General features: G+C 39.9%; 3 protein-coding genes across 4 annotated transcripts in view; all 3 read right to left on the reverse strand.

Annotated features, from left to right (window-relative positions):
• The window catches only part of cenpf (centromere protein F), a 23,231-nt gene extending 2,875 nt beyond the window's left edge, over positions 1 to 20,356 (reverse strand). The window contains exons 1-36 of one of the 2 annotated variants that reach the window (XM_042497132.1): positions 20,294 to 20,356; positions 18,430 to 18,601; positions 18,209 to 18,334; positions 17,933 to 18,003; positions 17,603 to 17,739; positions 17,259 to 17,350; positions 16,643 to 16,916; positions 16,250 to 16,452; positions 15,965 to 16,090; positions 15,711 to 15,839; positions 14,972 to 15,094; positions 14,535 to 14,670; positions 14,312 to 14,441; positions 13,906 to 14,185; positions 12,729 to 12,935; positions 12,246 to 12,454; positions 11,212 to 11,341; positions 10,491 to 10,769; positions 9,798 to 10,385; positions 9,469 to 9,642; positions 8,070 to 8,899; positions 7,686 to 7,897; positions 7,443 to 7,578; positions 7,207 to 7,339; positions 6,917 to 7,028; positions 6,288 to 6,541; positions 6,071 to 6,179; positions 5,298 to 5,503; positions 4,844 to 5,062; positions 4,486 to 4,629; positions 4,078 to 4,267; positions 3,900 to 3,997; positions 3,734 to 3,775; positions 2,356 to 3,492; positions 1,828 to 1,957; positions 784 to 1,485 (exon numbers count right to left, since the gene is read on the reverse strand). In XM_042497132.1, the coding sequence (XP_042353066.1) occupies positions 784 to 1,485; positions 1,828 to 1,957; positions 2,356 to 3,492; positions 3,734 to 3,775; positions 3,900 to 3,997; positions 4,078 to 4,267; positions 4,486 to 4,629; positions 4,844 to 5,062; positions 5,298 to 5,503; positions 6,071 to 6,179; positions 6,288 to 6,541; positions 6,917 to 7,028; positions 7,207 to 7,339; positions 7,443 to 7,578; positions 7,686 to 7,897; positions 8,070 to 8,899; positions 9,469 to 9,642; positions 9,798 to 10,385; positions 10,491 to 10,769; positions 11,212 to 11,341; positions 12,246 to 12,454; positions 12,729 to 12,935; positions 13,906 to 14,185; positions 14,312 to 14,441; positions 14,535 to 14,670; positions 14,972 to 15,094; positions 15,711 to 15,839; positions 15,965 to 16,090; positions 16,250 to 16,452; positions 16,643 to 16,916; positions 17,259 to 17,350; positions 17,603 to 17,739; positions 17,933 to 18,003; positions 18,209 to 18,334; positions 18,430 to 18,591 (8,230 nt within the window). In that variant the 5' untranslated portion in view covers positions 18,592 to 18,601; positions 20,294 to 20,356. Of the gene's footprint in view, positions 1 to 783; positions 1,486 to 1,827; positions 1,958 to 2,355; positions 3,493 to 3,733; positions 3,776 to 3,899; positions 3,998 to 4,077; positions 4,268 to 4,485; positions 4,630 to 4,843; positions 5,063 to 5,297; positions 5,504 to 6,070; positions 6,180 to 6,287; positions 6,542 to 6,916; positions 7,029 to 7,206; positions 7,340 to 7,442; positions 7,582 to 7,685; positions 7,898 to 8,069; positions 8,900 to 9,468; positions 9,643 to 9,797; positions 10,386 to 10,490; positions 10,770 to 11,211; positions 11,342 to 12,245; positions 12,455 to 12,728; positions 12,936 to 13,905; positions 14,186 to 14,311; positions 14,442 to 14,534; positions 14,671 to 14,971; positions 15,095 to 15,710; positions 15,840 to 15,964; positions 16,091 to 16,249; positions 16,453 to 16,642; positions 16,917 to 17,258; positions 17,351 to 17,602; positions 17,740 to 17,932; positions 18,004 to 18,208; positions 18,335 to 18,429; positions 18,602 to 20,293 lie in introns of both variants that reach the window. The other variant, XM_042497055.1, reaches the window with a different exon arrangement.
• A 1,500-nt stretch (positions 20,357 to 21,856) lies between these two features.
• On the reverse strand, positions 21,857 to 36,566 carry smyd2a (SET and MYND domain containing 2a). Its single transcript, XM_042497249.1, has 12 exons — positions 36,298 to 36,566; positions 33,553 to 33,616; positions 32,255 to 32,365; positions 31,244 to 31,304; positions 29,295 to 29,422; positions 28,325 to 28,392; positions 27,342 to 27,444; positions 27,063 to 27,173; positions 25,563 to 25,683; positions 25,197 to 25,371; positions 24,521 to 24,629; positions 21,857 to 24,432 (listed from the first exon to the last, which is right to left on the reverse strand). The coding sequence occupies exons 1-12, from the start codon at positions 36,468 to 36,470 to the stop codon at positions 24,349 to 24,351; spliced, it is 1,308 nt and encodes a 435-aa protein (XP_042353183.1). The 5' UTR covers positions 36,471 to 36,566; the 3' UTR covers positions 21,857 to 24,348.
• Positions 36,567 to 40,051: 3,485 nt separating this feature from the next.
• On the reverse strand, positions 40,052 to 114,195 carry galnt2 (UDP-N-acetyl-alpha-D-galactosamine:polypeptide N-acetylgalactosaminyltransferase 2). Its single transcript, XM_042497372.1, has 16 exons — positions 113,619 to 114,195; positions 76,529 to 76,616; positions 69,332 to 69,485; positions 65,411 to 65,509; positions 65,232 to 65,299; positions 65,081 to 65,146; positions 64,842 to 64,963; positions 61,974 to 62,061; positions 60,588 to 60,675; positions 60,346 to 60,449; positions 57,681 to 57,807; positions 50,637 to 50,729; positions 48,129 to 48,212; positions 46,799 to 46,925; positions 45,335 to 45,454; positions 40,052 to 44,620 (listed from the first exon to the last, which is right to left on the reverse strand). Exons 1-16 carry the CDS (start codon positions 113,712 to 113,714, stop codon positions 44,465 to 44,467), a joined length of 1,680 nt encoding a protein of 559 aa, XP_042353306.1. The 5' UTR covers positions 113,715 to 114,195; the 3' UTR covers positions 40,052 to 44,464.
• Positions 114,196 to 120,707: the final 6,512 nt, after the last annotated feature.

Below are 120,707 nucleotides of genomic sequence, written 5' to 3' on the forward strand. Positions count from 1 at the left end.
CATATTTCATGGATAATTAATACTACATAAAATGCAGAGCAATAACAGAGCAAAACAACCGTTAAACAATTAACCCAAAAAGTGAACACAATAACTGCAGGAAATTTGTGTAAAACGAGTGATTTAGATGAGTTCTGAATAGATTATTTCTGCTGAATATTGCATTATAGATGACTTTTCATGATACTTTTAGGAACTTATTATATAATAGCATGTATTCAGTGTTTTTGTTTGTTTGTTTTTAAAACAATCATGCATTTCTTTCTCACTGATGCTTGGCCAGTGTTTTTTTTTAGCTCTTTAGCTGTTTGACTGTGTAAATATCTGATGCAAGACAAGGTAGTTTGATGTCCTTATCCTGTGAATTTTTTTAGTTTATATCATGAATAATAGTCCATAGCCGACTATATTGTTTTGGTTTTTTTTTTTAATATAAATTGTCTAACACCCCATAAAATCAGGGCCATGTGAGCCTCTGTGAAGCTTTAGTGATCCCTTGTGGGGGTCAGAAACCAGTAGAGTCATACAGTATTTTCAAACCCACAGAAATTATGGAAGAGCATGTTACCGGTGCCAATTCCCAGTAAATATTACATTTTCTAACCTTTCTACATTAGAAGCTAATCACACTCTCTCCCTAACATGCGAGACTGGACTGTTAAAACTATGACTCACGCTGGAATACACCTGCACAGAAAACAAACATGTTAGTGTCTTTTTTATCTCAGTGTTGTGAACTTGTGACACATTTGTGGCTACATTAGATCACAAGACATCGCGTACCTTTCTGCACCAGCTCAGGAAGTCCCTCTGGTCTGAACTCCTCGTCGTCCTCTTCAGTTCTCGGTTTGGGTGTTGTCGCTGCATTGGCCTTGATCTTCTTTGTCAGGTTGTGCAGGGCCTCCTGGGCACTGTCTTTATCACTGATGTCACGATGACCCCGTTTCGCTGACGATGACCCCAGAGGAGACCTCTGAGGTGTTGAAGGAGCCATGTTCTCAGTGTTGTCATCCAGTTTTTCTTCCAGGTGTTTGGAGGAAGACTTCCTTCCTGAGCGACGGCGACGAGTATTGTCAGTGCTGCTCGAGTGGATGTTAGCTTCGTTAGCACGTTGGCTAGCAGTGAGCTGCTCCAGCTGTGTTGTCAGTGCATCATTGGTCTCTTCCAGTTTGTGGACTTTAACCATCAGGCTGCAGTATTTATCCATGCTCTCGTCCGCTTCCCTGCTTTTCTCCTCCATGAGTTTGTTCAGTTCATCTAAGTCACTCTTCATCTCCTCCAGCTCTGCGTTTCTCTCCTCTAACTCCTTCTTCCTTCCCTCGAGAGCAGCCTCAAGTTTGTTCACCGCCTTAGTTTTTTCTTCTGCCTCCACCATCTTCTGCTGCAGGGCAGTCTTCAGGTCTTCCACTTCCTTCTCTCTTGTCTCTGCCTCCATCTTCAGCCGGTCCAGCTCAGACTGCGCCTCCTCGCTGCTCTTTGCGTTGCCTGCAACAAAAAGTGGCCTATGTTAACGAAATTATTCAGCCGCAACTTCATGTTTTTGGAGGACTATGCAGGTTGGGACATTGAAGGGTGTGATCCTAAATGGAAAAAAAGGGTGGCATATGTCCGCATTTTCAGAATTTTTAATTTCATGTCATTTTAGTAGATGGACTAATGCTATTATAGCCATTCTCTTTCAAATCAGAGCATCATATATTAAAACATAATTATTTTATTATCTGTACTTGTTATAATACTGGCCTTTGTCTGCAAGTATTCAGATCCTGGATTAATTAAGATTTATTTAAGAACACAAACTGATGTCTGTTGAATGTGTTTCCACACCTGAGCTGTTTAACATCTCTCGCTTCTCCTGCTCCAGCTGTTTGCAGGTCTTCATCCAAAGACTCATCTTACTCAGTGCAGAGTCTCTCTCTTTAGACACACGAGCAGCCTGAGATGTTAGCTCAGACACCTGAAATGGGTGGAGAGAAAGTTGTGAGATTTAGTCAGATTCAGAGATTTACACATATGCAGAGTGGTTGGACATTTGATGAGGACACATCATTTCTTAAAGCATGCCAGCGTAGTTTTATTTTACTCTTCCCTGAAAAGGTATAATCTCACTCATGTCTCATTGAAGACTGTTGTTCTAATGATTTTCTAGACTTTGAAATGATGATGATTCTCTTGTGGAAACAGCTGCTCTGACATTTTGAACCTGTTATGTTGACTTATTCTGGTATTTTGGATTCAGGATTTTCTTTATAAAGGATTAAAGATGACACAAACAAGTAAAAATGAACTGGTGATTACTACAGGCAAAATGGATTTTTTTTTGCACGTGTAGACAATTAAAACCAGTGTGCATACCTGCACATTGAGCTGTGTGGCAGACAGCTTGCATGTCTTCAACTCTCTCTCCATAGAGGCAACTGTAGACTGAAGAGTCTCTTGTTCTTCTCTGAGTTTCTCTTTCTCTTCTTCTGCTCTTTGTTTCTCTTGTTCCAGTGAAGAAAGAGCTGAAGAAAGGTTATTTTTCTCTGCTTCAATCACAGAAAGGGATGACTGCCATTCCTGCTTTTCAGCCTCTAGCTCCTGTTTCTTCTCCTTTATTGACTCCCTCTCTTCCTTTAATGAAGAAAGAGATTGTTGCATGTCATGTTTCTCCTTTTCTATCAACAAAAGGCTCGACTGAAGCTTCTCTTTCTCATCAGCTAACACCCCCCTCTCCAGCTCTAGTCTTCCTTTTTCTTGTTCTACTGATGCAAGAGTGCAATGCAGATTGTCTCTCTCTTGTTCAACTGAAACTAGGGTCAAGTGCAGTTTCTCTTTATCGTCTGCCAGCCGTCTATTCTCTTCTTCAATCTGTTCTTTCTCCGCAATAACAGACGAAATTTCTTTTTCTGAGGCCTGTCTCTGCTCAGCCTCCTTCTCCAACACTTCTCTCTCTGTCTCTTTCATTTTTATGAGTGTTTTAAGACAATTCATTTCTTCTTCCAAAGCCTCAATATTGTTCCTCAGATTATTTCTCTCTTTCTCCCACTCTTCTCCATGAGAGCGGAGCCTCTCTCCTTCTGTCTGCCACTCCTCCAGAGAAGCCTGCAGACAGGTTTTTTGTTTCTCCATCTCCACTAGCAGAGACTGCATCCTCTCTTTCTCCTCCTCTGTTTCTGCACTCTTTAGTTCAAGGCAGAACTCTCTCTGCCGAGAAGCTTCCAGCTGCGCCTGAAGGTCATCCACCTGTTTCGTTTGCTTCTCTGCTTCCTCTCTCAGTCCTTTCTCCAGCTGTTCTATTCTGTATTTCTGTCTTTCATCTTCCTCTTTTCTATCCAGCTGAGCCTTCTCCAACCCTCTCTCCAGCTCCTCCTTAGCAGCCCTCAGTTCCTCTGTCTCTCTGTTTTTTGTCTCCAGCTCTCTCTCCATGCGTTCTTTCTCAGATTTCAGGCTGTCCAGCGTGGCTGAGAGCTCTGATAGTTTCTCGCCGAGCTCTCTCTTCTCCTCTTCCACCTGAGGGTCAGGAGGTGGCGATAGTTCAAATCCGACAGCAACAGATTTTGTGAAACAAGCCAAAGAGGAAATCAAGATGGAAAGGAAAAGAGCAGAAAGAGATAAAGGGAGAAAACTGATTAAAATATTGCTTAGTTTATGACGGTAATGTTGTACCATTAGAACATAAAGAAAAAAAAACGTATCACAGACTGACAGCAAAGGGTATCAGATAGCCAAAAACAGATAAATATGAATGTACCTTTTCCCTTTCCTCCTCCAGTTCAGCTTTGGCTGTTTCAGCCTGTATAAGAGAATAAAAACTTTTTATTTAGTACAGACTGAACAAATCTTGACCCTTTATCAAAACCCAACATGTGAATTTTATCCAGGCAATATTAATCATAACATGAGGCAGACTAGAATACCTGCAGCACAGCTTCCTCAAGACTTTGCTCTGTGTCTTCCTTCTCACGCTCCAGGGCATCAATGCATTCTTGCAGTGAGTCAGACTTCCTCTGGGCAGCTAAAGAGATAAAGAGTCACATTTAGGCCAACACCTCGCAAAACTAGAGGTTATGTAACTTCAAAAGATGTTAAAGTCACCTTTAAGCAGCTCTCCCATCTTCTTTTTCTTCCTCTCGTCCGACTCAATGCGGACCTGGAGCTTTTCAATACCAGTCCTCATCTGTCGGACCTCATCCTGTGTGGAGTTCAGACGAGAGGCAATCTCTCCTTTTTCCAGTAGAGAGGACTCCAGAGACTGCGAGAGACGACACACTTCTCCCTCTAAAGCCTTGAGGAAAAACAGAAGGGAAAGATGAAGGATTAGAAACTTAACAGCATCTGAACCTTCTGAGGTTTCATCAGTCCTTGCACTCTGTACTAACAGCATGTTTAGGCTTTCTGACACACAACACTTAATTTAGTTTTTAACTGATAAGATAAAGAGCAAACTTTATGAAGATATGTTTCCTGAGGAAAGCTGACCTCAGCAAGTTATAACCCCCTCACCTGTATCTTGCCAACCATGGACTCAGTGCTCTGACTGGCCGAGGTTCGGTCTTCTTTGATCTTGTCAAGCTGCCCCATAAGCTCCTCTTTTTCTCCACTCTGTTGGGATATTGCCTGCTCCAGTGCCTTAATCTGCTCCAACAGCTTTAATGAAAGAAATTAAGAAATTAGCTCTTTATAATGTTGCTACAATACCAAAATTTTAAACCTTAAACACATGGTATGGAAAAATGATGGAGGTATGAACACTTTTGACAACCTTACTCATGCAGAAAAACAAAAACATCAGGGATTGTTTTTATTGGAAAAAAAAGAATTGTACCCTGGTCCCAGACCTTTGAACATTTCATGTACATACCTGTTGCTTCTCTGTCTTCAGTTTTTCCATGCTGTTTTGCAGAGCTTCATACTCCTTCCTCCCTGCTCTGATGTCATCCTCCAGGATGGTAATTAGGTTTCTGGTGTCACAGTTAGTCTTCTCCAGACTGTGAACTTTTTCCCTCCATTGGCCCAAAGACTGGTTCAGGTCATCTCGTTCCTCAGTGCAGGACACAAGTTCAGACCTCAGCTGGGTTGTCTGGAGAAATAAGATTTAGAATAGTTATGTCTAACTGATCAGTAATCTTAAAATAAACACAACATATTCACTAATATCTTACTGTGTTGTCAGATTTTCCAGAAGTTAAAAACTAAAATGCTTGAGCATATACATTTCTTTGATATTTTTTTTACAAAACATGCACATGAATCTAGCCCTGACACAGTCAAACATTGTATTTTGATGTTTTGGCACATCAGCTTTTGACGCTCACCTCTGTGATGAGTGTTTCTATCTGCTGCTCCATGCCTGAACAAGTCCTCCTCTGGGTCTCCAGCTCATCAGTGAGTTTGGTCCTCTCGCCCTGCAACGTTTCCAGATCGGTCTCCATGCCCAGGATGTGCTGCTCTAGGTTGGCTTTCTCTGAGCGAACTCTCTTCAGCTCACTCTCCTGCTGAAGGAATTTCTCATCCCATCCACCTACAGAAACAAGGAAAATATCAAATCAATACTAACATGCCTTAAGATAGACTAAAAGACTGCGTATTCCTTCATAAACTATGCTGTGCCATCCAGGGTCCACATTTAGCGCTCCCAAAATACCAGTAAAAATACATGTTGGTGAATAAAAGAAAGCTGCTCAAATAAGCCTACTTTACTACAAAATCCTATCATTACAAATCATAAGCTGATTCACCATGTTTTGTTTTGATTTGACTCAACAACATGAACATCAGTAACTGTTCTTTAATTGACCCTCACTGTTTATTTTGCTTGCTACACAGATCAATTGCCAGTGATGCTGTTCAGGAACCACAAGGGAGAATTTTACACTCACCCACATATTTACATTAGCATAATAAGATCCCACTGATAACTTGAGCTCAAAATTCTGTAAAACAAAATGTTGAGCTCACATGATCAGGATGGTCTCACCAGCCTACATATGTATGTCTCAGACTAAGGTTTAAAATCAGTAAATAATCTCACACTGTTGTTTTTATGCATTATGCATATGCAGTAAGATGAAATATGGAAAATATTTACCTTTGGCCATCTCCAGTCCTTCCATTAACTCCATAACATCCGACAGCTGGAATTTAGCCGTTTGCAGCTGCAGTGTTAATGTCTCCCTCTCCTCTGACAGCCGAGCCAGCTAAAAAATTAAGCACACAGTATCAGTATCAGTTATACTAAAGTGGCAGTGTAAAAATGCCATTTTTATTTATGTGGTGTTTGCCATTCTGTGATATCTTCCACCTACCTGATCAGCAATGACTTTCTTTTCATCCAAAGCAACGTTCAGCTTGTGTGCTGCACCCTGTGCCTGCTCCTCTGCTGCACAAACTTTCTTTTCTAAGTCTTGAACTTGGACTTTGAGTTCAGAGGTCAACTCCATTCTGAGTGCGAGGTCGGCCCTCAGCAGGTCAAACTCTGAGCGCAGGGCCTGGAGTTCTTGTTTTTGGATCATTTCAGTGAAGTGGTTGAGGTCATCTTGTACCTGGGACAACTCTGTCACTGATAAACAGGTTGAATATATACAAATTATTTTAAAATCACTGGTCAGATTTAGGCAAATAATTCATAGTGTGAATCAAAATTCCTCTAATTCAGCATGTAGTATCAAGCCTAGGTGCCTGGAAGTCTAAAATAGGTTGTAATACTTATCTATTCTGAGCAAAAAGTTCAAAGCTTTATTTTTTTAAGTCTTAAAAATATGGATCCCCGTAAAAAGCTGAATTACCACTGGTAGTGTAACTAGTATATTCTTTTTTTGAAGAGATTGCTGAAATCATGAGACTAAGGTGGAAGCTCAGTGTGAAACAAACTGATCTATAATGAAAAAAATACAATAATTTAAAATGCAGTCATAGGCAGCATTGAATTACTCACCAGAGGATTCGGACTGTCTGGTCTCACCAACGGAGGCTAATGGTAGAGAAAGCTCAGAGGTTTCTGATTTATTTTCAGGAACGTCTCTGGGACTGCCACTGTCCTCAGGAAGCTGCAAGAAATATAATTAAAACACACATTTTTCATTAACAAAATGCTAAACTTCTTTATGCAAAACATCCCCTTCTCGTAGAGAAATCTCAGTAACAACTATCTCATTACTGAATAATAAAGCAAGTATCTCCCAATTTAAACCCATGAAAGTTTGACTGAAGGACACATTATTTTACCTGATCTAAGGCTTGCTGTTGATGGTGGTGCTGCTGCTCCTCATTACCCGATGTTTCCTCCCTCCCCTCTGCCAGGTCATCCTGGATCGTCTCTTGCTCACTGATGTCCTCTTTTAACACCAGCTTCGTCTCACTACCAGGTTTGAGGGAGATTAGATTTATATATCACGCTATAAAGCACAACCACACAAAAGTATACAGTTGTGTATTTGTCCTTACTACAAAACTCATTGTACCTGAAGTCCTCTTCGGACTGGTGAGAAAGTTCACCCAGTTCACACACCATGGGGCACAGCTGTTCATTTACTGTAAGGGACTTAGTATTGGTGCTTGTGTCAAGTGTTGGCTCGATATCAGTCTGTCCTGCTGCTTCTGCTGGGCAAACAATTACAGATAACTCAATATTAATGTCTGCATTCATATTGAGGTAGCCGCTGTGGCTTATGAATGTAATTTATCTGGTTTTGGTTGAAACTCACCAACGATCCCTGTCTCCTCACTCTCCATATAGCAGATTTTTTCTCCTGGCTTCTGGGCTCCCTGTGATTCTGAGAGCTGCTGTATGAGGCCGTGTTGTCGGCCCACCTGCTCCAGCAGTGTGTCGTACTGCTGCTTGAACACGGTCAGCTCGCTCTGTAAGGACGCTAACTTCTGATGCAGTTCTGCCTGCTCCGCCTCAAACCGTTGGCTCCTGTAATACATTAAACATTAAATAACATTATTTAAATACCATTAAAATGATGCTATTGTAATTTAAGCTCTTAGTTGTAAACAAAACATTTAATAAAAGTACAAAAATATACATACAAACTACCAAATTCAACTACACAGTAGTGAATCATACAAACTAAAGATGGACGTACCTCTCTCTGTCCTCCTCCTCGGTCCTCTTGTCCCTCATTTCTAGCTGCTCATGAAGTGAAGCCACCTCCGCTTTGTGCCTCTCTATGCTTTCTTGTAACTGCAGCTTCTCCTCAGTGACTTGGCTCACACTTGACTGTAGTTTGATATTCTCTTCAGCCAGCTGATTACAGTTAACTTCCAGCTGAAGCTTTTCCTCACCTACCTGATTCAAGATAGCAACAGAGTCATTTTTCTCGGAGGTTATCTCACTTAGTTGAGCCTCAAGTTTGACTTTTTCCTCGTTTAACAGATTGAGAATAACATCTAGTTGGGCTTTCTCCTCGATGACCTGTCTGAGGGTTGATTCAGCTTCCTGTTTTTCTCGTGCCATTTGGTCAATGTTCAGCTTTTCTTCAGTTAACAGCTGAATGTTGGTCTGCAGTCGCTTGATCTCCTCAGAAAGCTCGTCTAGACTGGCTTCCAGCTGTTTCTTCGCTGCATTTACTTGAATCATCTCACTTTCCAGTTGCTCTTTGTCCTCTGTTAACTGCTTCAGCGTAGACTCGAGGTTGTTTTTCTCTTGTTTCAAGTGGTTAAGATCATTGTCTTTGTCCACGATTATCTGCTTGAGAGTTTTCTCTAACTTGACATTTTCTTCTGTGGTCTGGCTGAGTTTAGACTCTAAAGTAGCAATATTCTCCTCCAGCTGTTTTTGATTAACAGCCTCCTCTTCCAGACGAGTTATTTCACAGCTCCTCTCCATCAGCTCCTCCTGAGCTGTGACATACTGTGTCTCCAGCACAGAGTTCTGAGATTGAACCTCCTCTAACCGCGACTCCAAGACAGAGACCTGAAAAAGTTACAGTTTAGACTAAATCCAATTAGGGATGTTTTTTCTTCAGCACAGAGCAACAACTGTCCCCACGAAATAAAAAATACATTTTCCCAGTTTAAATCCTGTGTCCCTGTGTTAATAAACTGATCATTTATCTCTTGCTATATGCTGAATACAAGCCAAAAATTCCCTATCGGGATATTTTTTCATCACAATCTCTTCCTTTAGAACAGTTTCAAATATATAATGACAAATCCTGCAACTCAGGGGCATTTACAAAAGCTCCTACTTACAGCAGATTCTGCTGTAGCTCCGTATCACACTTAACATTTAGCCTGCACACTTTTTGGTGGTCCAATTAAAAGTGTAGGATTTTATTCAAATCCCTCTTGTAACAGTCTCAAATACATGTTTTTTTCACTGAGAAATACATCCCAGTACAGAAGCTATAGGCGCTGTAACTTCCATTTCACAGGGATTTTAAAGATGATGCCCATTTTTAAACAATTAAATAAATCAGGAGTTATGAGACACATTCAAATTCATTGACTTTGGTAGACTTTTTTGTGAGAAGGGAGCTCTACCTGGGTTTTGCTGTCCTCCAGCTTGGCCTCCATGTCAGACATCTGTGTTCGGTTGTGAGCCAGCTGAGCTTCCAATGACTCAATGGTTCCCTTCAGCTCCTCCACCTGACTGTCAAAAGAGTTCATGGCTGTCTCGTTGTCCTCCAGGTCCATTTGCAGCATCTCAAGCTGCACCTGAATGACATGAAAAATAAAATTATTAAAAAAAAACTCACTTCTGATCTGCCAATTTGTTATAATACTCCAGGCAAGACTAACATACAGTGCCTACTGTATGAATGAAGATTGCGGACACGTAAGACCAAAAACATAACCAATCAGTAACTAACCTTGATTTTGTTCATGGCAACCACCTTCTCCTTAAGAAGATTTGACGTTTTGGTCTGCTCTGCCTCTGCTTCATTGAGCTTCTCTTTCAGACTCTTTATCGTGTTGTCTCTCTCTTCTAAGCCTTGTGAAGCAGCCGTCAGTGTCGTTTTCATGGTCCTGATCGCTTCCCGTTTAGAACTGGATTCCGTTTTAGCAGCAGTTGCTGATTTCTTGGCGGCTTCAAGCTTCTCTTTGAGGATCTTCTCTTTGTTGAGGAAGCTTTCAACCTCCAAAGCATGATTCTCTGACTCTCTGCTCATCTTCTCTGTGAGCTCTTTGAGTTCTTTCTCCATATTTAAGATCAGATCAAGTTTCTCTGTCAGGGTGTTCTCCAAGTTGGACTTGATTTCATTAGTGGAGGAGAGAGTCTTCTCAAGAGCATCTAGATGCTCTTTACGGTCAGCAAGGGACTGGTTGGCCACATCCAGTTCATTCTGCAAGACTGGAAGCTTCTCTGCTACAAATTTGCTTGCAGCCAGCTCTTCTTCTAAGGAAGATATCTGCTCCAGAAGTAGGTTGATCTTCTCACTGTGAGCCTGCTGGAGGTCCTTTATATGAAATAGATTAACGTTTATTTACTGTTAACACAGCACATTGTATATATGAAAAAAACACTGCTAAACAGAGTACATTTTTAAAGTAAAATAATTTACCTCAGCCCTTTTGTTCATCTCTTGAACAGTAATTTCCAACTCAGAGTTTTGTTTCTCCAAAGACAAAATCTGAACTTCTGCCTCACTAAGTTGCTTCTCCTTCTCTTCTGTGTCACTTTGCAGATCCTTCAGCTCCTCCTCTAATTCCTTGAACTCTTCTGATTTCCTCTCATGCATCTTTTTGAGTTCTTCTTCACTGTCTGACAGCGTCTTAATTTGTCTCTGCAGCTCAGCTCCCAGTTGCTCCTGCATCTTCAGGAACTGATCCGTGGAACTGACCTGAAACATGAAGTGAAGAATGAACTATGGTTAAGACAAAAGCAAGAAATAATACCCAACATAATGTAAACGTACAGAGCAGATCACTGAGGTCAGTAGAATAGATTTAATCTATCATGTCTTAAATTATAGGCTCAGTCATAATACTCGTCTGCTTCTTCTTAAAGTGCAAGATATAATGTTGGGTAAATATGAACTAATGTTTAATAGAAGATACTTTGATCATAATGTACTTATTGGTCACACAATTATTTTGTACCTTACAGTATATTGTAATCCATTACAACATCATAAATAAACACAACTGCAAAAATGCCCATAATGTTTAATTAACTCCAAAACAAATGACATAATTTCTAAAGAAAATACTAGTTAATATAAAAATAATGAGTGACTGGTAATTTGTTTGAAAGTGTTTCTGTTGTATTCCAGTAAAACAGACCTGGTTTTTGGTGAGCAGCAGCTCTTGCTGAGTCTCCTCCAGCTGCAGTTTGAGCTGCTCATTTTCGTCAGCCTTTGCTGAAACCCTCTCCTCACACTGCTTCAGCAGAGCAGCCTTCTCCTCTGCCAACCTGGAGATTAGACACAGAAACAGAGTATGCATGTCAAAAGCAAGCTACAGTTAATGTCTCCCAAAGGTAACAATGAAGACACAGTATTTATATCATACTTGTATCATAAGACTCAGCCATCCGAAAGTTTTTTTTATTGTGACTGAATCATCCTCTTAAACCCTACAATGTCATGTTGCACAGTCAGTACGTTTACATGAAGTTTAGTTGAAATACAGTTATAGTTTGATCAGGCCATTTCATCAGACTACTGTTCTTGTTCCAGTATAAAAGCACCGGTTGTGAGTTTACCGCTGCCTCCATTAGCTGTTGTGGAAGGTAAAGAGGAGCAAATATTCAAATATAATAGACACTAAGGTATCTTTTGCTGCAGCCCCGTCCCCAGCAGTACATTGCTTAGCTTCTGTGCCAGTGTTGTGGGACTGTACTTTATCAGAGGAAAGGTTTTTTTTTTTTTTAAAAAGTGCCTTACTTGTTTTGCACCCCCACCCCCCCACCCACCCATAAATAACGAACAGTCCCTATCCCTAACCACTGAAGGAGGCTGGCGTGGCGACTAGGAATACACGCAGAACGCAGAGTCCAATTAAAGTCTGAAGAGGTGTTTACATGACAGAATAGCTCGACTTCCAATCAAATTATATTATTAGTTTGACTTAAGAAATTCGGTTTTGATGTATTTTTAAAGTTCCATTTTAGTTAGACTAACACAATAATTCGACTTTTTCTAGCATCATATAAATGCACTGAGTGACTCAGGGAAGAATCAATACCTTTTAGACACAGTCTCAGCAAAAACTAAACTTTATAAAGCTTGTGAAGGTAGGATTTATTGCAGCACTGTTTTATTTGAAAAAGAGTTCATTCAAATTATTAATTAACCATCAACTAATAAAACTCCCACCTGGCAGTTTGCTCCTCTTGCTGAGTTGTAGCCTGAACCAGGCTCTCCCTCAGCTGGCTGATCTCTGCTTGGCCCAATTCGACCAGCTGGTCTTTAGAGCGAACCAGGTCGCAGGCTGCCTGGTGCTCCTCCTGCAGCTCTGTGTTGGTCCTCTCAGCCTGCTCTGCTCGAGCTATTTCCTTTTGCAACCGCAACTCCAGAGCTTTGACCTATTCAGATAAAGTAAGCATTAGGCCAAACGAAAAATATATTTAAACAATGCATACAGATTGTAATGCTTGACATCCAGTCAGAGTTTAAAAAATACTGGGTATCATGTGCTGTTACCAAGACCAAAATCTGAATAAGGATACAGCGTAATTCACCGATGCAGAGAATCAGTTTATCATCTAATTTCATTACAAAACAAGAAGGAGGGGCGCCATGTTTTTCAATAAATACATTTTACATTTTAGATGTGCGAACAACAATACAATAAATCACCTGTAGTTCAAGCTGAGCCACTTGCACAGCCACATTCTCCAGGTCTTTGATGTGCTTCTGTCCGGCCTCGGAGAATTTAGACTGGAGCTCATTATACTGATGCTCCCTCTCCTCCAACTCTGTGCTCTTGTTGAGGAGTTCTCCCTTCAAGGCATCTATGTGAGCAGACAGACTGGCCTTGTCTCCTTCCACACTCATGAGCTGCTTCTACAATAGAGAGCAGAAATGTATTCAGTCCACTGAATCTCCAGGGCAAAGGCTAATTAATGGCAATAACACAACACATCCAAAATGCACTGAGCAACACAGGTTAAAAGTTTTTACATTCAACAGACCTCATAGACTTTGTTATGATTTTCTGTGCTATTAAGGTCTTTCAAACTTTGTTACTGTAGCTGCCATAAGTGGCAGTTATATATATTTGAGTTGAATTTTAATAATGAATCAAGTGAATCAATATTTGAGTTGGATCCAATCATGATTTGTGTGTCTTTTATCAAATAATGCTGTGTGTAAGATGAATTATAAAAGTGTCTCTGGAAGGACAGGAACACCGAAACGTATAAATTCCCTTGTTAGAGGCGTTCCCCTCCCCTTTCCTTTACAGCTGAAGTCATTACCTGCAAGGTAATGGAGGCTAAGTGGTGAAATCACTACTGAAAATAAATTGTGAAGATGCTCAACACCTTTCTGTTCTCCTCTTAAAGTTAATGAGGCCATTGCGGTACAGTTTTATTTTGTTTGTCAAGCTTATTATTTATTCTAATAGAGATAGCGACATTTGTAATGAATTTTCAGTGAGACATTTGTACTGATTATTTATATTTTGATTTTGTGTGTGTTTTTAGTTCTCACGGCATGATTGACAACATGTGTGACCGCATGTTTGTATAATAAAAGCCTGTAAACAAGAGAAACGCCTTGTGTCTGTGGTTAAACTGGAGGGGAGCAACTACGGTTATTAAAGATGACTCATTTGTGAATTCAAAGCAACACTTCGCAGGTTTTGGGGTGCACAGCTGAACAAATCAGTTCTTTCAATACATGCACTTCTGTGCTGAACATGACAAGTACCCAAGTGTGCAGTAGAATAATTTATCAATCTGGAAAAAACTGTGTGGTATATCTTTTCAATTCCATAATTTAAGTGAGTATACTAGGAACTATAGCACCTTACCTTAACTTCATCATTAGCCTCATTCAGGGAGGCAAGACTTTTCTCCAAGTTGATAATTTTGTCAGTGAAGTCTTTCTGCATGGCCTCAGTTTCATTAATCAAGGTCTCCTTTTCGTTTTTCCACTCCAGCAGAGCCTGATGTTCTTGTCTCAGTTCCTTACTCTCAGTCTGACTCACACTGAGACTGGATTTCAGCTCTTGGCACTCCTTCTCCATCACCGTCAACCTGTTAGTCAGCTTCTCTGTCTCTTGCTTCTGTTTCTGCAGTTCACTCTGAGATCTACAGTGCGATGAGTACATTTACAATGACTGAGGAGCATCTTAAATATCATAGTACAGTTTGCTTTTTGCGCATTACAAAGTGTGACTAACTTTTGTTCTTTTTCTACAGTAAAACTACGTTTACCTGTCATTTTTGGTCTCTGCATCAGAAAGCATCTTCTTTAAGTTTTCCAGATCCCGGGACGAAGCCTGAGTCTGCTGCTCCAGTTTGGACTGCAGTCTCTTCAGCTCCTCCGTCTGTCCTTCGGATTTTGCTTAGGAGCAAAAAAGACAAGTTAAAAAGCTATATTATCTCAGATAATTCTCTGAAGTAACTGTTGCCTTCGCATCTCTTTCAAGTAATATACCTTTGAGGTCATCTAGTAACCCCTGGGTGCGTTTGAGGCTCTGGTCTGCGCTTTTCTTCTCTTCCTCCAGCTGATTAAGACGCCTGCTGCTCTGGTCCAACTGGACAGTCACACTATTCTTCTCTCTCTGAAGCTCCTAGAGGGAAGAAATGTGGAGAAAACATGAGTGGCAACAGAAGGCTGTAAAAGGTAGCTGGGAAGACTACGAGACAAAAAAAAGGTTGCAGGAAATGCAAAGTGATGGAAATAAGGGAAGACCTGTTCATAGTGCTGAGATACATACATATTAAAACCTTTACATTTTGGGAATTGTGTTCGGGAATTTGATTTAGGTATACTAAACTGCTGTTTACTAACATGTCTACTGCCAGTAGACATGTTAGTTAGTCATCAATTCACAATAACATTAAATGGATATTCTACTGAAAGCACCACACCTCCATTTTCTTGCGGAGGTCCTGCTCTTTGGTCTGGGTGGCCTGGAGGCTCTGCTCTGACCTTAGCAGTTTCTGTTTCTGCTCCTCCACCTCCTTCTCCATCTGACTCTTCTGGAAGCACATCTAGAAAATAAGAGGAGCAGGGAGGAGTAAAGATGAGAAGGCAGCAGAACATTTAAGAAAGAAAATCTGAGAGGTGTAATACAAATATCATGTACCCTAAATTTTTTAATAGTCAGAAGATGATGTGAAAGGGATTAAGTTGCAACTGAATTTCATTTCAGCGTTAAAATATTTCAGTAATTCTGATATGATAGATACAATTCACCATTTTCCACATTGCTGGCAGCTGGCATGTTTTGCATATAAACAGAAATAGTTAATACTGCAACAGTCAGTCTCTTGGAGGTTAAGTACAGGGCAGGAGTGAAGCAACAGAAACATGGGAAATGCATCAGTCTACAACATCGTGAACTGTTTTCCACTCAGCCTAAACTGAGCTTAATCGTCTTCTTTTCTCACAGCCAACATCAAAATAAATATGTCTGTGTATAATGAGAGTAACAGTATCTTTAAGGTAGCCAATTAAATTAGTTACACAACATAATTACTAGAAGCTTATGTGCCAGCCTCAGAGACGGTTCAATGACTTCGAGGTTATCAAAGTTGACGGCTGTGGGAAGAAAGAGGGAATCAAGGTAGATGAAGAAAGATCAGACTGGAAATGTTACAAAGTTACCTTCTCCATGTCAGCCTGCAGCATGTTGTGGTCTTTTTTGGACTGCTGGATCTCTTGAGTAAGTTTGGTTCTGGTCTGGTCCAGCTGCTGTTCCAAAGCCTTGTGAGAAGTTTGCAGCTGGGCTAGCTCCTACACAAAACGTAACAAAGACAAACCTTTTTTGACCAAAAGTCTAAAAAGTATTTGTATTTATAACATTGAGTAAAACCTAAAACATTAAGGTCTAACTATGTTATGTGTCGAGATCTTTGCACCTTTTGACTGTCTCTCTCTTGGTCCTTGAGTTTCTGCTCCAGGGCTCGTTTGCAGCTCTCAGCGTTGTGCCTCTGACAGCTCATCTCCTCTGAGACTTGTTTCAGTTTCTGCTCAACTGATGAACACTTACAACAATAAGCAGAGTCTTTGTTAGTCATTTACAGGTTTGCTTGAGTTTTTACCCATCTCACCTACTATAAACTCAGTAATCAAGGAGAAATAGAACAGAAATAGTAAATATCTTATATTACTAGAGTATCTATGTACTGATCATGGAAGCCTACCTTAGCCACAACCTGCTGGTGTTTGTCTGTGGCCTGATTCAGCTCGTGGCTGGTCTTGGCTAGGTCTCTGTCCCGTTCTGTCAGCTCTTTCCGGGCCTGGTTCAGTTGGGTTTGTAGTTCCTGCAGCTTGGAGGCCTGGCTACGAATTTCCTTCTCCTGAGTGGACAGATTCCTCTCCAGCTCTGACACACGGCCACGCAGCTCTGATGAAGACAGAGAAAAAAATGTAAGTCCTGCTGCTGGACAGAATCTGGTTATTGAACTCAAAAGCAGCTAACTACATTTTTTAGAGGTAGAATATGTACAATATGATAGGCTCCCTAATATTTCACAGAAAAATAATACCAAAAACTATGCAAGCTATTATTCCAAAACAAATTATAAACAGTCCACCTTGGTTAATGGTCTTCAGCTGATCCATCTGTTGGGAGGATCCACAGGGACTTTGCACTGCTCTGTTTGAGCTCATCCGCTGGCTGGTTTTAATAGGCGTCTCCTCATGGGCGTCCCACAGGGATGCACCGCGCCTCTTCAGAGGCGTTTCAATTGCATCCTGAGACTGACGGCTGTGTGCCTGATCCTGCTGTTGCCATGGGAATATTGAAGACCCAGCTTGGCGGGCAGCAATGTCCTTGTGACTTACACTGACTGAGGACTGATTCAACATCTAGAAGAGAAGAGAGGAGAGGAGAGGAGAGGAGAGGAGAGGAGAGGAGAGGAGAGGAGAGGAGAGGAGAGGAGAGGAGAGGAGAGGAGAGGAGAGGAGAGGAGAGGAGAGGAGAGGAGAGGAGAGGAGAGGAGAGGAGAGGAGAGGAGAGGAGAGGAGAGGAGAGGAGAGGAGAGGAGAGGAGAGGAGAGGAGAGGAGAGGAGAGGAGAGGAGAGGAGAGGAGAGAAGAGGAGAGAAGAGAAGAGAAGAGAAGAGAAGAGAAGAGAAGAGAAGAGAAGAGTTAACATCACCAAATATAAAAAAAGCAAACAGACAATAAGTATTTTATGCAATGTACTCACTTTGACCTGCAGGACTTTGAGTTCAGTCTCCAGCCTTTTTCTTTCTTCCACTTCCTGGTTGTATTTCTCCTGAAGCTCATCTAGCCTGTTATCTTTGGAATACAAATACAGACATCATGTTAGGGAAAACAGACAAAGTCACCCAGATCCACAGAGGTTTGCATTGCTGGCTCATATAAAAAGACCACAAGTAGATGAGCAGGAACAATATAGCAAACATATGCATTAGTACCAGCCTGAGAGGTAAACATAAAACTGGATAAAGGGGGGGAAAGAAGAAAAACCTAGTAACATGAAATACATACAGCAGTAACTTGAGACAGGATAAAAACAAACTGATATACCCTGCTGTCGGTGGACTGGGACCTGAGCCGGGGTAGCAAAAGTTTTCTGTGGAGTATTGTAGGGTTGAAGCTCAGAGGAGGAGGATGACAAGGAAGAAGAGCCAGCAGGCTGTGATCGATCCAGTTCATTTTTGTACCTGAGCAGATGGAAAGTATTAACAGTGATTTTGGATTCATGATTTCAGTGCTTTCCATCAGATCAGACAGTTTATATCCATTTACATTAAGCATGACTTACTCAGTACTTGGCAAAGCAACAAATTACAGGAGCTACATTGTTTTTCACCCTCTTTCACAATGAAAATGCATGTCAGCAGACACTGAACTCACTTCTTGAGCTCCTGCTCCAGCCGCTCTATTGTCTTCCTGCAGGAATTAAGCTGACCTTCCAGGTAGCTCACCTAAGAAGAGGAATAGGAAATAGTTGAGTTATTTCTTTCTATACATTGTTGTATTGTTGGCTTCAAGTACATCTGACAAAATATGAATATTGACTGTTAAACATCACTGATCTGATATCTTTGTTCCCTAGCAGTAGATGAATTTCAAACTAAAAAGCAATAAACTGCAGCAGATATTTATTTTTCTCTAACATAAGTAACTGACCTGTTGCTCTTTGACTCCAAGGTCATGGACGGCCTTCTGACGAGCTTTCTCCAAAGCTTCACAAGACTCTACTAAAGACTGGTTCTCTCTTTTCAAAGCAGAGGTCTCATTACGTTCACTCTCCGCCTGGAGAAACATGGGAAAAAATAGATGGATTCATATCTTTTCTTGTGTCTGTGTATTTTTTTCAGTCAATTCACTCATTTCTCTCGAACACTGACTTTTTGTTTCTGTTTTTGCAGGGCAGCCTCTAAAGAGTCCAGCTGAAACTGTTTCTGGTTCCTGTCCTTCTTCAGTTTGTCCAGCTGGACTTCCATCTCCTGGATTTTCTGCAGGGCCTTCCCTGGAAGTCCATCCTTCCACTCCTCCACCGCCCAGCTCATGGTTTAAAACCTGAATGAACAGACATTCATTATTTAAAGGAGACAAACAATACAATGTTAGTTATCTGCAACATGCTGTAGCAGCTCATTAATGACACCAATATGTCTAATAAGAAACGTTAGATTAAGTGTTGTATGTAATACCTGATAACCACAAATACTTTTGTCCCAGGAACACAACAAATGGCAGAGTTTGGAAGTAAATCACATGATAACAACTAACTAACAATCAGTTAATCGTGAAATTTAATTGAGTGCTTGATATGCAATTCTGTCAAATTATGTGCTGAATGTTGCCGATCTGAGCTTTGACTGAGGAAAAACACATTTGGTATTGTGGTGTATTATGCTCCGTTTCTTAAGGTTCTTATTTCGGTTAAGCAAGGAGGCCTCGAGGTCAAAGGTCTAGGGATGGTTAGGCCTGGAAGCCAAGTGTGCAGAATACTGGCACCAGGCTAAAAGTAACATGGACTGAGGCTCCTTTCATAAAAGGACATATATGTGGGGTCTTGTGATTGATCACAGCAGGTGAGAAGTTGCTTTACTGACAAATGTATTGATGCCTGTACCTATATAAGAGACTTGCATGAGCTGTAAGATAGAGAGATTCACATTGGTCCTAAATCCTCTCCCAGGCAGACCATGGTGCCTGGTGGATGCTGAACTTTGTTGTAATAAATTGATTATTATGCAACCAAGTCAGTGTCTGCGGAGATTTCTTCATCTTCCACACATCATTGCTACTTAAGAAACAACTACAGTATTGCTTGAAATAAGCAAGGTCTTGTTTGTCTAGTCTTGTCTTTGTTTTTTTCAAATAAGAATGCTCGAACATTAATCTTACTCATAAGTAATAAGTGTTTACAATTTGCAACCCCATCTTCTACCTACTGTTAGCTAGATGCTATATTTTTAACATTTCTGTGGGCCAGTGCTTATGTGCATGTATTTTATATTTGCTATACATTGTTTTTCTACTTTGTTATGGTAGTCCTTGTTGCATGCTTCGCACCTGCACTCCTTAAACTTTGCATTACAAATTCTGCACAATTTCCCTCGGGATAAAAGATAGATCTGTCCTTATCTTATCTTATTAACAATAACAAGAAAATGGCAACACCTGGAGTTGATGCATGACACTTTGTTCGTAAAGAGACGTTAACGTACACAGTAACGTAAACGTAAACTTTGAGACTAAGTTAATCAGTGATGGAAATTAATTTTTTTGTCCACCTGCCACTGTGGCTGGTGGACTCCAAAATCTTGGAGCAATTTAATACCTTAGCTTATTTTGGCTGGTGATGAGGCAAATATTACAGCCACTCTCCAATCCTAAAATGCTAACGTTAGCTGACGTTAACGTTATCGATATTGGTTAATATTACAACATAGCGGTATCTTTAACCAGCAGGATAAACCAACCATTGTGAATAAAGCAAAGAAAATTTTGATTTAGTGTTAACTTGAAAAGGAAAGTAAACGTTGCGTTTGCAGCAATAGTTTTTGTTCGACTAACGTTAGCTGCTTTAACGTTACGGGACTGGTCATAGTTTTAACGAACGTGAAGTTTAAATGCTACGATTATCTCAACCAATTAACGGCTGGGGATTTCAAATGTGTTGTGAAAGGACACACGCAATAACGTTAATTTGCACTCTAATAATTCGCTACAAAAATTAAGACTGAGGATAGCTAAACTTACTTTGGGCGCGATGCTCCTTTATCCCCCTTTGACTGTTTGGGTTGTTCTCGTTGAAAAATTCAAACTGCACGCGAGTCACTCAGCTACACGTCCATTGGTTAGTTCAAGTGACGTCAGCATGGATGTATTGTGAGCAGTCGTATAACTTCTTCTTCAATGCCTGTTTTTTTGGCAGCATTCAATACCAGCTTTTGAGTGCATACCGCCACCCACCGTACTGGTGTCTACAAGACATGTATAAAATATATATGAACATAGAGTAAAATACAATGTTAAAAAAAATCATACAACGCACGTTATCGGTGTACCGCTGTCTGTTTCGCAGCGCCTCCATGTGCTGGGACTTTTTAAGTACTTACAATAAACAGGCAAATAAGATGTCCTCCGCAGGTGGACATCATTTAAAAATCCATTCTCCTACTCATTGCCTCCCTGCACTAAAGGATGAGGTAAGAGTGCCAACTTTATGCTGGGATGAAAAGCTCACAAAAAATGTATTACACTGCATTTCATATTGTAACTAAAATAGTTAAGAAGGTAGATTTATTAATCATGTTTAAACAAAGTTTTAAAAAATGAACTTAAATTTTGTCCTTGATCCTGGTACAACTTTGGAGTTGAAGGATGAGTTGATTAAAATTGCCAGCAGCCATTAAAATCCCATCTGGTTGTTTGGGCATGTTGCTCCTGATGGCATCATGCAATTCCTGCAGTGCATTTTTTGAATGTGCATCTGAGTCTTGTGTCCTGTCGGCTCTGTACAGGGTCCGCCCATCCAGCCTAACAGCTTGATATGGGATGTTAGGGGTTAACTATGTCTCTGTGAATATGTGCGCGGCGCAGTTTCTGATTTCCCATTGCTAAGTGAGCCTCAATTGCATCTCATCCACTTTATTCTCCTGCAACCAGACATCAGTCAGAAGAAGGCTTGGGTCAGCCTCGCCCCGATGCCAGCTCTCCTCCCTCTCTTCGCTCGGTACTTTCAGTTTCCTTTCTCCGCTCTGGTCTGACTGGTTGCTCGGCATATGTCGTTGTTGGGGATCCTCTCGCAGTTTACTGCATTCAGTTCAAAACCCACACAACTACCACACTACTACCAACTACACACAAGATATACAAGATTTGCACAGCTTATTAAGGAAAATTATTGTTCTTCTAATTAACTCACAAGATGGTCTGTCTTCTATAATGACAAAGCACTTACAGTCTAGAAGTACTGTAATAGTTCCCTGGAGTTAAACTGCCTCATTGATGCTTTATGATTTAATCAATTGTTCATAGAGGGGTTGGTAAAATTGACTGTGTCACCTCTGTAGCTGCTGTTTCCAGGTTTAGAACTTGAGTAACATTTTACAAGGTTTGACTCTCAAAAAAGCATACTACAAACAACAATCAGATTACTCTGATTTAGCACAGAAATAGTGCTGGGGACTAAAAAAGGAATTTAGAGGTCAAATATTTACCATGACATCTGGCGGACATGAGGCTTGTTGTATCCACCTAACGCTGCCAGTCTGTTCTCAGAAATAAATAAAATGAGTATATTTATCAAAGCAAGTGTCATACTGCTATTTATTGAGTTCCACTGACATGGTGCAGAAAGAATCAGAGGCTCAGTTTTTGTTATGCATTCCAGTAGAATCACATTCATGCCTGATAAAGTAACAGCTCAACACAGAAACAGCAGAAAACATCATCTGGCGGCCTTTCATATACGTGCAGCATGAGTATGGATTTTTACTGTTTTAAAGCTTGTGTCACAGGTTTTCTTTCATAACATCAGAGAAAACAAAATAATTTGCATGTTCTGAGAGTCTGGAAAGAAATAAAAAGAAGTCCTCAAATCTGGAAAACAGAGGGTTTGGATGGCTTTCACAAACCAGCTTACAAACACTCTTTCATTTAGTAAAAAAAAACAAAAGAAACAAAAACATGTGGATCAGAGTTGTAAAAATGGTGCTTTTGGATTACCTATGCAAAACTGTAAGGCAGGCACCTTCTAGATGCATCTTTGCAGGTGACAAAAAGAATCACCGATGCACGAGTTGCTACAAATATGACCACATGCAACTAATAGTAACCTGCAGTCATGTGGTGCATAAATATGCATCCATAGTAAACCAGTAGGAGAAGCTACAGGCATTAAAAAGAATAAAGAAATTAAATCTGTGACTGTAGCTCCTCTCGCAGTGCATGGAGTGAAGACTGCAGGCAGGCCAACTGTCCTATAAGAAAATGATAAAATTGAACATGTGCTTACACGTTTGCCATTTTGACATCATTTTGTCACAAAAAATGTACAAAATCTGAGTGCAATAAGAACCCTTCAATAAGGCCCAGGTGATGCTCATGGCATCACCTCAACTTTTTAAAGCCTCCTGCACATACTGCATACTTAGTCTCTGATTTCCGTATAGTAATATATTCAAATCTACAGCAGAGAGAGCACAGTTTTTGTACCTGTAACTGCTTCTCCTCCTCATGATTTCAGGGTCTATTACACACAGGCACCACTTCAGCATTTCCGTCAAAACTTATCAACACAATTATATGACACAGATTTTATGAGTTTCGTTAACCCATTCCTGCTGAAGGTAACACTAAAAGTTGCCATGTTGGTACAGTTTGTTTTGTATTGTGGTTTAAATCATCTCAGTTTCTTGAGCTTACAAGAGTGCGAAATTGCACCAAAGCAGGCATTAAAGGGAGATGCATTTCTCTTTTAAAGAAATACTTCAATCTTTCTCGGTGATTATAAAATTAAAGATGTATTGTAAGGATGATACCCCCATCTCATTATCACCTGCATGTAAAATATATATATTGCATCAAGTTAAACTGCATGCTAATATTCTGCCCACTGATGCTAAAATGATTTCATTCCCCAGGTAATGAAAATCTAAATTCACAATGCTTCTGAGAAAACACTTCAAAAAAGTAAGGTAGAATAATGCATCTCTTGACAAAAGGCAACAAAAGCTACAGAGTTGCGCCTTTTTTCCTGAGAGCAAAGGGGCTCTGATCAAGGATCATTGGTCAGGTCAAAGTACTACTGTGACTTAAGAGGCAACCTGGCCTCAGATCAGCACCCCTCTTTAAGGATACACTGTGAATAGAGAATTGTAGCTGGTTCCTTGTTAATTAAACCTGTGGCCCCTTTGGTCAACAAGCCTCATATGGAAAAGAAAAGAAAAACACACAAATTATACGATAAAACATGCAACACTTTTTCTGGTTCTTTTAAAACAAGCAAAATGTACCGTAAGACAAGCAAAACCACTGGTTATTCATTCAGGAATAGTTCTTTGCATCTCCTCTCCTTTGCTACAGAGTACCTGATGCATGGTCAGTCATCATTTTTTTCACAGTTTGAACAAGAAACAATGAAGCCCAAAACTCTGTTTGACTGAATTATAATGCATTGGCTGGGAATAAGTAGTAATGCCCTTCATAACAGCTACTCACCAGTTTGTACAGAAGTCCAAATAATTTAACAACTCTTCTGAAGCACAACTGTGAAGCGAAAACTGCTGCCAATGATATAAATGATGGTGGTCTGCTGATGGTTCTTTAAAACATATTGAAAGATGTCAGACCCACAAGGAGAGAAATACACATTTCATTTAAAAAAAACTGAGCTCAGCCATGGTGGCAGTCTTAAGGTTTTTCCTATTTTACACTGTTGTGATCCTTTTTTGAGTCACAGTATGGGTGCTAAATGGTTTCACCACAAAGAGCTTCACCACAAAAAAGTATTTGAGTCAAATTTTTCATTCAAAATATTTTAACCCTAATTTGCTTGCTTTTAACTCCAGGTCTGACGGGAAGTTGGGAGCTGCAGGTACAAAACGTGGTCATCTTCAGCCAAAATATGTTGCCGATAAAAAAGAAACCCTGCCTACAAAGAGGCATGAAAAACAAGTGAGTGGGCGACAAAAAACAGAGAGGTATAAGATGCACGGCATGCAGTTGTGATGAGTATTTGTTGTTGTCGCTTTAAGAGAGGTCTCTCAATCCAGTGCCTCTCTCTTTTATCTCCTCCTGCTGAACCGTGTTTACTTCTGCTCCTCGATTTCTCGTTTGACCTCCGCTACATAATGGTGATCCTTCCCATGAGCCACCTCCATGATGGCAACCGCCTGTAGACAGGGAAGAAAGTATGGATTTTAAAATCATCTTAGGACAACACATGCGTATACTTTTCCATGCATAAATATGTGAACTTACCTTCTTTAGAGCTCTGACTCCTTGTTTCTTCTTCTCCAGCCCCAAATAAAGACGTCCCAGTTTCAGATACATAGACGCCACGTTCAGAGAGTAGGCTGGGTAGTGAACACTGTGGAGAATGTAATTTCTACATTAAGCTAAGCAGTGAATATGAGAGGAAACAAGATCTCGTCTATAATTAATGTTACAGTGGGTTTTGTTGTAATGCTACAAAAGCTAAAACATATCAAGCTGGGAGAGTACAACAAAATAGGAATACAAATACACAATATGCTGATTGTACCACAGAGGAAACATATGTTCACTGTGAGTGAACTAAAGGAACATAATGTATTATGTTGTCTATGTATTACAGGTGTGACCAAGAACATTTCATAGGACAAGGAGGCATAAATCAATTAATGATATTATTTTGAGCTGCAAATTACAGTTAAAGCAAATGATTAAAAAACAAAGATAGGAAATTAAAATCCTCATTTGTACAAGAACTTTGTCTTGACAAACTCTGGTCTGGAGAAAATCTCATTACAAAACTGTTGACTTTTTCTACAGAGCTTTATAATCTGCCTCCGGCCTCTGATTGTCTGACAGAAGTGCTGCTGATAGACTTCTCTCACAATGGCTCTATTGTAACTGCATTACTGCCCCCCTGCAGATCCCTCACTGATCAATTTACCTGTATGGTTGAATGATCTTCTCTCCATAGCTCATGGCTCCGTCCCAGTCCTGCATGTAGAGACAGACACCCATGGCCTGATACATCATGTGCAGCATGTACACGTTGGTGTCTGCAAATATAGCTCCCATCTTCTCCTGGCTGAGCTCACACATCTCCAGCAGCTCACTGGGAGGTGCCAGAGAGTCAAGGAGTAATGACACAAACAAGGTGGAGAAAGATTAAGAGGATGGAAAGTAAAAGGCTGTCCTTGATAAAGACAGAACAAATACTGACAGACTGAGAAGGAAATACTTTGTACCTAAGAGAGTGAAAAAGAAATGTGGTAGGAAAAGAAATACAGCTATAAACAGAGGAAAAGGATATTCTTGTAGTGTTTGGCTCTCCTGAACTCCTCAATGACATTCTTGGCGTAACGGACCATGGATCGGATTTCCTCTGGCTCCGGTGGAGAACTCAGCTTTCTGATCTCCATTTTCGCTTTGTCCTAGAAAGAGGTGCATTGGTATGAAACAGGAAACACACAGCAACACACCACAAATTCAGTGAAACATTGGTTTCAACAGTTCAACATTTGTTGGCACAGTGAGGACATGAATGAGACAAGAACCTGCAGTATTCCTCCAACAGACAGCAGAGACAGATGCATGTGAGACAGTTTCTAATTAATTCCTCGCATCAACAATTTTGAAAGGTTACCTGCGCTCTATATATTGAAATAGAAAATGCATTTCCTGCGGAGCATGCCTGTGGATGCTTAAAGCTGAAATCAGTTTATAACCATGGCTCAAAATGTAGAAATATATAGCTGAAAATGCAGAAATATATTACAAATAGCCAGAAATATCTAAAAAAACAGGCATAAATGAAAGATGAACTGCTTTAAAATGAAGAAGCTGTGAGTTGAACTGGAAGAGTGTTAAAGGAAGAAGTTGACGTAAACTGAATGTTTAAAATGAGGCATAAAATGTATAAAAACTGAGAGGCATAAATGTCCTTCGAGAGTGTAACATTTCGACATTTGAATGATTTCTGTAGCTGAAAGTATGCAGAAGTTGCAGTTGACAAAAAAAGGACAGGAGAAGTACTACTAGTATTAATAATAGTTGTCATGTAAGTAAAGGAAATAGCAGTACATCTATCACCACAAGGAGTAGTATTAGTATAAGAAGCAGTTATAGCAGTAGCAGTAGTGATTGCAATAGTAGTAGTAGAAGTAGGTGTATTAATAGTAGTAATTGTTCCAGTACATAACAACTAGTATTAGCAGTAATAATAGTAGTAACAGTGGTCGTAGTAGTCGTAGTAGTAGTAGTAATCGCAGTAACAGGAGTAGAATTAGTGTTTGTAGAACTAATCTAGTACTAATAGTAGTAGCAGTAATTGTAGTAGAAGTATATTTAAACAAAATTATTTCATATATATAAACTTACAAAATCTTAAATTCTTACAAACAACTTTGCTGAAACAGATTCCCGTTTATTTTTAAAAAATGACTACGTATTCAAAGAATCAAAGTTATTAACATAGACTAGATAGTGAATGAAATCTAGTTTGGCTTATCTCATGGCAAAGCAAAAATTTTACAAACATAAACTGGAAAACACACAAAGGTATGCATCTTGATAGAATATAAACTTGCTTTGCAGTTGAGGTACAAACAGATTTTCACCTTATTCACTCAAGCACACAAATCAGGAGGGAGAAGTTCGAAAACATCAATAGTAACTACAGAGCTTAACCTAACTGCCTGTCACTATTCTGAAGCTGGTGTGTCCGTGCACTCCCCGACATTCACACCACTCATCCGGGAGCATGCAGAGGGGCTTTTGTACAGATTAAAGGGACATAATGAGGGAACAGTACCTTAGACTTGGTGGTGCACTCAGTGCACTGGCATGTGAAGAAGTAGGAATCTAACAACCTCTCTCTCCTGTCCTCTGTTGGATAGAGCAGGTCTATGTAGCTGTTAAAGATCTACGGAGAGAAAAAGTGATAGATAAAGAGCGATGAGAAGAAAATCATGCATCTACCAATATGAAGACTGTAATAAGCTTCTGTATTTCTTCATGATTACATATGGTCTCAAAAATGGTTATCGGAGAGAAGCGTCTTTGTTGCTATATGAGTCCAATTTTCACTCACCTCGTCTCCAGGGTTTATCTCTTGAACAGCTCTGACCTCGGCCACTGTGCCTTTATAGGTCACTATGACATTAGGACTACAGCTGTGATTCATCAGTGCTACACTAGAAGGAGAAGAAGCAAAGACAGTGAAAAAAATGACTGTGAAATCAGAGAATTGAAATAAAAGCATTACATTAAACAGCTTTATGATGTTGGGATTACATTAATTAATTCATATCTATTATCCTCTTTTAAAGGTCTACTTTTCGTATTATCATTTTATTGAATTTTAACATTTTTTTCCATTAGTTCTGATTCACATATCTTCCTATCTGGTTTATTCTTCATCTTAATCATTATTTTATATGTTTTTGTTTTTATTTTTAATGGATTTGATTTGCTTTAATCGTCAGTTGGCGGCTTTGCTCCACACTGTGGAATGAAATGTGCTATACAAATAAACTTTTGCTTGCTTGCTTGCTTACATGATGGATTATGTATGTCCTACACTGAATGTAAACTGAAATGATAACTTCTCTGTTGTATGCCTCCACCAACCAGTTGCAGTTTACAACCATGTCTGTTCAGACTCATATAATATATATATGCAGTGAAGACTGTGACTGTATTTAATAAAAGATATGCATGCATTCACAAGCATGGGACAGACAACCCCAAACTATAATGCCTCCTGCCATGGCTGTTGATGGTACAGAGGCATAAAAAAGTGAGAAAAACTAAAACAATTAGGTCAATCAGAAGCTGCTTAGCTTTACAGAGACTGAAACTGAAAAACAATGAGAGCAGTAAAGGGAGGGTACTGAGTCCACATCCAAGGAGCCAGAAAGAGGGGAAAGGGAGGAACTGCAAGAAATGATGACCTCACTATATCTGTAACATGATGGCATGTACCGTCCTTTCGTTCTTCATCAGTAGAGTGAAATACGCTGATAAATAGACGGGCTGTTGAACAATGATGACGTGTTGATGTGGACTACTTACTCAGGAAAAACAGCTGATCCCAGATGGGAGAGCTCCTCATCCTCTATGGTGAAACCATTACAGTTAACCTGAAGACACAGAGAGAGGAGGAGAGACAGACGGGAAGACACAAACAAGCAGGTGGAGACAGAAAACAGCAGGGTGAGTAATATGATGATACAACTTACATCAGCCTCTACTCACATGTGCTGTAACCCCCCCCCCCGCTGAGGAAGGGATATCCGGTAGTAGGGATGAAATGTAACTGTGATATATGAAGCCAAAGAGGCTGTTGGTGCAGCTTGGACAGAAGCAGCACTGACGGACCGATCAAATTAAAGATCCAACCGCTGTAGAGTTAAACTGATAGGATCCATCTCCTGGCATCACCTCAACATGTGCTTCTGCGTGTATTTTCTAAAGTGAAGGCTGATTTAAGAGGAGGGAGATAAAATGATGTGTGAACACAAGCATTAAGCATGTGTGAGTATTTAAACGCACTGTATTTGCACACTGTGTGTCTACATCTTATGTGTATGTTGGAATCCAGCAAGTTCATCCACAGACCAAGAGAGGTCAACACCTGTCCATGGGTCAGCAAAAACCTCTGATGCTCTCCTAACCAATCACACGTCAGTAACGAAACACACCCAACCCAAATCCTGGATCCTTCAAGGAACTGAAAGCTTGTTCAAAGGTCGACTCCATCCGTGTTCTTTTCTGGGTTTATCAAATGGCAACGCCCAACACCCGACAGTAAAGACACACTGACGTTTAATATAATAATGCATTTATACTGTATACTTCAACTAATATTAACTGTGTAAAAGCCAATTAGTCTTCCAAATGTTTTTTGGTCGCTAACTACTTCTGCATAAAATATCAAAATGTTCAGCTCTTTACAGACATTTCTGCTTACATTCAACTTTTTTCGACCTTCTCCTTTTTAAATGATTTAGTTTTGTAGTGTTGTGGTGTTTTCCAGTTTTACCTGTGCAAATAGCTCAGTGAGGGCCTGTTTGTCAGGAAGGTCACTGATGTGTCTGGAGTAGAAGTGGTGCAGCGCTGCTATGTCTGCCTGGTTCATTTCATCCTTCTCGCTGTCCATCTTATCTAAATCTGTAAAAGGTAATGAAAGACGGACAGAGAAGAATAAGAAAATAAAGAGAGACAGCTGCCTTATTGGATCATTAGCTGGATCTAAAACTTTAAGTATACTTAAAAGCGATGGTTCAACCCCAAATTAAATATGTATATGTTTTTCCTCTCACCTGTAGTGCTTTCAATAAATCTACATAGTTTTGGTGTGAGTTGTGGAGTGTTGGCGATATCAGCCGCAAAGATGTCTGCCTTTTCTTGCATATAAGCTCAAAACACCAAATAAATACATTTGAAAAACTCAACAGCAAAGTCTCTTTCCAAAAATCATGGCGCAGTTACTTAAAATAATCCAGAGACTTTGTTGAGAACAGATTAATGTAGGAACTACCTACTTTGGACCAAACCACACCCACCAGTGGCAGTAGGAAGTGTGCATCTACTCATGGGGGGTCATTCTCCTGAGAGCACAAGATGTAAACATTAATGGTGTCCTCCTCATCTGAGCTGTAACATTAGCTAGCTCAGTGAACCAGCAGTAGATGCATGCTTCCCTCTGCACAGTGATACAGTTGGCAGGTTTAGTTGGTAAGAAAGAAACTATTTCTTACATGAAACTGCTCACAACAAGGTCTGTGGATTATCTTCAATAACTGGGTCATGTTTCTGTATAGAGACATCACTGCTGAGTTCAACAAATTAATTTTTTTGGCACTTTGAGCACCACAAGCCGAGTGTCATCTAGTTTAATTATGTTGGAGAGAAAGAAGACATCTCTACAGCCGATATCTCCAACACTCTGCAACTCATACCAAAACAATCTAGACTGCTAAATAGTACTACAGATAAGAGAAAAATGTGTATTGTGTTTTGGAGACAGTGCTTCCAACAGTGACACACGGGTATTTGATTAAGACAAGAGACTAAAAAAAAAAAGTTTAATATTATGTGGTTATTGCTCCATAGAGGAACCACTGTGCCTTGGTGGGTATAGAATGTCCGACTGCTTTAAGCCATGTGTCATTGTCAGTCTCACACACACACGCACACGCACACACGCACACACACACACACACACACACACACACACACACACACACACACACACACACACACACACACACACACACACACACACACACACACACACACACACACACAGTCTGGTGGTAGCCGGCAGCAGCTGGCCAATGATTTGCTTTGTGTGCATGACAGACAGGTGTGAAGGTTAATTCTGTGACAATCCTCTGATGACACATCTGAGCCCGCGACAACACTGCAGACTAAATGATAATACCAAATGGAGCAGAGAAAACAGTTTGTGGGCACTTGAAACAGTCGTGTTTTGTGTGTTGGACAAATACTTTTATCAACTTCGTGTATGATGATGCCGTGAATCTTAATTTCCTCTCTTGCACTTACAAGACTACTGACATAAAGTATTTAGAGTACATATGTTAACATGTTAAAGCTTCTCAATACAACTACACTGTATCAGAGAAGAAGGTTTAGTGCCTTGCCCAGGGGCACAGTGGCAATGGTTTTTTAAAGGAGGGTAGAGAACATGAAATTACAGCACCCAGAATCCTGGGATTTAACTCCCAGAGCTCTGCAGATTTTCAGTGAATAAAAGGAGACAGAACCAGGACTGGAGGCTAAAGCAGAGGCTATTAATAGATACACAGCTACAACTGTAGAGACACAGAAAAATCACACACCATGTAACTAAAAGTGAACCGAAATGTAACTAAACACACACGCTCATGGATTTACACACACACAATGCATACAGAGACACACACAGAGACACACACAGAGACACACACAGAGACATCTACTTACGGGATTCAAACTCTCTGAGCAGCAGCAGCCTTTCTGAAGGAGTGCGCTCTGTTGTGACTCTCTGCAACATGAGTCAAAAGAAAGCATAATCGTAAAAATACAAAATAACCTTATTTTCCTTTCTCCATGTTTGCTTTATCATAGCAAATGGTTTTGCTAAAGACTTTATGGGCCAATTAAGACACAATAACAACACAGCAGCTGCTGAGCACAAATGGCCTCAGGAACTGTGGTGTTCGATGGCAGCAACACTAAAGTTTAAACACAGAGGTAAAATAACAACCCAACAAGGCTATGTCCACATTTTAAGAGTAGTGTAACTCAAATATGTTAACAGTGAACAAAGCTGATGTCACCTTTCTGAACTGCAATACTTGAACACACATGACAGCCGTGATGCTCCTATGAAACAACTCATGCAAAAGTATACAAATGAAGCTGAGATTAGGGAAGTCACCCCACTGCTACTTTTAATCTTCTTTAAAGTTTGTTTTAACCCTCTGAAACCTGGAATGACATAAATATTTCTATACCTTTGTAACCTGAGCAGATTTACATTTCTTTAGATAAAATGAAAAAGTTGGCAACTTGGCCAGAAATGTCCCACAAATAACCTAAGAGAGAGAGAGAGAGAGAGGGAAACAGCCCCTAAAGATGTCCACTGTGAAAAAGATATATGTTGTGGTCGTGGATAGTTGTAGTTCTATTTATTTCATATAAGATCTTAGATTGTAGATAGCTTTACACACTTTTAACACACATTTACAGTTCTTGCTCTCACCTTTGTTCTGCTTTTGTTTTCAGTGCTGTAAGCATTACTACCCAAAGATTAACAGCTCAAGATGTGCTTTCTTACATTTCTATGCATCTCATGTCTTCACAGCACTGATTATTAACTTGCTTTTTTGCTTGTGGTTCCTGTTAAACGCCCCTGTATCAATGTTGCTACCAATAATAAAAAATACTCTCTGAATTTTAAAACACGTCTTCCCCTCTTTCTTATTACTTTACCTGCTTCATAATGATTCGAGCCACCAGCCTGACAGTCTCTGATGGACACCAGTTTTCCCCATAGGCGCACATAGCTACACACTCTGGCTTATGCATCGGCCAATCGCCTCTCTGCACAAACACACACAGAAGAAGAAGACAGAAATAACAGTTAGTAACGTTCCATTATTACAAAAAGTAATCCCATTCAACAGATGAAAAACATGAGAAACAAAAAGCAATTATGTGTGAGAAAAGAGAGAATTAAATTAACACAATGGATGATTTTATTGCCATAAAACAAATCATCCATAACTTATTAGTCGAGGCAGTTGTAGCCCAGTGTGTCGCTCTGTTTCTCTCTCTCTTACACAAAAGAAAACTCCTCAGTGTGTTTTGTGCCATGAAACTAAAAGTAGACAGAGGCAGAGGGAGGACAGACCGAATCGTCATAGCAACAGCAGCGTGACCATGAGCTCTCGCTGTCTCTTGCTGTCTGCATGGAGCTCTGCTGGAGCGGTTCTCAATGTGTGGTCCAAGGTCCAAAGTGAGAAATAAGTTTTTCTTTTGATTGACTCTACGTTGGTACCAGTGATGCTGAATGTTCATTCTTTGGTACCACGTGTGTGACTTTGAGTCCATTGTGTACATCTATACAAGAAATTATTAAATTTCTGTCAGCAACAAAGAAATGACTTTGTCTCTGCCTTTTTCTTGTTTCTCTTCATCCTTCTATTTGGCAACTAACAGCAGAAATAAAACCAAAACAAATTAAGAGATATTTGTAGGACCACTTTTCTTAATTTAAAAATATCTATTTGCACCTGGATGAGAATAGTCACATGGCAGTTATTCGGCTATTTACACCCATCCATACGACACGTTTTTATTGATCTCACTGCGTGCTGTTATCGGCTCGTACTTATCACGTTAACGCTTCGAAGTCAGAAGTGTTTAGGGTTAGGGCAAAGAGGACTCGGTTAGAGCTAGTACTAGCCAACCTTGTGTATTCTCTGAGATTAAAGTGGTAATTTATGAGAAAAAACTCACAATTGTACTGCCAGAAAGTCAAGTGACACAGTACAAAGAGCAACACAGTCCAAAGATTTATTAAGATCTGGTGGAAGTACAGGACTTTCACACAGAAGACTCGACTCAACATTTGGCTTGTTACAGTATTTTCAGACTTAGCTGATTTACCATTTTCATTTTTTTGGGATGTATAAAGCTGCTGAACGCACACTATGCACATACATTTTAGCAGAATAGCTGATTAGCACCTTCCACAAAGATGCAAAAGGAAAAAGAGACATTCTTACCTGACAGTCAATGTTGCAGTAGTACGCCTGCTTACATTTGCCACACTTAAAAAGGTCTTCTCTCCTGTAATGACATAAAAACACAAAGTGTTACTCCACAAAAGCTGTGAAATAACTGTGCACCTTCATCTGCGGGACATCTTTTAATGACACAAATTACAGTTGGTGCATGTGGGGTTAAATTAAACCTTTATACTGACATAGATCTTACCCCATGAGACTTGATACGTTCGCTGTTAAAGGTATACAATGCCGGGATTATTGGGTATTGCTTGTAAACACACTCTTCGGCGACGGCAAAAGCCAACCACAGATTCACTCTCATTTTTTTGGCCGCTTGATGTTCTACCTCACTACATTTGTGTGTTTTTGGCACTGTGTCCATGATTTTTGTAGCTTTCTCTTGGATGCGTGCTGCTTACAGGCTTACAGGTTGGCACCTGGTCACTACTTTTTTTTAATTAAGTTTTGACCTCCCCTGCAAGCTGTCCCCAGAAACATCCCAAGCACAGCAAATTAAGAAGAAAACGCAAAAATACAGGCAGAGGGAAGAGTCTCTGCATTTAAATACATCGCCACACACGTGTAATGGGTCATAAGTGATGACTGAGAGCGATTACTTCTGAATATGTCTATACATTGTTTTTTTAAGGAAAATCCTTTAATAGTAAACCTTTTAACTGATGGTGAATGAGACAGTCCTGCATGTTTGTTTTAGTCCTATTACAAAAGGTGAGATGCACAGATGCACAACACATAAACTGTTGGCTCCACCAACAGAATCAGTTACAAAAACTTAATTATTTATAGGCGCTCCATTAACAGTACAATTAGACTTTTTAATGTAACTCACAGACATTTCAACAGACATTTCCAGTCTATTTTTACACAAGTAATTAAAGATAAAGCGTCATAAAGCATCTCTGACTATATGTGCAAATTTACACACACCTCCACCCCCCAGTGCACACATGCACCCCTGGCCTTCTCATTCATTGCTTGGCTCCTCCTCTCTTGGGACACATGGACAACTAAATTTAGCACCCTAACCTTTTACTGCTCTACAAACCTCGATGGCAGCTTGAGTGGGACACATGAGTGACTGAGAGTGTGAATGTTCATTTAACTCTACAAAGTCTACTAAGAGTGTCATCAGGTCTCAACAGGACAAGCAGTTAAGAGGGCTGAACCTTGAATGTGCAGTTTAATCTTTCTTCATGTTTTTGACACAGTTTGCCTACACACACCTACACATGTGAATACTCTATGAATGGTGTAGGCTGCAATTTCTAACCACTCCACATCCTACACTATTACTGGAGCAGGAAACTACAATGGGGTGGGAATCACCAAAGGCCCAAAGATATGATATTTATACAATACACTGGTACTTCATTGCGATTTTCGTGATATGCTGAGTACTGTGATAACATATATTGCAATCTATGACCCTTATATACAACTATAAATGAAGAAGTGGTCAACATTTGTTTTATTTAATAAGATAACATTTTGCACTTCAATCATTTTTTTTACAGCAAAATATAGCTAGTGAACTGAAAAAGCAATTGATTATATTGTTCTAGTGGGCTAACAAAAGTTTAATTTGTATTTGCCACATTATTAAGTTATACAATAAATTTGAAATAAAAAAAAGATACTTGGCATCAACGTGTCGATAAAAATATCCTCACACTATGCTGTGCAAACTATCAACACATGACTTAAATTCATGCTCACCAAACCTAAAAATAACAAAAAAACACCACACTTTAATATCACAAAGTGAAGGTTTTTTTTAAACTGCTTGGCTTTTAGGTACATAAAAGCATGTTTGGGATACGTAGGGATAAACAGAGGCTGCTGTTTGAGGAGCAGAGCACCCTCATTTGTAATGGTGCAGGCAGAAATGTCACACAATGAAATGAGAAAAAAGGCTGAAAATCAATGAAGTGCTCCTTTAAGTGATCATACTACCTCTGGTAGCCAATTTAAGACTATGTGCTGGCATATTAACCCTTTGAAACCTGAGCAAACTGGTTCAATTTCTTCCAAAAAAAGATGTAAAGAAGGCAAATTTGTAAAAAGTTACAAGAAAATTACCTGGAAATAAGCAAAAAAAGAAAAAAGAAAAAAGAAAAAAGAAAGAAAAGTAACAAAGAAGAAAATGAAAAACTGCTTTTGGTGTAATATTCTTGTCACCTTTATCTATTTTCTTGAATTTTGTGGGACATGCCAAGTTGGTCATTACCCCCCTCCCCCCCCCCCCCCCATGTGTATTCAAAGAAATCAAAACAGTTTGCTCGTGTTTCAAAGTATTGAACAGATGGCGAAAGGTGTTTGAACGCAACACATGAAAACTGATGTTGATCCAGGTTTCACGGGACTCATTAAGACTACAGTAAATATTTTACATGTTGGCTTTAAAACTACCACTGAGGATGTTGCAGGTGAATAATGGCATCTATTTCAGTGTCTCCTGCACTCTGCAGTGCTACAAACAAATGCTGCAGTGTCAGTCAGGTGAGCTGCCACACCGCACTGACCCATTTAAGTCTGCACGAGCTCGGTAGGTGTCCAGAGGTTCACGAGCTAACCTAGCTAGGTAAGCAGGTTAGCCAGCGCTCAACTGGACACATCGCTCACTCTGTTTCTGTTCTATGAAGGGCTAAAAAAATAAACACCAGCCTGGGGTTAATGTCTCAGAAGTCTTTTATGAGCTTTTTTTCAGAGGTGAGATGTTACCTGGTGAAGCAGTGCTCACAGTGCGCTCCCCTCTCATTCACTGTCAACACGTACGAGTAGGCAGGGCACGCGAACACCAGCTCCCCCACCGCGAAGTGCCTCACCGCCCGCAGGCCTCTGCCCTGGCCCGGGCTCAGGAACCGCTCCGTCCCCTCTATACCTTCGTTCTTCATGGTTTGGTCTGTTCACGGTTCTTCCGTCAGATACCACCGACAAACACCACCGCCACCTGAGTGTGCTGACAGCTCTGATCTGCTGCCTGAGCCCCGTCTTCTTCCCCGGTCCCCTGTGAGTGTCCGGTACGGCTCTCATCGCCCCCTGCTGGAGAGGCGACAACACGGCGGGCTGTATGACGAGGTTGTTGTACGCGGTGAAATGTAAGAAGTTGATTTTACTTTAAAAAAAATCTAGGAAACTGATTGCTTTCAAAAAAAAAATGCAGTAAATAGAATTATTAATCTTAATTTATGCTTACTCTATATCTATTTAGTTATATTTACTTAATTTTGTAAAGATGTTACGAATTAGAAAACACATAATTAACCCTTTAAAACTTGAGCTTCCTTTCCTTCAAAAACATGGAATTTAAGCAAAGAAATGACCCAAAAATTCGCAAGAAATTAGTGAAAAGTAAAACAAATTACCTGAGAATAAGTAAAAGAAAAGAAAAAATAAATAAATGAAAATAAAAATAAATTTAAAAAAGATTAAAAAAAAAAAAAAAAAAAAAAGGACATGACCTGGGGATAGGGCATAAAAATATAATAATTCTGTAACCTAATTTCAAATATGTAACTATGGTAATTATAAATATAATTTTCCCCTCACTTTTCCCCTTTTCCCCAGACACTTCTAATTTTCTAAATCTAATTATTTGTGCATCTCACTATAGATCTGTATTCTGCCACCTGCATACTTGTCGGCCATATTTGTAACAACATGGTAAGAAAACTGAACTCGCAGATAACCAAACTTCATCATTGACAAAATTCTCTTTGTCATGATCAAGTTAAATCAGACTAACTGAATTTACAGAGGCTACTAACACTCAGAAAGAATGAAGTAATTTAAAATTACCCGGCTGCAACTTTAAAGATATAAACACTAATTCATTAATTATAATACAATTATATTATTCTGAAATGGGGAATTCTATAGAATGAGTACTTTAACTTTTGGCACTTTAAGATTATTTTACTCAAGTTTATTTATTACATAGTATTTTCACACTGCTGTATTGCCGCTTTTACTGAAGTAATAGATCTGAGTCTTACTTCACCACTGACCGATGGACTCTGTGGCAAACATACTCTGTCCTGATGTGTCTGCTCTGCTAATCATTCTAAATCATTATATAAATCATTATATAATTGATCTCGGAAGTACAAGTACAAAATGATTCAGGACAGAACCATGACTGTGTTCTCCGGTTGTTACAAAATACAATTTCGAAATTATTTTTGTCCCAGCTGCCTCAAGTGTTAGTCCATATAATGCACATTGCATTATAAATGTGTCACTACATTGACCTTATTGCTTTTGCCCCAATAACCTGCCTCTGCCAGAGGAAACACTAACCATCTGCATTGTTTGGGAATTTGAGGCTTAGCAGGCACTTGGATATGTTTTATAGGACATTTGGACAATAAATTATGTGCTTATTAGGACCACAATATTGCCAGGTAATAATTCATTAAATGTCCTCTACTTTGTTGTTGCAACTGCAAAACTGACTTGAAGCCCTCTACACTATTGTGCAATAATATTTCAGCTGTACAATACTTAATTGTTACCTATCCTGCACTTACATTTATATTTCACACACTCATAATAGGTACATTTATGTACTTTTTATGCACATATTTGTAAAAGTGTCATATTTCTTATACAACATATCTTTCTTAATCTTGTTTAAATGTTTTTTTCTAAAACTTTTCTCATAGTGCTATATCTATGTATACATTATATTATATATTGTAGATTAATGCTTTTTTTTCTAGCACATTTCTTATTTCTGACTCTATTTTCTTATAATTTCTCTATGCCTATATAAGAGAAACTTTAACATCTCCAATAAAGTATGAATCCAATCAATAAAGTATGAATCTAGATGAATCTAAATCTGAATAATGTCTGCCACAATTTATATTCTTCTTAAGATTTAAACCAGAGTGACAACATTTGGCTGATGAATGAAAAGAGCTCCCTCTTCAAATAACATTTTTTTCTTTTATCTTCTTTTATTTACTTATTTTTTATTATTTAAAAAAATCCTGGACAAGAGCGATGTCTGTACTAGTTATGTAAACGCATTAATTATATTCATGCTGCGTTTGTATATTTATCAGTAATGTATATGTTTGTGTATATCTGCTAACAATTTGTGCAAACTGACTCCTCTCAATAAAATGCTTCAAACCACTAAAGTTTCAGATTACATGTAAAACACAATGTAGTGTTTTACATGTACTCTAAAACATCAGTAGTGTTTTTTGCGGTCTGGCATCACAGCTGCATAACTATAAAAACTGCAACATACAGACAGAAATATCATTATAAATATCAAATATCATTATACTCTGGGTGCGTTTGCATGTGATGCTTTTGCTCGCGCCAATGACCACTGAAGCGGACCAAAATATTTGACACCGTTTAGTTTATATATATAAATGCATTTATTTAAGTTAATCATTTCTCCTCATTCAAAGTTGAATTTCTGCAGTATCTATAAAACAGGGGACAGTTAGAAGCGCTGTACAGTCTGACAACAAAACTAGGAACCGCGGCAGAGTACACTGTGTATATATGTACATACTGTACACACACTGATGTAGGTATATACAAAAATATACACTTTTACATGTGTGACCCCTCTTGCCATATAACCCACCACTGTCGTCCAATGACGCCACACTCCTCTCAGAAAGCACACCATCACCCTAATAGTTCATTCATGACCATTTCACCTTTTTATCTGTCATTACTGGCTGATGAGGCTTTTGTCTTATGTGCACATTAAGCCCCTCTGGCGGCCCGACTCACACACACACACACTGTGACTGTCACTCGCAGCAGAGATGGGGGAGCTTAAGCAGTCCTGAGCTGGATGTCTCAGCAGGGCTTTTCACATATAAGAGAGGTCTCGTCTTCTGCTAATCCTAAGAGGGGATTTAAAGGTGGGCTGAAGGGGGAAGACATCCTTCTTGTTCGGACAAATCATGACATAACTCTGCTCCATTTGAGGAGAAAGCTGAGAGGACACAAAGTTTGACCGTTGCACCTCCTCTTATGTTAAACTCCATCAAATAAAGCTGTTGATTGTTTCTTTTCGATACACAGTGAGTATGAATAAAGTCCTGCTGGCTCTGGGGGGGAAGATGCTCTTTTTCACTTACTGGTGTTAATTTATACGCCCCTTTTAATGCTAATAAAGACAGCTGCAAAACTGACAATAGTCTTCCATACATAAAATAGGAGACTACATACACAGACATTTTACAGACCAATTTAACAACTTCATCAAATGAGTAAATCTGCCAAATTTGTACCCCATGTCTAATATAAGACTGACACCAGATCAGCAGCTAAGAGACGTCCTCCCCAGGCGTGCCCTGCAGGTTTAACTAAGACTGGAAACAAGAATGCAATGTACTATATGCAAATGTGCAACCATTTCTCTGCGACTCATTCTGCATTTCCAAAGACTTTCACCACTTTTCATTCTGCCTCATACAGAGAAAACAGGGAGGAAAACTTTGGCACGTTGTGCTAAAGATGTAAACATTTAATCATCCAATCAAAATGAGACGCTGGACAACTTAATTATTACAGTCATTTCCTCTGCGTATAACATAAAAATAATATAAAATAAAATAGCAATCTTTTTATTTTTACAAGAATAAGACTGGTTTAAAAAGAAAAGGCTTTAGAGGACAGATCTGAAGCGTTTGTAGCAGACAGCATTGCCGTGGTCACTCAGGTGTGTGCAGCACTGTGGGTCTGATGCCTCTGCACTTTGTACTGCCTGGACATCTCAGTCAGAAATTTAGAAACAACAGAAAGAACAAAAGACACAGAAAATGTCTGAAACTCTCTGCTGGTGCATTGTGCATCAGACATTTAGTCCACTGAGTCCCTTTTTCTTTCCTGTTTTGGTTCTGTACTCATTGCCCAAAAGAAGTGTGACAACAGAGGGCGCTATACACCACTACAACATCATGCTGTCCTTTCTGACAAGGACGAGGCCAGATGCTATTACGATGAAGACCTCCGAGTTTAAAGGCTCTCATCTAACAGTGAGCAACATGTATGCATCAAAATAAGATGACAAATGTTAATAATTGAGGACTGCCACAAAGTTTAACAACAAGAAGAAATTAGCAGGTGACATTTGGGTATCCATCCCATAACCAGATCAAGACCTGACACACTCTTATCACACACGAAGGAGATGTAAAGGAATAATTAAATAAATATGACAGTACCTGCACCCAAATTATCCAAAGAGATACCAAACTAGAGGCTTACACTATGAATTGTCATCAGGTTTTGACCCATCAGGCTCAAACAGCTGTTTGATCTGTCATGGTGTCACGTGATGTATCCCAACAAAACCTCTGATGCAACTGCAGATATAGTTTGGATCCACAATCAGGGAAATATTACAACTTCATTTCCAATCAGCTTTACAGTTTTACAATTACTGATTTGCAACATTCTAAAGAAATTAAGACATAGCTGTTTCATTTTCATTCTGCAGTTTACAAAGGAAATAGCAAAAAAAATAAAAACGTTTCCAGTATTTAACAGTAAATTCACCTCCTGCTTTACATGAAAGCTAACTGAACCCTTGAAGGAATACTTTACCAACAAAATGACAATTTTTTAAAAAATTAGTAAGTCATGCTGTGTCACCTTAAATTGGTAACCTTATCTCACATGACTCCTTGGAAAATGCAGGGGGGGAATATGCACATGTTCCAGATATTGAGGGTTATGTGTCCCCTGAGACCCCTCGAAATCTATACCTATGATTCATTGATTGATTGGGGCCACATTTTACAACAGCTAAACTATATTAAAACATCTATTGACAAACTTTTACACCACTTGCGCTGTATAATCCAGGTCTCATTTATCCAGACAAATGTTTAATACTTCCAAACACACGCATTTTTACACACAAAAAACCCTCAGTACTGCAGTCTGGCTTTGACAAGATCGCAGATTAAGTTTCAGTTCAGTTTTAAACAGTAACTTTTTAATGACAATGCAAGTTTTTGGGAAGTACTGAGCATATGACCGGATAAATGAGACTTTGATTTTACTGCATGAGGCTTGTTAGAGTTTGTAAACAGATGTTCTGATATAGTTTAGATGTTGTAAAATTTGGTCCCAGATAGAGCAATAAATCAGTATGTTTGCTGCCACCTGTGAAGGCATGCGAGAGAAACAAAATCTTTAAATTCAAGGTAACACGGCATGACTAACTGATATATAAATGGTGATTTTGTGGGTGGAGTATTTCTTTAAATCTGATCCAGGCCCTCGAGCCTGGTCACCATGGCAACAGAAAACGTTCTTCACATCTAAGCTCACCCTAGGGTCTTTCCACATTTCCGCCGGTCCTGTGTATCGCAGCAAAATGCAGCGACCTATCAAGTCAAAGGATAGGCTTTTCAAACAGCTGCAGTTTCAGCTGACCTTCTCAACTCCGCTCACAGTTGTGTGAATGCATAAGACAAGGCAAACATCAGGAACAAGGAGGAAAAATGGCAGAAAACAAAGCGATGGAACAGAGGATGGAAAATTATCAGACAACACAGCAAATATGAGCGGCTGTCTTTGTCGGATCCGGTAGCACAGTGAAACAAACAAACAAAAAAATCAACATTTACAAGTAATGAGAGAGAGGGAGAGAAATGTTGAGAAAACAGAGCGGAGATTTGACATTAAAGAACACTTGAGGCTGCAACATCTTTCTAAAATAAACCAGGAAACGGGACTTGATTTTTATAGGCCATTTCTGTTTTACAGTATATCTGTTCAAGGATGTTTAATGCGGTTGCCTTGAAGCTGCCAAGGGATGAGTCGCTCCAAATTTAATCAAAACCAATTTCCCCAAACTGTACCATCATTAGTCATCAGTGACTAATAGTACAGAAGATCAGAGCAGTGGAGATGAACCCACGCTGAAGCCCAGGAAAGACTCGTGCTGCAAAGATGCACAACAGGCATCAGGTAAATCCAACAGATATATGTACTGTGAGTGGCATCAGTAACACTACCAGGTAACAAAACAACTAAGTGGCACAATGCTGTTAGGTGACACTGAAATCTTGTTCCATAGAATAAAGTAGCTTGCCAAAATAAATAAAAAGTGTCCTCATTAGTACTTCGTATCAGCAAAAAAGGAGCGATCCTGCTTGTGCAATCAGAAAAATCTGCTCACCTCCAGCAGAAACAGAGTGAGGACAAACGGTAAAACCTTGTTTATTGCAAACTTCTGAACAGATGGCGCATCTAACAGGCACAATGAAGGGAAAAAAAAACATGATGATGGAAACCACTACTGACCGAATGTAACTGTGGGAGCTGGTTGGTGATACATGCAGCTGGGAGGTTTTCTGAACACATGTGCATGCACATTTTATACAGTTTGTCAGGATTTTTTTTTTTTTTTGGCGGCATGACATCTGTTGTCAGACTGGAATAAGCAAGGTTTCACTCTGTCAATCAAAACAGTGACCTCTCATGTCAAGCCTGAAATGTGGTGTTTCCTTCTACTGCTGTGCGAGAGCAGGGAGGTGTGTGTTAAAAGTACACAAACAAACATCTCAATCATGTTCAGTCGTCGAGGTGATGTCATAAATGTCACCGTTATCATTTTGCAACCTGTAATGTCTAGAGAAAAAGCTGCAACATTAAATCCAGTTTGGGTGTTATTATAAGACAGTTACCTTCCTACAATGGCAATATGACACAGGCAAAGAAAATTATCTGTGCACGATAAGAAGATGTATAAACTGAGCTGCTCCGCTGGGAGCAGTTAGAGAGCAGCAAGAGTATGTAAAGAAAAACTCTTCTAATCGCTCCTCTGGTATTCCTGAAACTCAAAAACATCCATTCGAAATTTGGTTCCTTTTCTCGACAAAAGTAAACAAAAAAACTGTTAAGAGATTTTTTTTTCTGTTTCTTTAGAGACATAACGGTGTAGAAGTGAAGATGCTGTGGCAGCCAGTGCTACGGCTTGACGACAAACAGTAAATCCTGAGGGGTGGCTTCAAGACACTTCCTGGTTTCAGGAACTGCACTTCTGGCCGAACCAAACTGGCATCAGACCCCATCCAAAGCAGAGAAGCTCTTCTCCTATCCAAACCCACTGCCCCAAGACAAAATTTGTAGGAAAAACGGTGTAGAAATCAAAGCTTAGCGTTCTTCTCTCCACTTCGCCTCTCTTTGCTCTGTTGATCCTGTGAACCAATGAGAGTAAATGAGGGGAAAAGCTCAAGGAATCGAGTCCATTTCCTCCCTTCACATCACTCTGCACCCAAACCACAACCTGACGCCTCCATCTGCTCTCACAGGCTCTAGCTCGGTGTGGTGAAACAAAGAGAAAGAGAGCACAGGAGAGGAGCACCACCGACGTCCCATTCTTTCTAGAACAAAAAAAGCTCCTGTGGAAAGCTCGGAAGAGAGTTAACAGCAAGAAATAAAAAATATTAATAAGAAAATAATATAATTACAAAGTAAAAAGAGTTCTACCTCACCAGCATTAAAGAAAGTAAAAGAACAAATTTTGCCTCAGGAACCATCAATGAAAAAACACTGAGGTATGTAGTTTGGATGGAAAGCCTCTTCATCGCTTTTCATGATCATCACTGTCACTTTCGTCCACCAAATACAGTCAGTTTCCTGTTTACTCCATCATGGTCTACAAGCCCCTCCCCCAGTGGGCGTGGCTCTTTGTTTTTTGGGAGGAGTGAGAGTGGGGGAGAGGTGTATAGACGTGACTGGCTGCACCTCTGAGGAGGAGGAGTGAGAGGGATCCATTTATCCATCAAGTTTGTCTTACTCCTTGAGTCTATTTCTGTCTCTTTGTCCGTGTCTCAGAGTCTGTTGGTGTCTCTATCCACGATCCAGCTCTTCCCGGGGTCTGTAGCGCCCCCTATGATTGTAAATTGAGGGTGAACTTCCACTGTTGGTTGAGGCTCGGGCTGCAGACCTCCACAGTGAGTCCGCCCATCCTGGCACTGCGGCTGTCCAGACAGAGGTTACTGCCCACGTGACGAAGCTTTGAGTTAGACTCAATCTGCTCCCATTTCTGGTGAGAGAGCAACGTCATCATAAAACATAATGAGCATAGAAATTCAGAACCTTTCTAAAAAAAATAAACTTGAACTTCAAATTTTTCAAAATAGTGACTTAGTGTCCCAAAATAATGAGAATATTTCTCAAAATAGTAACTTGGTGTCTCAAAATAAGTAAAAACTTTCTAAAAATAATTAGAAAAACTCTGAAAATAATGACTAACTTAGAAGGGGCTACTACTATTAAAACATTTCCAACTAAGTGCATCAAAAAGTATTGATTTAGTGTCTCAAAATAATGAGAAGCATTATCAACATTATGAGAAAGTTTCATAAATAATACTTTAAAGGCTAAAAATAAGGAAAAATTCTCAAAATAATGACTCAGTATCTCAAATCAAGAACATTTTTTCAAAAAATGAACTTACTAATATCAAAATAATACATTAGTATCTCAAATTATGAGAATCTTTCCTGAAATAATGAGTAACTTTCTGACTTGGTATCATTTCTCATCGTTTTGAGATACTGCGTCGTAGTTTCAAGGAAGCTTATTATTATTTTGAGTTTCTCATTATATACATACTAAGTCATTTCGAGAATATTTCTCACTATAACAATTTAGAAGATGTTGTTTTTCATCATATTGCCAGAAATGGGCTTCCACAGTTATTTGGTTTCATTTATAAGTGAGAGTACAGCTAAACAGTCCAACTGAGCATGTTTACCTGTCTGCTGTCATTCTCTCGACAGCCTTGTAGTTTGATGAGGGAACCGGCCGTTCTGTCCACCACAGTCAGACACAAGTCCATGTGTTTGACTGACTTATCCTTGGTCAGGGCCCACTCCTGAACAAGAATGGATTTAAGTCAAAACATCAGTATAACACATTTCTGCATGCCCACAAGTTCTTTTTTTTGAGAGCAGTATTGTCCAATATCATGTCCTAGCATTACACACAGTAAATGTAAAAGTACTGCACACAAGGGACATAAAATCATACTTAATAGCTGAATACTTTGCATCACAGCTTTTGTTTTATTTGTCATACTATGCCTGTGTTTTAAGTTTTTAAGTCTTACTTAAGACAATAAGACTGAGAATAACAGTGGCATTTATCAGGCTTAAAATACCAAATAGTAATTAAACAAAGGCTGTCTTCATCAGATTGGTTGATCCAGTATGTCTGAGATAAAATGTAAGACTAGTTTTTCCTTTTTTACATAAACACATAAAAAGGAACACTGTTGCTCTATTATAGTTTGCTCTGCGCTGATTAACAAACTGCAACCGATAACTGTGGTGTAGAGTGACCTCATTTCAGTATCTGTGTTGTATCAGACTTTACAGTATAACTGACACCCACAGGAAGAATTAATTATGTGCATCAAGACGTGTCTCCTCAAAGCGTGCTGCCTAAAGAGCCGTGATGTCATTAACATGTCTTATTAAATAAGAGTACAGTTAATTTCAAGCTCGATTTGAGAGCGTAAAATTTGGTTTAAAAATGAAAAAGAACAACTCATGCTGCAAGTTTTGCATTACAAAAATGATGGGGGTAACTTGTAAAGTCAATGGTTATTAACTCTATATGACACCAGTTTTCCCAGTAAAAACGCTACACCTGTCATTCTATTTCAGGAAGGAACTATTTGATAAACTGCAGACACAAACACACTGGTGCAAGGTTATACACATGCACAGGCACGCACATGTGCGCACACGCACGCACGCACGCACGCACACGCACACACACACACACACACACACAAACTGTACACTCTATTCAAATTGCTCCAATGCATTTGCAGTTAGCCCAACAACAATATGCAAATTCTTCAATTTACAGATATTCTGTATGAAAGTTGAGTATTACATATTACATTGCATAGACTATCTGCATTGACTATAAAGACATTAAAAGTAAATATTCACTTTTTGCTTATTGCAGGTTAGGATACTTGGCCTTAAGTCTCACCTGACCTTTGGTTGAAATCATGTTTTCTCCTTTTAGTAAATGCAGTGGTGCAAAAAAAAAAAATAATGTGTGCAACATCTGACCTTTAACAGTTGAATCCCGCCACATACCCCCTGTGCTCTCACCACCACTAGTGCCACCTCTTGCCACCATGGTGTCTTTATAGCAAAGGATTAGACAAGCTGACCTGTGTGTGTCGTCGTAGTAACGCTACCTGGTTTCCTCCGCCGTTGTGGCATTCATAGACGCTCACCACCCCGTCTACAAAATGGCCGAGGGTGTCCAGACAGTTTCCTCCCTGCTGCAGCGCTCCAAACGCTATGTCCTGGTGGTCTGGGACTCTGAACACAAACAAACAAACTTTTATTAAATCTTAATCATGTTTGTTAGAACCACTTTAAAGAGGAACTACACCCATTTTTTAAATACAAATATGTTATTCCTATGGTCTAAAATAATCCAGAAATATTAGTAATCATGAACAACTATCTACCAAATCCAAAAACTAGAGTGCTAAAACCCTAATTTGTGATGTCTTAAGGTATAAAGTCTGGAAGTTCTCCACAGAAAATGAATTGGGATATACTGTATGATAGATGAGACTGAGAGCATCCAGGTGAATGCTCTGAGTATACAGGGATAGTTGCTGTGTCAGAATCGAGAACACTACAATAATATAAAGCTCATTTTGGGTTAAAAAAAAAAAAGAAAGAAAACAAACACTATGTGGGTTCACACAATCAGGCTTTGACTAATTGTCTATGGAGCAGCTCCAGACCATACACTTTGAAATCACAAGATTTTATACCACTAACTGTAGAAAGATGATTAAGATGATTTAATTTGAAATGTTATGATTTACTCTTTTTTATTGCCATTTCTGTCGTAACATAATGTTACTATAAGCCTAAGGGCGCAATTATTATTTCATCATTATTTCATGCCCTTATTGGATTAACTTGCTGCCTACATGCATTCGTGTTGATGAAGACAAGTTATATTCATTAGAGAAAGTTGATTTAATAAAAAAGGATTCACTCTTTTAATCCGATGACTCACTATACTCATATTGAGGACTTTGACGATTCTTTATTTATTTAAGTGTGATTACATCACGTCATATGACGACTCAAACGGATTCAAAGCTTCCTTCAGAGACCTCAATTAAAGTTTTGAATGTTAAAAAAAAAAAAAGACATTCAGTGCAGTCCTACATTTATTCATTGTTAATCTCATTCATGTAAGTGACAAATTGCAAAGCTGCTGAAATTTAATAATGTGCCTGAGTCATAATTGCCAGTGCAGGTTAGTCATTAGTGTCACCGCAGTCATTTGGGAGTCTTATTAAGGAATAAAACATTAGATCTCTGCACAAAGAAGATCGCAGTCACACTAATATGAGCTGAGGTCTCTTACAAACCCAGTCCTCATAATACTGATGCTGCGTTTCAGGTGGGTTTCCTTAAATGTCATTTAACCTTTATGACATAATGTGTCATCCCATGTACCCTATCATATCACATGAAACACTTTAATTTTCCTACCGCAGTTCAGGGTAGACATTCTCCAGGTACCATTTGAACGGCTTACATCCTAATCTCTTCTTCATCTCCAAACGACTCTGGATGCTGAGACAGAGAGAAAGAATCAGTGAGGGAATTAGAGGGTGAGTCACTTGTGGTTCCTCAAATGTTTTCCCATGTGATTAAATTATAGCCCCTCTGTGAGGGCGGACAGTCGAGGCTCAGGGCACATCTAAGGCTGCATCCTCTGGGGAAAATAACTGCTCAGACAGCACTGCAGGGAGAAGCCATGAGGTTTTCCCACAAGGTCACATAATGAGCATTTTCATCTTTTTCCAGCTGCACTAAATGGATATGAGAGAACTTGTTGTCGTGGAGCCTTTTCTAAATTATTTGGAAGTGTACATCGGCATAAAGCAGCAGACTGCTAATATACACATGAAGTGAAATAAAGCAACAGAAAACACACACACAGAAAATACATGGATCCATGATTAGAATCTTTTTACATTTGTAAACAATGCTCATTATAATTTAATGATTATAATGATTATAATTTAATGATTATAATGATTATAATGTTATTATTATAATTAAATCTCTTTCAAAAACTCATTTGTTCTCTTTGGCGTTATCTGACCTTTCATGAGAGTTGACAGTTTTGTGATTTTATCTTGTGGTTTGAATGCCTTTTTGCAAAAAGTTTAGGATATTTATGCTATTTTTTAAAACTATTTATTGATGCAGAGCACTTTGGTCAACTCTGTTGGTTTTAAATGTGCTTTATATAGAAATTTAGATTGGATTGGATTATATGCGCACACAGGATGGCAACACAAGCGTGGCAGTGTGCAACTGCTTGTCAGGTTATGTAAGGACATTAACCCCCAAAGATTACAAATGCTGGCTAAACAAACTGACTGACAAATAGTAACAGACTTTCAGATCTAGTTTTAGTGGACAGATATATACACATGTTTTATGGAGAAACCCAGCATTAGCATTGTCAAGACGCTAAATGAAAGATACTCATCTTGCTTTGCTTGGGGGCCACTTTTGCAAAGTGACAGGAGAACAGGGGCCAGTCACAGCTGCCCCATGTATGTTTCCAGGACTTGACACGGACATTTCTACGATTTTAGGATGTTTCTAGTATTTTAGGACATTAGGGGCTTAGCTAGGATGTCTGTCAGGGGTGCAAGAGATCCTCCACTTGCACTTTTTTAGATAAACAAGCTCTATTTTTATGCTGTTTTATGCACTCTGGCACTTTATACTGTATATACTAAAAGAACATAAGCAATTCCCATTCCGAATCGATTTATTCGAATTAGAAAATGGTTGAGGGGCCAACCGGCACCCTATTGGGAGCCGGATATGGCCCGCGCACCATAAGTTGAGTAACGCTGCACTAGACACTTGTGACTATGTTATTTGTGGTCATGTACAGAATGTCAAATACCATGACAAACTCAAAGTTTAGTGTCTTGAAATCAAAGTCACCGTGTATGAGGCTTGGGCTATAATTTAGTAACGATAAAATGACATCCCAACAGAGGATTGTGTCTGCATTATTGGTTTGTGTGGTTGACTTGGAACCAGCTAGTTCAGAGCTCGATGCAAACATGAATTCTGCTTCTGTTTCACTGTAACACAAGAAATTTTGTGTTTTCAGTCCAGTGGTAGTCAACAAATTTCTAAGCTTGCAGCCATACACGCAGTGGGTGTTTCAGTTTAAAAGTGGCTGAGTTAAAAGGTGACTTTCAGCCGAATGCGTGCATGGCTGCTCAGTTGGGCATGTATTTAAAATGGATTAAACTAAAATAAAAGGCTTATACAAGGAGAACTACATGTTCTGTTAGTGTTTTCAACAGCTGCTTTCACTATGAGCAACCACTACACATTCGGCTGAGTCACCAGTTAACACAGTCGCTCATTAAACTGAAACACCTGTTGCTCTGAAACAGTTGTGATCCTGTTGGAATTCGGTAGAACTTGAGTCCGCTGTTAGAATACTGATTCTGATAACAACGAGACATTATGATGCTGGTAAAAAATTTCAATTCAGTGTTCAAAGCTTGCTCACTTGTCTGAGGCAAAACACCACTTTCGTTGCCAGGATGTATGCACATATTGTTAATGACATCAGCTGAAAAAAGGTCTATGCAGTTAGGTTTCTATATGGCATTGGTTAAAACCTCTATAACTAGTTTAATATCCATCCATCCCTCGCTCCTCTTTACCAATGTGTCTGTCATGGTCTTCTGCTTTGGCGTTAGCTGTCATAATCTAAAACTAATCCCTTCAGCATGTCAAATACCGCAACGGTCTTTTGACTTCTTGCCCTCTTTTAAGTCACATTAACTGCCTCAGTTCACTTCGATTAAAAGGGTAACTGACTCACAGCTGACATGCTGCTAATTGGCAATCCAATTAATATGCCTATTCACATGGCTGGCTTTGTAATTTTATGATCTAGCTACATTATGCTGTCCGACTCCTGCAGGGTTCATACTTCATGGTACTCACTTTCCGTAGGGCACGTTTCTAGCTGAGGGAACGGCAGCATAATAAAAGTTTTTGTATTCATCCATCCACACCTCGGCTGCTCTCCTTGTGTTCCTGAGAGAGGTGAGAGAAGGAAAGTGAAGCAGGGGTGACGAGCAGGGAGGAAATTGGGAGAGGTGCGACAGTAGAATGGATAAAGGAGACATGGAACCGGGAGCAGATGAGGAACATTAAGAAATGAGAAGGAAATGAAAACAGAGAGAGAGAAAGAAGAAGAAAGTGAGACAGATACCAGTCATCTCGAAACTGGACATGCTCGCTCTCTCTGTGTGTGTGTGTGTGTGTGTGTGTGTGTGTGTGTATGTGGTGACTGAGACACACATCACCAGATGGACAAAAACCATGCACACTTTCTCTCTTGCTCTTGTGTTCATACATCTCCACAGCCATAAGAGGGCAGAGTGCCACTGGTTACACAGAAACATGAATGATGTGGGTTTTTTTCTCAGTTACTGCATTTACTGGTCAACAGTGTGTGAACGTGTGTATTTACATGATGTCCAAAGACATTAAGTCAAATTTTCATTTTTTGACGCTGTATAACAGTACATGACCATGTCGCAGATGGAGTCAAAGTAAAACACAACCTGATCACATAAAACTTGATGAAATGTGATGATTCTCCCACAGATTCTTAAGTTATAAGGAGCAAATCATTTTCATTGATTCAGAATGGATGCAATGTATATAAAATGTGCGCATCATGTCTGACTGAGTTAAAAAGGTGTCAAAGTTTATATTAGCCTGACTGTTAAAATACACAGCAGTGAGGAATACAGGAATACACACACACATCAAGGTAAGTAAACACTTGTATGCAGACCACAGGGAACAAACCACACACATTTTTTTTTTGGTGTTGCATGAAAATGCAACCTTTCTAGCCTGGCATACTTTCTGTTCCATGTAAGATATTGGATTACGAAATCCCCCAGCTCTAGTTTTGTTTTAAACATGGTCACATAGAAAGGAAACGTGCATGAAGGACACCGATACTTGGTCAAGAAGTTACCCACTGCCGGAGAGAAAGCTTTCACCGGGACTTGGCTTAAGACTGATGCACCTGATTACAAAAAAATGGCTGACCATTATAGATGATCTCATAACATGGGGAATATTTCAATAAAAATGATGGATGATTATTTTTGCAAAAGGCTGGGGGAAACGGTTAATATGAACATTTTTTAAGAAGAATAAATGCTCGTTCTATCTGAATAGAATGTAGACTTGTTTCTCCCTTTAGTCTCTGTTAAGCCTTTATTGTATTGTTTTCTGTTCTCTTCTATACTCTCAATAAATACACTTTTAAAGAAAACAAAGATAAAGTTAAAAAACACAAAACAAAAAAACTGTGCGGCTGCCACTGTTTAACACCTGGGGTCTGTCTCATTGAGTAAACTCAATGAGTTAGCAAAACTGAGTTATAACGAGAGCAGCCCTTCAGTCCATTTTCCACATTCGGAGACAGGATATCCACTTATTGCAATCAATTGATTGACAGGAAAAGTTCATCAGCTACCATTTGAAGAACTGTTTTGGTTGGTTTGTTGTTGTTTTTCTTTTTCTTTTTTTTTAGCAAAAATACCAAATATTCCCTTGTTCCAGCTTCTTCTCTTTAATGACAGTAAACTGAACATCTTTGGGGTTTTGGACTATCAGTTATACAAAACAAGCAATTTGAAGATGTCGCCTTAGGCTTTATAGATTGTGATTGGCATTTTCTGACAGTTTTGACAATTTCATTTTTAGAGCAAACAATCTATCATGTAAGTAACCTCTAGATTAATCAATGAAGATAACTGTTTGTTACTTTAATAAGGATGCATCAAGAGACAATCGACTCAAAAAAACATCACGAGAAATTGTGACAGCAAAGACTGATACAAGGTCTTATGATTTGTCAAATACAGCCACGTTCTGTTCCCCACAGGTACAGAAGTTGTTCCTGTGAGTTTTCAAAGACAAGTGTAGAGATAGCTGCCTTCAATGCTTTTGTCTGGAAAACTGGACAAATTACTGACTACAGTGTTTTCTATAGCAAATATTAATTCTTAGGAACAAGCAAGATAGGGAACAGTGTGTTGCTGCTCAGACAGGGTGGAATGAAACATCAACTCAGTAAAACTTATGGTACCATGAATGCCTCTGTTTCAAACACTGAGGAGACGTTTTGCCTAAATGAGGCTTCTCCTTCCTCCAGACATTATTTTCTACATGGAACTATCTTTTCTTTCTGCAAAAAACTTTGTATTTCATCTCAATCCACCTGCACCTGAGCAATATACTGCAGAATGTGGTGAACTTCATATGTGGTCTTTTCTTCACATTAACTAAAGGTTGGAACTGTCTCCACTTGTCCAATATACCCAACTTGAACCCTGTACACATTTGGTTTTAAAATGCGTCTTGGATCGGATCACACATGGACAGCACTAAATGCCTCCACCAGGATGCAGTTTGATCCGACCACTCAAGCTACTTTCTGAGGTGGACTGAGACCTCTTTGGCCACCCATCTTTTCTAGTACAAACACTGACGCATCCTCCTGGATAAGGACGTAGCACAAAAATGTCTTCAGTGCAGGACATGGTGGCTGTTTTGCTGACAGTGCCCCGATACATTAAGTCACTGCAAGTTGCAAATGACTTTGTCCTTGTACAGCTTGTACATTTATAATACTTCTTAAACTTTATTTCATTTTGTTTTCTTAGTTAGGTTGTGTGAAACAGATCTGGCAGTTGTCTGGCAACAGACTGATGTAATAACTGTGCACGTGGCCCTTTGACCTTCTAGCTGGAGTTATGTAAGCAGTAATGAAATCTGAACACAGCTGGACACCTTGGAGACACCTGACAGACACTGGTGTGTATGGCGATGTCTTTTGGCTGTAGGGCTGCCCCCTGAGAGTCGGTGATTCAGATCATCGGTCAGAGACCCTCAGTCGACAGATTGCTTCAAGTCAAGCAGGCATTTTTGGGGTTTTTTTATTGCTAGTCTGTGTACTGTGCAGTGTACCGCTGGGGACGTTTTGGTTGCCAGACTTTGCTGCGGAGCCAGTGCTCTTGACTGTCACGCTACTCTTTGGTACAGGCTGCAGCAGCACAGAGGAGGAAGAGATTCTACACTGTAATGCTCTGATATAACATTATCTTCTCTATTCTGCTAATAAGTGGTGAATTCACAGCTAACAGCAATGTCATATGACACAGTCTCTGTTTTTTATTTGATATCTACTGCTGGCAAAAAATGCTGTTGCACATTGCCGGTCTGCAGTCAAAGCTGTCAGCTTGTTTACTATATCACATTAATGCCGACATCATGTCCTGCTAAACCCTGTTCAAACTTTAAAACTTTACATATTAAAATAATAAATGAATAAAACGGAACGGTCGAAGATTGTTATTGAACAACCCATTTTAAAGATTATTTTTATTTTATATTATTTTATTTATTTATTTTTTTGTTTGTTTTTCCCTGAAGCAGACAGTATAGCTTTTAGATTGAAACAGGGGAGAGAGAGGGGATGACATGCAACAAGGACACCTTTGTATATGAGGCGCCCACTCTACCAGGTGAGCTACTGGGCGCCCCACCACAACCCATTTTAAAACCCAGTGTATACAGGGTCTTGGATATTTGGGAAATGCTGCTCCCAGAACAATTATAAAGCCATCCAGGCAGACAAAACAGGTGCTGGCTCGGAGCTCCCCGGGGTCGTTGCCAGCAGACACAGGGAGGCTGTCTGGGGCTTTATTCAGGACTGAAGGGCAGCACGATGAACTGAAGCAGCCTCAAAGAACAGATGAAGCTGTTCCGCATGATGTGTCTGCATTGTAGAGGCTGATTCACATGAACATTGCCACATCCATCAATTAATGAATTATATTTTCAAATGTCGCAGAGGGTTATGAAACTTCTTTCGGCACTGCGGAAGTGTGGTTGTCATGAAGCCTACTTTCTCCATTACCAATGTGTAATTTCCTTGAGCCAGTATGTGGTTTGTCTGTTCTGGGCTACTGTTGAAACATGGCACATCAACATGGCAATCTCTGTAGACGAAGATCCACTCGTTATGTAGATATAAACGGCTCATTCTAAGGTAACGAAAATACAACAGCTCTTATTTTTCGGGTGAGTATACACTAAAGAAAACATACTGGTAATATTAGATTTTATTTTTGCCATTAAATCTTATACGCTGGACCTTTAAGATCAGGATGAGTTAATTCCAAAGATACTTCACATTCTTGGTCTATTACGCCCTTCACGTTTTTGTTTTTTTTCCCCACACAGGGCTGTACATCACTGGGAGGACCAGAGAAACCACAGCCACATTAAATTCCTTGTTATCTGTTTGTTGCAGTTCTTAATCAGAACCATGAGGGTTTGTCGGGCTCGTTTCCAAGAGTTGTTACTTGTGGTTGGAGACAGTTTCAAAGCAGAGATCATATCTTTCCATGTTTCGTATTTCTGATCTTTGCTGATTATGTAGTCACATTTATCTAAAGAGAAGCACATGCAAAAACAGATCTTCTATATTTAAGAACATTCTTTCTATATCCGAAGCCAATTTTCCCTGTGATTACTATTTTATTGTTTTTTAATTGATGCCGCTTGCTTTTAATTATCCCACATGGGTTTAAATCTAAAAGCTGTGGTTAAACTAAATAATGCATGCCCCAGTGTTTAAAACAGCACTTGATAAAAGAGGCAAGGGCATAGAAATAAGGCCTGTGCAAAGAGAAGTCTGAAGAGTGCTGTATGTGTGGAAAGTAGTCAACCCAATTTAAAAAAGTAATACTAAAGACAATCATGCTTACGATATATCCCAAATAATGAATACTTTTTGGTATAGATGCCATGAGGAGTAATTGCAAAATTATGGCATACCTGAAATGTTGAGAAAGGGTTGTTGTTGCTGTTCTGGATCTTGTTTCGTCATATCACATGATTTTCCTCAGCAGATGAACTTTGCGTACTAAGAATGTTAAATTATTTACTTGAAAGGAATAGATTGATATTTTGGAAAAAATCTCGTAATTGCTTTGATGTGGACAGAAGGAGCTGAGGGATCGAACCACAAACCCTATGATTGTCGTCTACTAATGCATCTTTAGGTTTGATCATGACTTTAAGTCTATGTCCACTCAAAAATGCGTTTTTTTTCTTGCGTTTATCTAACCTGGCCGAGACTGAACTGACAGGTGTTTGTGCAAAGTTTGTCCCTGGAGAGGTCTTTTCACATTCCGTTATTGAAGGGGGTGATGTCTGTGCACTCCCCAAAAATTTGATGTTCACAATCACCCGAGGCAAGCAAGATTAGCTACGTCTCTAATATGAAAGCCAATCACTATCTAATACGGGAACTACATATCAATGGAGGAACCGAATTCAACACAACACCTGCAAATAAACCAGGAGCCTTTAGCACAGAGCGCACTTTTCGCTTCAGAGAGCATTAGCGTAATGAAAAAATTTCACAACAAACATGGCAGAGTGTACAGTTTTTCTGAAGTTTCCTTCAACTATCTACCAAAACCCCATCACAGCAGGTATTATTGTGTGTTTCACAACCACTTACACTGCCGCTGCCAGTTAACTTAGAAGCTAACCAACAACATTAACAAATAAAAGCTGCGTAATACTCTCTGCTACATTTGCAAGTTGCCAATGTTGGTGCACAACAGACTCCTCATCTGAGTCTGACTGAGTTTCAAACATGTATGAATCTCTCCAATGTTTCCTCTGACGCTAACGCGAGCCGTCTCCATCCACACTGCTCAAACCCATGCAGCATCGGTGAGCGTGGCGGAGGCCAGATCCAGTGTTTCTCAATTACGGAGAATGAGTAGATCTGCCTCCAGCCTCTTTTCAGAGATTTCTTAAACTATTATGTGGGGAAGTGGAAAACACATGTTAAAAACAAAATATTAGAATTTTTAATAAGCATTTAAAACATGTCTGGAGGGGGACTTCTTTTTTTTTTTTTAATTTTATCTAATTTGTTTGTTTGCTGATAGGGAAAATACAATATAATTCCACCAAAATTATCCACTGCGACGTATCACAGTATTTATAGCTACTGCTAATTTCCAACACCTCTGTTGAAGGGCCTTTAAAATAACAAATATAAACCATGATCACAGACAACAAGGTAAAAGTATGTTGAACCACATTTTGTTGACCTTATAGACACAGCAGTGCAACTAGCAGGCATTTTTGCATACACACACACACACACACACACACACACACACACACACACACACAAACACACACACAAACACACACACAGACAGACACAGACACAGACACAGACACCATGCATACATTTATGTATATGTTCATATACACTGCATACACATACATACATAACTAGCCACTAATATGGCTCATTACAGGGAAGCACAAGATATCCAGTATTAACATCATGTGTGAAATGGCAAATGTTGTTCTTCAGTAAATGAAAAATGGGTTCCCACACATATTTATGGACAATTTTTAAAACTTTTCCATGACTTTTCAAGGATCCATAATGATAAAAAAAACATTCTTGCCCCACTTGCGCTGAATATTTCAAACTTATCAGATTCCCACTCTGTTCAAACACAATTTCATTTAGCTGGCACATGTGAAGGGAGAGGCAGGAGGCGACGCTAAGACAAAGAAACGTATGTCATGGTTCACAAAACGCAAAAAGAGCTGCATTAGTTCAAAAGTTACAGAAAATAAATTCGCCTCTATGTTACATAATGTGGAAGCTTATCCACGCAAGACTACTGTACCAATTTCATTATACACAACAAAATTCCATGACTTTTCCAAAACTTTTAATGATTTTTACTAATTGCATGAATTTTCCAGGCTTGGGAAATAAGATCAGGAACTTTAATGACTTCTCAAGGTTTTCATGACTGTGGGAACCTTGTGTGGTGCGTGGAGCCTGGCTGGTTAATGAGAGTTTAAGTGTTCAACGTCCTTGCCGTATGTGTGTGTGTGTGTTACCTTGCAAACACTGTCCCGCTGCCCCCAGGGAAAGTGTATGGATGTTGCTTTCTGAAGACGTGGCCGACTCTGCTACAGGGGATGATCTCCAGACTACCATCACACTGCCACACTCGAAATGAGATCTCTGAAACACACACACACACACACACACACACACACAGAGGTCACATTTGTTCCAACAAACAATTTCCATGAAAATACCACAGCTGATTACTGTAAGCACTATGTATGAAGTGTGGTATCATTAACTCAGGATGTCTGCACCTCATTAATGTTTTCAGTGCATTGATGTCATGTTGTCATGTTCCCTCACTAACATTGTCTATATTTGAATAAGTGTTGTCTAAACGAGCACAGAAGTAAATCAGCGTCTGAATTGTCAATCCAGCTCTGAATCACTGTGGCGTCTCGAGATAACGTGAATCATTGTGTTTATTCCCCACGATTTCCCAACTGAATTCAGACAAAAGCAACAGGGAGACATTGCTGTTATTATGTCATTGTGCTGTTTGCAAATGATCTCTATTGTGTGCACTACAGTTATTTTCACTCACTACCGACTGTAATCATTATCACATTAACACTGTAATTTTCGAAGATTAACTCGAGTCTCGGAGATTCTTCTTCCCGGATATGACCACCAAATTACTGCAGGATTTTCTGCTCCTCATCATGATCCTGGCACAGAAACTCGAGATGAGCTCATGAGTTGATCACAGCGTGAGAATCATCGCCGGTGCTACTTTCACATCTCAAGAGATTTTATCAGTGAGCAGAAGTCTATTGTTTTTCACGATAAAAACATTTATGTACAGAAATAACAAATAACAAGCCTGTTTGAGACTTAAATGAATAGTTTGGCACTCATTTGCTTTCTTGTTGAGAGTTAGATGAGAGAATGGATATCACCAATCACTGTTTGTTAAATAAGAAGCTACAGCCAGCAATTAATTATCTCAACTTAGCATAAAGACCAAGTCCAAAGGTGAAATAGTCTACCTGCCAACCTCCACTGGAGAGAAAGATCAGAACATAAGCCCCATAAAACCACAAATTGTTATTTCTACATTTTAGTTTTTGTTCAGATTAAACACGAGACGTAACATGTTAACATGTGAGCTCTATCCCGACCTCACACCAAACAACCTTTTAACTGATTTCACTGGTGAAGAGAGATTCCCAGTGCCTGAATAAAATGACATTTTACCTCAGCTGATGCTCACTTCTGTGATCTCCATCTTTTGGTGTAAGAAAGAGTGGATTATGAGACAATTTGTCCCTGAGCACAGATATGCAAAGGACCCCATCACCTCTCCTACACAGAAGCAGGACACACAGACTTTGTGGTGGTTTTGAGTCTCTTTGGTCATCTCAATTCTCTTCCTGGTCCCTACGTGTTAATTTGACATTTCACATTTTGCAAGTAAAGGTCAGGGGACCCCCTGACACTTTGGGCCCCTGGGCCTGTGCCCAGTAAGCCCGTTCAGTAATCCATTCATGGGTTTAAGGTGGTCATAAAACTCATATTATAACATTTTTAGTCTTAGCAAAACAAGAAGACAGTGAACAAGGAGGGGACTCGAGGAAGACGCAAGATCATGAAAAAGTCTCGGTTCTCTTGGACTCTAGAAAAGGAGGAGAAACTGTGGAGTTGTAGATTGAACACAAGTCTATGTTTAATTTGGTTTGTATCTGATCCACCAACCAGCACTTAGTTTGGTGAGAAATCTTATTTTTTTAGCAGTTCATTTATTTTCCCACTAAAATAGTACAGCTAAATAATGATCTAAACTTTATTATAAAAAACCTAGTTTATTTTTATGGATTAAACTGATGCCAAATTGACAAGAATAATGTCACTGTACGATACCTTTAGTCTAGTTATTCGAGAGTTATGTGTTTTTGCAGACACAGGAATTGTTAATATCTCTTAGGACTTAAAGGGAGTTTGGTGTAATGTTTTCCATCAGGAGCAGGATGGGAAATATTTAGTTTTATTCGTGCAAATAGTGACCCAGCAAGATCCACAGGCTTCATAAAGTGTGTGACTGAACACTCACATTGTCTTTAGATGTGAGAGGATGCCAGACTTTTGTCTTCTAACGGTATTACGGTGTATAGATTGAATTAGAGGTGCTGGTAAGCAGATTTTATTACCGTTGGACAAAGAAATGCTATCTGCTTCCCCCCGTTTCCAGTCTTTGTGCTTAACCAACAGCTTAATATTAGCGTACAGACACCTCTGGTATCAATCCTCTCATCTGACTCTCACAAAAAACCTAATAGCTGCAATTCCCAAAATGTCAAACTATTTCTTTAATACCGCCGGCAAAACCCCTGACATGTCTGTCACCTCGAGAGACTGGTAGTTGGAGAATGAGACAGTCTGGGAGCAACACATTACAGCAGTGGAGTGTACTGATGGTAAATGTTGACAGTTTATTTTCTCTACCCGGCACTTTACTTTCCACTATTAATCACACTCTCCTATTTGTTTTCTTGTTTCTTTCACTCACCTAGATTTTGTTATTCCTCTGACATCCAATTACTGTGTCGTACTTTCATCTCCTAACCGCCATCATCTGTCTACCGTGATTCTACTGACTCCGTGCTCCACTGTGACTCCTCCGAATTAGCATTTGCACTTTTTAGCAGCACTCACCGAGATTTTCTCCTCCCCATACATCCATCATCATGTCATACTTCCCCAGCAGCTCAAAGTACTCCTTGTCCATGACAAATAAACCTCCTGCTATCATCGGAGTCCTGCAGGAGCAGAGAGAGGGAGGGCGGGTGGATGGAGCGAAGAAAAGAGCGAGATTAGCAGTAGGTGGAAACAGGCAAATAAAAGTCAGTTAGTCACGTATGATGACTTGAGTAGATGCGTGAGCGTGTCTGTCTTACTTTATGGGGGCTATGGGGTTGCCTTGTCTGGCTCGTCTCTGATCCAGAGTCATGTAGTCCCATTTAAACACCAAATTCCAATCGAAACCTACCAACACACACACACACACACACACACACACACACACACACACACACACACACACACACACACACACACACACACACACACACACACACACACGAAAGGACAATGCCAGTATGACCATTAGCTGGGATTAAGTAGCAGTCTGGTTATATAATTGGATTTGGCAGGTTCACATCAGTTGACTGGATACATCTGCAGCTGCCTGATTTCACATGTCTGTCTGTGTTCATGTGTCAGCACAGAGAGAAAAAAACCCTAAACCTGAACATTTGCATAGTTGTGTTTAAATTTTAAACCATATACTAATACTGGAATGCACAAGACAAACTGTAATAGTCACATCATCAGTATGAATGTGCCACACAGTCAAAATCCAGGAGTAATCAAAGACCACGTATTGGGCAATGGCTTAAGGAAATGTGTAAATTTGGAAAAATGTTCATAAACATTCAAAGAATCTGGGGCCCATTTATAAATTATTTTTCAGACTAGTGTCAAACATATTGATGTATTGATAAATAATAACTCTGAACTGGTTTCAATAAACTTTTTCCATATTATCAATACTCTAGTACCAGTCTGCTGTTCTCTGCTGATAACTGAGAAAAGAAAAGTTTTCCTAGTCATCTTATAGCTTCTTTATATTTATCTTTTATTGAAAAAATTGAATATCATGTCCTCTGTATTTTACCCTTCATCAGAATTGTTTTGGATATCGATGTTGTTCAAGGTTTTGTGGTGAAGTTAGATATTCCAGTATCGTGACATCACTATTAGGTAGGATTAAGGATTTATCTTGTATGTTGGACACGTCTAAGTAAGGATAATTAAAGCATCTGTAACAGAGGTCCTCTAAGCCACTATTGTAAATAAAAAGTATTGAATTGAATTTTTTTTTACTGTTGTCATTATTATTATTATTTCACCATTTATGTAGTGGGTGTTAATTTAGTTTATTCATTCGTAATCATTTTAATATTGTTTGTTCGTTAGTATTCATGTTTCTATGTAAATTATGAATATATTCATATTTCATTGGAAACAGCTTATAGAGATCATGGTTCCAGTGATCATATGGATCAAATTTCCCCAATTCCACTTACATGCAATACTTTATTTTCTTAGTGCTCATTTAACTTGGCGATTCTGTACTTTTGCAGTTTGAGAATCACAGTTTCCTATTTAGATAATTCACTTATAGTAATCAAGTAGTCTGCTGGATATTTTATATATAGACAATATACTAAAAACAAACAAAAATACTCAAATTTTCTATGTATATATTTTTAACTTTTTACCTCCTTTCAGATCGGCCGAGGCTCCCACATACTGGAAGTTGTCCATGTTGATCACATCAATGATGGGAGAAACTACTCTGGTCTTGTCCTGAGAAGGAAGGACGAGACAAAATTCTGCATTATAACTTCTTTGACTTTGGACAAACTCTTCATGGGACTAACAGGAAATGTGGCACATTAATAAATATGCACCAAGTCGAACATGTTTTGTTGAACTTTAGAGGAGAAATAAATATTCCACTCAACACTAACGATTAGTTTAGGGTCTGTATCTAGTTTGTCACTGTGTTTATGAAGCAGAACTGAGAGTAAAGCAGCTCTGTCTCTTCACACTAAATCACTCCCACAGAGCCACATCATACAGCGGTTTAGAGAAAGGGGTAGCTCAAGTGGCCAGAACAACAACAACAGAAACAAGCCTCCAGGTACTGACGGAGTTTATTTATTTTGGGTTGAAACCTTTTGATATGACACATGTGGTTTCACCCACACAGACTGTATTTTTCCCTTTTTGTGTTTTGTATCGAGTGATTCATTATTTAAAAGTGCAACTAAAACAAAGAAAAGCAAAGTCAATTACTCTGACAGCAAAATGTTTTAGATTTGGCTCGAGGCGTTTATTAACTAGGGAATGACAAAACACCGAGTAGGGAGGATCAAACGCAGAATCAGACTATTTTCAGTCACATCAGATAAATATTTAAAAAACAAGCTCCATTTTACACACAGTGTCCCATTTCTGAGATTTCATTTAATCAAGAAGCTCCCTCTTAAGCCAGTACTAAGAGACTTCACTTTAAATATCAACACACTGTAAATCTGTAATGGAGTTTATTCTGTTTAAGGATTTTCCTCTTACAGCTCGAGGTGGTTAGAAAAGAAGGAAACACAAACCTCTGGGAGGTCCTACTTTTTAAATCGAATAAAACTAATGGAAAACTGCATCTCTATACATCAGCTCTGACACTGGAAATAAAATCTGACTGTTACTGTCCCAAAAGATAAATCACACAGCTACCGGTGAGAGAGATCACACTCAGAGCTCCGTCTTACTTTTCAATGTCTTTCCATAAATAAAGTTCAACACCATATTACAGCAAGTTCTGATCTACTGAATCACAGACTCATATACTCTCTGACTTGAAGGTCTAATTTTAATTTTATTAGAAGAAAGACATTTCTAACTATGGACGATCATAAAAAAGGGCATTTTTGGAGCTGTGACATTGTGCTTTTCTACTACGAGAGTCCAAATGTTCATGTGTTATTGAAGTCATGCTAACATGAATGTTAACAAGACACTGACGGACGGTGCAGCAGGGAGGGAAAATACTCTTTCCCCTGTAAATATTTATAGCACAATCATCAGAACAACGCAGGAATGCGTCCTACAACGTGGAAATGAGATAACATTTCAGCACTCCTGGTTCCCTCATCTCAAAGCCAATGGGTTTTTGCTTAGAAGCCTGAAATAAGATCTGTGGTTAACACAAGATTAAGAGACTTTCCCGTTTTGTTCTGCGACATAAGACATGTCCAAGGTTTCTCACATATTCATTTATTTGTGGCAGGCTGCCACATTTGCCAGCACAAATAGATTTTCTGGAGCTATTGAAATGTGTATTACATACCATGTGGTTCTTTATTCATTGCACCACTCTCTGTGGTTCATTTACTGTCTCACATAAACTTTCTACTTCTGGTGACTGCATTAACACTTCAAAAATCATAAAAGTGGTGTTCATTTGTGAAGATTATCTTTTTGATATACTTTTGTCATGGGTCTTAAATGCTGCAATAAACCAAAAACCAATGAAAAAAAACCCACTGAAGCAACTACGACCACTGTAATACAGAACAAACACTGAGATAAACTCTTCAAGAACCTTCGACCCTGAAACCTTTTCATTTTATGGTCGGATTGTTTTTGTCTTTCTTTTTGCATGATGTCACATCCATTCAAAGCCCTGTTACTAAAAAACTATGGAGTTTGCAAACCCTGCTGATGCAAACCAAAAAATATAATTGTAATTAATGCAGTTCATTTACAGTGACACCATGGACACAATTTTAAACTTTTCCATGACCCATTATACCTATTATAAGAAGGACCCACTATCAAGTTTGGAAAAGCATATGCTTCACTGTGTCTGCGGCACCTGCTGGTCCAGTTATGTTACTTTTATGCTGCCACACTCTGTCACATATACACATATCTGTCTTGGAGGGGAAGGCTTGGCCAGTGTAAGTCATGGAAAATGAGAAGCGTGTGAGTTTCTATTGGTATCAAGAAGCAAATAATGTATTTGAGTTAATTTGCCTTACTTGACATTGCACGTCCTTCCATGAGGCTATTGTGCATTGCAATGTCGATGATGAAATTATATTTCAAGCTGCCAGTTCAAGAGCTATGTTACGCCAACAGCTACCTCAAAGAAAATAAATTTGCTGTTATGTTACACTACTTGGAAGGTTATCCCCCAAAGATTACTGTAATAATTGCAAACAAATTTCCATGACTTTTCCAAAACTTTAAATGATTGTTACTAATTCCACGACCTTTCCAGGACTGAAAGATGATATTGTGAAATGTGTGTGAGTGTGTGAGTGTGTTTGGACTTTCTCTTTGAGCGTTATCAATCTTGAAGTGCCTCTCTTAACATCACAACACAAAAATGTCTATCATGCTTTGACTGTTTTTCTGGTTGGACTTATTGAGCTTTTACTCTCTTTTTATGAAAAAGTACGTAACTGATGTATAAAGTCGTGTCCACGTGTGTGTGCGTGTGTGTTTGTTTGTGTGTTTGTGTGTGTGTGTGTGTGTGTGTGTGTGTGTGTGTGTGTGTGTGTGTGTGTGTGTGTGTGTACCTCAGCCACTCTCTCCAGTAGAGGCTCTAGCCAGTGATCGTTACATTCACAGTGAGAGTCCAAGAAGGTAAGGACGGGTGCCGTGGCGGCATCTGCACCACGAACCCTCGAACGCATCAGTCCTGAGGAAAACAACAGTTACAAAAAACACACATTTAGAAAGATTTCAGCCCCAAATATTTAAAATGGAGTGAATAACTATTCGAATTATATAAAACTTCTTTTTGTCTTTTGTGTACCTTCTCTGCGGTCATTTCTCAACACACGCACTTTTTCAATTTTCCCCAGTAGCGCTCCGTCCTCCGCTGAAACACACACAAAGCATGTACTTACACAATGATCTTACTTGGTGTGTTTGTTTGTACAATTTGTTTGTGTGCATTAACTCACGGTTATCACTGTAGTCGTCAACCAGGATGATCTCTTTGACCAAGTGAGGAGGACTTTTCTTCAGGACACTAAACAGAAAAAGAGTGAATTTATAGCAAAATAAAATGTATTATAAAGGCCTAAAAAAAATCCAAATAGAAAAGATTTTTTTAAGTGGAGAGCACACACCATTCACCTACCTGACCACAGTGCGGAGCAGAGCAGAGCGAGCTTCATTGTGGAAGGTGATGACAACGCTGGATGCTGGCAGCTCTGACTTCCATTGTTTATGTCTGCAACTACACACGCACAAGAAACCATCAAGATATGAGCAATAAAACACATAAAAAAACACAAAAGTATAAATGTCTACATGTGCACAGACAAATGCAGACATGCACAAACACTCCTACGCACAAACGCGCACAGCTGGATGTGTGAGCAAAGCTGCGAGCTGCAACTGCTCCCTGAACACATTCTGGATACATGAACAATAAATAGGATTTAGTACACACTGAGGTGCACACGCACACACACACGCACACACACACTGTGAGTAATGCTCTGCTGAAGCTTGGATTGACAGTGGGTCTTGCGGACCGCAGGGCAAAAATCCCCTGAGACCTTGTACATGAGTGTGTGTGTCCAACAGAGACAAATCCTGCCTCGACTTAAAAGTGGAAACATGGGTGATAGTACGCTCCATGAGTGAAGGAGCCAAGGGGAGGATGAAGAAATCCTGCTGTAATACCCAGAACACGCTATATATACATCACATGAACAGATGTGTGCGTGTGTGTGTGTGTGTGTGTGTGTGTGTGTGTGTGTGTGTGTTTTCAGAAATTAACTTTCACCTATAAATTAAAAGACTGACAGAGAGGTCTGGTTTAGTGGCATAAATACATACCAGGTGTACAAAATGCACTCTTTAAAGGGACAGTTCACCTGAAAATCAAAAGTACATATTTTTCCTCTTCCCTGCAGTGCTATTTATCAGTCTAGATTGTTCCGGTGCGAGTTGCTGAGTGTTGGAGATATCATCTGTAGAAATGTCTTTCTTCTCTCCAAGACAATGGAACTATATGGCACTTAGCTTGTGATGCTTAAAGCACCAAAAAATACATTACAAAAAAACATCAATACTGAACTCCATCCGCCAACCATGTCATTGTGGAAAAGGAAGGGTGCATCTATGATAGCTCACGAATCACCACTGTGCGAGTTGACATTACAGCTCAGCCAAGGAGGAGACTAGCCCTGCCACAAGCCTCTCATCCATGAGTACATGCACGCTTCCTTCTGTGTGGAGATACAGTTAGCAGGTGTAGTTTGGTAGAAAGAAAATAGTTCCTACATAAATCCTACATCCTACAACAAGGTCTGTGGATTATTTTGAGAAACCGGGTCATGATTTCATAAAAGAGACACTGCTGTGAAGTATTTTTGATTTTAGGGTGAACTGTCCCTTTAAAGAGAATAGTACACATTGAATATACAGTTAGATTGTTCGTGTGCAGGATGTGTGTGGTCCTTTTGTCTCTCTCTACCACTTCTGTCAGAGCAGCACTGGCTTTGAAACCCTGCAGTAAATATGCAGCTGCAGCAGTCTTGAATTGGCGTCCTTTTTTACACGCCTGGTGCTGGTGTGCATTACATATCTGTAAAATAAACCTACAAGTTCTTTTGATCTTGTGTTGAAAGCACTGATGAAGTGACCCAGGCCTGAAAAACAAATAAACAAAACTACACTTTTTTTCTGGGAAACTTTCGCAACCAGCCCTGCTGCACGCTTTGCAAACGACACATCACCAACAGATCAATAGGAGACACGTCCCTGCTCTTTTAGTAGGCTAATGGCTCTAGCTGTCTCAGTTAGGTCAATACATCTGTGAGCCAAGACCAGTGCCTTTATAAAAGCAGTCTTTGAATCACACAGTGTGCATCCAGATAGATACTGCAGGACTTAAACCACAAACCGAATACAACAAGTACTGTTGTTTGAGCAAAGTGTTGTTAATTAAAAATGTGTGTGTTGGGGCTCTAGCTCACTGGATAGAGTGTGCACCCAACATGCCTCAGGCTTCTGCAGCGGCCCTGGTTTGAGTCCGACTTGTGGCCCTTTGCTGCATGTTGTAACCCCCTCTCTATCCTACCTTTCCTGTCTTTCTCATACTGTCCTACAAATAAAGGGAAAATAACCCCAAAATCTAAATAATCTAAAAAAAAATGTGTGTGTTAATGAATTAATGTGTTATTATTTACTATTTAAATTGTTGTTCCAGGTCAAATTTGTGTTTTTTTTTTCTTGTGTATGTCATGAAATCTGTTTATTTGCCTAAAAGTAGTGAATACCACAAATTCTCTTAAATGGCTTTTTTGAAAAGTGGTTCTTGCATGAGGCCCATTGTTAATGCTAAGTTTGATACCACTTCAAAAATGTTAAAGTTAAATGTATTACAATGAGCTAGAAACTAAAAACAATTAAACTGCTACTAATCCTGCCACTGAAACACTCAAGTGATCAGAATTTATTTGCGCTTTTTTTGTTTTTAAATTAATTTCTACATTGTGAAAAATACTCGAGATGAAATACTTTTCATAATGTCTCTTCAGAAAAGGGCTGAGGCACAGCCAGCACATAAAAGCCCATTACAGCGAGGACGTGTCCCTCTTACTCAGAACAGGTTCCGTGTGTTTTGGCACAACTGATGAGTCAACCAGTCCGACTAGAGTTCACACAAACACACACACACACACACACACACACACACACACACACACACACACAAATTCAGTCACTTTCCGTGATTTTGACATTTTTGTTTTATTGAAATTCCGTGGTTCCAAATAAACATTTTTGGGATAAACAATACCAGCTGCCCTATTCACAAACATTCTAAGAATACTCTCAGAGAGCTCCTAATATCCCTTTTCCACCAAAATATTCCCGTGTGTGCAGGTTTATCAAACGTGGAAATACCCACTAAAAATTCCCGATAGACTGTTTTCTCATTGCCAGTTGATCAGAGCTGTGTACACAGCTCTGCAGCAAACGAGTATGCCTTTCTGTTTTCGTTTTTTTAACTTGCCTGTCACATTAGATGTTGCAGACAGGCTGAAAAACACATAAGTAAGAAAGTAGCATGCAGGCCAGTGAAAATGTTACAGTGGTTACTTCTTTTTCATATCTCTTATTTATCAAGTCTCTCTTTCAAGCTAAATTTTAACGATGTTTGAACGCTGCTTCGGCACAGACGGATGGTATTTTGTGTCGGTGCGTTATTGCATCTCGCCAGTAAAGGAGCTAAAATTAGCGCGTTAACCTAGGTCACCACTTGGGTCTTTTGTGCTCAGGTAAAGGAACAATATTGAACATTTTTCCACACGCTGCTGCTGTGTTAATCTACAGTAAAGAGTTCTTAATGGGACAGTGTCCAACATTGTCCGTGTGCAACTGTTTTAACTGATGATTGAAGACTGTGTCATGTTTTTAATGTGCACTGTATGATTTTGTTTTTGTTATTGTAACTGCGTGTTGCTGCCACACTTGGCCAGGTCTCCCTTGAAAAAGAGATCTCTGATCTCAATGGGATTAACCTGGTTAAATAACAGCTAATAAATAAATAAATAAATAAATAAATAAATAAATAAATAAATAAATAAATAAATAATAAATAAATAATAATAATATATAATAAATAAGTACTAAAATAGCACCACATATTAAAATGTGCAGTTTATTTTTTGTGCATGAACAATATCCCGCACAATACTTAGGAAGGCGGCACGTACATCTGGCTGAGGTAAGAATCAAGCTCACTACAACGCAGTACTCTAATTAAGGGGTCCGGTAGATACTACGCCAGGAGTTATTTTTGTCTCTTCATCCATTTAACAAACAGAACAATCGACAGCCGCTGATTCTGCTCTGCCGCTACTTCCTGGTTTCATCTGATAGTGCACAATAGAGGGAGTTTCCAAGAGATCTTATCAGTCTAGTGCCAATTAGTCAAATAGACAGACCGCAAAGGACAGCGTGGACACACACAATAACACATAAACAATGAAGGTTAAGAGGGACAGAAGGACGCAGGCAACTTTGCAATAGCAGAGATACATACTGGTCATGTCTCGTATCCGGCACTGCTCTGTCCATACGGAGTTTGTCACTCTCCACCTGGTTGAACTTGTTCCTGGCGTATGGATCCTGACCCGGTCGGACCACCGTGGCTCCAACATACAGATCCTGGTCAAAATCCTGCCAGCGCACTTTACCTGAACACACACACACAAACATATTAGGCACACGGTCAATAAAAATCCACAGGCTGGAACGACACGCTATTTTGGTGCTGTTTTGTTTGTGTGAATCGTCACATTTTGGTTTTAGTGAGATGACAGGTGGAAGGGTCAAAATAATCAATTTATTGATACATGTCTTCTGAAAAGGAATGTCAGTTTTGTTTAATTTTGCTTTCCAGAGAGTAACACCCATCAGCCAGTAACTAATGGGTTCATTATCAAGAAAGAAAAGTAAAATGATGTTAAATTCACGAGGCCCTTCCTTCTATTCCAGCGCTCCACTGCATAAACGAACATTAGCGCATTGTTTCAAAGTGCTGTCTATTTAGAGGTGGTGAAATTTTGAATATTTTGTGTTGTAAATTGTCTTGCCTTTTATTTTATTTTGTTTTGCTGTGCTGACGGACAGCCATATTAACATATAAAAACATAGCGCTGATTGCTCAGCCTCCAATCTCCTCTGGAAACGTTCGCCTTGGCCGCCCTGCACCGCGCACAAGCCAGATCAGCAGTTAACCAATTGATAATTAATCATCGACATGTCTAATTCTGAGTCTTTGAAAGTGTTTCAATTCTCAGTTTCCACAGTACTGATGCACCGGTACCAGCTGCACTTTTTTGTTAATGTCGACTACAGTCCTCATGCTGTTCTCTGCCACAAACCAAGAATAGAAAGTTGTCATTTTCACATCATATTTGTCTTTTAATTTAAAAGAAAAAAATAACATGCATGCTATCAGTGTCACCAGTGGTATCAAAAGTGATTTTGAAAATCAATGTTTTTCAAGGTATTAAATAAGTTCGAATTTCCATTATTGTGACATTACAGGTGGAAATGTAAAAAAAAAAAAAAAGTTCAACAATTTCTGAACTAAGAATTGAATCCAGCTCTACATGGTAATTTGGGAAAAGCAAACAAACAAAAAAAAACACACTACAAAGCTGACAGGATACAGCAGAAATACTCATCTTGCTTTGCACAGGAGCCACTTTTGCAAAATGACAGAAGGCCAGGGACCAGTTAATAACCAACATAAATAATTTATATATAATTTGTTTAGAAAACACTAACCATTATCAAACCCACACACACAAATAATTGGCCCAGACCTCTGCTGCAGAGTCTGGGGGATCATATTATAAAACATGGAGCAGATATAGAGCAAATGGGAAACATATAGTAATTTCTCATTCCTTCTTTATGTTTCAACTTTCAGATAAATACTAATCCAGCACAGAATAGGTTGTGCAACCAGGTTTTAAAAAGAATCACATTCTCCATGCAACTCTCTGATGAAATACATATCAAATTAACACAGCGTATCCAAAAATAAAAGCCGCCACCAAACAAGAAGTTTAAACCTTCACAAAAGGCTGAAAATGTGTCTGAGGAATGAACGGGATTATACATCAGTGGGAATATGAAATGTCGGCAGCAGCCTGGCTGATGCAAGAATCCTTCACGACTGACAGGAAGGAAACCTCGCCGCTTCAAGCTGCTGCTTGACAAGGCGGCAACATGGCACCAAGGAAAGCTGACATGAGATTTGTGCCGTTTATATGAGAAACTGTGCACAAAAAAAATTTAGGAAAACAAGGCCAGGCTACTTTGGCAAAACTAGTAAACACAAAAGACCATTTATTATGCACTGCGCTGAGTTAGAATAAAATCATACTGAATTTAGTAATTTACTGCAGCCTAAAACATAAATTTAGAAAACGTCAACCGTTATCAAACACAAACACACACACACACACACACACACACACACACACACACACACACACACACACACACACACACACACACAGAGCACGTTGAGTCTGCCTGACCAGATTACAGAGATCACTGTGCACTAAACAGAGAAAGTTGTCATGTTTAATTTCACAGTTTATCACTGACTACTGAGACACAGACTCACACGAATAATAATGCAGCTAATTAGCTGGGTGCAGCTGCTATGCTAATGACTTGTGTTAAGCATATGGCAGAGTGAGATTACACTATCTCTCAGTATGGATGAGTGTGTGTGTGTGACAGGCAGAGACAGACAGACAGACAGACAGACAGAGAGAAACGGAGCCTGACGGGGAGGAGAGTGTGTGTGCATGCGTCTGCCCTGACAGCATGTGAATGTGTCTGGCATGCTAATTATCTAAAGCTCACGATGATCTGCCTGCGACTGTATAACGACGCCTCAGAGACACTGCTGTACGTGTCAGAGTGTGTGATGTCCTTGCTGATATCTGTGTTTACTGGCAGCGAGTAATTAATGTAGTGAAATTAATGTTTTAACTTCTCACGTTGCGAGCTCACACTTTAAAAAATCTTTCGATCCTTTTCTTTGTTCTCTGAATCACTCGAAGCAGATTAACTTCCCACTTTCTCACTGGGATTAGGATTCAGCTGTCGTTTTCCCAATGCTCTCTTTAGCAGGTACACTCATGGAGACGCAGCTGGGGGTTTGCTGTACTGGTCTGTGCTGGTTAAAAGCGTGGTCTGTTGGTTTTCGCTATCCTTCGGCCTCTCGTCACCGAGCCGTTTCCACCCACAGCTGCTGACTGCTTGTTTTTGTTTGTTGCAACAGTTTCTGGAAATCCCTTGACGCTGTCGTGTTTCCACCGATGGTAACTGGCAGGCAAGACTCACCCTCAGTCTGTACTGAACCATGAACCCTTCGCCCACCAGCTCAGAGAACACCAACGCTCGGTGTGCGCACACGTCTTGTTTGATTCACTCCTTGAAAATGATCCAAATAAAACCTTTAAGAGGAACTTAGCAGCAGGCTGAAAAGCAGAGTTTCACACCCAGCATCACTAACAGATGTGTTAAGATGTGGTGAGAAGTGAGCTTCATCGCAACTGTAACTAAACCCAACTGTGAAGTCACGGTGTCCTGGAGTACACGTCTACACCACTGCAGCGAAGTGAGAACATAACTGGAGGTCAGCGAAAACATGTTCAAGGGGTGCCGTTATTCTTTACAGTGGGTCGATGTCTGTTCAGATACAATACTTCTGAATCTGACAAAAAAAAAATATTTTAACGCAAGAGGAGCTGAAATGATCAGTCAGTTGATGGATTAGTTAATTAACAGAAAATGAATAAGCAAGTGTTATCATTATTTTTTTACGCTCCATTCTGTTTTCCACCCTTGTAAACTTTATATTTTGGGGTTTTGGACCTCCGGTCATGCAAAACAAGAAATGTGAAGATGTTATCTTGGGCTTTACAGGAGTTCCTGTTTGTTGTAGCTGTTGTTGTGTTTATGGCGTCCTGCTGCTGCTGTTATGTGAAAGTTATTATTTTACAGGTTTCAAAACATCTTGCCAAAGGACGATAGTTGAAAATTATCCCGATGGCCAGTTGACATTTACAGAAATGTTGATTAATGTGTGTTGTCCTTACAAGTAAAATAAATGAAATTAAAAAAATAAAATAAAAATGCTGTGTTACCTTGAATTTGTGAAGAAAACTTAAAATATGTTTGCAAAGTACAGATCAAACGACTGGATAAACGACTCGGATTATTCTGCACGAGTCGTGTTTGAGTTTGTTAACTGATGTTTTGATATAGTTCTGCTGTTGTTCAATGCTGTCCCCAGTCAATAAATCAATATATTCACCATTTTTTTTGGAGGCAGGCGAGAAAAACGTTTTCTTCACAAATTTGAGGTAACACTGCATGACTCATTAATAAACAGACGGCTGTTTTTAGGGTGAAGTGTTTCATTAAGGAGCCAGAAAACTCTGTCAGAAGTGTTTGTGAGACGGTCGAAAAGGCTTCATATCTCACCTCCTTCTTTTCACTATATTTCACTAAAAACTGTAAACATTTGGATTTATGACTTAGTCAAACAACATGTCCTAAAAATTAGTTTCATCAAGCGTATTACAGCTCTTGGGAAATGCAACGGCCTAGTAATCTGGTAACAGGTGGTTGTATATGGAATTAGAGCACCAAGTCTCCAAACTTCATCCACTGATGAAGACTATGAGATGTGGTTGATGCTTTTTTTTGTTTTGTTTTGTAAAGGTATTACTATGCCAGATTGTCGGTTAGTGTTTGTCAACATACTTGACAGCAAATGTGGAAGTAAGAGCATACACCAGATTCGCTCGTGTTTGGTGTTTTGCCTCGCCATATTTGCGTTTTTTATGTCTCTTGAATGCCTGTTGATTACAGTCTGGCAGCTGGTTGCTGCCTTTTGATAAAGCCCTGACTGCGTCTGAGCGCGATGGGAGTGCATACCCGTAAACGTCAAGAACACAAAAAACAAGAGGAAAGTAAGAAAATACAGGCAGAGTGCTGCAGAAAAAATATACGGCATACACTTCTGATGGGTCATGAGTGATGATGAAGAGATTACTTCTGCATGGGTTTATACATTGATTTTTAGGGAAAATCCTGCAAAGTGTATATTTAAAGTGGTATATCTAGTGCCAAGAACATTAATGTTTACCTGCGATTTCTACAGTTGTCATGATTCAGGTGAAAATATATGCGTGAGTCTAACCATTTAGCGCCAGATTCTACAGTGGTGAGCATGTTCAGTCCTTTTTGTCCTTAATACAAATCACAACACAGAGCGTTGAAAGAAAAAGCCCTGTGACAATCAGTTCCTCAAATATTCATTGTATTAAGGTTCGTTTGGTGCATCACCATGTGTTAAGTGTTTTATGATAATGATTTAAGGAATTGTTTTTTTTTTTAACTAAGTGCCCCTATTTTGTGTGAAACCAGAGAAACACACTCTGTTTAAATTAGAGGACAACCCGAGCTCTCACTTCTTCACTCTCATTGCCGCCACATTTTTTCATGATTTTATCCTCCATCTTTTTCACCCTTCACTCTCCCAGTCTCTCCTTCTCTCTTTTACACCACTTTCCCCTCTCCTTCTTCCTCCTCTTGTGGTGAGTGTGTGTTTGTGGGTGACGCTGTGATACGCTGCTACCGTTGTAATCATGTAAAGTCACCCTGAAGTTGAAATGCCCCCACTTCAACATTCAAATTGGATTCCATTTCCACCGCTGGATCAGATAAGAGAGTGTGTGTTCAGCTTTCGCAGGTCACGGGCTTGTGAAGGAGGGGCGGCTGCTTTGAGCCGGGCTGAGGATGAGAGCTGAATGAGAAATCGCGGCTCAGATGCTCCTTCTGCTGTGACTCCTCTGTTCTGCTCTGCACTGTCGGACTCCGAAACAATGTTTCTCAAAGCCTGGGTGGAGACGCATAGCTGGGTTTGCAGCTACATTAAAATAGATACTTGAATTATTTTGGAAAGCTCCGACACTTGAAATTTGCATCACAATGCTGGCTGTGTTGAATTGTCTTCTCTTTCTCTGCAGCCGTTAAAACATGATGAAGGTTAAAGAGACTGAGGGTGTTCATGCTCTAATGGTCATAAAACTATGCCACTGTGTTACCACAGTTCAAAAAGGAAATGGTTTTGGTTGCGGGGACATGATGTGGAAAACTTTTTTTACATGACTGTGGTATGCAGTCAGCCATGCACATGTTTTACAGCGGGGAAGGGTCTGTCCTTTTTTCTTGGTACAATAACAAGCAGAAACAAAAAGATACTGGTCAAATTTTCTGGTAACAAATATGACAAAAGAAACATTGGATATAAAGATATAAAGCATTTATAATGTTGACATTTTAATTATAAATCAACACTCAAATGCTACACAGGTTTTTTTGCACATATATTAATTCTGTTCAAACCCTTTTTCCACACAGTTTCTTCAGCTGCGTGTTGGTACTTTATACCTTGAAGGTATTGACTGATATAACCCAGAACCAAGTATTGTCGAAACTCCTCCAGTGAAACAATACTTGCTTTAGATCATTTTTGTGCCCAGATCTAGAAAAAAAATGACTATGGTTTTGCTTGCAGCCAATCACTGCAAACGTTTTTCAATTTAATGCAGTCTATGATTGGTCCACTATCACCAGAGCTACAACCCTTACGGTCTGCTGTGTGGTGAATTTGATGGCCATCCTACACGCCTGTGTCGTCTGGTGGCATTTTACACAACTGAGTGCCTCCATCACATGATGGGTATCAAATAAGGTAGAAAAAAAGGTATCAAATTAATTACTATGTTGGTATCTGCATCACTTTAAGGTACTGGTATTAGTACTGGTAAAGGATTTTTTTTAAATGATACCCAGTCCTAACAGGTGCAGATAAAGATCAGGCATTACACTATTAGTATTATACTATTTGTAGAATTAGTTTCCAGTAGTGACTGTGTAGGATTTTCATCCAAAAAAGACCTAAGCAATTCCAAAATTCACCACATGATTTTATTTATTGAAATATTCTGCTTCAATCCATATTTGTTGGCATACAGCCTTTCAAAACCAACATTTTCACTGCAGTAAAAAAACTGTTTGCACTCCCACACAAAGCGAGGCTGGCGCCTGGAATAATGGCAGCAATCTAAAAATGCCATAAATTCCATTTATATAACCACAATAACAAAAAAATCGACTTTAGCTTTAAATCAATTGCCATTTCTGTAGTTGCCTAATGTTGCTATAAGCCTCGGGGCGCAATTATTATTTCATCTTTATTTTATGCCCTTATTGGATTAACCTGCTGCCTGCATGTATTCATGTGACTAAACTGGAAAGTTGTGTTCATTTAATTTAGTGACTCATTTAATCCAATGAATCACTTTATTCAATTTAGTATTTTGTTTGAGGATTTTTTAAAATTTGTGTTTTTGGGGTGATGAGTCATAAAATCTGATGAGACACATTCGAAGCCTCACCCAAAAAAACTCAATAGACACTTCAAATGTTTTTTTAAAAAAAAGGTATTTGGTACAGACTTAACTTTATAGCTTGTGTTTTTTAAAACACAAAAAAACTTCCCTGCAAACATTCAAATAAATGTCATTATTAGTAGGATTTTATCTGTTTCTGGCACTAACGTCATCATGTAGTCATGCAGTTCAGGCACAGTTTAATCGCAGTGCATGATGGGTGATGAAATGAAGTTTCCTACCTGGTGGCAGAGTCTCCAGGCTGTGAGTCTTGTCATCAAACACGTGAGTTTTGCTCCTGCTGGACAAGCCACTGGAGCCCCAATCATCCTGAAACACAAAAAACAAACACACACTGATTAGCACAAATACACACGGTTTAATCTTAAGCCAAATAAACAGGAGAGCAGCTGACAGACATATTATCCGACACAGGAATCGTACCTTGTTAAGATATTAATTAGAGCATTTTTGCTGTAAAATGCCAGTATTATGAAGATTATCACACTGATTGCTGAAAAACATCACATAGGAAATCAGCTGAATAAACTAATCCTTAGTCACAAGTTTCAAATGAGATGAATTCTTTGGACTGTTCTGTTTCATAGTTTGAAGAAAACCACATGATGGATATTTGCTATGTCTCTTTATTATGAGTCCTTGTTGTTTATTTTTGTAATGAAACAATGACGAAGGTTAGTATTAAATTCAGCCCGACCCCCTTTATTCTTAGAATTCAACCACGTCAGCAGCCACAGCTGAAAGTCACTGAAAAACTGACATAAAAACTCACTTTCAGACTTAAAATGGTAAATAAATCTGAGTAACATTTGTCAGTGTAACTGAACCGTTCTTGATTATGTAAAACCTTTATTTTATAGAACTTGTGCCAGCTTAAACTGTTTTACAGTGCAGGAGGAATGAGACAGGAGTGACCATGTGTGAGCATTAACAGACAACCTGGACTTACGTTTCATTCCAAACCAAGAAGAGAAAAGCACGTTTTTGAGCACTTCATCCAGTAAATGATATATAGTGAAAGTATTTTGCAAAAGCTATTTCTGAACCAGAGTCTGCCTCAGTTGAGTGCACTCAGGTTAAAACCATTTATACAACAGGACGTCCAGCAAAAGTGATTCTACCGTCTGAAGTATAGGCCTTAAAAAAATAATGGACATAGCCACTGTGACATTACATTGATATGTGAACACACGTTTTGAAGCCTTGAGTTTGGCATTTTGGCCTTATTTATCTTGTTTTTTTTATTTAGAGCCAGAAAGGACCATATTTGGAAGAAAGGCTGAAGCTGTGGAGGAGTGAAGGGTGGATCAGACTCAAGCCTTAATTATGAGTTACTTTTAGGGATGCGCCCCACAAATTAAACGTGGTAAATCTACAGCTCACAGCAACTTAATACAATACAGTCTCTGGTTTTTGTTTGATATCTAATGTAGGCAAAATATGTTGTTGCACAGATCCAATCTCTCATTGGTGTTGTTAGCTTCTTTACTGTGTTACATGAATGTCACTCTCACTCTAAACGTCACACTTAGACTGAACTCCGTTCATCCTCTCTAACTCTATATGGACAAAAAAAGGATTGAATAGTTAAATATTCAATATTAAACACCAAAGTCCAATTCAAGTGGCATAATTCTGACTTGGGTACAGCCCTGTAACCTTAAGCCTAGATAAAATGTAAACAGGTACGTTATTTAAAATTCACCCCTCCTACAGTTGTCATGAACGGAAAATTCACTATAGAGAAAAAAACAGTTTTGCACCAGGCTGTAAACATGATTATTTCTGCTGTAAAGCTGGGTATTTAATAACATGGGGGTCTGTGGGGATTTACTCGTTTCTGGAGCCAGCCTCAAGTGGCCATTTGAGGTTTTTGGCACTTCAACACTGGCTTCATTTTCAGCCTCAGAGGTTGCCATTTGGTTCCAAGACATTGAACAATCAAAGCGTCTTCTAGTGGAGCAGTGAATGCAACAAAATCGCTTCATACACAATTCATCCCATTCAATCATCAGATCGCTCATCCACACCTTTAGTCGTCCTCAGCCTGATAATCTGACTTAAAAGCTGCGTGTTTCACTTCATTCACGGTTTGAATCGCTGACAAAAACTTGAGATGTGTGAAGCGATTCAAAGGTCTGGAAACAGGCACTCATTCTTTCATTCACTCACTTACTCACTCATCTGATTGCTTTCATCCCCTCCTGTCCATTCTTCAGGTCATTCATCCATTCACTCCACCACTGCATTGAGAAACACGGTACACTCACCATTTACACAAATGGACAGATGACCGAGCCATCCCGCCTTTATGTTACCATTAAAACCCACTGGATCGATACACTGGGAGGCACAGTAATTAGCACCATTCATCGCCTGTCCAGTCCATTGCCCTTGACTTCAAAAACTATTGTCCAACTCTATTATTTGCTCTGTAGTTCCCTTTCACCTTCAGCCTCTCCAAAATGCTTTATTGATCTGTTTTCTCAACTGCCTCAGGACAGCCAATGACAGTGTGACATTAGAGACCACAACAAACTCTATTCAACAGTTCATTTCTACACCTGAGAGAAGTGATGAAGGGCAGAAAAACGAGTTTCACACTATTTTTTGTGCTTCTTTGGGACTTAAAATTTCTACTATCAAAATAACTGCTGTTGTTTTCAATGACATCATTTCACTCTGTGCCAGATTTTCAATTCATCCACCGTCAATCTGCTCGATAACTATACGCATCTGTCAGACTGGAATAAGATTTGATTGTCCGACACCCACAGCTACTATAAAAAAACCTACATAAAATCAATTTCTATATGTGTTCATGACAGCTGAGTGTGTGCACAGTCAGATGGTAATGCTCAGTGTAGGATGAAAACTAAAGCTGGCAGAATATTCTCGCTGTAGAGATACACTTTGACAGGCTCTGGGGGAAAAACAGGACATGTTTTCAAGTGAAATAAAGCTCCAAATTGGCGTCGGACTTTTGCTTCGTTGGGCTTTTTTGTCTTTCTGACATTTTAAGGTGAACTCTTCAAACCTAAATGTTTCCTGGCTCTACATTTTGAGCTGATTAGACCATTTTTCACCTGCATGGTTGATCTGATAGAGCTTCTTTCCCTCTCCAGGCGTCATGTGTTTTCCCTGCTTTAGAGTGCCACTAAATATGCAGCAAGTATACTCACGTTTGCATGTGCTGCATCTTTCACAGTGGGGAGATTTTGTCGAATTTTGCTGTAAGCTAAGTATTTTTGAACCGGGATCTCAGTTCCTATGTTTTCTCTTTAAGTAACTAATGGTAACAAAACTTTTAGGAATTAGTTCATTATTGAGCAAAACAGGCTGCAATGTAACCTCTCAGGGCATTTGAGCACCATCAGTTTATGTCCACTCAAAGTGTTTGTTTTTTCCACCGTCAGGCTCAGATTGTTATCCTACTGTAAGTGTCTGACAACATTATGTAAAGGATCCCTGCAGAGAGACCTTTTAGTTAAACAGTAAGATCCTTTCTGTTTACTCAGAAACAGCCACAAAGTCGCCATCACCAAACTCACCAGACTGCATTTAAATAAATAGTCATTATGTGGGGATAAAGCCAGCGCATTTTCACATTTAACTGAGTGAATTAACGGTTTATTTAACCAAATCAGAGTTGATTGTTTGAACAGTGGAAATGTGAACTGAGATGAATTTTGTGAGTTTTACTTTGTTTCTGTTGACTTTGAATGAAGTATATGTTTTACCATGTTAAAATTTGTTTGACCTTTTTGTCACTCTCAGCTGGAAATACTTTGTCATTGGTGAGGAGAAAATTACTGTTAGTATTTGAATAGATTGTAAACTCTAGAGCGGAGGTTTTAACCATAAGCCCCTTTGGGTTTCTTCACCTCTCCTGCACAATTCTTGTCATGTTTGTTATTATTTACTTGCTTTTATTTAATCTTTTGTGCTAATAAATCAATACAAATAAATAAAAGTTGCAGCCCTTGCTCTATTCAAGTGTGACAGTGAGTCAGCATGCACAACAGCAGGACCCTGAAACTCAGGCAGCTATACAGAATAAGGCCTTCATTGATTTTTATCATTTACATCTGTACTTCTCCTCCTGCGACATTAAATGCAGCACTGCAGCTGGTACACTTCAATGTAGTTAACGCTATTAGCTGCTCCAGAGACAAGTCAGGACGCCCAGTGTTAGAGGAGCATATCAGCTGAAAGTGAGCTGCATCATTTGAAATCAGTATTAAAGTTTGAACTAATAGTTAAGTTATAATATTATCACATTTTGTCAATTTTTTTTTTAGATATAGCACCACAGCCTTTATTTATTTTCTTTGTACCCGCTCTTTCTAACTGCGACCTGCTGACAGTCTACCAAAAGATTTTTGTTAGGTATGATTTCAGCAGCTGTTTTCAATTTGCAATCAATTTATAATAAGACCGTTTAAATGACAGACAGCTGGCTGAACAAGCAGCCAGCAGCCTGTTGAACATCCACTAGTTTACTGCTGAGTGTTGAGAGACGACCAAAATAAAATGAAGCCTCGCTTCCTTAAGGAAACACTCCACCATTACAGTCTTTTTTCTCGACTGCACAGATTTGAAACATAATTTTAATATGTTAAAAATGTTAATATGTTAAATACGATTTGGGAATTAAAAATCTGTTTCTAAGTCCCACGCCTTCGTATGTTTGTATTCCCTCGACACACTCATGAAGAGCCAGGGAACAGATCAGCAAGTAATTTCCCTGCTGTGATGGTAAATGCCAGCAGTATGACTGCAGTCCTGCAATTTAACTACAGAAATTCACAAGGCAACTCTTTTTTAACAGACAGCTGAGGACACCAAGGTGACAGAGAGGGGAATGAGGGGAAATCAAAGAAAGAAAGACAGAAAGAGAAGAACATCGTAAAAAAAAAGGAAAAGAAAAGAGAACTGGAAAGAAAGCAAAGAGAGAGAAAGTTTAATTCTCCAGCAGTGACTGTGCTGCATTCTTCGGTCTAAACCCACCCTGTGATTTATGGGAATTGCAGTCCATCACAGATCGCACAGAGAAAGAAAGCATTAGGAGATGATGAGGACGATGCAGTGCTTTAAGGACCAATACGTGTGATTGATCAACAAATGGTTGCTATAAATATGACTTATCGCTGATTGAAAGATGATTTAAAAGGGTAAGTAGAGAGCAGATGTTGGAGAGCTATTTTTATAACCCACATCACATGAATGGCTTTGAAAACCTCTTAGTGATAATGGCCCCAGCCTGTTTCTGCCTCTGCTCCAAACACAAACATGATTGATTGAAACTGTGCGCACACAAAAAGACATAAAGACATCACACACCTCAGAGAATCAGCTGCAGCCAGAGGAAACTAGGGCTGTAACAGTTCGTGTTTGTGTTTTTGTTTGGGTGCTTTGGATTTTTAAATATTAAAAAAAATTAAATATAATAAATATAAAAGCTTTTTTTATAAAAAAAAAAAATTATATTTATTTTGTATTTTTAATTTCAACCGTTTGTTTTTAGTGTCATATCCTGTTGTCACCTGTTGACTTTTGGTAAAGTGTTTCAGAGGGACTGTGTCTTTCTTTGACATTTGCTCTACTGTCATCAAAATAAATGAAAACAAAGTGATCACTATACATTTGGGGTTTTTTCTCCCCCACCATACCAAACTTGCACCGTTACTTGTAAATCGGAGTCTGAACCGAACTGGGACTTTTGTGTACCATTAAAACTCTATTACAAACTTGGGAAAAAAAACATAGTGTTTTGAGTAACTATTAACCCCTTAGAATCCTGTATTTTAAAACATTTTTTCCCTTTAGATGTCCCGATCGCATCATATATTTAGTATTCTATATCACCTTCTTGTAACTCTCTATATGCTGTTAACAAAGTGTCATATTATAACCACGAACAAAGTCTGTGATGACCGACCCATCAGCAGGTTCGCTAAAGCCACGCTGTGAGCAGCATGTGACGGCGAGCTCCTTGAAATGCTGAGGCGCGCTGCAGAGCTGCCTGTTGCTATTACTACTTTTTTTTCCTCAATTAAAAAACAGTATTCCCCTCATTTATGAAGCCATGCTAGCCAGGGTACTGTCATGCAATTATTTCACAATAAAACAACTTGTGTTAACAAATTAAGGGATTCTGTCCACAGACACACTGTCAAAGGGCTTTTATTTTGAAATTGAAACACATGGTATTGAGTTAAAAATCTTCTTTTTTTCTGTCTCTGACAAATAGACATTGAAACTCTGGTGAAAGTTGGTATTATGTCTGTGTGATTATCAAGGGACTATTTTCACAGTCTGTTTTTGCTAAAAAAAAAAAAAAACGACATGCATCACGTAGAAAAAAACAAGTGAGACTCCTTTGGAGTGATGGATGGGATGATAGATACCACTCTGGAAACAGCTAGCCTGGCTCTGTACATATGCAGTTTTTCTTAGTTTGTTTTCACTCCTTCCCTGTCCACATCTTTCTCTCTCTCTCTTTCTCTCTCTTTTGCTGCGTCACTTTGGCAGTCGTTTGCTTAGTCTGCCATCTGACAGATGGTCATGACACATAGAGGCAAAAAGACACACTTCATACACACACTGAATTTCAAAAACACACACTCAGCTCATACAGGAGGGGGACAGTTGAGTCGTCTGTCACTGTGGTGTAAAGCCAGTTTCCTTCCAGCTCTCTGGTCAGTGAGAGAAAACATGAAATTAATCTCATAAATGCTCTGCTGCGAATAAATGTTTAAATATCTGTGTGAGGTATAGCTCCTTTTTTTGTTGTTTGGTTAGAGTTGTTTAATCTGCCTTTTTAGGATTTTTCTCCTGCGGCAGTTCGTTTGTTTTCCTGGTTTGAGCCACCCAACAACTCTCGTGGGTGTCTGTGTCCCCGTGGTGTGTGTTTATCTCCGCGCTTTGTTGTTGGTTTATGTAGGGCAGCGTAGAGCATCTTACTGCACATGGTGCGATAAAAACGTTATATTTATTTTAAAAAATGGTATAATTCTGGGTCTTTTTAACGTCATGCTGCAGCACAGGGTGACAGGAAAATAAAAGGACCGGTGACGCCTGAAAGGCCATGAGCAACCCTCTCACAATGTGACAGGTACACGCTGTATGTCAAAGCACCTCCAGTCAACTAACTATGAACACACAGCGAGGCTGTCAGCATCAATTTCAATATTCAAAATCCAGTCGCCTGTCAAAGGAGCCTAAATCTGCCTGTTGCACATGTCAAAAACATCAATTTCTGTCTTCCATTTTACAGCTGAACGCATTTCTGGCTCCTCGTGTTGTGACTTCATATGAACCCTGAAGAGAATTGAAAGTGCTGCTCCTCTTAAACTTCTCTCTGAGCAATGTCTCAAAGATATTTAAATCCCCTTCAAGCAAAAAGCAAAACACGCAGAGTCAAATCTTTCAGGAATTTACATAAATGAAAAAGCTACATGCTATCAATCAAGAATCCATGTATATTTAACATAACACATTCAAACTTCAGGTTGTTTTGGTCGAAATTTTGCCCATTCATATTCAGATTTGATTTCTAGAAGCAATTACCGGCCTTAAAAAACCTTTTTTTCTCTACAAAGGGCACAAAGGAGCTCTCACACCTGCTTCTCTGATAATGGGATGGACTTAAGACCCACAACAGATCAGACCAAGCATGCGTGTGTGTGTTAACACATGTCAGCTCATATTTGTGTATGTAGGGGTTTGCAGGCTCACGTGCATTAGTGTGTCAGCCTCGGCTGTTCGTCTGCAAGTGAATGTATGTGTGCGCGTTTGATCCGGTCTCTAAATCGAGTCTCTAATAGTCAGAGTATAATCCACAGTAATCTGATTACATCCACTGATAGACGGAGTCAAGAGTTCACTAACACACACACAGACACACAAACACGTATGAATGGCCTGCACACATATATACACACTGTTGAAAGTGCATTTGAACCACGCCTGAAGAAAACGTCTTCATTCTAGTTTATTCATTATGAAACACGAGTAACTGTGGGACTTCTTTCTGCATAAATTCAAAAACTGAAGCCAAAACTGGTCTTGATTTCAGGGCGTAAATCCAGATGAAACCATGTATCTTATACAATGAGTGGTGCCAATGATCTGATTTGCTGTGTGGGCTTAATCACATCACAAAATCCCTCAAAAAGACACCAGCGCAGTACAATGCGTCAGGCATCCAGAGCAGCAGAGAGAGGAGGTAAAGAAACACACTGATGGACGGCAGCACACAGAGACCATACAATATGCTGCTGGAGGTTGTCATTATTTAAAACCCTGCTTAAATTAAATTTGTCGCTCTGTTCTGTATTACACCGTTACATCTTGTATTGGTTGTGTGCCCGGGGACTGCAGAAATTATCTTGAAAACAGGCCAGTGCCTTCTGTTGTTCAACTGTGAAAGGTCCCTGCTAACTGAAATTAAATGAGTTAGTAAATGAAACAAATTTATTTCTGAGGAGTCTTCAGCCACGCTGTCCGTGAGGGTGAACAGTTAGCTGAATGCTAACTTTCACAGTGACAACGTTATTAGCCGAGGCTGAGGAGGTATAATGGTTTACCGTGTTCAACAGCTTAGTTTAGCGTGCTGGCATGATAATAACCACTGAACAGAGTAGAGCCAAGGCTGATGGGAGTTTAATCAGCTTTGCAGGTATTGGACAAATTAAATTTTCAACCTAATACTTGTGCTGATTTAAAGTCAGGGAATCACCAAAGTTAACAGCCAACAGTTTATTCTGAAATGTTCAGTTAACTTAACAATTACATATAAATTAAACATAAATTAAGACTAGTAGCTATGTTTACTTAATTTTTTTTTCAAGGCAATGAGTTTCCTTTATTTTTCAAGTACTGTCAAATTGTCAGATTTTAAAGTGTACAAACTTAAATGCATTTTTCACAGCTGGAAATATGTTCTTTTCATAAAACTGGGCCATCTATGCTGTAGAAACACAGAATTACTTTCAAAAGTGGTGCTACATGACCAGAGGAAAAAAGAAAAAAAGAGCTGTGGCATTCGCATTCACTCCAGAGGTAGAAAACCTACAACTACCAGAATGCATTGTGCCACACCGGAACAATAAACGTTAAAGTAATGCATGTTGGACAGCTTTTCCACAGGAAACAACTAACACGTTGGAAAACAAAAATTAGACTGGAATTAGACCATCTCATGACTATCTTAGATTTCAGAAATACTTCAGACTGCAATTCTCTCTACTAGCATGTTTTGAAGGGCCACAGTTTAAATAACTTGCTAGGAAGAAAAAAAATTGAACAAGTATGATTAAAAAAGAAGTCAAAAGTTGGAAAAGTGCAGGAAACCGCAACAGGCTGCATGCACGGTCGGCACATGCGCATTCTCCGTTAACCCCCCCCCACTCCTCAGCATATTAGCAGGGAGACATAACAGGGGACACGTTATATATTTTGTACAAAAATGTGGCATCTTCGTCTGCGAGACTCACTGAGAACGCACACGTTCACATTGTAACCGTGTTAATATCAGTGAATCAGGCCCCCTGTGGAGATGCTGTCCTCTCTGGCTCACATGGCAAGTTGTTTATTCAGGAGAAGAAAGAATCTAGAACAAGTCACATTTTTTTTCCCTCCTCTTTAATCACAGCACTGTGTCCTCGGGCCACACACACACACGCACACGCACGCACACACACACAGAACAGTATCTTCTGGCATTAGTTCAACATGAAAGAATGAGAGGAGCGAATACACGCTTGTTGCTGAAAACAAGTCTTAAAAAACAGCCATAACTGGGATGTCATTACACACAGGAGGAGCGCGAGGTTAGATGAGGAGGGAGGATGCAGACGGAGGGTTTTTGGCATTTGCGGTCGTTTTCTTTTGCCTCCCACCCAGCAGAGCTTTCTGGCAATGCAGTGTTGAAGTTCAATCTGCTGAAACTAACTTTTTTGTGCCTCTGTAGCAGCAAACTTTGGAATAAAACTGTCAAATTACATATAACTGAACTTTTCACCTGCGAGCGACCCCTCCTTCCGAGTTTGCCAAACTTCATTTCATTTTAATCTTATCCCCCATCTCCCCCTTTATCACGTGGAGGCGTCTCCTCCCATCTCCTCTCCCCTCACTGATTCTCCCATCCGCATGCCCCCTCCCACAGATCAGCTCTCATACAAACACTTTTTTACTCTCCTCCTCCTCCTCTTTTTGCTCCCTCAGGCCCGGACAAACATTTTGATTTTTAGTCTGTTATTTTCCCAATGCTGCATTACCCGTGCTCCTCTCTGCCCACCACCTACGGCAGCTGCAAAGAACTGGAGAGCTCGCTCAAACCACAACTCACAACTTTATTTTATCATATAGCCAAATATCTCAAAGGACTTCAAGTGAGGAAATTATGCTTTGGGTTAAAACCTATAAATAAGTGAAAACATCACATCTTCAGCATGCAAGATTTTCAAGAGCTCTATTTGAGACTCTGAATTTTTAAAATTTATCTAGCTGCTTCTGCTAAATACTGCCGAAGGGAAATATTAGTGGGAACATTTTGCACATGGTTGATTTTGCTCTCACCATAGCTGGTTGGCAGACATGTGAGAACGTCCCAGTCAAGAGACAGAGACAGAGACAGAGGGACTGCAGGGACGAGAGCGGAGCATAAGGATGCAACAGTCAGCCACGAGCGATTCATCCACGTCCGTTACGTCAAACTACAGCATTAAAGGACCATCTGGTATTTTATCTGACATTAAACATATTTCAAAATAATTACCTATTTAAAGCATTTTATTTAGTGGGGTCTATTTGCAAAAATCATTACCAAATAAATAGATGTTTTTGGTTAATACACAATACCTAATTACCTGAACTTAAAAAAACAATAAAACATTACTTTTTTTCTAATAAATCCCACTTAATGCCTTATTTTCTGTTACATGCAATTGGTTGATCCAGAGGAAAAAAAATTAAAATACAGTTTTCTCTGATGTCATTAGGGGACGTTTATATGGTTTCTTCAGAGATTGCCATAACTAAAAAAGAGCCTATTTATACAGAAAGAAATCAATCTGCGCCTCTGTGGGGGATAAACTGGTGCATTTGTCTACTCCACACATATCTCTGCACATGTAAATATAAACTACCACAAAAAGGAAAGACAATACATGGCATTGACACCGTTCATCTAGCAGTAATTAAGTTGTCATCTCTTTTTGGTGTGACTGAACAAGCAGCCTGTTCAGTACAGTACGAGGAAATTAGTACAGTTAAAGTACATGTAGGCAGTTTTTATTTCGGCGTCACTGGGCCAAAATCCCATCATGAACTATGAGCATTTGTAACCTTGTAGACTGAGAGGGAGAAAAAGACGTCTGCACCTTCTCTTGGCTCTGTTTCAGGCTTTGGAAAATCTAGCGATAGGAGACTTTGGCCAATCACAAGTCATTTCAGAGAGTGAGGGCGTTCCTATTAGCTGTTCTCCAAATGCAGATGCCTGTGCACCCAGGATCAGCAAACTTTTTGTTGCTGCCATCACACAGGTTAGACCTGCCGCTGGCCACCAGCCTGCTGTGACACCTGGCAGCGAGGGGTCTGCACTGGCCAAATCTGAGCCCCTACAGTCACCGACCAAAGGTCTGTCTCAGAGCTGCTGCCTGCTCTCCTCCTGGGGAAGCAGTCCACAGCAGCGGGGAGCGAGGCCGGGGGACGGTTGGCTGGCTCACTAATTCTTGTCTTATTTGTGGTCTGATAAATTGAGAGGGCAAGAGAGGGGGTGAGAGAGTGAGAGAGAGAGAGAGCGCTGTGAGCAACGCTACCATGAAAAAAGAATAAATAAATCAATGTATGCGACAGAAACACTGGGTTACTGTACGAAGTCTGTGCATATCCCTAAATCATCTGCTAGGAGGGGCATTGGACAGAGAGTTTTCCACCTTTTCCAGATCTCTGCCTTCCCCAGCTTAAAATAAAAACAAATAAAAATTTCATGTTAACCGTATGAAGGAGGACAGGAGGAGAGAATAGATCTAGTTGTGGACCGTACACAGATTGAAGAAGTTAGAGTTGTCATCCACCACTTGATAAAAAAAACCCCCAATACTGTCACTCTAACTCTCTGACGTTTAATAAGGTACGACAGAGAAGGAAGTTATCCAGCACATCACAGAAGCTTCAGAAGTGTGTCAGACTCTCAGACACATGCCTGCTCTGCTTCAAACACGTGGAGGAGCTCATTAGGCTCGGTGTAACTCTAAAATAATAAAACCTCCATTCAAGCGCGCGAGAGAGACGGAACAACAAAAAGAGGAGGAGGCTGTTTGTAAAATCCACAAGACTTCAACCCCGAGGCCCTGTCGACTTCACTGGGTTGAGAATTCAGACTGCACTGAGCAAACTGTGACAAGTCTCACCAGGGTGTGTGTGTGTGTGTGTGTGTGTGTGTGTGTGTGTGTGTGTGTGTGTGTGTGTGTGCACGCGTGCACTGGTAAGTGAAAGAGATAGAGAGAGAGAGACTTGGGGGGGGTGTTGGTTGGCTCAATGAAGCAATTGTGTGTGCTGGCCCCCTTCCCAAAACCCCATCTGCATCCTACCCACACACGCACACACACACACACACACACACACACACACACACACACAAACACATGCAAAGAAAGATACACAGTGTGTGCACACTCACACACACTCCAACCTACAGTCAGACCACACACACAAAGCAAAACTCTAAGTAATTATCTGTAGTTGCAGGGTTTCTGTTTAACATGGGCTGAAGTGGGTGTCGTGTGAATGAGCCCAGATGAAGATGTTCAATAAACAAGTTTACTCTGCAGAAGCTAACTGGAGAACCACAACATCACAGCTGAAACATTCAGGCAACATAAAACTCTGCTAGCAACAGGTACAAAGGATGCATCTACAAAGACTGTGTGCTGCAGAATTTGCTTCCACTGCTTTTTCATTAATCAGGAGTCTTTCTAGTAAGCAAGACAAATGCACTCTTGGTGCTCAGAAAGCATCGACCGCGTGGACCACATTTCTCAGGGGGAGAATCGAGTTTTCAGCATTTCAGCTGCAGTGATTCTGCACAGCTGCAGCTTAATAAGACTGAGAATGGATGAACTACTGGATCGTGCTCCACACAAGAAAACTTCACTAAAGCTGTAACCATCAGTTTCAACTGTTTTGATAATAAATTCATTGTTGAAGTTACTTTTCATTACAAAATGTCAAATATGTCCTCATTGCAGCATCCTGTATGAATATGCTGGCTTTGCTGCCTTATTTTTCATTAAATTTAATAACTTGGGTTTGTTTGTCCAACAGAGCGAGACATTAGAACTGCAGAAATGGAATATAATATTAATACCAATGTTTACATCAGTTCATAATCACCTGAAACTAAGAATCATTGTGTTTTCTTTACCTTAGAATAAGCCATTTATATCTACAGAGGGAGTGGGTCCTTTTCCATGGAGTACGCCATGCTGCACCGCTGTGTTTCTACAGTAACCCAGAAAGGACAAACCAAACACTGGCTCTGGATAGGGCCTTTCACACCTCTGCCTGAAGGCCACCGTATAGATTCTCTACATGCTTGGAGAGGGAGAGGTGAGCGGAGGATTGTTCAGTTGGTTACAATCTGCAGCATCACCGCTAGACGACAATAACTCCTACACACAAAATGTCATGTACATGTACGCCTAAATGCTAATACAGATGGAGTTATATTCTTAAAGCAGACAGTAGTGCAGCGGATTTGATTGTTAATGTGGACGACTTATTAGGAGAGAGGTCGCGGACATACACGTCTGGAGGGTGAATGCAACATGTGACGATAAAATGATTTCTGTGCCAGTCTGAACCACCACAAAGCTCCATTAATTACTCATTAACATTATTGCTTGAGGTGTCTGAAAGTTGTAGATTATCTTAAAAATAATTAATTTTAATCAGAGCTGCAACTACAGATTATTTTCATTATCCACTAAGCTGTAAATTCTACTTTTTTATCAATGACTTGTCGAGCAATGTTTTCAAATTGAATTGTCCAAAACCAAAAGATATTCAACTCATAATAAAAAAGAGAAAAACAAGTGATAAATGCGAGAAAAATTGTGATGCTGGGGCGTTTGCATACATTGCAGTTAAGCTTAGCAAGCGTGTGGGCAGAAGAAAATACTGTGAGCACCAAGCTTTTTATGTAAGGTTATACAGTGACTACATTTACATGCACAAAATATTCTGAAATATGGAAAAGTGAATCAGCTGGAACCGCTTGTACTATTTTGCTTGGTGGACTTTTACAAGTTTGTGAACACAGCCTCCTTCATTACTATATCCAACTGTAGATATCCAAGTCTTTCATAATGTTTAAAAGTAGGTGTGTTTCTCCTTCCAACCAGAAATGTGGGCTTTTCTTTTGGGCACGAATCTCCTCCCCAGTGAAGCAAATTGTTGGTCAGTTGGTTTGTGTATGTTTCCATAACAACGCAACTGTGTCGACCATAAACAGACAAGAGGCTTTGTGTCGCAAACTGCTGTAAAAACCCAAGTTGAGACGCATATTCCAATTCGCCGTATGAATTGCCAAAGATGCTCCAAAAAAAACAACAACCACAGGGTATTTTTTGTTTTGTTTTTTGTTTTTTTTAAGATTATTTTTGGGGCTTTTTGTCTTTTTTTCATCGGACAGCTTAACATGAAAGACCAAATTCAGAATAGTATCAAAATTCACTGTCATGTTCCGAATAATAGTGGATCACGGTGTGAATGTAATCGTTGCTTATTAACAATGCTTGACTTCAATCAAAACTCCTGGATCAATGCACGTCTGCTGCACAGCCATCCATTAAACATCATACCTCCTATGGAAAGCACTGCCCGTTAATATTTGACAAGATATTTCTTTTATCCGTTAATGACAGCCATTAACTAGTAAACCGACCAATGACGCCAGTCCACCAGCACTTGTGTATTCCTTTAAGGTCAGCCTGTTGCCCAGGGCGACCAACCATCCGTTCATCTGCCTGTCTGCCTGTCAGTGATGGCTCAGCAGACACAATAAACTGAGCTCAGGTTCATGGTGTCAGGGTGTCCATTACATCTTTTGTTGTCGTGCACTGTAGTCATGCCTTTGAAGACACACACACACAGAAGTCTTCATGCTGAGTGAGAGAGGTCAGAGACAGGACCCTCTGTGTTTCTGGACTGCAGAAGGACATGAAACAGCATCAAAAGCGGGCGATAAAAAGTGAGAAAGAATGCAGAGAAGACAGCTGAGAGTACACTTGATTCACAGTTGATGACAGCAGCAGTGAGGCGATCTGTGAGAAACAAAGAGGGCTGATGAACAGGAGAGGCAGAGCGTTTGGACACGACACTAGACCCAACAAGTCATCGCCGTTATCAGGTGGTCGTCATCTCGCTACCTGAAGAATGTAAAGCTGATCCTTGATGTGATGACTGAGAAGCACTCAAGGGAGTCACAACACCCCATACGGAAGCACGATATAGTCAAAAGGACTGATACAGAGGTGGAGGACTCGAGTCACATGACTTGAAGTCAGACCTTAGTTGGAAGTTTGAGGACTTGAGACTTGCTGGACTAACATTTAAGCATAGTTCTGCCTATTTATGCCCCTATCGATTTAAACCACTTCCTCCATATTATTGTAACTTGCACTACTTTATATCCTCATTTTTAGATGTCTCTTTGTTTTTACTTGTGGGATTTTATTAATATTATTTATTGTGCATATTTACATTTTAATGTTGAAGGAGTGGGATTTTCCATAGCAATGAATGCTCTTGCAATTGTTGTTCATTTGACAAATAAATAACTTTGGACTTTGACTCAACATTCATGACTTGAGACTTGACTAAGACTTGAGACAGATGGCTCAAAATGACTAAACTTTTCTCATTTAGTGACTGATTTTTTTCTAGATTTTAACAAATTTTGCTTTTGACACAATTGGGTGATTTTTAGTGCAATGCGCACAAACCTTCCAACCTACTTGTACACAGCAGACAAGCAGAGGTGACGCATGTGGCTGCTATCATTGAGAGGGCTATTCCAAAAATAATCAAGTTTGGATTCAAGGATTATGTTGCTGATGAAAGTAGTGAAAAGAGACCAGCTGTATGCAAAGTCTGCAGCTCTACAAATAGTAACACGACCACCACAACATCCAACTTTTCTGTCACTACAAAACCACAAAGAAAGGTACATCAATGTATCCTTGTAGCGGACTTCTTTGCTTATTGAATCATCAGTATTTTGGTTGATTGACTTATGACTTGCCTGAAGTAAAGCAGGGACTTGGCTGATTCTCCCCACAGTAAGGGTTCATTTATACTCCCCTTACATAAATGCATCTGTTTCAAACATTATTTCAACATCAAAATAAATGACCTTGTAACAGAAGCAGCGTTGTAGACGGCGGTGGTCTGTGAGGGGTTAAATACATCATGGCATGTGGACAGAGAATTCTTTTTACTATATTATTGATTCGTTATGTTCTGCATTTTCTTAAACGTCTTTTGTCGTCTCCTATGGTTGAATCCCGCTTGAACTACACACCACTGCCCCCACAATATACGGTGGCACTGCTACATATTATCCATATCTGTAAGCTTTCAGAAAATGTTCACAAATACCAGTGAAATGAATGCAGAGTGCGGACAGAAGGCTTCATCCATGTACATTCATAACACTGAGCATGAATAAGCCCTATCTTAAGACTTGCTTGAGACTTGAAGGTTAACACTTGATTCTTGCTTGGTACTTGCACACGTGATTTTAAAATGTTGACTATAAATCTCTGAAATTTCAAAACGTCAGATTTTCACAAGGTGGTCATAATTATATTCAACATTGTGAAAGCTGCTTATTCCCCGCTGTTAGTCAGCAGGAGTTTGAGAATTAATTTGAACAAATGACTCCTGATAATGGGAAAGTTCAGATTCAATTTTCAGAAGAGAGAGAAGGCGCTGCTGGAGACGCCGAACAAAAGGGAATGCAAAACAAGACAAGGCAAGAGGGAGACGGAGAGAAAGATGGTGAGGGTGAGGGCTGAAGCAGGGAGGGAGACGGAGTGAAGTGCTGAATCATCTGAGTGTGTCAGCAAAGGGGAAAAAGTAGGCCAGGGTGGAGGGGTGCAGAGGGTGGGGATGTTAAAATCCTCAATTCAGTTGTACAAACTCTTTCATCAACCACTTGCTTCCTCCCTTTTCTTTCCCTGCACCCCCCTCTTCCTCCCTGCCTCCTTTGATGCCCCTCCTCCTCCTCCTCCCTGCTAACAGTAAATGATTGTCCCCTCTTCGACCACAGCAGCGGTCTGTGATTACTACCACCGAAAATGCTCCTTCTTGCTTCAAGACAAGCTGCACGTCTCTTTTAAAGAGAATATATTGTAGATAAAAAGGAGAGGTTTTGCTCTAAAAAAGTCAGAAAGATGACAGCTGCAAATAGCTCTGGCAGAGGTTGGACGACTTTACAGTTAAAACCCCCAAAACAGGTCTGAGCGTTAGAGTAGTGACAGCCTCTGAAATCCCAGCACACGTTACCTCATACCATAGGAGGTGTGTATGTGAGTGTTTTTTTTGGAAGAGGAAGGAGCTTTAAATGTTTTCTTTCCCATACAAGGAGAAAAGTTTTCTGTAAGCCCAGCAGGGAAGGTGTGTTTTCGTGAATGGGGATCATGTATGTATGTGAGCGGCGGTGCTCGGCAATGTGTGTGTTTAGTTTGAACCAAAGCCAAGATTTCTACAGTTTCGCGCTATGTTGTTTGGCGTGTGCTGCATATTTTTAGGCACATATAACCTTTGCTCTAGATTAAAAAATAAATTTAAAAAACTCTCACAACCTCCTTTTATATACATCAGGTTATTGTAGAAGGAAGCTTGATTTTCACTCCCCTGTTATGCTTTAATGGACTTCAACACACTCCTGTTTGGACAATAACCAGACTCATTCTGACTTTGGCCTGACACCAACAACATCCTCCAAAAAAGTACCAAAGCAGTCCGGCTGACATTACACACATACACAGTGTTATAGATTGTGTGTTTGATGACTTCAGCCGGACAGATTCAACAAGTGTTATTCCAACATTAATGTACAACGAAGGCAACATGATGTAAACATTTACTCTCATAAATGGTACGACTGTTGAGACCTGCTGCATGATGTCATGAAGACATCAAGACATGAAGACTTTAGTACTGCAGTATGATCAATTAGAGGACTGGCAAGAAACAGACTGAAAATCAAATGGTCGAATCACAGCAGTCAGAAATTCCCTGTTTCATAGCTTCTGATAGTGTTAAAGCTCAAAAACACTGGATACTACAATTCCCATGATGCAACTCAAACACGTCTTTAATTAGACAAACATCAAGTCCACAGCCCCAGCTTGTAAATTCAGCTTTCTGTTACAAATTTGTGCCCTGCAAGCTCAAGATAAGACGACCAATATTACATCACTATGACATCATCAGGGTTACTTTCTAGACCTTGACGAAGCTCTTCTGGAGCAAAAGATGGCAACATCAAATTGTTTTCACAGGCCGAGTAGTACCTTTTTTTGGTGGTAACACACAAAAAAAAACTATACCAAATTCTTTTAGACTCTTTTAGTTTTCACTCTTGGTGGTGGAAAAGTTGGTGTATCTGTAAAACGTAAATACAACCAAATGCAATGGAAACATTTAGCAATTAAGTGATGGCGTACTGTTATGACTTCCTGTCACTACATCGACCACTGCAAGCTCCCTTTATCGTCACTGGATGGATTTTAACACCTTATGTACGCACACAGGGCTGTTAGCAGAGCGTGTTTATCTCGAAGATCCAACTCAAAACATTTCCATAACTTCTGTGAATAAAAAGGCCAAAAAATTGCATTTCCTTTTGAAATTTTCTAAAAACTTGTGCTAAATGGAAATCCAATTATGAATTAACCCAGTACTGATGGGTCGCCTTTGACGTGTGTGCATGCAGTCATGAATTTGTGTGTGTGTGTGTGTGTGTGTGTGTGTGTGTGTGTGAGAGAGAGATAACACTGAGTGCACACGCCAGCAACACGACACCATCTCAGCTCGTATTACGTTAAAAGTCACCAACATGTTCAACAGGCTGACGTTACAGAAGCGGGAGCAGATGTAAGACTTTCAACAAAAGTTAATTACACACTCCGACTCTTGTTCTGTAACTCTGCTGGCACACAAAGACGATTTTTTTCTGTAATGGGATACAGGCCTTTTGAAACAAATTGCTACTCTCATCATGCAGCTCTCCCCGAGGGAAAGGCATACGTCTCATTTTGAGTTATGACCTATAGTTTCAGTAACCAGACAGTGACACATTACAGACCTTAATCAAGCCGTTTTTATGAGCTGGTCCGACAGTTGAGGGTGTGTACTGTTTTAGGGTGTGTTTCTGACTGCTGGATTCAGTAGTCATAAACATCTGGCCAAGGGTCTTTATCATTACATTGCATCTGTGACCAGCAAACAGCGAGTAAAGTGGAAAGTAAAGCCTGCTAATGCTGCATTACGTCGACAGGTGCAAACATCACAGCACACAGAACAACCTCATGACAACTGGTATGTTGAGAAAGATCTGCCCAATGAAACAGAAAAATGTAAACCCAGCTGCACAACTGGAGAACATATCACATCTCAGGTTCATTTGTTACATCATAAGAAGCACGTTTTACACATGCACTTCAAACCTTGAACTTATCTAGACATTATCCAGAGGAGCTGTATGCAAGAAAGCAAATGTCCAAATCACCTGGATCAGACGATAAATGGACTTTAACCCGCCGCCTTCCAAGTTCAAAGACCGTGTAATGTCCGATTGGGCCCATATGTGAAAAGAGCCGGTCACTGTCCGGAGAATTCATTATGAGCAAGTGGGTGTGTTGCAAAACAAACATCCTTACAGGTGAAGAAGAAGGGTCATTTACACAAAGACGGCAACGAAAATGTCTTGGTGGAGAGATGACGAGATTTAGGAACTTCTGTCAAAAAGGGCCGAAGCCGAACTGTGATATGCTGTTGGTGGCAGTTGTTACAAGCTTCCTGTTTAGTTAACAGTGATATATCTAAAAAAGTCATCCGATACACTGGAATTCTATTAAACTACCTCAGTTAGTACAGCATTATAGTATTATTATTTTTTACTGCTTTTTATGTCTTTTCATGTCATGTTTTTTTCTTTAGTGAGAAATTCGAGCTGAAAACTGTCCAACAACGCGGCTGAAGAAAGTAAAATAATGCCACAATGTGTCACAACAAATAACAGCAGCAGTTTGCTAGAAGCTAAATTGAAATCAGCGTTTGTACAGGTTAACCAGCTGCTTTAAGACTATAGCGATGCATTGCATTGTCTTGGATTGCTACAGCCTACAATGATTCAGAGGCTGATTTATTAAAATTCAGCTCAAGTCTGCACTTCACCCCCAATACACCATCACCTGCCACTGGTCGCCAATGCTGTTTTAAATGTGTCCTTTGGGTCGAATGTCTGTGGTTTATTTCCCCCGTTGACGTTTGCTCATTTGTCGGCAGAATCGATCCGGACTGACTGAAGCTGTGAGAGGATACGGTGCTCTGGCTATACAGAAAGGATCCACAAATCTGCTCCGGTCATGAAGCTCAGCTGCAAATTGAGGAATTCAGTAAACAAACCAGGTTGCAGCGGGTACGCAGACACTCAGCACCCTTTCCTACTGCAGAGCAATAACTAAGTTTGATTTAATTTCTAATGTGCTGCTGTTTTTGGAAACTGTGAGAACAGTGAGTAATAGAGAGAGGGAGCTCGGTAATCTGCCAATAACAGAAACAGCAGACACAGCAGTCCGAGCCAGAATACAAATTCTCTGGTGCCACAATCTATCTCAATCCTGCCATTACAGTTTTGAAAGCGTAATTTCAGTTAGCTGTGTTCATGCATTTTAATCAGTCCGCTGACATGAGTCCTGCACACGGCCACCTCTGCTCGATGTTTATGGATCCGCGTGCTGCTGTAGGTACACACTGTTGGGTCAATCATTCGCCGGGCAGGTGGGACTCTGACCTGTGAGAGCATCACACACTAACAGCTGCCATTTTGTTTATAGACGGCTGCGGACAGCAGAGTGACAGGAGGGAGGAGAGGGAGGCTGTGTCAGGAACAAACAAAGCTGACAGACAGCAGACTGCTATAATGAAACAGTCCATGTATTCACAAACAGAGAAGAGCGATATACAGAGTCTGACAAAGGGTAAACCATCCACAAGTTCTCCAACTCCCTCCCAAGCTCGGCCTCAGCTCGCCGTACCTGCGTCTGAAATCTGAATGTTTGCAGCAGACTTGGCCTCGTCTCCAACATGACGTCAGACTCCAGAGCATTATAGCACGCAGCAGAGAGGGCGTGAAACAGCCCATTTCAAACCGACCCGAGCTAAGGTGTTACATGGTTTTGGCTATTCTTAGCCCGTCTTGATGGGGTCTGACACAATCACATCTGCTCCACCCCCACCGAGCTGAAAGCACAGATAAATCAAACCTACCTTTTAAGGCAGAAATGCACACGAGACACAGAAAAGGGCATGACGCCTGCTGGCCACAGAGCTCAGGATATTCTGTTACTCCATTTATGTAGGGAGTTTCTAAAGCTGTGGGTTAGGACCCAAAGTGGGTCACAGGCCTGCTTCCTGGTGGGTCTGTATATGACGACAATTTTATGTTTTCATAATTGGCTCCCAGGGTGATCGGCTGAATCTCTGGCCTACTTAAATAGAACAAACAAACTAAATGAAAAATGGCTAGAACAAGTAGTACCAAAAGTAAGCATGCAGGAGAACAGAGGAAAGTATATTTGTGCAAGGCCAAAATACAAAGAAAGCAAATAACCATGGGAGAAAGGAAATATGGAAGGAGAAGAGAAGGTGGGAAAGACAGAGTGCATTACCATATGGTCTGTTGGAGAGAAACTGAAGAGTTCAACATCATCGCACAATGAAATATGTCCTGAGTCAGGGGACACACACACACACACACACACACACACACACACACACACACACACACACACACACACCCTATTTGGACAAGTTTGTTAGTTTGTTTTATACTCTATCCCCTTGGTTACTGCTGTTATTCCTATAAAACTACCACCATTCTCACATGTACATATGCAGTTGACAATGATAACTGTGGCAGATTTACCACTCGAAAAAATGTTTAGAAACTATTACTAAACACTGCACACTAAACACTGCATACAGTGTTTGTTGGTAGTATGACAAAGGAAACTGTAAAATCAAACCTGGCTCACTGGTTTGCAACAAAGAGAGAGTCCACACAAAGTTTGCCAGGGAATAAGGAGATGTTTATTTAACTGATCATAATTAAAAGGAAAATAAGGTGCATATCCGTAGATCAGTGTGTGAGGTGGAATGAGGTGTGTGTGTGTGTGTGTGTGTGTGCGCAACAAACAAAGAACAAACCAAACTAACTAAACCATGTCGGCCATGTGGCGTCAGCTGCTCAACCACCAGAGAGAGAGAGCAGAGTGACTCCAGCAGCCGTTTTATAGAGGTAGGCCCCGCCTATAGGTGTGGCCAGCCATTTAGACGGCCCAACTACTCTGTGGCTGCAGCAAAGGAAGGAGCTGAGGAGAGAGGCACAGGTTAGTGAGGCCGTCACAGTTGGAGATTATGGCTGTAGCGATGTCCGCCCTCTCGCCAACATGTTAAACAATACGTGCACAATACAACACAGTAAATTCAAACATTTTACAAGAATAAAGTGTAAATACTTAGTAACTATTTACTACTGCAACTAAAAAATGTATTCAAATGTTTTTATGTCAAGCTCACGGACATAAATAAAAATGCTGCAAAGGCGGCTCATGTTAAAGTTAGCTGAACAGCAGGAAACTGCACTTCAAAATAAAAGCCCTGTGTCAGAAATTCAAAATAAAGTGTTTTTTACAAACTTCACATTTTGCAGGAATCATTTGTGGTCCGTTCAGAATGGACCCATGACCCACTTTTGGACCACAACCCACAACTTGGGAACCACTGGTTTAATCCATTCTTTATCCACCTCTGTGCTCTGGTGGAGGGGAGGGTTTAGCAGATGGTCAGTTCATATATTTACAGGGAACCTAAACATCTCAGTAAGTTTTCTTTATAAATAATGCTCCCACAACTGAGAAAAAAGGCCTAAAAGCTGTTTCAATATTGCCACTCAGAGACAAACTGTTTTCTGGCAGCTCTGGTTTTCCTGACTAGAACTGATGGGTACAGCAGCTTATTTGGAGAAACAAAGAATTTCCTACAATAAATCACTGTACACGAACTCATACAATTACAACTGGCACAGGCTGCAAAGTCCTGAGGCAGAGCTCGTCTAGTGTTGCACATAAACCTCTGCTGATTGGACCGAGTTTATGTTAAAATAGAGGGTTTATGTTAAAACAGAGGCATCCTGTTAATGTATAAATGCATGCATCTATTTTTACAGAACCACCATCTAAGGTTTCTGTCACCAGAGGAATATGCCGTACAGTAGCAGTCTGTTTTTAGATCCAGACTAGCTGCGCTGTCTCAAGAGTCCTTTTTTTGTAAATGATGTGATTTTCAGGCTTTTTCCTTCAGAATTCAACCACTTGGACAGATGACTCCTATTCGTGCTGCCTTCAAGCCGCCTTTTACTGCTTTTTTGAGCCATCCAGGTCAGACGGAGCGACTTAACTTGAAGGGATGAGTGGGAAAAATAACATTTCTGTCTTGCCAAATTGTTTATAAGCTGGTATATAAACACAGGACAGTCTGAAACACAAACACAAAAGTCCTAAATCTGCTGACGTGTCCCTGAGAGGAGAGCTCACAGGAAGAGCCTGCAAAATGTGAGAACACGTGGTCAAAAACACACTCACTCTCACACACACACACACACACACACACTTAGGCTTTCTAATTATTTATTTCACGTACTTCCATCCATTGTGTCATGACCCCTCATATACTAGCATAAGAGGCTCTTACTGTATGGGAACACTGTGGAGTCTGCACATAAAGTGGTCACTTTGGTTTCCAGCAGTTTCGTCAGTCATTCGCACATCCGTCAGCGATTCTTCCTCATTTTACACTGAGAGAAGCTGTTAGAGCCGAGTCAGCACCTCTGCTTCCTGAAACCTATTTCAACAGACTATTAAAAGACACTTCACAAGCATCTTTACTATTATTGACCAATAATATTACAAACTTTATGTGGAATTTGGACCTTTTTATGAGTATTTGTGTGAAACGGTGTGTCTGACAGTGTGCAGGGTAATGAGGCTGGGGAGGTCACAAGGAGTCGGTATTCTGCACATTACAGGCAGAGTGAATTATACAGTGACACTCAGGAGGGTCAATTCTTTCCATACGGCATGCAGGAAACCCTGCACACTGCAGGTATATGCTACAGTGAAGTCTTACTGTATATTGTCTAACGTAAAGTCTGCAGTCTGTAGATGATGATAAATCAAACCCATTACAGTAGCTCATGGGGCACATACCACAAAACAACTTCTGCTGTGAGGCGTCACCAACAGAGAAGCAAAACTGCCAGCAAGTCAGCCCCACCCACACACACACACACACACACACACACACACACACAAAACCACCACCCAATAACATAAATGTGTCAACTGCAAAATAACATTTTGCATTGTAGATGTTGTTCCAATATTGAAATGAAAGGATACGAAAGGACTCCGTCTATTGGCTCAAAATCTTAAGCTAGAGTGACTCCTTTATCTGTATCATCAGATCAGAGGTGACGAACGTCAAGCTCCTGTGGAATAGATCCTGTACTTCATGGAAATATATTTTCTGTTAAAAGGCAAAGTCTACTAAAATACAGAGGTGGCTAGCTACTTACATTTAACTCCAGTGTCTCTGTCGGCTTGCGCGACACACCGGGTCATTGTCATGATGGGAGTGAGGAAGGCAAACGAGATGTTCAACTAACATTAAAGAAATGGTATCGTCTACTTCAGAGGCGTCTGAAATCGTATTACAAGATTCTCTCTGGAATGAATACTGGAAATATATTGTAATTATTACAATAAGGAAGAATATATAAATGTTTCAACCTCGCACACCTTCTGTTTTTATCTTTTTTTTGGGAGGGGGGTCCTTTTCTCAACAACATGAGTCAGACCCCCCCAATAATCTCAACTTCAAGTCCTGATTAAAGAAACAATCTTTTAAACATCTTTCGGATATCGAGTACTGCTTGGCGAAATGGTGAAAATGATTTATTTCCATATTTTTTTCTATATTGCAACAATATTGTAGGGTTTACTTGTGGCACTTTCATTCCATATTTACACAAAGAGATTTTTTGATAAATAATCATCACTAATGTGGATATAATGACCAAATGGGTGGAGGCGAATCATAGGGCAGCTACAACCATTTGGTAGGTTCAGAAAATGATATCACTCAACTGTAATGCAGGCTTTACAACCAGGAAAAGATAACACTGACAATATTCCAATATCTAAAGTCTAAAATGACAATCTAGTCTCATGTTATGATACTGATGAAATAGATAGACTGCCCAGCCCTAATAAAAAGTGGGTAATTTACTCTTTTATTGCATTACCTTTTCTAAGCCTTTTTTTCCCACTTTTCCTGCAATTACTTATTTCCTACATTTCCCAAAGTTCTTTTAAACGACCTCTGAGAGCATGTCTGTGTCATTAAACACAGAAGAGAAATTGGTTATCCCCCCCCGTGCAGTTGCTTTCAGTGTTTACTATGAATGCAAAGGAGGCAGAGTCGTCGCATCACGTTTGTGTAGCACTTAATCACAGATACTAATAAACAGTCAGAGAGTGCAGTGGGGGCTGAGCACCATCAAAGCAATACTGATAGTAATGAGACAATAAAAGCATGAAAATGACACAAATTAAACCTGTAGGATCAACTGAAGAGACATCTGACAGACAGAGAACATCACTAATTGCTGGTTTTCAATGATAAATGAGTATTTCTGGTGCATTTTTCATTAAAGGCTGACATTTTTACTGAGTAAAGCTGCAACAAATGTCAGTTCATTATTGAATGGCCATGATGTGATGCAGGGTGAGAAATTAACACCTCCCACCAGACCAGTGTAAAAAAAAAAAAATCTACCCACCACTTTGGCAGCTGGCCAGACATTATTTCAACATTTCTTCAATCTTAAAAATCACTTACTTAGGCTGCTGAGTTTCATCAGAACAGGGGCCTTTGCTGTGCAGCCGCTGAAGAAGATTTTCCAAGTCAGCAGTGTCATTTCATACTACAGAAATATGATTATTATGATATTGGCAAAAAGGTTCAGGAAAGACAAAGGTATCTACAAATATCTGCGCCTCATCTGCGCTTGAGGCCAATGCACAATGTCACCATCAGGATTCTGTGACCCAAATGTGACAGATCCGCACACATCTACTGTGAATGTTTCAGCAGGAGGTGGGAGGCCATGATGCCTGTTTGCATGTAGCTCAATCCGCTCCGCGGTATATTTGTTTTGTACGTTGGCGCCATCAAACAGCTCAGAGCGGAACAGATGGGACATCCAGACAAAGATTTGGTATCCTTCAAAAAACAGTTTGAACTGTAATCTTCTGTAAAGAGCTGACGTACACGCTGATACACAGTGTTTCTCTTTTGATAAAGTCATCCCAAATTCAGATCACAGCACATACAACTTTATTCTTAAATTGCCAATCATAGGTGGCAAACGTAGAGCTCAACTTTCCCCTTCATTTTCAAAAAGACAAATTTCACTCAAACACTTTCTCTGGGTCTTCTGGTATAATGTAAGTGCGGCACTTCATCCTTCAGATATTCAAATTCTGAATCCTAATAAAGACATCTCCACCGGTTTACAAGCGCAGCTATATAAGAAGAGAAATAGCAAAAAGCTTGAATTTAACATTGACTTTTTCTGCATTTTCTGCTAATTTACTTCCACACACATCCTTTTCAGAATTACAGTCACAAAAAAAACAGAGAGCAGCATTTCCATTAAAGCATTACACAGTCCAGTAGCAGTGACTGGAAGTGCTTCAACTAAATTATATAACTATATGGACGGCTGCTGCACTTGTCCTTTATTTAGTGATTTGAATGTCCTTGTCTCGAAGAGGGCACAGGCAAAACACTGTGGCCACCTGCGTTTCCTATCAGGCCTATTTGAATAGTTAAGCCTGATAACGGGAACACAGATTACTGCTGACCTGACTATTTGCATCACGGCAAAGTTTCTGAAAATGTCAACGTCGTGGAGCAGCTACAACAGCTTGCCTCTCAGTGACAGTTTGAATAAAAGAGGGTTTCTCTGTTTTCTCTTGATGTCTGAATAAAAAACAGATCTTTGAAAAGCCCTCGCCTTGGTGCTGGTCCCGTGAACAATGGATATCCTCATCCCTTTCAACTTTTCCATGAATACTCATCGCCTGCCAGGGAAGAAAATCATCATAAGAAGAAAATAATCCAGTTTAGAGCTCGCTCACAGATGCAACATGCTGTTGTGTTTAACCACAAGAAAACTAACAATGGCCGAGAGGGGCGGATACAAAGGATAGATAGAAATAATTAAATAAAAACTGGTTCTCACACCACAGATCAGTATGCAGTGAAACTATCTGACAGTTTGATGTCAACAGATTAGACCTGCTCTTGTAAATGCCAACCTTTACGGCGTCGATATCTAAACTATTTGTCTTCCTTCTTGGCGATGTCTCAGCCTGTATCTCCTGGTATCTACACAGCTGTCTGTCTGTTCACCGCAGTCAGTCATGAGGTTTCAGGGCTGGCAGGTTCGGACTAACTCCTCCTGACTGGTGGAAATAAAAGCTGCCAAACCCGACACAACCCACCATTCTCCTGCTTTGGATGCAGCCGCTCTCTTTTTCTACCAATTTTCCCCTGTCTCGCCATTCTGTCTTATTTCCACCATTAACTCCTCTTTCTGTGTCCTTTTTGTGGAGTCTAAATTACAGTAGGGGCTTAAACTGAATATTTGCTAAGCTAAGCTCCCCTTTAGTTAATGTTGCTACAGCTGTCAAGCTTTCTGTTCTCAACAAGTGGCTGAAAAATGAGGCAAAAGAGCGCCGACAAACTGCAGTTCCTCAAACGGCCACTTGAGGCTGGCTCTAGAAGCGGATCACGAAATGAAGCATAATGATTGGACAGTTTCTCTTCAAGACTGGGATTTAGTAAAGGGTTAATTCTCCACATCAGCTAGGAGAATCTGCGAGGGCCAGATGAATCAGCTTATTTCCTCACAGGTCTGCTGCCAACTGTCCCATGAGCAAGGCACGCACGCACACACTCACACACACTCACTCACTCACTCACACACACACACACACAATCTCTCTCTCTCTCTTTCTCTCTCTCCTGGGACTCCCAGCTAGGAAGTTGTGTAACTAATGTGCCTGTGACGCAGTTTCTTGGGTTCAAATGAGTGTTTTTGTTTAATTATACCCTCTGAAAATAAATCCCTCATAAACAACAACAGTGACACATCTTCTTCTTTGGTGTCTCTATTTACATTGTGAATCTGTTGAGCATCTGTCAGAAGCGATCATTACAAGAAACACACACACACACATAGAGTCAATACCTTAAACAAAAACCTGTGTATCTGAGAGGGGGATTTAGCACACAGGGATCCCCAGCTTAATTTAAGCCTTTTATCGATTCAGTGTTTGCTCCATGGAACTGCATTTAGTTAGTTTGTAATAATGGATCTGCTCCCTGGCTGAAATTACACTGTATTCTGGCATTATAAACATATTTAACTGCTGAGGCCTCAAGTGGTTTTAAAGCCACAGCTCTTTCAGGGAGATGATTGTACTGCAGTTACACAACAGCAGGGACTCTAACACATGTAATCAGTTTTATGAGTAAAGCAGTGTGTGTGTATATAAGAGACATGGCAGATACACGGCCGGGCCTGTAAGAGAGGGCTGGCGATGATGTTGTGTCTGACTCCAGCAGACAGTGCGGGCTTCCATGTTTCGGAGCAGAGATCAGCATCCACCCTGTTCCGCTTTTTACCCACCGAATAACAGACCAAAGACAAAACACATACAAATAATGCAACATCATCACCTTCACCCTCACTGAGAGTATGACATGCATATTATCCTTTTTTCCCCCATTTTCTGCTTTAAAAAAAAAAAAGCAAAATGCTCCAAGTCGGTGAAGCCATACTGCCTACGATGAGAGACAGATGTATTGATAAAGCTGTAGTTTGAGACCTGCACAGACAGGCAGAAGCTGAACGCCTAGAGCTGAAGATAACAGAGGCTGCAACTTTCACTCACAAGCTCTGGACCAGCCAGCGTTAAAAGCTCTCTGAATCCCCGCTGAGCCGATTCATGTGCGCGCCCCTCCACAGTTTGCTGGAAGAAAAGCACTGAACCCACTTCTGAATCCTCTGCCACCGACTAGAAACTAATCCAAACCTCTGGCTAATCACAACACGCTGAGAAATACTTGCAATTCTACTGCTGTGATCCACCTTTGGGGAAGAGCTGAGCTCCAACAGTGGACTCAGTGTGTGTGTGTGTGTGTGTGTGTGTGTGTGTGTGAGAGAGAGAGAGAGAGAGTCAGTCTGGCATGGCTGTGTTTACCACATGTGTATGTGATTTGTTCCTGCGCAGTCATTCTTCCTCCTGCCCTTGTTCTTTGTCAAAGTGAAAACAGCTCAGAGTGATTTCAGGATGTTTTTACATTACATTTGTGCTGACCTACATTTCTATAAGAGAGACATGTGACATAGGTTGAAGCAAATATTATGCATACAAACACACTCATGTTGTTAACTTCTTTGATAAATTCAATTACCGTCAGGCTGTAACTTCACTCAGACCGCTGATAACGTTCTTATAAAATATGTTTGTTTTTCCTGTGGTTCGGTGCTACCCTGCACTATCTGCCTTTTAGCTCCCATCTCATGCCGCTGATTAGCAGGAAAGTGGGACGTCGGTCTCTCAAGAGCTAGCAGGAAAGGCCCTCTGAGGTCTGTCCAACAAGGAAGACTTTAATGGGGCATCCCAGTGAGCCAGCAGGCTCATGTTTGCAACATTATCCTCCTGTGTACAACAATGAATGCACTTACAGATACAGTCCAGCTGCTTGGTGCCTCCCAGAGTTTCCTGTCATTCCCCACGCTGGTTATTGTGTGTGGTCGAAGGAAGAAACGGGAAATGTCACTTTCGATCCATAAACTACAGTGGCCGAGATGCTTCAAACAAACTCCAGGATTTCCCACACACTTTTTTTGTGGTGCGCAACCATAGTGTCAGCATCTGATGCCACATTTAGATTTTTGGAGCTGCATTTCTCTCCCTCTCTCTTGGCAGAATCTACTCTGGGCACAGACGGAGCAGCACAGCACCAAGCGCAGTGAAAGTGAATCTTAATTGTTCATTTCTTCATATAGTTTTAGTCCTCTCTATCGTTTCCGACCTAATTTACACAAAAAACTGGCTGCTTAGCGAAAAAAACACACACCCTGTGGTCCAGTTCTGGGTCTAACCAGCAAAAGAGAGTTTGCTTTAACTTGTCGCTGCAGCGGCTGCTCCTCTAATCCATTGATCTGATTTGATCAGCTCTGATCGATCGAACCACAACATAATAAAAAGGAAGTCTGGAGTGTGATGATCAAAAAGTTTGATCCTAAATTCCTCATCCTGTGACTCAAACTCAACAAACTGCTGCTGAGGAAAAAACTAAAATGATGAATAGTTCCACCTGCGCTGTTTTCATTAAACCACACAACTTCCAAATTCAGAGAAGGGAAATTTTTTCACAAATGGATACACACAAAGTTTGCATATCTAGGGACATGACAAATGTGCTGTAGCTTTAGCTTTCTGTTAGCTTAGTTTTCTGTTAATGCACTTGTGTTTTTTTAATTTGCAAAGCATTTTGGATATAAGTTAGCTTGAATAGTCTCGGCCATTGTAATAAGCAACACACCTCAGCTATACATGCATACATCATAATACTGTAGAAACATACCAAAAGGTTTTGCTGCTAAAAATGAAGCATGACAACGTATTTCAACATTCTTCGTAGTTCTACGATTTTCCATAAATGACGATGTGAGTAACTGAACTCATGCAGTCTTCCTCAAGCTTCCAGAGCACCAAAACAAGGCCGCCCATTATTGATGGACAGTTGAATCTCACGCAACACAGCTCAAGTCTCTGTTCCTGTCTCCTCATCTTACACTGTACTTTGCTGTAATTCAGGGCCAGTAAACCTGAGAATTGCTGTGTACACTAATAAAAGAAAGACAAACTTTTCCAACGATGCAGCTCTAAATTTACGATCGAGGATGTAAGGAACATCTTGTGCAAATGTTTGCTTATGACCTCTGGAGACACATGGTGACATTTCAGTCATTTTATTTTTTATTGCTACACCTAAAAAAAAAAAAAAAAAAAAAAGACTTGCAAAGAATTTGTCAGAAATGGCAACGCTCATTTTTGCACACTATGCTGCGATAGCTTACAGGCAATGATACTGTGCTTAAAGAGTGTCTTTAAATTGGCACACAGACTCTAACCAGGGGGACATTCTTCCAAATAGGGTACTTTTGAACTGATAAAAGTAGAAATGCTGTTTGGCAGGCGCTTTGATCTTAAGAGCTACTGTATCATGGGTGTTCACGACAAAGCTGGAGTAACTAGTTGAACTAATTCCTCTGGCAGAGACAGTATCCTTCGGATTATTCAGAAGTGGGCATTTGAATTTAGCTGCCGAGGGAGTGAGAGTCTTGCTCAGTTAGGCTCAGAGCTGCTGGATTCACCACAGTGTGGTTGCAAGCCGCGATGACACAACAACGTGTAGCTTTGTGAGGTGTAACATTGGATGTAGGCACCATGTGTGGACAGTAAAAGGGGGATGAGGGAGTCCTGGCCAAAATGTCTGCTGCATACAAATAACCTGTTTTTATTACTTAGAATAAATTGCTTGTTAATTTTTAAGATAAAAAAAATATCTAAGCACTGCTCATAGACATGCTTCCTGTCTGATTTTCTCTGCACTGCTAAACACTGCAGATAGCACGTCATGTGAAGTGTGACTGATAAATTAATGAACTTGTGAATCACACTTTGAACACAACTCTCCAAAGGGACTATTCATTCATATCTGGCAACCATTTCAGATTATTGCATACCTTTCTAACTCACCTCTAGAAGACAGAATCGAGAGCTGTTTCCAAATTGTCCGATCCGCCTGAGTTGTATGCCTCAAAGTTTATAAATTCTTTTTATCAATGCCGGTGTGGTTTAATGACAGTTGCGCATTGCAAAACAATGGTGTCAAACTCATGCACCTGCTGCAGGAAACTTGCAACAACAAGGAGACATGGCGGAGAAGAAAAAAGGGTACAAAGTGTGACTTCAGTTCATGAGGAAAGATGGCAACAGTGCTGCTTGTTATGTCTGTAAAAAGCTAATTTCAAGTAAGGGTGGAAGCACCAGAAATATGTTGAAACATCTCCCTTCACAACATGAAAATGTGTGCTGCACAATTGGGCTATTATCCTTTTTCATCCATTGTGGATGATGAATAAAACAGTTGCACTGATGCTGAAAACCTGTGCTGGCCTACTATTCCCCACACCGAAAACTGATCAGAAATCAACAAGCAAATGAAGAGAGAATCTGACCATTAAGCAGAACTGATAATGGCATCAGTATCAATATCAAATCTTTTCAATTCTCATCCCTATTGACCTCTCACTTGCCAGGAGAAGGAAAAAGATGACAAAGCAGAGGAACCAAGGGAACCACTGAGGATCTTTTTAATACACCATCACTCAATTAAGTTCATTCCTGAGAAATAATCCAATATAAAGTATGTGGTTTCTCTGTTTTATAACATTGTATTTTGGATATATTTAGGCTTTGGAAATTCATTCAGACAAAAATAAGCAATTTTAAGGGATCACATTTTGACATTGTGTAGACTATTAACTAAAACTAACTTAAATAATCTCCCGCAGCTCTTGAGGGCACCAACTATATTTGTACACTGGATTGGTGTTGAATGCTTGTTTTGTATGAAAAAAATAAAGGGCATGGACTTTGGCTGGGTGTCGGTGATCAATACCGTAAAATATCACTAGAAATAAACACAGACCAAGTAGTATCACAATGTCTCCAGTCAAATGATACCTGCATCTGATTTTTCTCTCCACAGGTCTGATAATAGACAATCCTGACTGCCCGCTGGATCAGCAACATTTTTGTTGGTGCCATTTTTTATAGCTGCTCTTTTCCTGACGAATGGTCAGTTCAACATCTACCCGGTTAGCAAAAGCTAACACAGCAGTAGCAGCTAACAACCAACGCAGAGTTTTGAACAGACCAGACAAACTCACACTGACACTGATAAAGCTTGACTCTGTTGTTAACATTAGCTGTGTGATACTAACAGTTAGCCCTGTTACAGCGTTCGTGCTTCTCCCAGTCGTGGAGCTCACACTCCTACAGCAGCAGCTACAACCACATGTATGTATGTGGTTGTAGCTGCTGCTGTAGGAGTGTGAGCTCCACGACGTAAGTCTGTGGTGGTGTTAAGTTGAATGCGGTGTATTTGACAGAGTTGGCAGTTTAGCGTGCTGAAATGCCACCAAAATATTCTTAAGTATGCTATACTACACACCACTCACATTCTGGGTATCAAATAAAGTACTCAATGGGTACTGGTATCACAGTAGGGGTACTGGTATTGGTAATGGTATCAAAGTTTTTTAAACGCTACCCAGCCGTGGCACCCTAACAGCTATAACCACAAATTTTTTGTCCGTCAAACAGCAAGTGTTTAAAAATGTTAGTTTTGTTTCATGCGCCCTTAGTTCAGAAGATTTGGTCCACTTACCAACCTTGAGTGCTTTTGAAAAATTCACCACAAAGTTTCCTGACAGCAGTGAGAAATTATTAAATGCCTCTAGTCGTTCCAAGAAGGGGTGGTGAGGAACGGAAAACAACAGTTAACCTGTGCAGCTCCACCTTTGTTTAAACAGATTAGATCTCCCGCTGTGTAAAGACACCAGCCAGGTGAGACCGATCATCCAGGATCCATATTAATGCTGCCTGAAATCCAACTCCAGTGAAAGTTGCTTATCATGGAGTGTCACTTTGACCCCCTTAACAACCACAAATACACACACCAACACACACACACAGAGCTATCAGCCTAATGGAAAAGTAAAAGGGTTGCTCTGGTTGACTGGAGCAAAGCAAACACAGAGAGACAGATAGGACAAGACAAGAGACAGGTGGAATACACACAGGACGCTCACACTCACACAAACACACACAACCAGATCTAGAGAGGTAATAGACGCAGTGTACTGTGCACACAACCACCCACGCAGAGCACTTCATACATACACACTACAGGATGCACTGGCCTGCATTGCACAGGCAGACACACACTCATGGTAAGTACAATCAGGATGTTGCCCCAAATACAAAAAAGTGACTATGCCCAGTCCCTCTCTCTCACACACACACAAACACCAAAAATAAATGAGCGTACAATGGGAACATGTCTTCTACACCTGGAACATATTACCTTACATTTCACGCATGACATAGTATTGCATGTACATGTAGGGGCCTGGTATTTCATGAATGGAATCCATGCCTCCACACAAAGTTATTCATACCAGCTATTCCACGATTACTACAGTTTGTGTCCTGTAGTGTCACCATAAAGGCCCTCTCGTTTAAGGAGTTGCTGTGAATCACACACATGACACACATAGAGAAAAAAGTAACCACATAAGAGTGAAGTGATAAATGGTGTTTGCATAAAGAAGTGACAGTTTATCAGGTACACCTAGTTACAACTTCTGCAGTCTAATGCAACAGTTCTGCATTAAGATTATAATGTTTTAAAGTCCAAGTTTTAGACATATTCTGATTCAACTTTGTGGTCACTTTGGGGGGTGTAGTTTGTGGCACTGTCAAACTGTAATGAGTTATATTGAAAAGTGATATGAATAGGCTGCAGCCAACAACTGATTTAATTATCTTTAAATCTTCCAAGTAATTTCTCAATTGTTTGGTATGAAATGGGAAAAATGTGAAAATTGGCCATCACAATTTTCTAAGATATTCTGTTTACTATAACTTAGAGGTCCAGTGTGTAAGATTTGGGGGGATTTTGTGGTACTTAGCTGTGGGATTGCAGATTGCAACAAGCTGAAATGTGTCCTGGTTAGAATTCCTTCAGTGTTCATTGTTCAGGAGTTTTTTACCGGGAGCTGAAATGTCCGCAGAGGTCTCGTCCTCTCCAAAACAAACAGACCAGGTGATTTAAACCATGCAAAATATTGAATAAAGCAGTTTCATTTTACAAATCAGAGTTTCTCCAATGCTGTTTGGCTTGTAGAGGACAGGCTGCTAGATTAGCATATGCTAATGTTGGCTCACTTTTTTTCTCTGATAACTTAAGATCCAGACGTTCAGGAGGTTTTTACATCGAGCTGAATCATCTGCAGAGGTCTTTTCCTCTCTAAAATAGATCTGGTGCTATAAACTATAAAATAAGCTATAGAATACAGCAGTTTCACATTAGAAAATCTATATTGCACAACGCTCTTATTGCAGAGGGGCTGCTAACTACTGTGGCTGATACAAAAATGCAAATGGCCCTATCTAGAGTCAGTGTTTATCAGGTTTGTCCACTCTGAACTACTGCAGAAACATGGCAGTGCAACGTGGCGGACTCAATGGATGAGGACCCGCTCACCATGTAGATATACATGGCTCATTCTAGTATGACAAATACGCAACAATTTTTATTTTCTGGTGATTACACTTAAGAAAGCATACTTATTATATTATATTCAATTACTGCCATATATCCCCCTATGTCCTTCACACTGGACCTTTAATAAAATGAAAGACAGTTGAAACCATCAAATGTTTGATATTTTGTGCTTGGGAAATTACATGTTACGTCAATTAGCTAATTCATTGTTTCAGTAATATTTTCTAATATTTAGTCCGCACATGGAGCAGTCAAAATATCAGAAACAGAAAAGTGTATCTCACGAACAGCTTCAACAAATCTGGCATCTGTACAGTACTGTACAAACGTCTGCGGTCGCCATAGATTTGCCGTTCTAGCAAAGTTGTCATGAGGATACATTTATATTTATAGCCCTGTCTCTTTATTAAGATACAAATTAAGAATACAGAGAATATGCACGATGAATTAAACACCAAAAACGACAAAAGGTAGCTTGAACAATCAATACTGAGCTCTGGACATGTCTTGAATGTTGCCTGTGTAAATACACCACAGGATTAGTATTATAAATCTCACATTGTCTGCCCAAGAGAGTTGAAGACATGCTGAGTGGAAAGTGAGGTCACACTTAATACTTGCAACTTCAGCCTGTTGAAGTTATTTTGCTCTGAAAGTATTTGCAGGTTGAATACCGTATACATATTTCCTGTATGCTCTGGTTGTATTTTAGTTAAGAGACAGCTGAGAAAGAAACTTGTATGATCATTATAACCTTGCTAAAATAAAAAAAAGTTTACAGTGGCCTAAGTATTTTGCTCAATAATGTATATGAAATTTAAAAAAAAAAAATCACTGAGCAGGGCGATCAGCAGACAGGTTAAAGTGAACCCATCCATCTTTAAAGCCTTTTTGTTAAATCACGTCCTGGCAGCATGGTGTAGCCTATCAGTGATTTAACCCCGGCGTTAATCTGCACACTTCCTGATCTCTGCTCATTTCTGGGAGCAGCAGCAGCAGCTTGTGCTGACGTGCTCTATAGGCTAACCCCCCCGCCCCGGCCCTGTGAGCCAGGCCAGCAGCCTAATATTAATAACAATCACTGTGCACGCTTCCAGCTATACCCTGCTCCCACATTAACCGGTGCCGCCGCGTTAAAGTGGCTGACAGGCTGCCCGGCGCGGACGTGCTCCGCTCCCGCTTCCACCGGCGCAGCGGGAGGTCTGTGCACGCCGCCCGGCCAGCCCCGCTACCCTGCTGCCCTTGTCTACACTCATCTCCACCAAATCAATGCCTGCCTACTGATACTAGAAGGCCCTTTATCACACTCCTCACAGCATCGGTGCAGCCGCAAAAAGCGAAGAAAACACACACAACAGCGCCAAATCACACCGCTCCATCTTCGCTTTGTCCTGGAGGAAAACCTCCACACGGACACAAAAATCAGTCGAGGAACTGAAATCCTACCTTTCGGTTCAGCGCTGTCCCCGAGTAGAAGTAGTAGGCTATCCCCAGCACCCACAGCACCGCAAAACATAACAATATCCTCGATTTCCTCCGCATGGCTGCCTAGTTTTCCGTCCGCCTGCCTGTGTGTGTCGCGGCTCTGCTCCGGTCTGGTCGGACTGTGGCGGCTCGTCCCGGTCGGCTGTGTCCGTGCAGGGCGCTTCGCCGTGCGGCTTCGGCAGGCTTCGTCAGTCGGTCAGGGGGAGCGGTGGGAGCAGGAAGCAGCCAGCCAACATCAACGGGGTTAGAGGGCAAAGGCTAGCCGACTCTAATCCAATCAAACGCCGGCTCAGGCAGCCCTGGAGGAGGGCCGGGGCTGGCAACGAGTCGAGCCGTGCCGTGCGGGTCCGTGCTAAAGCCGAGAGGAGAGGAGGGGGTGGGGACGGTTCTGGAGCGATGATAGTTGTACAATTTCAGTAATGTGGCTCCGGGAGCTGGGAGAGAGAGGATGTGATCATCATGGTGTCACTGTCTGCTGTGGAGCTGCACGAGCTCCGGGGGGACGCTGGGGGCGCTCGAGACACTTTAACCCGGGTTAAGTGAAAAAAACAAAATGTGCATCTGTATCTTCTCTGCAGGGTTTTAACTAGGCCAGAGAGGTAAAGATAACTTGAAGGGTCTGGACTGTTGTTAATTATGCCATTTTTTGTCGTTTATTTCTCTGCTGTCCTCCATGAACCCCTTCCCTTTTTCCTTCCTTCCTTTTTACCTATTTCCTACCTACCTTACTTTTCTTCATTATCCCATTTCTTCCTCTTCCTTCCTATCTTTGTTGCCTGTATTCTTTTCTCCTCCCTTTCTTCCATCCATCCCTCCTTCCTTTGTTGCTTTTGTCCTTCCTTCCCATGTTATATTCATCCCTCAGTCCTTCCTTACAGGGAACGAACAAGGAAGCAACATAGGAATGCCTTCCTTATTTCCTTTATCTTCCTCCTTTTGCTTCTGTTCTTCCCTCCTTCCTCTGTTCTATCCTTCCCTCTTCTCTTGCAATCTGTCCTCCATCCTTCCTTACTTTACCTCTTTTCTTCCTTTGAACCTTTTTTCCTCTGCACTATCCTTCCTTCCTTGTTCTCTTTGTTTCTTCCTATCATTTTTTGCTGACATTTTTCCTTTACTTCTCCCTTCCCTTCTTCATTTCTTTAGGTTTCCCTAGGTTGCTTCTGTACCACCTTCCTTCCTTCCTTCCTTCCTTCCTTCCCTCTCTTGTTTCTTTCTTTAAGTCTTCTAATTTTTCTCCTGTCTTCCACTGTCTTTCCTGATCCTCCATTCCTTTTCCCCATTCCTCCCCCCTTTATTGCCTCTGTTCTTCCTCGCTGTTTTATCCATCCTTCTGTCCTTCCTGTGCTCCTTTTTATCCTCTGTTCTCACCTATCTATCTCCTGTCTCCATCCCTTTTTTCTTGTTCTTCCTTCCTTTGTTGCATCCCTCCTTCCTGCCTCCCATCTTCCTTCCTTCTCTCCCTTGTTCCCTTCTCCTCTTTTTGTTGCTTCCTTATTTCCTTTCCCTTTTCCTCCTTTTGCTTGCTTGTCCTTATGTCCTTCCTTCCTTCCTTCTTTCCTTTGTTCCCTTCTCCTCCCTCCTTTCTCCTCTCCTATTCATCCCTGAGTCCTTCCTTACAGGTAACAAACAAGGAAGCAACATAGGAATGCCATCCTTATTTCCTTTCCCTCTTCCTCCTTTTCCTTCTGTTTTTCCATCCTTCCCCTGTTCTATCCTTCCTTCCCTCCTTTCTTGCCTCCCTTTGTTTGTATCATTTGGTTTTGGACCACAATGAAATCGAGCATTTCAATAACATCACCCTGGGGTTCAGGATATTGCCATAGGCACATTTCATTATTTTAATTATTTATCAAGAAAATAATCAGCAGAATAATCAATAATGCCATTAATCTTTGCTTGCAGCCTGAAGTAGAAGGTCAAAGCGAACTAAAACAAACACAATCACAACCACACACCTCTAGTTTTTCTATCCAGCTCTGTTTTTCTGGGTCAGCTGCAGTACCTCTGTGCACAAATCGGCCTGGATAACTCATGTTGGGTCTCAGACTGATTTGCAATTAATTGAGGCTTTAGTTGAAACTTAAATTTAGAATTTTTGATTTTGTATGGCAAACCAGAACTTAATGTTTTAGCAAGGACCTCCAAAAATAAAATAAAATAAAATAAAATAAAATAAAATAAAAAATACTGAAAAGTGCATTGAACATTTTGAATAGTGCCTTTTTGCTTATTATTTGTTTTATTAAAAGTCAGAGGGATCACAAAGTCTTGAATATGGTAGATTGTCATTATTATTAGATGTCATAAAATGCCGTTTATCAGATGGTCTGTGCCAGTTTTGAGAAAGAGAACACAAAGTAAAGTAATAATTAAAGTTATGAAGTCTTTTGGAGTAGAGTGACTCATTGTTAGTTGATGTAGGCATGCAGCCCCTGCGGCTCAGTATTGGCATTTAAAAATAGTAAACAACTAAGCTTTCCAGTGCAATGTAATTGTGTGTTATTATTGTACTTTATTTTACATATATTTTGCATATTATCTATCTTTTTTTCCTCTGTTTTTGTTGATTTGTGTGGTCTGTTCATTATTGTTTATTTTGGTTGTTTTGATCCTTTTTGGTTTCATTTTACTGTTGTTGAATATGTTCATCTATGTGCTATATTCTTTCAGTTACATTATTCTGGAAACATAAAAATAATGAAAATCTTTTGGTCATAAAAAAAGAAGTAAGGAGCTTGATTTGCTTTATATGCAATTCAAACCTCAAGTATGTGTGTGTATATCATACAGTCATTATTGAATATGAAACAATCACAGTCAAAGTTTGAAAAAAAATTGCTATGTAACGCTCAAAAACTGTGTTCAGCACCTGTGATGGTGTGGTTTAATAAGCTTTGATTGATACATCATAATTGATGTTTGATAACACTTTTTTCCCATTTACTTCAAAGCTGAAACAAAACGAAACAAAAACTACAGAAAAAAGCCTGCCACTACGACATTAGTACATACTTGAGTACAATTTTGAAGTATTTTACTTGAACATTTTAACTTTATTTCATTCATACTTCACTACTTTTCGGATGCAAATATTTAACTTTAATTTCCATATTGACATTTATAAACTACTCCAAACTAAAACATTTAAAATTAGCTCAACCTCAACCAGCTATTACATTAGAGTTTTAATGCATCAATAATAACGGTCCAGTATTATAATGATATAACACTGACAAAAAAGTACTTTTAATTTTCAACTTTAGAAAAATTTGCAAATAATACCTTTGTACTTATACTGAGGCATATATTGGCCAAAATGGCATATAATCTACCAAACAATGTTTTCATTACTTTATGATCACCTGAAAATAAGAATTGTTGTGTTTTTTGTTACCTTAGAAATAGCCATTTACTGTATATCTACATACTGAGCGGCTCCTCTCCCACAGAGTCTGGCATGTTATTCTACAGTAGCCCAAAACGGACGGACCAAACACTGTCTCTATAAAGGGCCATTTGCAGGTTTTGGTTTGCAGTCGTAGTTCTCTCATAATAACTGACACACATGAGAAATCTCAGTCCTGTAACTTCACCGCTAGATGCCACTAAATCGTACACACTGGACCTTGAAAGCCTTTTTGACTGCACAAAAACCCACAAACACCTCTGGCTTATTTAATGGGAAATGTTACAATCAGCATTCACTACCAGGACACATGTCTGTGGGTTATTTTTTGGCACAAGCTCTGATCGGCTCCGATATGTAGCTATGGAAATACGACACCCGGGTGGCCACGTTAATTTTAACCCCTTTGCCAGCGCAATGCAATGACAGGCAGCCACAAACCACCGTCTGCATCCATGCAGCACTCAAACATTGTTCCAAATTTAGTCACTGAGTTTGAGAGAGAGAGAGTAAGTAAGAGATATTTAAAAAAGAAAAAGAAAGAAACCACCGTAACATTTTCACTGGCCTCCATGCTGCTTTTTTTTAAAATCTGTTTCTGGCCTGTCTATGATGTTTAAGGTGAAACACCAGTAAAAAAATCAACAGAAAGGCTTTCTTATCTGCCAGCAGAGATGCGTACAATGCATTTGAAAAGCAGTCTATGGCCTTTTTTTAACATTGCATCAAACATTAAAACTCGACCTTCATGCAGGAATTAAAAAGGGTAAATTTTCAAATATTTCTACCACCTCTGTAAGAAAGCAAAAAGGTTTTTTTTTGGGGGGGGGGGGGTTTACAGCAGCATAAATGGGCCTCTATACAATCCAGTAACTTTCAGATGCAGAGAAAAGTTAGCGTTGAGTGTAACCTTCTCCTGTAGCTGAAAGATATTTTGAAACTCTTCAAATATTCAGAGACATTTCAGAACAAGTCAACCTGTTATGCCGAGCTACTTGATATTTCTGTGGTCTGTGGCACTCAGATAAACTCACTCAGAGAGAGACCTCAGCTGGAACACCTTCGGCTAAACTAAAAGGTCCAGTTCAGTGTGGTTCAATCTGCCTCAGACATTTTTTTTCATTTTAACGATGACAAAAAATGTGATTTTTGACTGGAGAGCAAAATGACCCGCAGTCCAAGTTTTAAAATGACATCAATACACACTTTGTGCTGTGCCTCCAAAAAGAGTGTCCCAGTGGTATTGCACACACACACATTTATTCATCGCTGCTCTCGCTACGGTGGTCTGAAGAGCGACTCAGTGTGTTTATGTTACCTACAGTAGTGTTAGAGCATGGATGGATGGAAGTCAAACTGAAGGTGGAGGGAGAGAAGTGGAAGAGTAAGGAGCAGAGAAACAGATGTGGTGCAAATTTAGCAGTACAGAGGTAAAAGAGCTTTTCATCTTTTGCCCTTTGACTCCGATGTCCTGAATTACTGTTACGAGGTCTCAAATTACCCCCAGAAGAGGTCAGTTTGGCTTCCCGAAATAGAAAGGAGAGGCTCATGACTGTGTACTTGTCAGCCATCTTAGCTGTAGTGTCTGTAAAGAGTTAGCCTACTCTAAACAAATTTAACATGCTTTTATTTTATTATCATCTTTCATATATCAGTACTATATGAGAAAATAATCATAAGCAAGTGAAGGCAGCTTCTTATTTTAGATTAACACAAAAAACCTGCCAACCTTTTTATATCCCCCGTCCATTCTAATGTACGGACATTTTCTAGGATATTTAGGTCTATGGTTACCGTCACAGACTATTAGCCAATCATAAAGCTCCACATCATCTAAAGTGGACTGCAGTGGAGCCATGTCACATTTTTGAACAAGCATGGCTGACTGTAAAGCAAGGAGGAAGTGAAAGGCACATTTTAATCTATTAATCATATTGGTTACCCCCTCGAAATCTGGACCGACATCAGTTTACTTGCGCTGTGTTTAGACACCTTTCACAAACATTTTAGCCTTTGAAACATGAGCAAATTTACTGGTTTGGTTTCTTTCAAAAAAGAGGCAATCAGCAATTTGGTATGAACTGCCCCAAAAATTGCAAAGGAATAGTAAAAGGTGACCTGAGAAAATTACCTGAAAATTAGCTTTAAAACAAAAAACAAAAACAAGAGAGAAAGAGAATCATTAGACCATTGTCAAATAATTTGGGTGAAATATCAAGAAAACTATACAGTTATTGTGATATATTTGAAATAAGATTACAGAAAAAAGTATTTAATTATTATTATTCATATTTATTATTTCATTTTATTCCTGTTTTTGTTTTTACTTTTCTTTTTAGTAAATTTCAGGTGTTTTCTAGTAACTACTTAATATTATTTTGCTAATTTGGGGTCGACTTCTTGTAAAATTGCTAATTGCCCTCTTTCCATGGTTTTGAAAGAAATCAAACCAATATGCTCAGGTTTCAGAAGGTTAAGCACATAATTTGTGTTGAAACAAAAAATATCTGGCCATTGAAATAAATGAGGGATCTGAATATCACCGGTAAAATAGATAGGGAAATACTGTTCTGTTTGGATTTCCTAATGATACAATCAGCTAATGATTTATGAGTGCACCATTACATTTCTTCTTTCTTTTTTGTGTGTTTGTTGGGAACACATTTGAGTTCTGAATGGGTTAAGTAAAGGGTCACTGAAACATCCACACAGCTGTATGGAAGAAACATTTTAAAATCTGCCCAAAGTGCCTTATTGATTTGTTAAAATTTCATCACAACAACAGCAAATACATATCAGTTGAGTAAATAAAAACTACAGGCGTTTGCAAAAATCAGTTTTATATGTCAACTGCTCAAAATAAACAGAAAAAAAGACCAAATCAAAGCTAATGTTGCAATTCTTTGACTGATACTGTCCCTTTTTCTTTGTAATTACATTTGTCAGGTGTGCACGTGTTCTTATGATAAAAACATGAAGCCAACACACAATTTCTTTATTCTCTAAAAGAGGAGGACTGCAGAACACACTCAGTTCAGCAAAGAGGAAAGTGCTGCAGCAGAGGTGATCACATGGTCTGAGAAAGCTGTCAGATTTACTAAATTCATTCAAGTCACAAGGCCTACAAACCTGTGATGAAGTGCCAGTGAAATATAAACCTCGCCACTGATCAGTACAGGTGTTTCAGGATTAACTGAACACAAAGGACTGTGTAAAACTTGCCAAACTGAAAGAACTGCGACTAACCAGTCAGTCACTTTTACTGGTTATTTTCCTCTGCAGGCACAAAAACAGTAAGATTTTTAGCCCCCTGTATACGATTACAGTGTTCTGATGAATTTCTTCTTTGAGGCCTCCATCAGCCTCGATCAGGTGAGCAGTGATTTCATATTTTGGACAGTTTTGTAGCACTGCAACATTTTTTTTTGCAGGTTACCACAAAAAATTTCACACAAGCATCAAAGAATTCACAAAATCTTGTGTGCATACTACTGCTGTGTATACTACTTATAAAGTGGCACTACAGAATGCCAGAACATTTCTTTAAACATGTTACTCTATGAAGTCAATGACGAGTACACTGATGTTTTGCATTAGCTGATGACTAATGACTAACCTCAAAATCAAGTCTCCATTTCCTGCAG

This window comes from Plectropomus leopardus, chromosome 1 (assembly GCF_008729295.1).
Source record: "Plectropomus leopardus isolate mb chromosome 1, YSFRI_Pleo_2.0, whole genome shotgun sequence".
In the NCBI taxonomy this organism is placed as follows: domain Eukaryota; kingdom Metazoa; phylum Chordata; class Actinopteri; order Perciformes; family Serranidae; genus Plectropomus; species Plectropomus leopardus.

What these genes read in the sequence shown, in the direction of transcription:
- galnt2 (XM_042497372.1), bottom strand. Translation starts at nt 113,714, where the DNA reads ATGCGGAGGAAATCGAGGATATTGTTATGTTTTGCGGTGCTGTGGGTG. An exon ending in GAGAAATGACCGCAGAGAAG is followed by an intron (nt 64,964 to 65,080) that starts GTACACAAAAGA and finishes TGTTTTCCTCAG; the next exon opens with GACTGATGCGTTCGAGGGTT. An exon ending in AGCGGGACAGTGTTTGCAAG is followed by an intron (nt 50,730 to 57,680) that starts GTAACACACACA and finishes CACCTCTCTCAG; the next exon opens with GAACACAAGGAGAGCAGCCG.
- smyd2a (XM_042497249.1), bottom strand. Translation starts at nt 36,470, where the DNA reads ATGAAGAACGAAGGTATAGAGGGGACGGAGCGGTTCCTGAGCCCGGGC. An exon ending in GCTCAGAGAGTTTGAATCCC is followed by an intron (nt 29,423 to 31,243) that starts GTAAGTAGATGT and finishes TACCTTTTACAG; the next exon opens with ATTTAGATAAGATGGACAGC. An exon ending in GGATCAGCTGTTTTTCCTGA is followed by an intron (nt 27,445 to 28,324) that starts GTAAGTAGTCCA and finishes TTCTCCTTCTAG; the next exon opens with TGTAGCACTGATGAATCACA.